Consider the following 113,452-nt stretch of genomic DNA (forward strand, 5'->3'; position numbering starts at 1 on the left):
TGCAATTAAATTATACGTCAATCATCTTTGCATGAGACTAGCGAGCCCCTTTGGAGCACAGTACTTCACCTCTGAATAACAGTGTCAAGGCTAAAGTGAATAACATATGGACATTGGCACCCTATGTCATTCTGGCCAGTTTCCTGAGCAGGTTGTAGCACATTTTGACTTTAGTTGCTGTCTTTGTAAGACGGTAATGATATGTGAAAGTTCAATCCAACATGATGCCTAGATAGACCAGGTGTGAATCATGCTTTATTCACTGACCATTGAGAACTACATTAATCTCTGCCTTCTTGTGCATGATGTAAGTGGAAGGCACTCAACACAGTCTTACTTCTACTGGTATCAGGCACCACCGATAACAATAATCAGCCATAGCTGCCATATCTGCATTCAGAACACTTAAGTATGTCAAAGGAGTGACTGAGTGCTGAGGCATATGTCATGAGGCGACAAATGAGCCGCAGATCTCATTACCTCAGTATCTGCTCCTGGCTCAACAATACCTTATGGCAATGAGGCCGTGCTAGACTGTACTCAGCACAATCCTGTCATCAGCCTTTTAGTGTCAACCACTCTCTGTGTGCTCTTCTTATAAGAACATCCCCTCTGAGATATGAAATAATGAATGGCTCTCTCTCTACCACAGTGGTCTCCAACCTTTGTATGCCCAAGATCACTTTTTGAATTTAAGGGCAACCCAGGATCTACCGTGCCTCTTCCCTAAAGCCCCACCCTGCTCATTCCACCCTGCCTCCCGTTACTCGCTCTCCCCCACCCTAATTCACTTTCACTGGGCTGGGGTAGGGAGTTGGGGTTCGGGGCGGGTGTGGACTCTGGGCTGGGGCTGAGGCTGAGGGTTTGCATTGTGGGAGGGGACTCTGGGTTGAGCCTGAGGCAGGGGGTTGGGGTGCAGGAGGGGTTGAGGAGTACAAACTGTGGGAGGGAGTTTGGGTACAGGAGGGGGCTCTGGGCTGGGGCAGCCTGTTCGGGTGCAGAGCGGGTACAGGGAGCTGGCTCTGGGAGGGGTGTCAGGGCTGGGTCTTGGGGAGCAGGAGGGGATCAGGCTGCAGGAGGGGGTATGGGGTGCTGGCTCCAGGAGGGGGATCAGGGCTGGGGTCCAGGAGGGGACTTGGGGTGCTGGCTCTAAGGGCTCTGGGCTGGGTCTTGGGGTACAGGAGGGGGTACAGGGTGCTGGCTCTGGGAGAAGGGTGAGGGCTGGAGCTTGGGATGCTGGCTCTGAGAGGGAGCTCAGGGTTGGGGCTTGGGGTGCAGGAGGGGTGGGGTGCAGCCTCCCACTGGGCAACACTTACCTCCAGTGGCTCCTGGTTGATGGTGCAGGGTGGCTGCTGCTAAGGCAGGCTTCCTGCCTACTGTAGCCCCATGCTGCTCCCGGAAGGGGCCAGTGTGCCCCTGCAGCCTCCGGGGAGGGGCGCATGTGGCTCTGCGTGCTGCCCCTCTCTGCAGTCACCACCCCCACAGCTCCCATTGGCCAGAGTTCCCCATTCCCGGCCAGTGGGAGCTGTGGGGGTGGTATTGCAGGCAGGAACAGCGCACAGAGAGAGACCCATGGCCTGTGGCCACGCTGGCCACTCCCAGGAGCAGTGTGGGGCCAGGGCAGGCAAAGAGCTACGCTGCACCACCAGAGGTCACAATCGAATGGGAGATCCTCTAGGATCAATCAGTCAATTGCGATTGACCGGTTGGTGACCACTGCTCTACTGCATCCATCCGACTCCTGACTTGTTTGCCATCTCAGCCAGCCCCAATGTTTTCACTCTCCCTCTCTGAAAGTTTTCTGGACTCAATTTCTAGACTCTGCTTCTCTTCTTTTAAATAGCCTTTTTTGAGAGAGGGGACGAGCAGAGGTAAGACATTATGCTAGGAGAGAACATACCACTTAATTTATGGCAGGTTTCAGAGTAGCAGCCGTGTTAGTCTGTATCCGCAAAAAGAACAGGAGTACGTTAGAGACTAACAAATTTATTTCAGCATGAGCTTTCGTGAGCTACATCTGATGAAGTGGGCTGTAGCCCATGAAAGCTTATGCTCAGATAAATTTGTTAGTCTCTAAAGTGCCACAAGTACTCTTGTTCTTTTCATTTAATTTATGTAATCTAATAGTTTTATTATCTTTCTACCCTATTCCTGAAGCAGCATCCAAAAAAAAACAAGACATTGATGCACAGTAAGTAAATGTGTTCACTGAGCTTCCCCCCATGACAGCCACGTTTTCACAAGTGCTTACAGTTAATTTAGAACCCAGTAATGTGTGCAAGTATTTAAGATTATTCCTTCTAATATACATATTCTTGCATTTAATAGTGAATTTCTTGTGATGTGATATACAGGCTGCTCAGCAGGCTTTGACTGGTCTTGCTGAAGTTCCTCACAGTCCACTAAATTAGCATCTGCTAAATTTGTTGCAGTAGATGCTTCCTTCCCCCTCCCAAACGTTGACAGTTGCTCTACTTAAGTAACTCACATGTTTTAAGGTCCAATTATCTTGTTCATCCTTTTCCAAATCATTGATTAATATACCAAATCATCCTACTCTAAGGAGGGTTAAACACTTGAGCCCTTTCAACACTACTTCCAACAGTGAATCTAGGCATCAAGATTTGCTACTGTAGATGCAGCTTTGATGAGGTAAAGATGAAAGGAACAGAATGGAGAGGGAAATTTGGGCAACTGAAGGGCTGCAAGAAATAAAATAAGTAAGACAGGCAGGGGCAGTTACTTAGACTAAATGTAAATTTGATGCAGTAAAAGGACAATTAAGGGATTAAGAAAAGCATTGACCTGATCATAGTATGAAAAAAAGTGAATAGTCAAATAGGGAGTGTTTCTAATGGGATGTTACAGGAGTTTGTTCTTCACCTAACCTTATTCAATATTTTTAGTCGGTGATCTGGAAGAAAATACAACATAATTCCTGATACAATTTACAAAGATTGATGGGGTGGCAAATAATGAGGTGGACAGGTCAGTTGTACAGAGTAATCTGGACTATGTGGTAAACTGAGCATGTTCAAACATGTTTTTTTAATATACCCAAATTGAAGGTCATACATTTAGAAACAAAGAATGTAGGCCATACTTCAAAGGATTTGGGACAGAATCCTGGAATGCATGACACTGAAAAGGACTGAGATCTTGGTGGATCAACTTGGAGGATAACCAACTAAACATGACCTCCTGGTGCAATAATGTAGCCAAAAGGGGTTGTCTGGATGTATATAGGAATATAGAGTACAAATAAAAAGTGATTGTGATGTTGAACTCCATATGTTTTATGGAAATATGTTTATAAGTGTGAATATGATGTAACTGGAATATGCCTCATGCAAAAGGTCTCTTGTAAGGTATTATTACAGAGCTTATGATCTACTGCATATGTTCATCCTATTTGTATGATTGTATCATTCTTGTATTTGAATCTAGAAATATGAAGTATTATTCTGAAGTCCTACTGTAATTATGCAAACTGTGGGCCATTAATGGTGGCTTGGAAATTTGGTGGCTTCCACTGACTAGGACAATTGGTTGTAAATGACTCTGTTTTCTTGCAGGCCTTCCTGTGAGTCAGGCCATGAAGAATGGAGGCTTGGGGTCTCACAGGACATGTGACCATGTCACCTGATACTGGAATCCATGTTAAACCTGGTGCTTTTCCATTTAGAAGGAGGGGTGGGGACCCAGAGAAACAAAGGATTCCCACTTTGTGTCAAAGCTATAAAAGGGGGTGGAAAAGAACAAAGAGAGGGCTGCCAGTCAGGAGAAATCCCCTAGTTATGACCTGAGCTGGAACTAACAAGAACTGTACCGGGGAAAAGATTGGGCCCAGACTAGGAAGGAGTCTAGTCTGTGAAAGAAGCTTATTGGAACATCTCTGAGGGTGAGCTTTATCTGTATTGTTTCTTAATGTATTAGGCTTAGACTTGCGTGTTTTGTTTTATTTTGCTTGGTAACTTACTTTATTTTGTCTATTACTTGAAACCACTTAAATCCTACTTTTTATACTTAATAAAATCACTTTTGTTTATTAACTAACCCAGAGTAAGTTATTAATATTTGGGGGAGCAAATAGCTGTGCATATCTCTCTATTAGTGTTATAGAGGGCGGACAATTTATGAGTTTACCCTGTATAAGCTTTATACAGTGTAAAACGGGTTTGTTTGTGGTTTGGATTCCGCTGGGTGTCTGGATGCTAGAGACAGGAATACTTGCTGGGCTGTTTTCAGTTTAGTCTGCAGTTTTGGGGGCATGGTTCAGACCCTGGGTCTGTGTTGCAACAGGCTAGTGTGTCTGGCTCAACAAGACAGGGTTCTGGAGTCCCAAGCCATCAGAGAAAATGGGCTCAGAGGTAGCTTCAGCACATCAGGTGACAGTCCCAAGGGGGTCCCTGTGACTGAACCCAGTACAGAGATATTACCTTTGTATACAGCGTGAGTGAGATTCATAAAGTCTCTGGCCAGAAGGGACCACTGTGGTCATGTAGTCTGACTTCCTGCATAGCACAGGCCATAGAACTTCCCCAAATAATTTCTGTTTGAACTAGAACAGATCTTTTAGAAAAATTTCCAATTTTTGTTTAAAAGTTGCTAGTGATGAAGAATCCACCACAACCCTTGGAAAATTGTTCCAATTGTTAATTATCCCCTTGGGGAACAAGTGTGCCCAAGGAGTAGAAGGCTCTTCCCCACAAGTCCCCTTCAGAAGACTTCCCCAGACTGCATTAAGAATGCTGGTGTGACCTCATCTTGCAGCCCACAAAGAAGGAATTGAGTGGATTAAATGGGCAGCGCACCTCTCTATCTGAAGCCTAGCAAGGGAGGTACGTGGATTTTAAAATGAATTTAAAATGAAAAGTAAGGGAGGGGAGGCTCAGGGGACTTCAGCAGCTTTAGATATAGTACCAGGCACGTAGGAGGATTTCCATGTCTGAGCCATGGAAGCAAAAATTGACTTTTCCTTTCCAGATTTAACTAATATTCAGAAAGGGAATCTAGCACCTGCCTTCCAGATTTGAACACCCTCAAAATTCAGAAGTACTCAAGTTCAATTTGGGCAGCTGTTACTTCATTTATCCCAAATCAAATATACTGATCCACTGTAACTTGCTGTAGAAAAAGTAGGATAAGAAACAAAGAAGCAAGAAATGCTTCCAGTGGGGTTTTAGGAGTGGAATTGCTATTTTCAACAGCTATTGCTTTTTTCTTTTAAGTTTTATTTGTTTAAAAGGAAGACAGTGATATTGCATTGGCAAATTCCCCATAGGAACAAAGAGTGGAACAAAAGAATAACAAAGGCCTCTCAACTTTTCCTCATTTATTTAGGACAGTCTTATAATATGTATCCAGATATCCTCCAATCACACAAACTGAAAATTGTGCCACTTTACTGCAGTTCTGTAATTATATGGGAACCAATCCTGTCTGTGTTCTGTGCACATCCCAAATTCCTGCTGAATGACCCGCCCTGGGAGTGTGTTACCAGTGACCCAGGGCTGGGACAGCAGGAAGATGCAGGTTGGGGGAGAGTCCAGGGCTGGAGTGGCAGGGGAGCATGGGTAGGAGGAGGTGGGAGCCCAGTGCTAGGGTGGCAGGGGGAGCCCAGGGCGGGGGCAGCCAAAATTTTTTTTTGCTTCGGGTGGCAAAAAAACTAGAGCCGGCCCTGGGTCTGAAGCTTTATATTCAAAGCCTCCAGTGCTTCTGAGTGGAACCTGAATTCTCTCCTAAGTCATCTTCATGGGCTCCAGCTAAGAAGTGTATTGTACTGTAGTTATATCCATGAGTAATGCTTTCTCTGTCATCTCCAAAGAGCTAGAGCCTCCATCCCATCCTGACAGATGATGATCTAGCCTCAGTTATTTATGCCTTCATCACTTCTTGGCTGACTACGTCAATGTGATAAACCTGAGCACGAAAACTTCATCTGTTAGGAAACTCCAATGCATCTCCTCAACAACTGTGGCTACTGCAAAAACCGCAAATCAATCCCCTCATCTATACTGGCTTCCCATTCAATTCCAAATGAAGTTCAAGGTCTCAATCCTTATTTTCAAGGACTTGGACCCAGGATATACAAAACACCACTTAAAACTCCAAGATGAAGGATCACTGTTGACAACTACACTCCTCTGGCACAATGGAACTCTCTATAATTAACCTAAAGATAACCTATATGAGAGGCGGAACTTTCTTGGGGGCCAGTCAGACTGTAGAGTAAACTCCTCCGTGAACTGAGGACTATCACTAACCTCACCCCCTTCTTCAATGGCAAGGCAAATTTGACATTGCCTTCTCTAATGAATATAAAGCAACATGTATAGTTATAAAAAAAACCCTACCAAAATAAGATATTCCACTTCACACATTTTTCTCCTTGGGGAGAGGATAAAAGAGCAAACAAACAAACATGAGACGTGTAGTCATATTGTTTAACACACTACTGAAAGATGCTCAGATGCTATGTCAAGCATGGTAGAAGAATTGGTATAGAACTGACCAATATAGAACAGGAGATGCTAAAAAGTGAGGTTTTTTAAAAAAAACAACTTTAAAAAGTCATTATGAATCTATTCTTTATCAAATACTTAGCTACATAAATGTGTAACTAGGGTTTTCTGGTCTTTTCCCTGGAATCTGGCAGTTAGATTATGACTCCTTTTCAACCTGTTGATTTGAGATTTTATCCAATTTTTTTCAAAGCATTTTTAGTCCAATTTTTACTTTCTATTATAAAAATCAAAGAATGCTATCTTGCTTATCACAAATATATATGCTGAAGTTCCTTCCTTCTCCATTATTAAGTTCCTTCCATCTCTAGATTGTCTTCCAACTTGTTGAGAAATCAACAAGCAAATGTCAAAGAACCCCCCTAAAATTTCAAACTAGCTAAAATCAGTCATTTGCTGAAGTGAAATAATGTACATTTTACTCTTTGCTGTACCAGGACAGGGAAGGGAAGTAGCCTTGAATGTTGATTCCTCCCATATTTTTATTTAAATGCTTGCTTTAATTCCATTTTTAAGTTCTCACTGACACCAAAACTCTTACAAAGTAATCTCTCTCTTTCACAGTGGTAGGTATTTGTAAATTAGTAAGCGTGCTATTTATAAATAAAAATCAGAACCACAGTTCACTTTTCCATTGATCAAAACCTACAAATTTTCTTCCCACATGCATTGGATCCTAATTTGTTGGAAATGAACATTTAATTATGATCAAAACCAAGAACCATATTAATCACCATTCCCACAAATGGCATTGGAAAGGCAAGGGTTCAGAGACTGGTTTCTTTAGGAGAGTTGATTGCCCATCCTGTTTTGCAAAGAAACAAGAAAAGATTGACTTTTGATAATAAAAGCACTAATATTGAACCTAGCCAGTTTTGTATTGGAATCTCATTTGTTTTAACTAGGGTAATGTCAGAAGATTTGGTGGGGAAAAAAAGCCGAATCACACTAGATTTGACCAAGTGGTGGCATATTTTATCCAACTTCTGAAGAAAAAAAAAAATCAAAAAAAAAAAATCAGTATGTTGCATACATTTTGACAAACTAATGTATTTCATCCTCTGCTGAACAAGCAGGTCTCTTTTCATCCCCTTGTGTGAAGGGAATTGGGATAGGAAATGAATTGGAAGAGGTGACAAAGTATGAGCTCTGGAAGATGTTAAGTGTCCTGCAAGAAAAAAACAAATGTAAACCACTTGCGTCACTTATTAAATGTATTATCCTAATTAAGACATTTTGTACAAATACAAAGTAGTGATTTTGAACACAAGTTTGAGCTTAGCTTGTGAGGTTTGTATTGTTGCAAAAACTCTTCTATAAAGTTCTTTGCAGTTCACTAAATCCTACCTATTATGAAGTTAGAGTAACCTTGTGACTTGATGGTGTATGTAACTTAACATCTAACATAACATCAAAAGTCAAAATCAAAGCACATTTCTTTACCATAGATCATTTAGTCACCTTCACCTTCCAACCGTCAGAAGGGGAAAAGATATAAAGATCCTTGGAAAAGTGGTTGAGCCAGGGCAGTCATATACATAGGCTCCTGTTTTGCTGACACACAACCCCAGGTGACCACATGCTACCACTGTAATTACCACTTTCTGGGTCCAAAGATACAAATTTCCTCCCCACCCTGATAGTAACCTAAATCTCACCCTCCCAAAGCCAGTCTGATCCCCCACTCATTCAGAATAATGGGAAGTGGGAAGCTGTTTAGGTGAGAATTCATATTTTTGTTGATGGTTCAGTCTACCATCTGTGGCTAGTAGGGTGAAGCACAGAAAACGTAGTTCATCACTACAATGCATAGGGAAATAACAGATTTTAAAAAAGTTAAGCATGTTCTGTTCTTTACAGGTGACCTGCAAAATATTTTTGAAATATTAGATCTATGTATTTTATTTATGAAGGCTGCCTGACAAATGTTTTTTTTTAAATTAGTTTGGCTTTTTCTTTTAAAACCTTAAGAGATATCGTAAGTGTGAAATCTGGTCTTCAGAGGACCATCAGGAGGCATTAAGAAAGTTATTGGGACCACTGACCACCTTAACTGAAGGGGCTAATCCCAAGCTGGGGTTCGTGAACCCCTGGAGGTTCACAAAATGTTTCAGGGGGTTCTCGGAAAAAAATTCCCTAATGGTGGACAGAGCTGTCCCTAGGAACCCTGGGCAGCACAGGCCCAGCAGCCCGGAGCCCCTGGACTTCCAAGAGCTAAGACAATCAAAGCAAGATATCTATCACACTGAGATTTAACCTTCAAGACGCATTATACAAAATAGAAAGGGAGATGGATATTTTTTGCTGTTTTTAAAATTAAATAGGCTGCTAAGTGTTGTTTTTAAATTATTATGAAGAACAAGTTTAAGTTTTCTGTTATATACATTGTTTGTCTGGACTGCTCAAGACCTGAATGCTTGTGTAGGAGGAACTCTGAGTTGGCTTCTTAAATACCGTCATGCTGTTTCACATCTGATACTCTGTGAGCCCAAAGGGAGTAAGGTAATGCTTCAGAGAGAAAATACTAGAAAAATGGTAGGAGGAAAGATAGAAAAGGAATGCCTCTTTTCTCAGAAGAGCAGACTCAGCTCCCTTCCGTGTCTGTCATTGGTGGATTTAGCTTACAATAAGGATGTCCCTCCCTCCGTGTGATATAATAAAAATAGATACAAGGTAATATGGTGCAAACAAAGGTAAGTATATTAAGGGCAAGGTACAGAAAACTGGGGAAAATTGAGGGGGAAGGGGACACCAACCTTAACCATACAGTGATTCAGTGACTGGCTTAGTAGCTTGAAGCTCAAACCACAAAACCTCCCTTGGCGTTCAGAAAAACAATAAAAGAAACCCCAGTACAGAAATCTTTCCTCTGATTTAGGCACAGAGGACACAGCATGCAGGTGCAAAGCCCAGGACCTTCTACTCTCGGCTGATTTTAGAGTCTTCGAGGAGGATTACTGGGGAAGTCCCAATGACTGTTGGACTTCGTCGCAGACGGGGAGGCCCTCTGGGAAGATGAACACCAGGAAAGCAGGACCCTCCACAGGTAAAATGGATTCAGTTCACGGTGACAGGGATAGTGATGACAGGTCTCTCCTTCCTCAACCTCACTGCGGGATAGATGGTACTCTTCTCTCTAGCTCTGGAGCGTTAGGAACACCCAACCGTGCATGTGCTGCTGCTGCTGGAATGGACAGCCCCACACAGGCACTGAGCAGGCTCATATATATCCTTTTTGGCAGGAAAAACTTGTTATGTCCAGTTTGAGCCGGAGGACTTCAGTGTCCAAGTTGTAAACAAGTTTGTTTTCAAGGATGGAGTCCAAACATCATAGTTCATATACTCCATACTAAATTCTATTAAAGCTGGTGATTCACTTAATATTACCTTAGAAATATATTAAAACAATTAACTGAACATATTAAACACCACCAAACACATTTTTTATTTCTTTATACCTAACAACTCCTTAATGAAACATAGGAGACAGAGGCACCAGTTTGGGGGGCGATGACGGTCACGTGACACCCACATGTCAGCGCACTCTCCCGCAGGACCCTCTCCTTTTTTTCTGGCCCCTATGGTCCCCCCCACTATTCTACTGGTGCCTCTGATAGGAGCCTCGTATAACTTTTGATTCAGCCTGTTATAAGACAAGCTACAAAAGTAGATCTTGGAAGAGTGTTGCCATTTACATAATGTAATAAAAATACTGTAACAATAAATAATAGTGTGTAATAAGAATGTCATAACAAATGTTATATATTTCCAAGATCACTGCTTTTATAATTTATGCTAAGGTAAGGGAGAAAATCCCTGGAAATATTCATTTTTTTTGGGGGGGAGGGGTTTTTCGCAAGACTTGACATCTTAGCGAAAGGGGTTAGTGGGTTGTTAAAGTTTGGGAACCACTGGGCTACAGTTTGAATCTAAGACTTCTATTGAAATTATCATTTAAAGTTAAATTGTTCTTTTCTGGGGTAAAAAGTTTGAAAGGTGAATAGAAAATCATTTTCCCTTCTTGCTGATATTCTCTTCACCATTTCACTAGTTCTCCAGGCAGAGATTTCCAGCTTAGACAGGACCCGAATTCCCATTAAGAGAAACTAGCAGAAGAAAAAATCATAGAGAACCAAAGCTAACACATCATTCCCCTTGACCCCCCACAACTCCCTTCTGTAGGTTACCTTTAAAGAACAGAAAAATAATGTGCCTTACAGCTTTGCAAGTCAAATCTTTCCTATGCATTCCACAGACAACCAGTTATTTAGTATAAAACACTTAAATATGTTTAATAAGTTTCCTGTCAAAACCTGCAAACTGTCAAGATGGCAGCTTCTTTTTAAATTAAAATTTAGACATTTAATTTTTTTAAGTGATGTACTCTTTCTCCTGTTATGTAGAATACACTCCAGTTATCCTGTGGTTATTTGGTGGCAGAGAAGCTTACCCTTACACTATGGTCTTTGTCTGGATTCTAGATCTGTGGTCATAGCATAGACATACTGAACCAACAATTTGTTTCAAGTATATCTTTTGGGGGTAAACTGCAACAGCACAAATTATGGTTTATAATGGGGAATTATGTCTAAATTAGGGGTTTGCACCAGTATATAGCTACAGTGATGTAGATATACTGGTGCAAAAAGAAATACACACAGAATGTAGACAGGACCCACCCTTCAAGAGACATCACCACTTTGAGGTAGCAGCCCCTAAAATGTGTATGTAATGGATCAAACATAAAAGCATCAGTTGACAAATTAGCTGTCATGATACACAGTGAGCCCGATTATGAGGAGTTAATGTTTTACTGTCTCAACACTTGGCACCTACATATTGCTCTTCCTCCACAGAACTCAAGCTGCTTTACAAAAGGTGAATAAAAAACAACATTAGCCTTATTTTTCAGATAAGGAAATGGTTACTTGCCCACAGCAAATCACAGTCAGAACTGGGAACTCGGGTCTCCTGATTCTTAGTTTTATCCTGTCAACCAGTTCATCTTGATTTACAAAATGTTAAACCTCAGGCATTACTCCTTTAAAAATAAAATTGCATAGAAGAGTGACTTTCTCAGAGCCACAAGGTAAATCAGCAGAACAGAACTCCGAATGTGCGACTTCCTGTCCTGTAGTCTTACCATTTACAGCCACGCGATCACTCAGACTGTGCATTGTGTAGCTGAAAAGCTAGCTACTCACCTTTGTATCCAGATGAAGATATTCCAGTGTACGCATGGACTGACTGGACTGCAATGGGATTAGAGCAGGGGTGGGCCAACTTTTTGGTCCAAGGGCAACATCTGGGTGGGGAAATTGCATGCAAGGCCATGAATGCAGGGCTGGGGCAGGGGTGCACGAGAGAGAGTGTGGGGTGTGGGAAGGGGTGTGGTGTGCAGGAAGGGGCTCAGAGCAAGAGGTTGGGGCAGAGGAGGGGTGCGGGGTGTATGAGGCAGCCCAGGGAAGGGGGTTCGGGCGCAAAAGGGGGTGCAGAGTGCAGAAAGGGGCTCAGGGCCAGGGGCTGAAGTTCAGGCTCCAGCCTAGTACCGCTTACCTGGAGTGGCTCCAGCATGGCAGTGGTGCATACTGGGGCCAAGGTAGGCTCCCTGCCTGCCTGCCCTGCTCCTGCACCGCACCTGGAAGCAGCTGGCACCACTTTCCTGCAGCCCCTGGGCAGGGGCAGAGGGCTCTGTGTGCTGCCCTCGCCTGTAAGTACCTCCCCCAAAGCTCCCATTGGCCGGTTGTTCCCTGTTCCCGGCCAATGGGAGCTGCAGGAGGTGATGCATGGCGCCAGGGGCTGCAGGGATGTAGGGCTGGCTGCTTCTGGGAATGGTGCAGGGCCCGCGCTGCCACGGAGGTGGCAATCCCATGGGCCGTAGTTTGCCCACCCCTGGATTAGAGGGTGCTCTACACATCTGAGAAGTCAAGTTATTAGGGCATAGTAACTAAGGTCCCAATCCCATAAGCTAATTTGTGCAGGTGTACCATGGTTCCAGCATGGAATCCCTTGTGGGACCTTAAAGTGGGTGTGCTGCATATTAAGATCAACTTCTATCAATCAGTCAATTGTAACACTAAACTAAGCCAAAAATACACTGTTTAGCCTTCTGTAAGATAGCCATTCAAATTTATCTTTCACTTTATAATAAAAGCCAAGGCATACGAATGAGTAAATAAAATTCTGGTGGAAAAATTTTTTATTAAAAATATTGGAGAATGAGCTCCTTGTTAAAAAAGCTAGACACAATATTGAAAAATTAGGTGTTTTTATGATAGCTGTTGGGAAACACTTCGATTTGGTATTCCATTAATTTTGACAACACTCATGACTATAGTTTTGTCAAAAACTGTTTATCGTATGAACTTAACCGTAACAGGATAAATGTCTGTCCAACACCTACAAAGACTACCTTATAAACATATTTTTTTCTACAAATCGAAAAGTGTACAGGCACAATGTCCACATCAAATTTTAACGTGACCATCCATACCAGTGTTGTTAGCATTGTCTAAGATTACTACAGCTTCAAGATTTTTAGACTCCTATGGGACTTTTAACCATTCACTATTTAAACAGTCCTTTTTGCATGTCATATAACTAACTGTTTCCCTTTCTAGTTGTCACCCACTAGCATAACAATTGCATTTCTCATAGTGCATAGGGATGTTTAAATATAAAAATTTCAAATTAAAAAAAAGTAATATTTCTATTAGTCTGTCTTTAAAAGAACCCAAGAATCCTAAATTTTGGCCCTGAATGAATACTTTAGTGTTACTACAATAGCATGAACATTAAGGGAGTTCAAGTATTTCATACAATAGCTTAAAAAAAAGGTAACACCCTTAGAACATTTAAAATACAATTTATTTCCATACTGATTATTTTTTTGCTTGCCAAATAAGAAATGCTAAAGGCAGTAGGGAATAAAGAATGGTGCACTTACATAACATATGGTAACTGCTCTTTCATTCACTGGATGCATAAGCATCAATGGCGATGGAACAGTTTTCAAGAGCCTTATTGTAGCTTGTTTCCCTCTGCATTACTAGGACTACATTAAAGGCCTCTGCTTCCAGGCTTCTGTAAAAGATTTCCTTTTAAAAATTTGGAATCCTTAGGACCTTTCCTGCTAGTTCTCAGGGTGGTTAAACTACTCAAGAGTGTCTCGTTAAAGTATATTCAAGCAAAAAGATGTCTATTAACATAAATGGCTTCTGCATCAGTACCACATACTAGACAGGATCCTAAAACATCCAAGCTATTCACAGATAATGTCTGATTTGGAACTAAATTGGTGATCTCCATGCGGTCCTTGGTAGGATTGTTGCTTAGCCAGGCACTAATTACAGGCTGGTTAGCAGTGTGTGACAGAAGTGTAGTACTTCTTCCACCTAAACAAAAACAAACAAACAAAACAGTACCAGTTAGCTATGATTTTATTTACTTCAGTTCAGGATTGGGGTGGCATATTAAGCATTCAGCTAACATGCTGGGAATACCAAAGTCTGTGTTTTAGATTGAATTGATTTGATGGGCTTAGATGAGTCTCCAGTGGATCAAAAATATTTTGCATTATATAACTGACAGAAGTCACTCCAAATAGCTAGTTTTTACTAGCTTTTTACCAGATCTCCCCCTCAACTGAGAGAGCTAATGCCATCATAACAGTAAGAAATCACCTCCTTAGGGTACAATGAGGAACAACATTATGTACTAGATATATTAACCTCTTGATTAATTAACTTTTGAACTGAAAGCAAGCTTGGACCTATGCAAGAAGTTTCCTTAGACAGTATTTTCCTATGTGTATTGCTGCTTTAGATTTGTGTTTAAGATATTGATCCAAATCACCCCCCCAATTTCCTGCTTATCCTTTACAAATGATACACCTGGTTTTGACTTTGCTGTGGAAAGAAACAGTCACAAGTTGCACAAAATCAGAATTAGGATTTCATTACAAGATTAAAATTGGTGGAAGAGAGAGACTGAGGGAAAAAAGCTATTTGTTAAGAATCCAGGGTATGTAATAGGCAAACCTGGTACAACGAGAAGCAGAGTGCAACTAGATTTATTATTTAGTTTCAATTATATCAGCTTTCCCCTATACAGAAATGCCTCAAACCTTTGAACCCAGGGGAGAGGGGGGTTTACTTCACAAGTAAATCTGAATATTTTCCCTATTTTTAGCTACCCTAATCTTCTGTACCCTAATCTTCTGTACCTAGAAATTTAAGGTGTATTTACATCAACATTATGTTGCGACTTTTGGTTCTACATGGAGGTTGAATTCTGTACTCCAAAAATTAGGACTCTAATGAAAACAGAAGGCAGCAGAATCTGACCTTCTTAGTATTAAGTCTCATTTTTCATTAGAATAGGTTTTCCTCTACAATGATTTGTCTATAGGGCTGTCGATTAATTGCAGTTAACTCATGCAATTAACTCAAAAAATTAATTGTGATAATTGCAGTTTTAATCACACTATTATATGGACTACCAATTGAAATTCATTAAATATTTTTGGATATTCTTCTACATTTTCAAATATATTGATTTAAATTACAACACAGACTATAAAGTGTACACTGATCACTTTCTATTATTTTTCAATTACAGATATTTTCACTGTAAAAACAAACAATAGTATTTTTCAATTCATCTCATACATGTACTGTAGTTCAATCTCTATCGTGAAAGTGCAACTTACAAACGTAATTTTTTGGTTAATAACTGCACTCAAACACAATGTAAAACTTCAGAGCCTACAAGTCCACTCAACCCTATTTCTTATTCAGCCAACTGCTAAGAGAAACAAGTTTGTTTACTTTTATGGGAGGTAATGCTTCCTACTTCTTATTTACATCACCTGAAAGTGAGAACAGGCATTTGTATGTAGCCAGCATCGCAAGATATTTACACGCCAGATGCACTAAAGATTCATATGGCCTTCATTCTTCAACCACCATTCCAGAGGACATGCATCCATGCTGATGACAGATTGACTCAAATGATGAACATGAACATGCATTGGTCCACACTGCTTTGGATCGTTATCAAGCACGATCTGTCATCAGCCTGGATGCATGTCCTCTGGAATGGTGGCGGAAGCATGAAGGGCCATATGAATCTTTAATTTTACATTGTTTTATTTTTGAATGCCTTTTTTTTGTACCTAATTCTACATTTGTAAGTTCAGCTTTCATGATAAAAAGACTGCACTACAGGGAAATTAATAAAAAAATATATTTTTTCAGAGCAAATATTTGTAATCCAAGATAAATATAAAGTGAACACTGTACACTTTTGTATTCTGTGTTGTAATTGAAATTAATAAATTTGAAAATGTAGAAAACATCCAAAAATTCTCCCTCAAGGATATATGCAGTTATATGGCATTTAGTGCCCTTCCAAATCAATAATTCTATGATTTTTAGAAAGTGAACTGGATTTAGCTGTGAAAATTCTGGATGTGCCCCTTGATCCATTGTTGGTGAGTGCATTCATATCAGATAAGAGGTAATATTTAAGGAAACAAGTGAAAGCACTGTAATTCTCTTGAAGAGGACCACTAAGGCTGTCTCTTTCTAACAAGAAATCATCACACTCTCATCTTTAATAGCCCTCAATATAAAATCAACGGAGTATAGAACAGTGTCCTCAAGCCAATTACTTAATTAACTACACTGCACAAACTCAGCCTAAGATATTCGCCTTCCTAAAAGTATGTTTGCTTCAAAAATCCTTACCTTGATGGAAAAAAGATGGCTTTTCTGATACATCTGAGGAGGTATCCCAATGCCAAAGAGAGCCATCTTCAGAACATGTAAATAGGTGATCTGGGTTGGAAGGATGGAAGTGAACTTCCCACACTACAAAAGTCAAGAGATTCAAGTTTATTACCCATGATTATATAAACAAATCTATATTAAAATATCATCAAAGAGTTTGATTCTCCAAGAAAACAAGAAAATTCCAAATCAAAGTGTTCAGTATAACTCTTCACGCAATGTACTGGAGATGAACTAAACTGTCTACAGAGCTTCCATTCTGTCTTAACTGTAAAAAACCCCCACACAAAACCCCCACTTCTTTCGCAATCATTTCTGTCATTGCAAGGCCTCGGACATAGGTGTACCTCTGTCCCTCCTATTCTCTGCCTGTGGCATATCAACAACTTGGCCTCTGCCTCTATGAGCTGTAATACTTTGGTCTAATTTCAATCATTGGGTTTAATGTGTGGGCGCTGGGTGGTGTTGATAGCCTGTGACATACAGGAGGTCAGGCCAAATGATGTGAGGTCCCTTCTGGCCTTAAACTCCATAACTGACTGAACTTTTAGCGGTCACTGTCCTAAATAATACCTGAGATGACTAATTGAAAGACAAGAATTTTCTCCCTGGTTTAGATTGTGCATCATGTAAACCCAGTTTCACTGTTTCCCCTGGTTTTGTGGTTCTTTTCTCTCATCTGAAGTTGATTCATCTATCCTACTCCCAGAAGTGTGCTAGGTGCCCCATAAAACAAGGCAAAAAGGTCCCTGCCTTGAAGAGTTTACACTCTAAATTTAGATAGAAAAACTAACAAGAAGGGAAAGGACATGAAAATAGGAATGCATTATCTAGGCTATACGCCCTTCATAAGACTGCACACTTTTCTCCGTTCTCCTTAATGTTTAAGTTACCTGTGTCCTGCCAGACCAAAATTCTGTTTACTTACATAAAGTAGAATATATTTTAAAACCCATTTGTATCAGAACAGAACCCATACGATTGTATCAACTTTTATGAAGCATCACACATTAAATGTTAGAAAACAAATGCAAGATACAGTAAAACCTCATTAGTTTGCACTAATGGGGGAAACCCAGTGCAAGTTACTGAATGCCAGGATAGGGCAGAAGTAAGTAAGAAATAACACTACTATACTTGCATAATTGTTTCTTGTTATTGAGATCAGTGGTAAGACAAAAAACACCTGAGCCAGGTTATCTAGCCAGTACTCGCTATAGCTTAGATGGGGTTGTGGGAGAGAAGCTAGCAGGCTTCGGTGGGGTGGACCATCAGAAGCCAAGAACTGGACTACTGTCTTTCAAAAAGGTGCACAGGCATAAACCTTCACAATCTGCACACTAACTTCCTCTTTACTTATTGCCCCAAGAGGGCTGTTGGAACAGCATAGACCAACCTGACTGTACCCCTTCTGACTCATCAACACTTTTGTATCAGAGACCCGTACTTGACGGCATGCAATTTGATTAGCCAGTAGATTCAGTATCGCATGCATCACGCTACCCACAGCTGGCTAATACATCCATAAAACAAGCCCCCAAAGTTATGTTCAGTGTGAATTTCTGGGGTTTCTTCCTGAAAGAACCAACCATATAATAAGTGTTAATACAATGCTATGCTTCAGATTTTAACAGCAAAGTTGTATATTCAATGCAGTGGATATACAGAGAACTGGTAGCGTTTCCCCCTGCCTCACCCCACGCAAATTAAGAAGCTGAGTGTAACAAGTGTACATTTTTCCCCTATAAATCAGTAGTTCTCAAACTTTTTTTTTGTTGACCACTTGAAAATTGCTGAGGGTCTCGGCAGACCACTTAATGATCTTTCCAAATGTTATTTGTACCATTAGTTAACTATTGTAAAGCACTTTGGATAAAAGCGCTATATTAAAAAAACAAAAAATATTAATTTTTTTTGTTCTACAAATAAAAGCATACAACTCATTTTAATATCAGTAGTGTTACATTTCTAATGCGATGAATGTGCCCTCTTTCCCCCCCGCTGCAATAGCCCCTGAGCTGGGGCTGGGAAGAGGTGCGCGTGTGTGCCTCTCTTCCCTAATGCAGCAGCCCCCGAGCTGGGGATGGGAAAGAGGGCTCTCTCTCCCCAGCAGCCACAGCCATGGGGCTGGGGAAAGTAGCCTCTTTCTCTGGCCACTGCGGCCCTGCACATCCCAAATTCCCCATATCCCTCTCTTCTTATCCCATTGCCCCCTCCTACCTATGCCCTATTCCCCCCAAAGTCGCCAGCTCACATGTGCTTCTTCTCCAGGATCCAGGCACCTAATTAGTGGAGCCACACCTGTGCAGCTCCACTAATTACCTGGGTGGCCCTTCATTCTTTTGTGTGTGGTCGCCCAGGCGTGCACCTTAGAGGGAGCTATCCGTGGACCACCTGAATGGACCACAGTTTGAGAACCTCTGCCATAAACTAAGTTGACATTTAGAGATAAAAAGTAAAGTTTTCAAAATAACTTAAGTCCCACTGACTTTCAGTGGGACTTACGATCTTCAATGACGTAGACACTTTTGCAAATTTTACCCCAAATCTTAAAATACATTTCTGCAACTGTCAAGGAATATTTCCAGCACAATGTTGTGAAAAAGAGCTGCTCCCTCATAGCTAATGCTCTCAGACTTGCCAGTAGAAGTGGTTATGTTTCATCATTTGAGGGTACATCCCAACCACAACAAGGAACTAAAAGAAGTTATCCCAAAGAGTATTTTTAATAACTATTTTTTAAAGTTCTTTTTCTCTTTCCTCAGTTGCACATTTTCAGATTTGTCAGTTACTATAATCCTGTTCTCGGTGCTTATGTGAGTCCTATCAAATGTTAATAGATGTTACATGAGAAAAAAGGACCACCAATATGCAATTCTTATAGAAACACACAGAGCAATATATGCTTAAAGGAGTTATAAGAAGCGCTGACAAAAAACAAACCACTTTCTCAATTCTGTTTTTTGTTTGACTAGACTTTTAGTTTGCCATAACATACAGTGTTAACCAGCTCCCGTTAGACAAAGAATAAGCCTGGAAGCAAACAATGTGGATGAACACATATTTAGTAGCTATAATACAAAAAAGCAAATGTTTAAATCTTGTCCAAAAATACAGAACTATTTTGAGGTACAGTATCTGTTTCTCTTTAGCTTCTTACTTTCAGCTTCATGAGCATTAAGCAAGGACACTGGCATGCTGCCTTGTCTAACATCCCAGATACTCAACATTCCATCTTGTCCACCTGTAGCTACAATATGCTGCTGGTTGGGATGCCTGTCAACACAGTGTAGTGGAATTCTGTCACCTGTCCTGTGAAGAGGGGGGAAAACAAAAGTAACTTCCTGTTCAAACAATTTTTCCCTCCCAAAGCACTATATTGTTGATCAAAATTGGTAATTATATTAATTATGATGTATAATTACCAGGAGTATCTTACTACTGAAGTTAGAACAATTTGACACCCACTGGAACTTGTTTCTTTTATTAAGTTATTGTAGCAGTAATTAGACAGGCACCAGACTCTGTACCTTGTGGTTTATTATTGACCACCTACAAAAGCTTAATAAAGATTTCATTAGAAGTGTAAAGGTGCTTTGTGGTAAGTAGTACAGATAATCTTATATTTACAAAAGGTTGTGACACGTCCATTCCTAATTCCAGTTCTAACACACAATAGGCTGCAAAGAGAGTCTTAGTCACTCACTCTCTAGATAAGCCTGATTCCCCATTAACATCAGTGGGATTTTGATCAGGCTCTATATTTCAATTTCTTACCTACCTCACGAAGCACAGAGAATTAGTGTTCATAAAACATCTTGAAGGCTAAAAGTGCCAAGTTTTACAAAATACTGTTTTCCTAACCAGAAATATAGTGTATTCCTAGGAGATGGAGGAAAAAATTTCGATAGATGGAAACACTGCAGTCCTCCAAGTACAATCACTGTCATAAACAGATAGTTAAGGGTTAATGTCTCTTTTACCTGTAAAGGGTTAATAAACAGTGAACCGGACACCTGACCAGAGGACCAATCAGGAAACAAGATACTTTCAAATCTTGGGGGAAGGAAGCCTTTGTTTGTGGCTTTTGGGTTTTGCTTTGTTCTGAGTCCTGAAAGGGACTAGACGTGCAACCAGGTTTCTTGCCAATCTCCCTGCTACAGTCTCTTATATATTCAGAATTGAGAGTATTAAGTAGGAAAGGCGGTTATAGTCTTTTGATTGTTTTCTGTATTTGCAAATGCGTAGTTTGCTGGAAGTATTCTAAATTGTATTTTCCTGGGGGGAGAAGGGGCAGTCTTCTCTCTAGTGTCTATAAGCTAAAAGACCTGTAACTTTTACCATCTAAATTACAGAGACAACTTTTACTTCCCCCCGCCTTTCTTTTTATTAAAAGTTTTGCTTTTTAAGATCTGTTTGATTTTTTCCCCTTGTTGAGTCTCAAGGGAATTGAGTCTGTACTTAACAGGGAAGGAGAATGGAGGGGAGAAGATTGGAATCCCTTTGTTTTAGATTCACAGAGCTTGAATCTGACTCTCTCTCCAGGATAGCCCAGGGAGGGAAAGCCTGAGAAGGAGAGAAAAGGGGTTTGAATCACAGTAATCTTCCAGAGTAATCCAGGGAGGGAAAGCCTAGAAGAGGCACTGGTGAGGGAAAGTTTACTTTCCTTGTGTTAAGATCCAGGGGGTCTGGGTCTTGGGGGTCCCCAGGGAAGGTTTTGGGGGGACCAGAGTGTATCAGGCACTCAAAGTCCTGATTGGTGGCAGCTATCAGATCTAAGCTGGTAATTAAGTTTAGGGAAATTCATGTTGGTACCCCATCTTTGGGACTCTAAGATTCAGACTGGGGAAATATACCATGACAATTACAATATCCAAATTCAATTATGTATCACCTGTTATCAAGAAAGTATAGTCCAAGAGATTTATACGTAATAGATTTTGCTTTCTTGTTTAAGATGTATTTACTGGAAAATACAAGCTGAAAATAAAAAGCTTACAAGGAAAATATTTGAGATGGCTCATTTCTTTGCTGTCTGAAGTCCCATATTTTTAACTGTCCAATTGAATTTACTGTCAAAATCTCAGTTGTGCGAAGGAAAGTCACTGCATGGAGTGTACTGCTGTCTGCATTTTCTGCAAGAAGAAGAGATTAGGAAAATATTGATTCAACAAATACTGGTTATTATTAAATATTAACATCTATTTTCCTTTTATCTTCCAAAAACTCATGGTCTGCAGATTAAACTTCACTAGTTTTCAAAGCAGCTGCTCTTGAAACTCACTGCTAAGAACATTCTTCCTCCCCCTTTATTTATATTAGAATTTTCCAATATGCTCTAGCTTCCTCTATGTTCACAATGTGTTTGTACTGATAGACTTAGGGAGAAAGTGTATCTAGGGAGCCATTTCCCTAACCTGAATTCCCTACTATGAGTTTGTTTAAACAAAGTTATTGAAACAGATTCTTTTAATTTTACTGGGTTTATATGTGGTTTATAAAAATTTAAAGTTATAATTGAAGGTACATAGAAAAAGATATGCATGCTCTACAGACCATCTAGTTTGTTACTGACAGTCAGGTTATTGGTCTGTGGTTTATAAACTGAATTATTTGGAAGATTTACTACAAGTGGTTGACAAAAGGGTCAATGTAGTCAGTGTCTGTGGCATGCTCCATTGCTTTGCAACAGGCCTTTTCAAAAAGGCAACATATTGTATATCCCAAGTCCATTGTTTCACAACAACTGGAGGCTGTGAAACTTTTCATAGTATGATTCTGTGTTCCGTAAGAGCCACAACTCCTTCTACTATGCTAAATTAAAGAACTATCTACAAAAGGATTTCAGTGCTATTTCATCAATCTTTACCAAGACATGACTTATTATTCAAATATCACCGCCTACATGATGCCCATCCAGCGAGTCATCTGTTCTTAAATAAGTCTCCTCTATAGCAGCACTGCCCATTATTGATTAACCTAGTTATGGTTAAAAATATTTGTTTTTCATTACAATATTTAAGAGTGCTTTATGAACAGCATCATTCACCGTCAGAGATGAAAGCCAAGTCTAGCAGCATTTGGTCACTCTTTTGGAATTTAGAAGACAGTGCCCTCATTGACTGACTTATGCTACGTGGTCTTATTAACGTATGTTTTCTGTACAGCTCATACTTTGTTCTTTACTGTAGTGGAATAATGTGTATAAGAAGTGTACTGGTCTCCTTTTTAGATGCTTTTGCATTGTACTTGTTAATTCATATTTAAGATTAAGCAAAAATTCAGAAGGTATCCCTATTTTTCTCTTATGGAGATTACCTGAATTGTATAGCTATCATGTTAAGCTTTCACTTAAGTTAACGTGTTCTTGTGTGTTCAACTGGGAGTAGACAACCAGAGAACCTTCTTTAAAAGTGAACTAGACTACATTTTATGCATGCTTCACAAACACAGGAAAGGCAAATTCCATTAATACTTCAGCATATACTGAACTACTAGAAGAATTTAGAAAGTTTGCACCCTTTTAGCATTACTGAATATCCGCCTTCCATATATTTACATAGATTTCCCCTCTAGCTTTTCTTCTGAAGATAGTAGCTTTGCAGTTCAGAGATCATTACATTCCTGAAGAATCTGTTATACAAAATTCAATGTGCTTATTTAGAAGTAAATTAGAATAGCAGTTAGCACAGTTGCCCAATTGATGTTTAACATGCAGATGAAGTTGAGCTTATTAATTCGGTGAAATTTCAAAGTGAAACACACACTAATGGCCATTTCCTCTAACATTTCTCCACCTCTGTCTCTCCTTTATCCATACCAGAGAAGCAAATTTTGCTGGTCCACTGCAAGTCACTTAAGACAAGTTTCACTGACTAGAGCATATGCATAAATTTCCTTAACAAAGAAATAATGTGCAAGAAGGTACCCCCCCCCATCTACTCAGTCTCTTTACAAAAAAACGATTTCCCTCTTCTTTTTAATATTTCCTTTTTGTGTTCTGATGTATACTAAGTGCATGCCCTGCAGTAGAACTTAATGCAAATTTTGTCATAATATAGCACATTTGACTGTTTAGTATATATTGGATGAAGGTGTAACCACTTCCTGGTTCGCTCAAGAAACCTTCCCCAGGCAATCTTGTTTTGCTTAATGCCGCTATATCAATGTTGCAGCAGGCTAGTTCGAGCAATGAGAGCTGTCCTTCTCTCAGGTCTTGCAACAGCTTCTCGATCCATGAGGGTATGAACATTCCATACACCAAGGGTAAGTTTTCTCAAATTTTTCTTTTGGTTTCGGCCACAGATTGGTTTAAACTGCCAGCCCACGGCTTGCTGGCCAGCTGTTGTAGGGCAGGCAATTTTTAGGCCACCTTTTCTAGGTCCCTCCCTTACTAGAGTGAGCAGTGCTGTCCTAAAGAGGGCGGCTCAGACACCTGAGAGGCTGCCGGGCAACTCTACTGCCCCAAGTACAGAGCTAGACGACCACCTATTCACAGCCCGCCTGCGTGCATGATTGGGACTACGACTCCCAGTAGTAACCTCCACCTGTCGCTTTGTCCCTCCCCCATTGCCACAGGACTTGGGTGGTATGATGATGTTTGATGATTTGCACAGGACCTGTGCATGAAAGCTTTTTAAGTGGTAGAGCCGTTGCACGGGAGCAATCCCACTCTCTCAGCCTTAGAAGCCAAAACACCAATGGTACGAAGAATTGTCACGACTGGTAACTTCTTTGGCTGCAGTGGATGGCCTTGATGTCTTTTGTGCCTCATCAAGCCCTTCACTTTTCACAAAGTGTTGCAGAACCACCTTCTTCGCCGTTGGATCATAGTGATCTCTTTCGCCCAGTCCGCCGGAGCTGACGTCACATGTGGGTAGGCATATCCCTAATTCACTGAGGGTTTGAGTCCCATCAGTTACACTCACCTGGTTTGGCCGGCCTGTCGAATCTGTTGCCCAGGGTGTGGCCACTGTGCATGCTGCAGCTACTTGGAGCCACAGGTGAGAGCTGAGTGACAGGTGGGGACCAAAGTGGATGGACTACCCCCGAAGGGGTACGATAAGTCCCCCCCATCAGAGGTACTACCCCTCCCTGGGAACCCTATACACCCCTATGTATGGGGTGTTTGTCTTGATGACAAACTGACATCTCAAGGACAACTGATCAGTGCTGCAACCAAAAAGTGGGACCAGTTCAAGCAGATGGTGACTGACACAGCAATAACATCTCTTGGACCAAAGAAAAGAAGACATGATTGGTTTGATGAGAACTAAGAAATACGCTCAGCTCTGGAAGTAAAGAGAAAAGCCTTTATTGAATGGCAGAATGATCCCTCCTCAGTCTCCAAACAGGACCATTTCAAGTACCTTCAGAGCAAAACAGAAAGACCTCCGTCAGATACAAGACAACTGGTGGGAGAGCAAAGCCAAAGAAATCAAGCACTATGCTGAGACCCACAACTCAAAGATGTTCTTCAGTGCTATTAAGACTGTCTATGAACCTTCTAAACTAAGGACCACCCCAATGCTCTCATCAGACAACACAACGCTGATTAAAGATAAAGAAGGCATCAACGAAAGATGGCGAGAACACTTTAGCAACCTTCTCAATAGACCATCAACCGTGAATAATAACGTCCTCAATGAAATTTCACAACCACCTGCTCTGACAGATCTTGAGACTCTGCCCACTATAGATGAGATTAAGAAAGCTGTTAGCCAGATGAGTTCAGGAAAAGCTTTTGGAAAAGATGGGATACCAGCAGAGATATACAAAGCAGCAGATCCAGCAGCACTAGCAGCGTTACACAGTGTGATCATCAGCATCTGGGAGGATGAAAACATACCACAGGACCTTTGCAACGCTACTATTGTCTCTCTTTTCAAGAACAAAAGGCAGCAAAGCAGAATGTGGAAATTATACAGGCATAGCCCTCCTCTCTGTGGAGGGAAATCACGCCTGCATCACATCTTCAACCGCCTAATAGCCAGTATTTCCAAGGCAAATCTACCTGAAAGTCAATGTGGTTTTCGATCTAGCCGGAGCACAATCGACATGGTGTTTGCTGTCAGACAAATACAAGAGAGTGCATTGAACAGAACATGCACCAGGTATGCTGCTCTTATAGATCTGACCAAGGCGTTGATATCGTCAACAGGGAAGCCCTTTGGACTATTCTAACATGACTTGGCTGCCCAAGAAAGTTTGTCCAGATTATACGCCTTTTTCATGACAGCATGACAAGCGAAGTATGGTTTGATGGAGCCACATCTGCTCCCTTCAACATCACCAACAGCATGAAACAAGGATGTGTTCTCGCTCCTGTCTTATTTAACCTGTTCTTTGTATGCGTCCTCAACCATGCAATGAAAGATCTGGATCGAGGTATATATCTGAAATACCAGCACGATGGTTCACTTTTTGACCTCGGTTGCCTGAATGCAAAGACTAAGACAGTGCAGAAACTCCTTCTTGATGGCACTCTTTGCCACGACTGTGCCCTCATGGCTTATACTGAAACTGATCTTCAGCACATTGTCAACAAGTTTGCGGAAGGCCTCGCAACCTCTTGGACTAACTATCAGCCTCGGAAAGACAGAAGTTCTCCATCAACCTGTACCTGGATCAAATGATTCTGTCCCAAGTATCTCCATTGATGGCACTCAGCTTAAAGTAGTGGAGAACTTTAAATACCTGGGTAGTGTCATATCCAGTGATGGATCACTGGATAATGAGATCAACGCAGGAATATCTAAAGCAAGCCAGGCACTTGGCTATCTGCTTGTCAAAGTTTTAAACCACCACAACATCCGGATGTCAACAAAACTGCTTGTGTACAGAGCTGCTGTTCTTTCATCTCTTTTGTACGGGTGTGAAACATGGACACTATATAGGCATCACATCAAGCAGCTTGAAGCATTCCACATGCGTTGCCTCCGCAACATCATGAAAATCTGCTGGCAAGACGAAGTGCCCAATCCTGAGGTCCTCGAGAGAGCCCAGATGATAAGCATCAAAATGATGATCATGAAGTCACAGCTACGTTGGACCAGTCATGTCAGCTGCATGGATGCCAACAGATTCCCCCACCAGCTTCTCTATGGTGAGCTCTCCCAGGGCATTCGGCATATAGGTTGTCCACGAAAACGTTACAAGGGCACCATCAAAGCCAATCTGCAGTATAGCAGTATCAAACCCAAGGACCTTGAGGACGCCGCCAGTGACAGAACACAATGGTGTGCAACAATCAGAAATACCTACATCGCCTTTGAGGAAGACCGCTGCCGGCGTCTACAAGAGGCACGCGAATGACGTCACAGAGCACCAGCAGTGCACAACCCACTGATTGCGAACTTCCCATGCACCATCTGCAGCCAAATGTGCACCTCTAGAATTGGCTTGTATAGCCATCACAGGGAACACCACGAGACCAACAATAGATGATTTGCTCAGATTTGTCATCATCGGATCGATGGACTACCAAGACATATTGGACATATTAGCTAAACAGTAAATTCCCTTTTTTTATTAGGAATGTAGTGGTACATAATCCTGTATCTATAGTGCAGTTTTTTTAAACAGTAAGATTATTTAAGTGTGCAGAATTTATGTGGGTTAAGTCATCTGAACAAAACAATTACACATTTAATACAATGTCTGTTATAAATAGTCACCCTGTCTTGTGTTCCATAGCAGATACAGAAATAGGATTCTGGTTGCTAGAAGAGATTACAAATACTCTTACAGAAGTTCCCAGCAGAACTTTACATCCCTATCACCATATTTTATAGGATACATTCTTGTATATCTCGTAGTGCCTTTCCATATAAAGAGGATCCCAAAAACACTTGCCCATAGCTTACCATTATAGTTGGATTCCTTCATTTACCAAAAATCCAGCTACACATGGGGTGAATCACAGCAGCTGTTTAACAGTGCAATTTCAGATAGGAAGTGAAAATACCACGTCGCTGGAACTGCCTGGAAGTAAAAGAATGTTATCAATTTAGAATTATTTTTTTAATCTGAATTTTTTAGATACCATTTAAGTGGGGGACTTACTCTATATTACTGTAACAGAAAAGATTAGAGAAAATTTCTTTTTCAGTTTGTTTACTTTGTACCATTCACTTCTTATATGGTTGTTTCTTTTGTGTGAAAGGGTTTTTCCCACAAGAGAGAAAATGTAATTGCAAAACCACAAAAAATAGGCATAGAGAACTCAAGGGACCAATATATACCAGAAGTCTACTTTTAACCATTTTACCTTTTTGTCGTGTCCCTTAGATAGGACATAAACGAAATACCAAAATTAGGAATTGTCGCCAGAAACTAAGGAGTAAACATCTCTGTAAAGTGTGAAAAGAAGGATGGGGGCTCATATTGACCACCTGTGATCAATATCTTGATAGTCCATGTTTCCAAACGGTATATCATTTAAAATAGCTGCTGAGACAAATAATGCAGTATTGCAGAAGCTGTGCAAACACCATGCATGCAGGTTAGCTCTAAGTCTGAATTTTGGTCTGTCAATTAAAACTATAAATAGAAAATATTTTAGATCTGGTGAATGCCCATTACAGGTTCTATTGAGACATTGAGCACAATTCTGAAGTTATTGGCTATTTCTTTTTTCATTTGTCACTTGATGAGTAGAAACTGAAATTCTTTAGACCACATTCCTTAAAAGTGATATGTGGCCTACCTATAGTTCTCACAGCCTCCCTGTGGTCAGCTCTGAAAGATTTATTCGACCATACTCTCCAACAGTGACAATTTATGGGTTGTTGCAGATGACCCCTGTACATGACGCTCCACCATAGAAGGTGTATCTGGATCCACATGGTAATGGGCCCTCTCCAATCGTTGGTTAACAGATAAACGTCTAAGCAGTAAGTAAAGAGGAGAATTATCAACAGTACTAATTAACAATCTTGTGATAGTGTTAGAGACCAAAGCTTCTGAAATATTTGAAGAAGTACTGATATAACCAGGGCACACCACATTATTTCAAGGTTGTTCACATTAATACAGATCAGAAGATCTTTCATTCCTCTTTAATCCCCAATGCACAACCCTGCATTGCAGGCACTATCCTTCTGGGTATAATGGACCAGACAGAACTCTCTTCTCAGTTCAGTCACTGGAGCCTCTTAACAGGGACACGTTGAACAGCAATAGCTCTAGAAAGCATAAGAATCCTACCTATCTATTTACATATTTAGCTTTATGATCTGGGACATGTATTTCAACACGGTGATATTTATCAAGGATATAGGGTCATCATGAGGTCTGGATACTGAGCATAGACTGAGATCAAATAATAGGTTTATGGCAGTAAGCAAGGCAAATTATTGCCAAAAAGAAATCTCTCTATTGTGTAGTTGTGAGAACAACTAAATGAAGTAAAACAGACCAATACTTAAAGCTAATTTATGAGTTTTGGTATATATACAGCCAGCTTAGTACCATAGCAAACACCATTAAAAATCCTTTTAATCTTTTATTAGAAGATACAGAAGAGACAGAAAAACAGTTAAAGCATTTGAAATTTGAAGTATAATTAAGGCTTTTATTGACAAGCTTTCTTGTTCCCTTTCCTTTTAAACTGGAGAAAGGAAAACCTCCTACTTTGACATTCTCTTAGATGGTATGAAATTGAAAGGTGGATAAGGAACTGATTAAGGGAGTAGACTACAACGGGTTGTACTGAAGGGTGAACTGTCAGCATGGAAGGAGGTTACTAGTGGAGTTTCTCAAGGATCAGTTTTGGGACCAATCTTATTTAGCCTTTTTATTACTGACCTTGGCACAAAAAGCAGGAATGTGCTAATAAAGTTTGCGGATGACACAAAGCTGGGAGGTATTACTAACAGAGAGAAGGACCAGGATATCATACAGGAAGATCTGGATGACCTTGTAAACTGGAGTAATAGTAATAGGATGAAATTTAATAGTGAAAAGAGCAAGGTCATGCATTTAGGGATTAATAATAAGAATTTTAGTTATAAATTGGGGACACATCAGTTGGAAGCAACAGAGGAGGAGAAGGACCTCAGAATATTGGTTGATCACAGGATGACTATGAGCCGCCAATAGGATACAGCCGTTAAAAAAGCTAATGCAGTTTTAGGCTGCATCAGGCGAGGTATTTCCAGCAAAGATAAGGAGATGTTAGTACCGTTATACAAGGCACTGGTGAGTCGTGATCTGGAATACTGTGTGCAGTTCTGGTCTCCCATGTTTAAGAAGGATGAATTCAAACTGGAACAGGTTCAGAGACGGCTACTAGGATGATTCTGAGGAATGAAAACCTGTCTTATGAAAGGAGACTCAAGAGCTTGGCTTCTTAGCCTAACCAAAAGAAGGTTGAGGGGGGATATGCTTGCTCTTTATAAATATATCAGAGGGACTAATATTAGGGAGGAAGAGGAATTATTTAAGCTTAGCACCAATGTAGACACAAGAACAAATGGGTATAAACTGGACACTAGGAAGTTTAGACTTGAAATTAGATGAAGGCTTCTAACTATTAGAGGAGTGAAGTTCTGGAACAGCCTTCCAAGGGGGAGTAGTGGTGGGCAAAAGACATATCTGGCTTTAAGACTAAGCTTGATAAGTTTATAGAAGGGATAGTATGATGGATAGCTTAATTTTGGCAACTGATCTTTGATTATCAGCAGGTAAGTATGCCCAGTGGTCTGTGATGGGATGTTAGACGGCATGGGATCTGAGTTACTGCAGAGAATTCTTTCCTGAGTGCTGGCTGGTGAGTCTTGCCCACATGCTCATGGTTTAGCTGATTCGCCATATTTGGGGTCGGGAAGGAATTTTCCTCCGGGGCAGATTGGCAGAGGCCCTAGAGGTTTTTTGCCTTCCTCTGCAGCGTGGGGCATGGGTCACTTGCTGGTGGATTCTCTGCAGCCTGAGGTCTTCAAATCACAATTTGAAGACTTCAATAACTCAGACATAGGTTAGGGGTTTGTTATAGAAGTGGATGGGTAGGGTTCTGTGGCCTGCTTTGTGCAGGAGGTCAGAGTAGATGATCATATTGGTCCCTTCTGACCCTAAAGTCTATGAGTATTAAAAATGGTAATAACTGTCCTTTAGGGGGAAAAGAAAAGAAGCTGGATAAAATGGTCTGAAACTATTGTTGCTGCTGTTGTTCAAGTCCAAAACTTTCAAGGAAAAAAAGAAGTTAATTGAGATAAGCTGCAGCTGTTGTCAAAGTCCAATCCCATTTCATTCTAGGCAGGGTTTGGGATTCAGCTAGAACTGAGTGAAGTGGTGTTGTCATTTGTATTGTTCTCTTTGGCTTGGTCTGATCAGAACATCCCTCAGGTTTAGGACAAAACAAAGTTCCAGTGTGCAGAAGACAGTGGGGGGTGACAGCCATGGTGGTGAAGTTTGCTCCAGTGCCTTCATCTGTTTTTATTTTTGTTTTTGTATTTTCCCAAAAATTTTCTCTTTTAATGACTCGAAAGGGAATGATGGTGAAATACCCCATTTCCTCATTATTTTGTTTATTATTAGACATAATATTTGACTTACCATTTTTAGTTAACAACTTTGGCTTTAAATTTTCTGTTTTTAACAAGCATAATTTTTAAACACAATCTTTGAATTACGTTCACTTGTCCTTTTTGTTTAGACTAATTTAATTATGTTATCTGTCTTTTATATCTTTTCCTATTACCATTTGTTATTATGTTATTGCAAACCTTATGAACATATGCACACTTTCTACAATAAAGTTCACAAATCTAGTAAATTTGTAAGCCCAATTGTTACCACAGGTCCACTTATTTAAATACTATCAGACTATTCTACATATTTTAAAAATTAGCCTAGTTTACAGATTTTAGGACGCATGAGTTCAGCTGCTTCATGTGGTGATAATTTGAGAATTCATGTCTCTGTGTGCTCTAAAATGATTTGTAATATAAGCAATAGTAGCTGAAACCAAGTGAAAGTACTTCTACAGTGAGTTTATTTACCTGAGTTCTGATGGTGTCGAAAATGGTTACACTTCCTGCTGATGATAGCAGCTACAATTCTTTCCTGGTCAAAAAACTAAGAAGAAATATCTACGCTGTTAAGTTTGAGGACATAATCACAGGAACACAAATGATTTGAATTTTCAGCAGTCTTACCCATTGTTAGATAATCTCAGAATGTACAAATGGTTTGGCAATTGCATTTAGACAATAATTCTCCTAGAAAAAAAATTATATGATTCTCAATATTCAGATATCCCAATGATACTTAAAATTTTCCTTACAAGTGTTAAATCTTTATTAAAAAGAAGGAAAAAAACAGCCATTGGATATAACTATTTTACCTGCATGTCCATGACATCACCATGGTGTCTGATATCACATAACAGCTGTGGTTCTCCTTGATACTCCTCATTGGGACCCAAACTTCCAAAGTCTCCAACAGACCAAACAGAGATCTTGTTTTCCTATATGACAAGAGTGAATCTAGCTATTTTAAAATATTTAAGACGCTTTTGTCAATAAGTCAGTTGAGACAAAGTGGGTGAGATAACATTTTTAATTGGACCAAATTCTGTTGGTAAAAGAAACAAGCTTGTCTCTTTGACCAAGCTGGTCCAATAGAAGATATTACCTCACCCACCTTATCGTTCTAATACCTTGGGACCAATACAGCTACACTTGAAACAATAAAAGCAGCAAAGAATCCTGTGGCACCTTATAGACTAACGGACGTTCTGGAGCATGAGCTTTCGTGGGTGAATACCCACTTCGTCAGATGCATGTAGTGGAAATTTCCAGGGGCAAGTATATATACGCAAGCAAGCTAGAGATAATGAGGCCCTGTTCTAGCAGTTGAGGTGTGAAAACTAAGGGACAAGAAACTGGTTTTGTAGTTGGCAAGCCATTCACAGTCTTTGTTTAATCCTGAGCTGATGGTGTCAAATTTGCAGATGAACTGAAGCTCAGCAGTTTCTCTTTGAAGTCTGGTCCTGAAGTTTTTTTGCTGCAGGATGGCCACCTTAAAGTCTGCTAGAGTGTGGCCAGGGAGGTTGAAGTGTTCTCCTACAGGTTTTTGTATATTGCCATTCCTAATATCTGATTTGTGTCCATTTATCCTTTTCCATAAAGACTGTCCAGTTTGGCCGATGTACATAGCAGAGGGGCATTGCTGACATATGATGGCGTAGATAACATTGGTGGACGTGCAGGTGAATGAACCGGTGATGGTGAGGCTGATCTGGTTAGGTCCTGTGATGGTGTCGCTGGTGTAGATATGTGGGCAGAGTTGGCATCGAGGTTTGTTGCATGGATTGGTTCCTGAGCTAGAGTTACTATGGTGCAGTGTGCAGTTGCTGGTGAGAATATGCTTCAGGTTGGCAGGTTGCCTGTGGGGAAGGACTGGCCTGCCACCCAAGGCCTGTGAAAGTGTGGGATCATTGTCCAGAATGGGTTGTAGATCCCTGATGATGCGTTAGAGGGGTTTTAGCTGGGGACTGTATGTGACGGCCAGTGGAGTCCTGTTGGTTTCTTTCTTGGGTTTGTCTTACAGTAGAAGGCTTCTGGGTACAAGTCTGGCTCTGTTGATCTGTTTCCTTATTTCCTCGTGCGGGTATTGTAGTTTTGAGAATGCTTGGTGGAGATTTTTTAGGTGTTGGTCTCTGTCTGAGGGGTTAGAGCACATGCAGTTGTACCTCAGTGCTTGGCTGTAGACAATGGATCGTGTGATGTGCCTGGGATGGAAGCTGGAGGCATGAAGGTAGGCATAGCGGTCGGTAGATTTTTGGTATAGGGTGGTGTTAATGTGACCATCACTTATTTGCACCATGGTGTCTAGGAAGTGGACCTCCCATGTAGATTGGTCCAGGCTGAGGTTGATGGTAGGGTGGAAGCTATTGAAATCGTGGTGGAATTTTTCCAGAGTCTCCTTCCCATGGGTCCAGATGATGAAGATGTCATCAATGTAGCGTAGGCAGAGAAGGGGTGTGAGTGGACGAGAGCTGAGGAAGCGTTGTTCCAGGTCGGCTATAAAAATATTGACATATTGTGGGGCCATGTGGGTGCCCATAGCAGTGCCACTTGATCTGGAGATATATATATATTGTCATCAAATTTGAAATAGCTGTGTGTGAGGATAAAGGCACAGAGCTCAGCAGCGACTTGTGCTGTAGCATCATCAGGGATACTGTTCTTGACAGCTTGTATTCCACCTGGGTGTGGGATGTTTGTGTAGAGAGCCTCCACATCCACGGTGGCTAGGATGGTGTTTTCTGGAAGGTCACCAATGCTTTGCAGTACCCTCTGGAAATCAGTGGTGTCACGGAGATAGCTGGGAGTGCTGGTGGCATAGGGTCTGAGTAGAGAGTCCACATATCCAGACAGTCCTTCAGTGAGAGTGCCAATGCCCGAGATGATGGGGCGTCCAGGATTTCCGGGTTTGTGGATCTTGCGTAGTAGATAGAATAACCCTGGTCGGGGCTCTAAGGGTATGTTGATTTGTTCCGATGTTAGTGTAGGAAGTGTCCTGAGTAGATGGTGCAGTTTCTTAGTGTATTCCTCAGTGGGATCTGAGGGAAGTGACCTGTAGAATTTGGTATTGGAGAGTTGTCTGGCGGCCTCCTTTTGGTAGTCAGACCTGTTCATGACGACAACAGCACTTCCTTTATCAGCCTCTTTGATGATAATGTCAGGGTGGTTTCTGAGGCTGTGGATGGCATTGTGTTCTGCACGACTTAGGTTATGAGGCAAGCGATGTTGTTTTTCCACAATTTCTGCCTGTGCACGGGGGCGGAAGCATTCAATGTATAGGTCCAGACTATCATTTCGACTCTTAGGAGGAGTCCATGTGGAGTTCTTCTTCTTGTGCTGTTGGTGGGAGGGTACCTGTGTATCAGAGCGCTGTTCAGTGTTGTCCTGAAAGTATTCTTTGAGTCGGAGACGGCAAAAGTACGCTTCCAGATCACCGCAGAACTGTATCATGTTGGTGGGGATGGCAGGGCAGAAAGAGAGTCCTCGAGATAGCCCAGAAGAAAAGTCTGTCCTGAGTGTGTAGTTGGACAGATTGACGATATTGCTGGGTGGGTTGAGGGTACCACGGTTGTGGCCCCATGAGGCAGGTAGGAGTTTAGACAGCTTACAGTCCTTTTTCCTTTGCAGAGAGGTGAAGTGAATAATGTAGATCCCCTGTCTTATTTTACTGAAGTCCGTTTGTATGGAAGTTTGGTTATTAACAAGAGTTTCCAGTTTGGAGAGCTCTTTTTTGATGTTTTCTTGTTTGCTGTATAGGATGCTGATCAGGTGGTTCCTCAGTTTCTTTGATAGAGTATGGCATAATCTCTCACTGTGGTCTGTGTAGTATGTAGATAGCAGTGGATTTTTTACCTTTAGTCCATTTGGTATGATGTCCATCTGTTTGCATTTGGAAAGGAAGATGATATCTGTCTGTATTTGTGCAAGTTTCTTGATCAGTCACACCATCACCGGTTCATTCACCTGCACGTCCACCAATGTAATCTACGCCATCATATGCCAGCAATGCCCCTCTGCTATGTACATCGGCCAAACGGGGCAGACTCTACGGAAAAGGATAAATAGACACACATCAGATATTAGGAATGGCAATATACAAAAACCTGTAGGAGAACACTTCAACCTCCCTGGCCACACTCTAGCAGACCTTAAGGTGGCCATCCTGCAGCAAAAAAAACTTCAGGACCAGACTTCAAAGAGAAACTGCTGAGCTTCAGTTCATCTGCAAATTTGACACCATCAGCTCAGGATTAAACAAAGACTGTGAATGGCTTGCCAACTACAAAACCAGTTTCTCCTCCCTTGGTTTTCACACCTCAACTGCTAGAACAGGGCCTCATCCTCCCTGACTGAACTAACCTCGTTATCTGTAGCTTGCTTGCATATATATACCTGCCCCTGGAAATTTCCACTACATGCATCTGACGAAGTGGGTATTCACCCACGAAAGCTCATGCTCCAAAACGTCTATTAGTTTATAAGGTGCCACAGGATTCTTCGCTGCTTTTACAGATCCAGACTAACACGGCTACCCCTCTGATACTTGAAACAATAAGTCAGCTCAGCTTTCTCTCTCTCTTTTTTTTGTATTTACACAGCATATTAATCCCGCAAAATGTTAAACAATTAATGTAATCTACATAACCAGTTAAATGCAGCCATCTCCAAAGAGGAAAGAGCTAGTCAATCAGCACACTCCAAAAGGAAGAGGAAATTTTGGTCATGGAGCTAAGCAAAGAAACAAACACACACACACAGTCCAGCAAGGAGCTTTAGCCTTCATGAAGAGAAGTCAGGAGCTTGGTTCTTAAGATCTCACACAATTAGCTGCATGGCGCTCAGTTTAACTGAGAAAGATGGAAGTCTCTGTTCAACCTACCAGGATCTGAAAATACCCAGAGAACCACGCCGGCCCCGGCGCATGAGGCTCCGCGGAGGTCACAGCGCTTCTGCACCTAGGGGCAGCACCCGCCCTCCCCGCAGCGTGGTCAGGCGGAGGGTCCGGCCACCGCGCTGAGGGTGGGGGACCCGCTCAGCACCGCCGCAGCGTGAGGCGCAGCGCAAGGCAAACGCGGCCTTGCGCGGCGCATCGCCCTGGCTTGCGCCGCTGTCACACACTCGCGCCGCTCGGCCGCCTCTCACCCGAGCCCCCCCCGGCCCAGCCGCGGCCTGCTCGGGGGCCACTAACGGCGCGAGTCAGGCAGAGCAGAGCGCGAGACACGTTCTAGTAACGGCCAGCGGAACTCAGGCCCGGCCACGCGGGCAGGGGCGCGGCGCGCGGGGCTGCCCCGGCCGGTACCTCGTTGTCCCAGGAGCCGGTAGCGAAGAGCTCGGGCGGCTGCAGAGCGGCAGCGGGCACCGGCCGCCAGCGGGTCTTACTGATCTTCTGGGACACGAACTTGGCGGAAAAATCCTCCATGCCGGCAGCGGCGAAAAGCACAAGCGCTACCGAGGAGCAGCCAGCTTCGATCACACTGCCCCGATGGGCCCCCCGCCGCTTCCTCCCCAAGCAGTCTCGCGGATTGGCTGAAACAGCCCGGGAGACGGCGGCAGCGGAAGGACAAACCTCCTCGGTGGTGGCAGCTGCGCTCCAAGGTGGGCGGGACCTGCTGGGGGTGCGGAGATGGAACGTTGCCCGGGGGTGGGGCCGCGCTGTCAGTCCTGCCTGCTTCCAGATTCGTGCTCCTTTCGGTGTCACTTTGTATGTATAGCGCATCCAAACCCGAACAAGGCTGCACAAACATTTTAAACAGGATCTCGCTGTCCACATTTACGGTGTAGGATGCCAGCTCTGGATCTGCTGATTAGCCAGTAATACCTAACGCTTCATTAGAAAAAAAGCATATAAAGCCCTTGGAGAAAAAGAAAGGGCCGGTTTCACATGTAACTATTTCCTTAATATTTTATGAAACACCAATTCACTCCCGTTTTCCAGTCCATTTTTTTACGGATCCTTTATGTTCTGGGATAAACATCTGGGGGAGTGTCTAGACTAATATTTACCATTGTGTTGGTAAACTGGAGTTAACTGGAAGTCAGTTAACTCCAGTTAAAACAGAAACCACAAACTCTAACTCTTTGGATATGATGTAAAATGGAAGAAAGATGTCAATAAATAAAGCAAATGCCCTTAATCGCTATCATAATGTCTTCTTATATTTGCTGAAACTAGTCTAAGTGCAGAGAGGAAAAAAAAGGGTCATGACCTATCCAAATTCATATATTTATTCAAGAGACTAAGAGGAATATTAAATGAAAACAACAGCGTTTCCAGGTTATCTATTTAATACAGGAGCACACACACAAATAGTTAATTTTGAAGTGCAATAAATTTATGATTGGTGGAATGATTAAAATTAATTTTTTTTGTCCTGCAAGGGATACTATGCTAATCTCTATCTGCATTGCTGACCTTTACACTGATAACAAAATCTTGATTTTGTTACTGTCCGAATTCCAAAAAATTACTGTACAGAATTTAATAGTGTTTCCTTTATGCAAACAACAACAGAGGTACTGTATCTTTCCCAGAGATGCTGTACATGTCCCATTTTGGTGGTGATATCCCTAGCATAGAAAAAGACATCCTATTGTTCCTTCCCTTCAACTTTATTTTTAAACACAATTCTAAAATCATTAAAACAAGCAACAAACAATTTGAACTGCACAAGTAGACAGACTCTTTGCTTCTCTCCACAAAACATCTAGACATCTCTATTATATATCTCTATCCTTAGCCTGATCCTGCAAAAATTTACCTTTGTGCTTAATCCAATGGGACTACTCATACTGCATAAAGTAAACATATATATATATGTATCTGCAGGATCAGAGACTTAATTTTTCCATCTCTAAACACACTATGCAGCCTTACTGACTTTTATAATAAGTAATCTTCTTTTCTCTAGCCTTGCTCTCAAACTATTACCTATAACATTCTCTCTTCCCTCAGCCATTTGACAAATCACCGCCTTGTGAAGAAATACAAAAAATGCTCCATTGTACCTTCACAAAGTGGATTATACAAACCTATACCCCTCCAACGCATCATCAAGGATCTACAACCCATCCTGGACAATGATCCCACACTTTCACAGGCCTTGGGTGGCAGGCCAGTCCTTGCCCACAGACAACCTGCCAACATGAAACATATTCTCACCAGTAACTGCACACCGCACCATAATATCTCTAGCTCAGGAACCAATCCATGCAACAAACCTCGATGCCAACTCTGCCCACATATCTACACCAGCGACACTATCACAGGACCTAACCGGATCAGCCACACCATCACCGGTTCATTCACCTGCACATCCACCAATGTAATATACGCCATCATATGCCAGCAATGCCCCTCTGCTACGTACATCGGCCAAACTGGACAGTCTCTACGGCAAAGGATAAATGGACACAAATCAGACATTAGGAATGGCAATATACAAAAACCTGTAGGAGAGCACTTCAACCTCCCTGGCCACACTATAGCAGACCTTAAGGTGGCCATCCTGCATCAAAAAAACTTCAGGACCAGACTTCAAAGAGAAACTGCTGAGCTTCAGTTCATCTGCAAATTTGACACCATCAGCTCAGGATTGAACGAAGACTGTGAATGGCTTGCCAACTACAGAACCAGTTTCTCCTCTCTTGGTTTTCACACCTCAACTGCTAGAACAGGGCCTCATCCTCCCTGATTGAACTGACCTCGTTATCTCTAGCTTGCTTGCTAGCATATATATACCTGCCCCTGGAAATTTCCACTATATGCATCTGAGGAAGTGGGTATTCACCCACGAAAGCTCATGCTCCAAAACATCTGTTAGTTTATAAGGTGCCACAGGATTCTTTGCTGCTTTTACAGATCCAGACTAACACGGCTACCCTCTGATACTATACAAATCTACTGAGACTAACAAATATTTCATGTTTGTGAGGAACTCTCTCAGACCATCCAAATCTCCTCACCTTCCTTTCTGACAATATTTGCAAATATAACTGTTTAAAAATAAGAAAACAGTACATAGAACTTTGATTATCCAGAGGTCTCATGCTCGTGTAGAAGCCTTCACATAATCACTGGCCTGGACCACTAAGGTTTGAAATATGCCTCGTCTGATCCTGACTGCAGACTTCAGAGTGAGCTGTCCAGTTCCCTTAAACACAAGGGGTATTTCTCAATCATTCTCCAGGCGCTTGTGGATCACCATGGACATTTCATGGACATTAACACAGGCTGGTCCAGAAAGGTGCATGATGCACGCATCTTTCGGAACACTGGCCTGTTCAAGAAGCTGCAAGCAGGACTTTCTTCATGGACGAGAAGATCACGGTAGGGGAAGTTGAAATGCCCATTCTGATCCTTGGAGACCCCGCCTACTCCTTAATGCCGTGGCTTATAAGCCATACACAGGGCAAATTGACAGCAGCAAGGAACGGTTCAACAACAGGTTGAATAAATGCAGAATGACTGTTGAGTGTGCATTTGGCCACTTAAAAGCCGTCTGGTGATGCCTGTACGGGAGCTGGACATGGCCGATGACAATATTCCTATGCTTATAGTCGCGGGCTGTACACTCCATAATATTTGTGAAGGGAAGGGTGAAAACTTCACTCAGGGCTGGACTGCAGAGGCTCAGCGCCTGGAGGCTGAGTTTGAACAGCCAGAGACCAGGGCTATCACAAAGTGGGGCCATCAGGATCAGGAATGACTTAAGGCAGCAATTTGAGGCTGAAAGCCACTAATATTTGTGGCTATGCTCGGGATTGCAGTGCTTCTAATGATAGGAGGTGATCGGTACATGTGATGCAAGAAGAGGCCTTAACATAATTGTATGTTGCTTTGCAGTGCTCTTTTTGCTTTCACTTTCACTTAGTAGAATAAAGATTGCTTTCAAACAAACATAATTCTTTTATTAAAAGACAACAACCGGAAGAGAGAGTCAAATGAAAAAATTCATCAGCAGGGAGGGTATGGGGGGAGGGGAAGGTATCAAGAGGAGGAGGGGCCCAGGGACAGCTACAGATTTGTGTATGTCCAGGGATCATACCCAGCCTTCTCCTTTGGAGTACAATGAAGCTGATGCTTTACTTCAGCAGGGCCAAACTGCAGAGGGATGGGTGTTGAGTGCAGTGGGTAGTGGAAGTCCACAGTGCTGGACTGTGAGGGGGGAGAAGTGGAATGCTGCGGGTACAGACTGGAGCCAGGAGGTTGATAACAGTGTGTTGGCAGTGTGGTGGGGGCACATAGGAAAGAGTTTTGTGACAGTGGCTGCAGGGGAGGGCAGGCGTAGAGCTGCTCTGCTTGAAGAGCTAGTTTTGCCTGGAGCACGTCCACTAGGTGCTCCATAATGTTTAAGAGCCATGCCATGGCTTCTTTCTGGTGTGCCACATTCTCCTTTTGGTCCCTCTTCTCGCTATCCCGCAACTCCTTCGATTCCTGTTTCTCAGCGGCAGAGTACATCATAACCTCACGGAAAAAGTCCTCCTTAGTTCTTTGTGGCCGCTTTCTAGTCCTGCACAGCTGTTCTGCCACCAGTAAGGGAGGCTGGCCTCCCAAGGTCATCTCTGTGAAGTTTAAATACAAAATTTTAATAAGCGTATTGTCTGTGTTGCAAACAACACTGATTCAGTGCTTTAAAACACAGCCAGTACTCAAACACCTGTCACTAATTGGCTGACTCCAGGCAAGCACACGAGCCACAAGACTCCCAAAATGGCGAGTAGCCATAGGGGCAGGGTGAATCACTCTTTCTGGACCCTGCTGTACACTGAGCATGTGGCTTTTCAGGAGAGTCAGCACTGTAGTGGGAGGGCTTGATAATCATTCCTGTCCTCACTTGTGATCATTATGGAAGATATCTCACTGCTGAGGGTGAGTAGGGAATCAAGGGAGGGTCTTCTCCAAGTCTGCGGCTTCTGTCCTGGCCCCTGTGTGGCTCGCCTGTGTGCAGCAATGGTCCCCTCCTCCCCCGTGACAGCACAGTGGCGCGGGAAAGTTACTGTTAATGGGGCGAGAAACAAAGAAGCTCTGCCGAAGAACCTGTGGCATTGGATTGCCCAGTATCTCCACAAAAGTTTCCAGGAGATCTCTGAGGGAGATTCCCATGAAGTGAGGGAGTTTATCAATAGCCTGTTCTGCCGCTCAGAATAGACAAGCGGTGGGAGACAAACCTGATTTCTGCAAGCCTCCTGCCCCCAACAAATCACTTCAGCAATTCCCAAAATCAGATCCGCTTATCCAGGGCCTCCTCTCCTGTTTGCGCTTCGCCAGCTGATTGCAGTGACTGGCTAGGCTCCTCTGGGATAGAAAAGGGCTCCTGACTGCATGCATCTCTGGCCTCTGAGCCATTCTCTGGCTCTGGGTCCCTTCCCTCTCTTCATCCAAGATTTCCTCCTCCTGGCTCGGTCCACTCTTGACTTGCATATGAGCCAATGAAGGATCCACAGAGGCCTTCGCAATGGAGGTGGGTCACCACTGAGTATCACGTCCAGCTTTTTGTAGAACTGGCAGCTTGTTGGTGCAGCACCAGAGCAGCGGTTTGCCTCCTGTGCCTTGTGGTAGGCGTTCCGCAGCTCCTTCACTTTTACCCGACACCGCAATGTGTCCCGGTCATGGCCCTTTTCTATCATTCATCGTGAAATCTGTCCATAGGTATCATAATTCTTATGGCTGGAGCACAGCTGGGACTGCACAGTTTCCTCTCTCCAAATGCCGATGAGGTCCAGCAGCTTGGCATTGCTCCAATTGGGGGATCACCTGGTGTGTGGAGCAGGCATGGGCACCTGGAAAGATGCTCTGACAGCAAACAGGAAGGGGACTTTCAAATTTGCAAAGGAATGTATGGGGTGGGGATGATGGTTGGTCACCAGAGGGCAGGGCAGTAGAGTTCAAACCGATGACCAGAGAGGTGAGAACAGGCATTGTGGGACATCTCCTGGAAGCCAATCGCAGAGCTCTAATCGCCATGGTGTCTACACTGGCACTGCAGCGCTGTAGTCCCAGCACAGAAAGCTCTATGCCTCTCGTCGGGGTGGCTTTTTTAGAGAGCTATAACTGCACAGTTTCTGTGCACTAAGTGGCTTGGCAGTGTGTACACCTCAGGAGTTACAGCGCAGAAAGCTGCTTTAGTGCGCAGAAACTTGCCAGTGTAGACAGGGCCTATGAATGTAAACTCCTTGGAACAAAGACTGTAGGCCTTAATTCAATGTCATACCAGTATAAATTCTCAGACAAAAAGTACATGAAGGTGTAGTTAAGACTGGGAGTATGTATCAGTAATTTAAGAGAGAAAAAAAATATCATAGGACTATTGTAATAATCCAAGAAACACGCATTATAAACTCTGGAAATTCAGAGTTAAGTTTATAAGAAGAAATCCAAACATGTTAAAGTAAAAAAATGCAGTTAGGCATCCAACCAACCATAACTTTACCCTGTACTGACCTGCAAAATCGATCGCCAGTGGATCAATCTCAGAGTGTCAGTCCAGGTCCAGTGCAACCATTTAGGCAACCTAGGTGGTCGCCTAGAGTGCTGGGATTTGGGGGGGCGCTTTTCTTTGGCAACGACCGTGGCGGCTGGATCTTCGGCCGCCCCAGTTGCCGCCAGCATTTAGGCAGAGGGAGCTGGGGCACGGGAGTGCGGGGAGGGCCGCCTGCAGCAGGTAAGGGGGAGGGAGGGCAGCACGCGGGGCAACTCCCCGACCCAGCTCTCTCCTGCCCTGCCTCCTCCCTGAGCACGGCGTGGCTGCTTCACTTCTTCCGCCTAAGCTGATTGGTGCCGCAAGCCTGGGAGGCGGGAGAAGTGAAGCAGCCACGGCGTGCTTAGGGTGCTGATGCGCGGCGCAGGGGTGAGCTGGGGGGGGTGCTGCAGGGTTGGGGAGCTGCCGCAAGGAGGGTGCCTAAGGACGGGGCACCCTCAAGGCAGGGGCGTGGGAGGGGACAAGGTGGAAGTTTCGCCTAGGGCACGAAACATCCTTGCACCAGCCCTGCATCAATCCCTGCCATAGTGTAGACCTGGGAACAGGTAATCAACAGATTATGGTTCTCTCCTTAGGGTGCAGCTTCAAAAGACAGGAAGTGAAGAATTTCCATTCACCTCCTGCTAGAGATTCCCAGGAAAACCACTTAAGACTGTATGTTCCTTAAATACCTTCTTGTCTGGCACATTGTCAGCAGTCCTTCAAAGTTCATAACACTTCCCAGAGTTCACATCTACCCCCTGGGCATGATACATACAATACTTACCTACAAACATACATAACTTTTGCATTTAGTACAATGGACTCCAAAGATACTTAAACTTAACTGAATCAGATTTTTCAAGGACCCAGCAGGAAATCGCCATATTTGTAACTCAGCTATTGCCACGATGGAAGCCATAGAAAAGGCTACTGCAAACTCCATAGTTGCTGTTAACATGCCCTACATTTAATAGCGAGACATAGGCGAGAACTAGGACCACAGCACTCTGCAGAAGCTTTAGGTTCAAACCTCACATCTGCCCTTTTCTTTAAAACAGGCCTGAACCAATCCTCCCACCCCCCAAATCCCGAACACTCCTGCCTTTGCTAGGTGGGGCTGCTGCTGCTTATGGCTCTAACTGCCTCTGACTGCATGTAGCCTCTCCCCAAACAGATCCCACATATCCTCTCCTATATATGCGGGCAACAGCTACAGTAACGCAGCTAGAACGTTGCGACTTCTACTTCCCCAGGTCCCCGCCAGCCCCCAAGCGCAGATATTCGACCCCTCTTCCCTGCCCTCTACGGGTGCGCAAGCGCAGAGCTAGCTGGCGGCCGTTGAGAATGTCGGGCGCGCGGGGCGGTGGGCGCGCGGCCCCTCCCCCCGGCGGGCGCGCGGCCGGCGAGGAGGCGGTGCCTGTGTCGGCGTTAGAGGTTGTGTTGTTCCTAGGCAAGCTGTTCTGCGCAGTCGCGGCGCTGAAGGCGGCTCTCTACCTGCTCCGCAGAGTGTGTCTAGCGATGGCCTGGAAGTCGGGAGGCTCCAGCCACTCCGAGCTCATCCACAACCTGCGCAGTGAGTCGGGGGCCGGACAGACGAGGGAGGGGCCCCGGCGCGCGCGGCCCCAACCCCTTTCCCCAGCCGCTACCGGCCCCTCGGCAAGACGCACGTCGCATTCCGTCCTGGGCTGGGGAGAGACCAACTGTCACTGAGCGGGGCGGGGCGGGGCGGGGCGGGGAGGAACCCGGCTCAAGGGAGGGGTTGTCCGCTGGGGGCGCGGGGCCACCGCCGTCTCTGGGTGTGTGTGGTGGGGGACCAGCCCCGCCCCTGCGGGTGGGTCCCCGCGCAGCCAGTCTGAGGGCGGCGGCTCCTCTCTGGCTGCAGGCTCGGCCTGGGCTGCAGTCGCCTGGGGTGGGGGCGTTCCGTGCGGCGGCGGCGGCAGCTGTCCCCCCGCCTGCCGGTGCTGGCCACCTCGTGTTCCCTCTTCTCTTCCCCGCGGTGCAGGCGGCGCGTGCCCGGGGCTGGCAACCGGGGTGGGATCCCCCACCGGGTCGGGGAGGGCTCCGACCCCGACCCCAGCCCGGCGGGGAGCCGTTGGGTCCGAGCGATAGCGGGGAAGACTGGCTGGGAGCGTTGAACGGTCTGAGGCCATTGCGGGGGGCGGTGCTTCACCGTGTCACGGTCCCTTTGTATCGGGGTCGCTGGACGTTATCCGGCGCGTGGCTTTTAGCGGCCCTTGCTTAAATCCCGGGGGGTGGGGGAGTGCTTGGTTGTGGCCGCGATGCGCAAGTGACATCCAGGGCAACGCGCTGGTAGGACTCCAGTCCTCTCCTCCTCAGGGAGCGCGGGGCTCAGCTGGTGCCTGTGGGCCGTCCCAGGTTATAGGCTCCTCTGGAAAGTACTATGTGGCTGTTGATGTCACCCCATCCTCCCAGTACGCACCTGAGGTGCAGGTTCTCCCCCACTTTTCCCAGGGCTTGCACTGCTCCTGTGTTGGGTGTTGGGACTGATGCCCACAGCTGTATTCTGTTTTAGGGACCTGCAGCCTGAGGGGGAGGTGTGGGCTGGTTTGTGCCTGTGATCCAAATTGAGAGAGGGTAGGGAGTTAAGATCAGGAGCCTGGTAGGCTTAAGTTCCATCATCTTTTATATTAGCCTTTGACTGATACATTTGTAGTGCCCCTCTCCTAGCTCCTGGAAGGGGTAAGGATCTCTTTTCTCCCAGAGTCTCCTAAACATTGGGAGGCAAGGGTGGCCACAAGAAAGACATAATTTTTCTGTAAACTGCGTTAATAGTTTGCCTCCATTGTTTTACTTCTGCAATTCTGGGTTCTGCAAGGGTGCTTGTTTCTCAATCACTCTGTTTCACAGGGAGGGAAGAACATAGTTTTTGGTAATATCTCCTAGCCCCTTTATTTCAGAGCCTTTTCCTTTCTTTAGTGTTTACCTTTGTCATTGATCATAGCTAGGCTTGGCAGAATTTGATTTTTATTATTTATAATTTTGATGGATGTATTTATTTTTAAACATTGTTTCAATTTTCATCAATTTAAACATTCACAATTGTGGGAAATTATAGGGGCTGCCAGGCAATAATTATTTAATGATGATAGAAGTTGATGTTCAAAAAGTTAAAGCTTGATAACCATTAAAACACAAATTTGCAATGTCACATGTCAAAACATACAAAGTAAATATCCTTAAATCAAACTTTAATAAGTTGTCAAGCAGTATTTCTCTTACTTTCCCTCTCTGCAAACTTCAGTGATTATTGCTGGCAGTATTTTTTTTTGTCCATTAGTAAACATCGATTTCACCATACACACACTGACATTTACTGATAAAAATCTAATCCTTCCAAACCTACTCCTATTTACCCATAATGCATGCAGCACAGTATAGTGCTGAGATTATTTTCAGTTTCCTACTGACTACTGAGCTCTGGATAAAGCCTGTGAAACTGGCTACATTAGGAAGACTATGAGCAGTTACAGAGGCACTGGAGCTGTCTCTTCTGTTGATGCAGTAAGCTAACACTAGGTTTGTTAACATTTGGAATCTTCTTTGCAATTCTAAATGCTAAAAATGTTTTAAAATGAGATTTGGCTCTCCAAGCGCTGATAGAGTAAGTCTCCTCACTTGTCTGGGAAGGCTTTCAAAGGTAGACATAGATTTTTCAAGCCTTAAAAACAGTTTACTGCTCTGAGAACCTGAAGGTGAAATTGACTTCATGCTTTGCTTTGTCTAAGATGAGAGAATTGCAAAAACGTCTAACAGCGTAAAAAGTAAATTGGATTTTGAAACTTCTTTGAAGAAGTTGAAATAATAGTAATATAAAAATACATATGCTGTAAAGCGATTTAAGTTGTACTACTATTTTCAGTGCTTTTATTAAAATATCTAACACCACTTAAATAGTATTTTTGTAGAGAATCTGAATTATATAGTTGATAATTTATTCAAAGCTATTATGTGCAATGAGGCCTGTGCCATCGATTTCATTGTTCTCTGTGTTTGTGTAGAGATCTGTCTGAGTGGGGGCAACTTCAGGATTGAGGCCAGAAATTCTAAACAGGAAACAACAATTAAAATAAGTCTTAAGATTGTATTGACCTAGCATAGATAAAACAGACTTTTAAAAAAAAATCTGGAGTCACGTACAGTTTAATTCCATTCTACACATTTTATTAATAGAAATAACTTAAGTATATTTTTCTAATTTGCAGTGAAAGAAAATACATGCAGGCTACACAAGAACGGGTTCTAGACATTGCTTCAAAATTAACATTTGGGAAGGAATTCAGCTGTATATATTTTTTTAAACTTTATTCTTTTATTTTCATAGCTTTGTTATCAATACAATGTACCTTTTGTTAAGAGACAGAATGGCAACACACCAATGATCCAATAAACTTGATGTTGAGTTAATTTGTGTGTTTTTGTTTATGCTAGGATTATATACATGCATAAAAGAAAACAAATATTACTCTGTCAGGCTAGTGTGTAATAGCTGATCTGGTTCTTAAATCATTTTTAAAGGGTTAAATGTTAGAACATGCATGAGAAAACATCACATGTATAACTTTATTCAATTATGAGCTTCCCTCGCTCAGTTGCGACCTTAACTGTAGGACTGTCATTGTCCTACCATTTATAGTAGATCAGTCCTTGGGTTTTTGCTTTGTGTACTTGCACACTGAATCTGGCTAAAATTTCTTCTGAGGCCTTTCTTACTGGGTATGTCTTCACAGTAGCTTGAAGGTGGGATTTCTAGTGCAGGTAGACATTCATGTGCTAACTCTGCTCGAGCTAGTGCATTAAAAACCCAGTTTGGCCATGGTGGCATGGACTAGCTAACCAAGTATATACACAAGGGATTGGGCAGGATCATACATGAGTGGCTAGCCTGAGCTGCTTCAGCCACGCCTTTTTAGGGCACTGGAGCAGAGCTAGTGTGTGTGTTTACCCACACTGGAAATCATGCTTCCCAAATGGATTGTAGACATACCCACTGGTTTCTTACCTTCAGAAGGTGCAGATTAAAATGGGAGGGCCCCAGAGACTGTCTAATATTCAGTTGAATCCCAGCTCCAATACTAGAGGCATCTTCAGAAATGCATTTTTTAACCATTTAAAAAAAATTCTCAATATGCCACTGACATGCTTGCTGTTCAGGTCATAACCCACCCCACACATTTTCAGATCCCACCACTAGCTTCCCATGTGATCTCTCATCAAGCTTGCATTCAAGATTCTGCCTAATACTGATCTCTATATCTTTCCGTCCTGGTTCACAACAGTACATCTAAAGATGCCCACCAATTGAACAAGAGACTTTGCAGAGACCAATGCTTCATGCACTGTAAACCTTCAGTAAATTTTTGCCCAGCTAACTTATTATGGTGTACCTTTTGGTTAAAATGTTATGCAGGTTTTCTTTAAAAACAAACAACAGAAATGCTGGTTGTGAACAAACAGATTTCAGCTCTACTAAATGAGAATAATTTTTACTGGAACATTCAAAGGCATTTCTCATTGAAGGCTGGTTTTTTCCCCATTGTTTGAATCCCAGCTCCAATACTAGAGGCATCTTAAGAAATGCATTTTTTAACCGTTTTTAAAAAATTCTCAATTTGTTTTCTTTCTCACTTGAAGTAGCTGAACAGTCTTTCCCCAATGTTCAGAGAACAATTTCCTCTTTGAACAGAGATCAGTCCTGGACATCTTAAGCCCAGTAAGTGTAATTTACTGAAAAGTTACAGTAAACTGAAAATATTTTTGAAATAGAAATACTTAGTCAATCGTAAATAGCTTTAACTAGCATTTAATTTATTGGTGTATTAAAGCGTGTAGTGATCCTAGAAAAAGGGAGAGGAGTTGCATAATAGTTCATAATTCATTGATTGCTGCTTGGGTGAAGTGTTTTTTGTAGGATTCTGAACTGATTCTCTTCCACTTTTCTCATTTCGTTGACTAGTCTGCTATCCTTTCAGTTGCTCAAGCTTATAATGTTGGGGTCATCCTAATTTCCTTTCTGTCTTTTACACCCAGGATTGTGTCAAATCATATTGCTTCACACTATACCACTTCCAAATTCCACCACCTCTTCACCATTTCCACAGCTAAAATGTTGGTCCCTGCCTTAGTCATGTCTCACCTAGGTTGTTGCAATTACCTCTTCAACTTTCTTCCTGTTCTATCCTCTCCAAGCAATACAGTATGCTGCCGCAAAAATAATTTTCCTTGTTTGCTTCTTTTTTCAATATGCCACTGACATGCATGCTGTTCAGGCCATAACCCACCCCACACATTTTCAGATCCCACCACTAGCTTCCCATGTGATCTCTCATCAAGCTTGCATTCAAGGTTCTGCCTAATACTAATCTCTATATCTTTCCATCCTGGTTCACATTTGTAAGGTTTTCTTCATAACCCTATGAAATATCAACTTAATTAAAAAAATATAGAATTTAAATGAAAGCTCAGATTCTGGAGTTGCTGATGACACTCACTTGAGAGAGATTTCTGCTTTCCCTGAATGAGTAGATTTTATAGCCCATGCTTTTTTTTTTTTTACCTGAGTAACATAGGCAGGCTGTTCACAAATAATTGTCACTGTGCTCTCAAGTAAGCTAAAGATAATTTATCTGAAGTTTTTGTTTCTCAGATGCTAAGCTACTTAAAATCATTTCAGAGTCTTTTGAGAGCAGCAATTTCATCATTGTAGGGATTCTTCAGTAAAGAACCTTCTTAGTTGCTGGCAGATTTCTGAATGTATTTCCTGACTTCTGTGGTCATCTCTTAAGCCTTTTGTGAGGTATGTTTTAAGATGATTTCCCATCTGAAGCCATATGTGTCCAATATCTTGATTTTAATAAGTCTTTTGGCACAGTCCCACATGACAGTCTCATAAGTAAACTAGGGAATTGTGGTCTGGATGAAATTACTATAAGGTGGGTGCATAGTTTGTTCAAAGACTGTATTCCATAGTTATCAATGGTTTGCTGTCCAATTTGGGGGGACGTATCTAGTGGGGTGCCTCACGGGTCTGTCCTGTATCTGGTACTAGTCAATATTTTCATTAATGACTTGGGATAATGGAGTGGAGAGTATGCTTATAGAATGTGTAGATGACACCAAGCTCGATTGCTAGCATGTTGGAGGATGGATTAGAATTCAAAACAACCATGACAAATTAGAGAATTGGTTGGAAATCAACTAGATGAAATGTAATAAAGAATCAGATGGGTAGCCGTGTTAGTCTGGATCTGTAAAAGCAGCAAAGAATCCTGTGGCCCCTTATAGACTAACAGACGTTTTGGAGCATGAGCTTTCGTGGGTGAATACCCACTTCGTCAGATGCATGTAGTGGAAATTTCCAGGGGCAGGTATATAGATGCAGGCAAACTAGAGATAATGAGGTAGTTCAATCAGGGAGGATGAGGCCCTGTTCTAGCAGTTGAGGTGTGAAAACCAAGGGAGGAGAAACTGGTTTTGTAATTGGCAAGCCATTCACAGTCTTTGTTTAATCCTGAGCTGATGGTGTCAAATTTGCAGATGAACTGAAGCTCAGCAGTTTCTCTTTGAAGTCTGGTCCTGAAGTTTTTTAGCTGCAGGATGGCCACCTTAAGGTCTGCTATAGTGTGGCCAGGGAGGTTGAAGTGTTCTCCTACAGGTTTTTGTATATTGCCATTTCTAATATCTGATTTGTGTCCATTTATCCTTTTTCGTAGTGACTGTCCAGTTTGGCCAATGTACATAGCAGAGGGGCATTGCTGGCATATGGCGGCGTATATTACATTGGTGGAGGTGCAGGTGAATGAACCGGTGATGGTGTGGCTGATCTGGTTAGGTCCTGTGATGGTGTCACTGGTGTAGACATGTGGGCAGAGTTGGCATCGAGGTTTGTTGCATGGATTGGTTCCTGAACTGGAGTTACTATGGTGCAGTGTGCAGTTGCTGGTGAGAATATGTTTCAGGTTGGCAGGTTGCCTGTGGGCAAGGACTGACCTGCCACCCAAGGCCTGTGAAAGTGTGGGATCATTGTCCAGAATGGGTTGTAGATTCCTGATGATGCATTGGAGAGGTTTTAGCTGGGGACTGTATGTGATGGCCAGTGGAGTCCTGTTGGTTTCTTTCTTGGGTTTGTCTTGCAGTAGGAGGCTTCTGGGTACACGTCTGGCTCTGTTGTTCTGTTTCCTTATTTCCTCATGCGGGTATTGTAGTTTTGAGAATGCTTGGTGGAGATTTTGTAAATGTTGGTCTGTCTGAGGGGTTAGAGCAGATGCGATTGTACCTCAGTGCTTGGCTGTAGACAATGAATCGTGTGATGTGCCCGGGATGGAAGCTGGAGGCATGAAGGTAGGCATAGCGGTCCGTAGGTTTTCGGTATAGGGTGGTGGTAATGTGACCACCACTTATTTGCACTGTGGTGTCTAGGAAATGGACCTCCTGTGTAGACTGGTCCAGGCTGAGGTTGATGGTGGGGTGGAAGCTGTTGAAATCGTGGTGGAATTTTTCCAGAGACTTCTTCCCATGGGTCCAGATGATGAAGATGTCTCGTGAGTGGACGAGAGCTGAGGAAGCGTTGTTCCAGGTCGGCCATAAAAATATTGTCATATTGTGGGGCCATGCGGGTGCCCATAGCGGTGCCACTGATCTGGAGATATATATTGTCATCAAATTTGAAATAGTTGTATGTGAGGATAAAGACACAGAGCTGAGCAGCCAGTTGTGCTGTGGCATCATCAGGGATACTGTTCCTGACAGCTTGTATTCCATCTGTGTGTGGGATGTTCGTGTAGAGAGCCTCTACATCCATGGTGGCTAGGATGGTGTTTTCTGGAAGGTCACCAATGCTTTGTAGTTTCCTCAGGAAATCAGTGGTGTCACGAAGATAGCTGGGAGTGCTGGTGGCATAGGGTCTGAGTAGAGAGTCCACATATCCAGACAGTCCTTCAGTGAGAGTGCCAATGCCCGAGATGATGGGGCGTCCAGGATTTCCGGGTTTGTGGATCTTGGGTAGTAGATAGAATAACCCTGGTCAGGGCTCTAAGGGTATGTTGATTTGTTCCAGTGTTAGTGTAGGGAGTGTCCTGAGTAGATGTTGCAGTTTCTTAGTGTATTCCTCAGTGGGATCTGAGGGAAGTGGCCTGTAGAATTTGGTGTTGGAGAGTTGTCTGGCAGCCTCCTTTTGGTAGTCAGACCTGTTCATGACGACAACAGCACCTCCTTTATCAGCCTCTTTGATGATAATGTCAGGGTGGTTTCTGAGGCTGTGTATGGCATTGCGTTCTGCACGACTTAGGATATGAGGCAAGCGATGTTGTTTTTCCACAATTTCTGCCTGTGCACGTCAGTGGAAGCATTCAATGTAGAGGTCCAGACTGACATTTCGACCCTCAGGAGGAGTCCATGTGGAGTTCTTCTTCTTGTGCTGTTGGTGGGAGGGTACCTGTGTATCAGTGCGTAGTTCAGTGTTGTCCTGAAAGTATTCTTTGAGTCGGAGATGGCGAAAGTAGGTTTCCAGATCGCCGCAGAACTGTATCATGTTGGTGGGGGTGGCAGGGCAGAAAGAGAGTTCCTGAGATAGGACAGACTTTTCTTCTGGGCTGAGTGCGTAGTTGGATAGATTGACGATATTGCTGGGTGGGTTGGGGGTACCATGGTTGTGGCCTCATGAGGCAGGTAGGAGTTTAGACAGCTTACAGTCCTTTTTCCTTTGTAGAGAGGTGAAGTGAGTAATGTAGATCTCCTGTCTTATTTTAGTGAAGTCCGTTTGTATGGAAGTTTGGTTATTGATGAGAGTCTCCAGGTTGGAGAGCTCTTTTTTGATGTTTTCCTGTTCGCTGTATAGGATGCTGATTAGGTGGTTCCTCAGTTTCTTTGATAGAGTATGGCATAATCTCTCACTGTGGTCTGTAGTACGTAGATAGCATTGGATTTTTTACCTTTAGTCCATTTGGTATGATGTCCATCCGTTTGCATTTGGAAAGGAAGATGATATCTGTCTGTATTTGTGCAAACTTCTTCATGAGGTTGATGGATTTCCACTCCATACGGCTAAATGCAGTGCCTTGCATGGTGTCAAGTATCACAGGGGTAGCCGTGTTAGTCTGGATCTGTAAAAACAGCAAAGAATCCTGTGGCACCTTATAGACTAACAGACGTTTTGGAATATGAGCTTTCGTGGGTGAATACCCACTTCATCAGATGCATGTAGTGGAAATTTCCAGGGGCAGGTATATATATGCAGGCAAGCTAGAGATAACCTGAAACATATTCTCACCAGCAACTGCACACTGCACCATAGTAACTCCAGCTCAGGAACCAATCCATGCAACAAACCTCGATGCCAACTCTGCCCACATGTCTACACCAGTGACACCATCACAGGACCTAACCAGATCAGCCACACCATCACCGGTTCATTCACCCGCACCTCCACCAATGTAATATACGCCATCATATGCCAGCAATGCCCCTCTGCTATGTACATTGGCCAAACTGGACAGTTGCTACGAAAAAGGATAAATGGACACAAATCAGATATTAGAAATGGCAATATACAAAAACCTGTAGGAGAACACTTCAACCTCCCTGGCCACACTATAGCAGACCTTAAGGTGGCCATCCTGCAGCTAAAAAACTTCAGGACCAGACTTCAAAGAGAAACTGCTGAGCTTCAGTTCATCTGCAAATTTGACACCATCAGCTCAGGATTAAACAAAGACTGTGAATGGCTTGCCAATTACAAAACCAGTTTTTCCTCCCTTGGTTTTTACACCTCAACTGCTAGAACAGGGCCTCATCCTCCCTGACTGAACTACCTCATTATCTCTAGTTTGCCTGCATCTATATACCTGCCCCTGGAAATTTCCACTACATGCATCTGACGAAGTGGATATTCACCCACGAAAGCTCATGCTCCAAAACGTCTGTTAGTCTATAAGGTGCCACAGGATTCTTTGCTGCTTTTGTAATAAAGAAAAGTGCAAAGTACTACACATAGGAAAAATAAAATGCATAACTACAAAATTGGTATTAACTGGCAAGGAAGTAGTACTGCTGAAAAGGATCTAGGGGTTATTGTGAATCACAAATTGAATATGAGCCAATAACGGCTAATATTATTCTGGTGAGTGTTAGTAGAAATGTCACAGAGTGGATTGATTTAAACCATTGTTTAAGTCACCAAGTTGAAATCCTTTATTAAAATCAGGAATTTTAATCAACTTTTCCATGTTTGCTTTTTATTTTCTGAAGAAAGGTGCATTCTCATTGGTTGATATAAACATTACATGTTGATTTACAGCTAAATGGAGCCTTACACTAGATTTGATGCATCTTTTTGTTGCCTAACAGGGTCCACTATAAACTATATAAATTTATTTAAGTTATATATAGCTTAACACTTTCAGATTCTCATTACTTAATTGTTTGTTTTTAGAATGTTAGAAAATGATGAATGATATATTGCTTATTTACTGGATTAATTTTTTGTTCATCTTTTGTGTCAAGCTGCATTGGAATGATAACTGGAATTTAATTAAACACACAACAGCATATAAAATTTATTTTTATTGAACAAAATAAACCTGTAATACAGTACATGAGCTATTTTGCCATATTTATAAAGCTTGACCTCAAAAGTTAGATTCCTCCCCCCCGATTCTTTCTTTACATAGAAAAGCCAGCCTTATCTTAGTTTTTGTTAGAAGCTCCTGGATTCAGCATTTTTATTTCTATTGAAATGTTTTAATAAATTATAATAGGTTTAGGCTTTAACATATTTTGTATTAAATTCAGATTTCATTTTAATCAGGTTTATTTTTAAAAAGAAAAACTTACAATTTAAACAATAAAAATCCAATTTAAATAAAGTCTGATTTTAATTAAAAAAAATGCTTTTTATCTACCAGTATTGGGAGGTAATTGTTCTCCTCTGTGCAGCAGTGGTGAGGCCTCAGCTGGAGTACTGTATCTAGTTCTAAGTGTCACAGTTTAAGAAAGATGTGCACAAATTGGAGAGTGTCCATATGACAGCAGCAAAAAATAAGAGGTTTAGACAAACTGACCTATGAGGAAAGGTTTAAAAATATTGGTAATATTTAATCTCGAGGGGGGGGAAATAGAGGGGACCTGATAAATCTTCAAATACTTTAAGGGCTATTATAAAGAGAATGGTGATCAGTTGCATCCATGTCCTCTGTGGGTAGGACAAGAAGTAATGGGCTTCATCAGCAATGAGAGATTTAGTTTAGGTACACCTACCCGCGACCTGGTATAACATGAATTTAGATATAATGTGGTAAAGTATCGCTTGGGGGGGGAGGGGGGTGGCAGCGGCAGCAGGACTACACACTCCGGCGGATCAAAGCAAGTTCGATATAACGCCGTTTCACCTATAATGCAGTGTTGTTGTTGTTGTTGTTGTTTTTTTGGTTCCCTAGGACAGTGTTTTATCGGGGTTGAGGTGTATTAGGGAAAAAATTTCTTACTAGTCAGTAAGGATGGTTAAGCACTAGAATAGGCTTCAAAGGGAGGTCATCATTGATGTTTTTTAAGAATCACCTGATAGGGATGGTGTAAGAATAAATAATTGTCCCTATATCATTACATGGGAGTGGATTAGATGACCTCTTTAGGTCCCTTCCAGGTCTGCCTGTCTTTTTATGGTTCTGTGATTAACTCTTCTCTGGCACTATCTCCCCCCATCAACAAACTAAATTGAAAACAACAAAACATAATTCCAATGCTACATATAAAATTATGGGGTTTAAATTAGCTGTTATTATTCAAGAAAGAGGTCTTAGGTCATTGTGGATAATTCTCTGAAAACATCCACTCAGTGTGCAGCAGCAAAAAAGTTAACAATGTTGGGAATCATTAGGAAAAGGATAGATTAGGATGTGCAAACTTTTTGGCCTGAGGGCCACTTCTGGGTATGGAAATTGTATGGTGGGCCATGAATGCTCACAAAATTGGGGGTTGAGCTGAGGGCTCCAACTGGGGGTATGGGCTCTGGGGTGGGATTGAAGATGAGAGGTTAGAGGTGCAGGAGGGTGCTCTGGGCTGGGACCGAGGGGTTCAGAGGGCAGGAGGGGGATCAGGACTAGGGCAGGGGTTGGGGCACAGGAGGAGATTGGAGTGCAGACTCTGGGCAGCGCTTACCTCAAGCAGCTCCCGGAAGCAGCGGCATGTCCCCACTCCGGCTCCTATGCAGAGGTGCGGCCAGGCAGCTTTGCGCACTGCCCTGTCTGCAGGCGCTGCCCCTGCAGCTCCCATTGGCTGCAGTTCCCGGCCAGTGGGAGCTGTGAGGGCGGCGCTTGGGGTGGGGGCACTGTGCAGAGTTCCCTGGCGTCCCCTCTGTGTAGGAGCCAGAGGGGAGACATGCTGCTGCTTCTGGGAATCACGTGGGGAGCGAGGAGGTAACACCCTGACCCCACTCCCTGGCGGGAGCTCGAGGGCTGGATTAAAATGTCTGGAGGGCTGGATGCAGCACCTGGGCTGTAGTTTGTCCATCCCTGAGATATATAAGAAGACAGAAAATATCATATTGCCACTATATAAATCCATGGTATGCCCACATCTTGAATACTGCATGTAGATCTGGTTGCCACATCTCAAAAAAGATATATTAGAATTGAAAAGGGTACAGAAAAGGGCAATAAAAATGATGAGTATGAAACAACTTTCATACGAGGAGAAATGAATAAGACAGGGACTTGCAGCTGGGAAAAGAGATAATTAAGGGGGACATGATACAGATCTATAAAATCATGACTGGTGTGGAGAAAGTAAATAAGACAGTGTTATTTACTATTCATAACACAAGAACAAGGAGTCACCAAATGAAAATAATTAGTAGCAGGTTTAAAACAAACAGAAGTATTTCTTCACACAATGGACAATCAACCTGTGTAATTCTTTTGCCAGAGGATGTTTTGCAGGCCAAGACTATAACAGGGTTTAAAAAAGAACTAGATAAGTTCATGGAGGATAGTTCCATCAATGGCTATTAGCCAGGATGAGCAGAGATGGTGTCCCTAGCCTCTGTTTACCAGAAGTTGGTATTGTGTGACGGGATGGATCACTTGATGATTACCTGTTCTGTTCATTGCCTCTGAAGCACTTGGCATTGGCCACTGTCAAAAGACAGGATACTGGGCTAGATGCACAGGTGCTGACTCTCCCCCTCCGCTTCCACCCTAGGTGGGTGCTCCACCCCACTCCACTGTGAGGCCAATCCCGATAAGCTGCGCCCCACCTCTTCCTGCCTATTCTCTACCAAGGCCCTTCCCACATGCCCATCTCTCTCTGCCTTCCATGAATGCCTCCCACCAGTCACTCGCTGCTGCACTAGCTCCCCTACGTGTCCACTGAGCAGCTGATTGGCAGCCAGCCCCAGAACCGGAACCACTGTGGCTGGTGGGCTTGAGCCCTGGAGCATCCACAGAGTTGGCGCCTATTACTAGATGGACCATTGGTCTGACCCATTATAGCTGTTCTTAAAGAAAAACAGAACTTGTTAAATATTTAATTCTCGATAAAAGTTCTGGTTTTACTGAAAATAAAACTGATTTAGCAAGAAATGAAAAATAACTTTCCCCATACAGTATTATTTTCCTGTGCTTGTATGAATCTCTTCTGGAACATGCTGGTGCATCTCAAGCTGGGCTAATTATAGTCTGAATAAATATGAATAGATAAACAAACAAATTTTGGACAATAATGGTTCATATTTTAAAACGAAGACACTATTTTTAATGAGTATGAAGGAGATTTTACAAGCAGTTGTGCTTTCTTGTATGGACTTATTGAACAAGCTTTCCTTCAAAACTGGTTTTTGTGGTTGTCTTAGTGCTCATTTGTCCACAGTCAGAGTTAACCAATGTGATTGCCTATGTAATCGTGAAATTGGTGAAAATACAACTTGTCTTGTTCAAAGTATAGCACAGTGGTCCCCAACGCAGTGCCCACGGGCGCATCTTAATGCGCCCGCATCCTGGCCCCCGGGAGAGCACCCGCCAAAATGCCACTGAATTTCAGCAGCATTTCGGCAGGGATGCCTCTTGATGACGACGCTTGTCACCAACAAGTGACGTCATCGAGAGGCGTTGCTCCCAAATTTCAGCAGGGACGCCTCTCGATGACGTCGCTTGTCGACGGCAAGCGGCGTCATCGAGAGGCATCGCTGCCGAAATGCCGCTGAAATTCGGCGCCTGCCAGACAGACAGGTTGGGGACCACTGATATAGCACATCCAATTATATTGCTAAAGGTGACCCAGAGAAAATCAGTGTGTTTATACCACAGATACCAATGAAGCCAACTTTAAGGAGATGGGACATGCTATTCAGATTATTTAAAACTTTATTATTTATTTAATTTAACTGTCATTGCATATTTCTCTTTTTAAGATCTCACTCAGTTCCTTCCAAATTTCAACAGCATCAGCACTAAAACAGCTATTTCCTTGCATTTTGTTCAAGGCTACAGAAATAGGCTTCAGGGTACTCAGCATGTGTTCAACATTTCTCTTAAGCCCAATGTTGAGAACTTTGGCTATGACAGTGCCGTCTTATTTTTTTCACAATTTTGTTCAAAAACTGTCATCCGATTAGGCCAGTTCTTGATATAGTGCTCAAAACAGTCCACTAGTGAGTTCCATCGCACGTCTTGTGGGAGAGTTGGCTTGGTTCCTCCCACTTTTTTCAGAGCAGCTGCTGCAAAGTAGTTGTTACAGAAGTATTTTGCAATTTCAACATTAGCCTTTATTTTTTGAGACTGAAGTCTTTGGATAGAAGGTGCATCAAATGAGTACTGCAGCCATATGTTATTAGCTTGGGACTCTCTACACTTTCTTCTAAATTTCTTCTCATCTTTGGTACATTTGCAGCATTGTATGACTAAGCTGCATACTAGACTTTTGAATTTTTTTTCAGTTTGTTATAGCTTTTACTGCTACTTTTTGTAAGTATTCTATGTGTTCATTTCCTGATGTATCAATTGTTTCTGTAAGGAAGACATTCCCTTCTTCCGTTGTCACACAAGCATATGCAACAGGATCATTGTGGACAATTTTCTACCCATCAAGACTCAGGTTAACAATTTCACCCTCTAGACCTTTTGCACGCTGCTCAGTTTCTCTTTCAGATGCTTTATCCAGCAATTTGCCTGTGACATCTGCTCTGTTGTGTGGACTGTATCTTGGTCTTAATGACTGAACCATGTTAATGAAATGTGGGTTCTCAATCATACGGAAAGGAGAGTTTGTTGCATAAACAAACCGGGCAATTTTTTCATCACTTACCTCTTTTTGTAATCTGCTGGTTCTTATCACAAATATTTATCTATAGTTGTTTCTGGATGACTATTTTTTTTTCCTCTTTGCTACAGGTGATATACTGTGGCTATGTGACATACACAATGTGACTGAAACTTTGGCAGAGTTATCATTGGCAGATAACTCTGAAACTATAGAAAATGATGGTGATCTTGAAGGTGGATAGTCTTCAGAATCCTGTGTGTTGAGGATGGATTCTTCTAAACAAAATAAGTCAATGCAGTTATTTAATTATTATTACCATACTCATTTAGTATTACTCATTGCATTTGCTGAAAATCAGTACTACTTTAAAGGTGAAATTGTAAAAGGAAGAACTGCCTATTTCAGCTATTTATTTTTTATTACAACTGCATCTAAAATTATAGTACCGTAGAGTAACGACTATATTTTTTGCTCAAACATGAGAATCCAAGAATAGTCCAGAAGGAACATAGGCGGTCCTTAAGAAAGAAGTATGAAACAAAAAAGTTTACCAACCTGAAGATCCTGCATATTCAGACATGTTCCTATCCATCATCATCATCATCAATGGAGTTTCCTCCTGAAAAGGAACACTTCTCATCATAGGCGCCAACATTCTCCAGTGCCAGTGGGTGCCCACCCCCCCGCCTCAACTCCACCCCATCCTTGGTCCCACCACCATTCCAATCGCATCCCCAAAGTCCTTGCCCTAACTCCGCCCCCTCCCTGCCCCTATTGGATCCCTTCCCCAAATCCCCACCTCTTCCTGCAGCATGCCGCATTTCCCCTCCCTGCCCTGTGAATCAGCTGTTTTGCTGCGCAAGTGCTGGGAGGGAGTGGGGAGAAGCAGGACTTGGTGGTGCGCTCGCGGAGGAGGTGGAGGTGAACTGGAGCAGGGGGACGGGGCGGGCCACGGGGAGCTGAACACCCACCAATTTTTTTCCATTGGAGTCAGTGTCTATGCTTCTCGTGATGCTTCATTCGGGCAACCAGGCCTTGCATTTCTTCGTTGCACTGTGTGCATGCCTGTTTTACCTACAGGTAGAGAACTTCATTAAAATATTCCCAAACTGGGTCTCTTTTATGGCCTGCTACCATTATATATTTTCCCTTCTAATGAGAGAATGGTGTGGTAGACCTCAAACCAATGACAGCTACATTCAGGAAGACCTCAAGACTTCTGGAATATGCTGCTCAAACAGTTTCACATTTGTTTCTACTGCCTGGCCCTCCCATCTCACATTTATCTCCAGACTTCTTCTCCTTGTCCAGATCTATTCCGGCCCCAACAATCTTCTATTCATTGAACTTTTTGAAACTTTGCACTTTTAGAGAGAGGTAAGGGATTGACTCTGTGTACACAAATTTGCAGAGGGACAATAGGGTTGAGGTCTGTCATTTCTCACCTCTCTATATATTTATTTAAAAACATTTTTGCTGTTAACAAGCATGTTGTCTCTGGAGACACGAATCTACAATTTTGAGAACTGCAATCTCTGATGGTATCTTCTAAACTGAGCACTGGTTAGATAGAAAGACTAACCTAGATAATTTATACAGAAGCCCCTGGAACCCCAAAAGATAGGGTCCCTAATCCATGAATTATTGGAACTCGTTTACAAAACTTTTCTTAAACATTACTTGAATATATTCTCATACTATAGAATTAGAATTTTTAATCCCTATTCCATGATGAGACATTACAGCCGAAGATATATCTTAATTAAAACTATCTTTTAGATAGGTTTTTTCCTCAAAAAACATTTTTATCAAAAAAATCTGATTTAAATTTAAAAAAATGCATTAAAAAAATCATTGATTTTTATCTATTCTGGCCATTGATGAAAGAAAAATTAAAATAACATCAGGCCAATTTAAATTAACATGTATTCTTCTTAGTAAGGAGTTCTTCATAATTTTCACTGAAATCCAAAGTAAAATTTTTCTCCAGACAGCTACATCTTCCAAAATATACATCCAGTAATGGCAAATGGGTATATTCGCTGTCTTTGTGTGGGAAAAGATAAACAGTGTTATGTAGACCATAATACAGGTCTTAAATTTATCAAAGCCCTGTTTTGAATTATTCTCTGTTAAATATTCTAATACTTTTAAGTTGTTTATACAGGATAATATTGTGGCAAATGCCTTAAATAGATGTTCAGTTCAGTTGCCTGCTCTCACTGTTGATCATCAGTTCAGATGCTTTGGTTGTTCCTTAAATTGCTTCTCTAGTACAGTTATCACACATTGTTTTTTCTTAAAATGAAAACCAATTCATGATGTTTGAAAAATGTACCTGACATTTAGCCCAGGGACTAAGCCTGCCAACTTGAGTGAAAAATGTTTGTGCTGCCATATATACTACAGACTACACTCCTGCAATTTAATGGAATTAAAAAGTTGTGTTCTGCATTTAACATAATCTTCTTTCTTAACATGTTTTAAAAACATGTAACTTACTACTTGGAGTGGCCTAATAGGAAGAAAAAAAGGTTAATATCTGGTTCATCACCTTTGAAATTCATTAAATACATTAATCAAATAAGCTACCTATGCATCTTGTGCTCTTGTTATATCTTCCCCTTTCTTGGCTTCACTTCACTTTTTTTTCTTTATCTGAGTAACTTGTTTTTTTTGTCAGCTTCTTTTGTTGGTCGAATATTTTGTTGGTGAATATTTGCCAAATACCAGTTAAATTAATAATATATAAAATATTTGATTAATTCATGTATATAATCAACATTTTTCTGCTATTCAACCAGCCTTAGTAATAGCACTTTTCAAAGAAAAAATAATAAATGCAATACATACTATAATGAATACTATACATTTCAGATTTGTGGCTTTTGAGCGTGTGTGGCAGCACAGACAGTTTTTCGCCCAGGCTATCAGGCTTCGTTCTTGGGATACTGCATATCAGGAAGTCTGGTCATGAGTTTGGCATACTCTCTTCCCTGGCTCCCCTACATATTTTCATTCCCCATTTCTTTCTTCTGCCTCCTCATCTCTCTATTGTACTTATATTTTCCAATTAATTCCATCAGCATTTCACTTGCTTATTCAGGCATAGGTTGCAACAGTTTTGACCCCATTGCTGGAGGGCAAAAATTACTAGTCACAGATCTATATGAAAGCTAGAGTGATAGTAGGTAGAAACTGTTCAGGGGTCTGGAAGAGATGCCAAACCTTTTCCTCCCCTGTTTGCTTTGCTTAGGAGGTATCTGAAACTGAAGCTCCCCAGCACCACCCTTACAGCTACAAAGCAGCATTTTTCTCCACTTCCTGTCTTCCGGCTTTTGTGAGGATGCTGTGTGTGACTCTTCGGCTTGGTCTACAATGGAGGGGTAGGGTGGGTGTCAATGTAAGATATGCAACTTCAGCTATGGGAATAGCGTAGCTGAAGTCTATGTATCTTATTTCAACTTACTTCCCGTCCTCATGGAGTGGGATTGACGGCTGCGGCTCCCCGTCGACTCCGTTTCCACATCTCACCCCAGTGGAGTTCCGAAGTTGATGGGAGCACCTTTGGGGATCGATATGTGTCTAGATGAGATGTGATAAATCGATCCCTGATAGATTGATCACTACCCACCAATCCGGCAGGTAGTGTGGACGTACCCTAAGTTACCTTGCCCCTCTGCCAGCCTCCTGGCTGTCATGTTTGGGGGATATCTCCATTACTCTCCTTTGGCTTCCTGAATGCTGTGAGGATATTTTTATTGTTCTATCTTCCTAAACCCCTCTGGCTTGTGTTTCTTTTGGTTAGACTCATAGACTTTAATGTCAGAAGGGATCATCTAGTCTGACCTCCTGCACAATGCAGGCCACAGAATCTCACCCACCCACCCCTGTTTCAGTGCCTTCTGCTTCCAGCTTATCTAAGTAGGAGTAGAGTGAAACTGATTTGATTCTTGTCAATTTTGTGGCTGCTCACAGGATTCTATATATACTTATTCATAAGCCAAATTTTTTTTTAGTAAAAGGAAGCATCAGAAAAGGGGGTCGGTTTATGAACGGGTATAGAGAGGGAGAGGTGGGATACAGTCCCTCCCCCCAACAGAGGGGGCAAGGAGAGGCAGCAGAGCCAGAAGGGAACAGGTGGGGCCAGAGTGTCTCTGCTTCTGGCCACGCTGTTCTCCCACCAGCCTCTGAAGCAGCTGCAGCTCGGGGGCTGGCAGGCTGCAGACATACCGCTTGGCCCCGCCCCCCAGAGCAGACTGTGACCGTGCCGTCTGGCCTGCCGGACCACATTGCGGCCACATCGCTTGGCCCCGCCCTCTGGAACACGCTGTGGCTGTGATGCCTGGCCTGCTGGAGCAGCTCCGGCCAGGCCAGAGATCCTCCCCTGTCCCACCCCAGTTAAGGTGGGAAGGGATGGGAAGAGTGTGGGGATCCTGGGCTAGGGGTGGGGTCATGTGGGCGGTGGTCAGAGGGGTTACTCCCTTGACCTTCAGCTTCTCCCTCCCCGCCCCACCCCCAGTTGCTGTCCTGGCCTGTCAGGGTAAGCAGCTGGTGGGCTGGGACACTTTGTTAAGTTTACCTCCGTGCCTGCGGACACTCAAGGTGAACAAACCATCTCAGCCCGCCAGTGGCTTCTCCTGATGGCCTGGGAGCCAAAGTTTGCCAACCCCTGAATTATAGGGTCGGCTTATGAATGGGTCATAAAAATTTTCCATTTTTACTTACCTATCTTGGGGGGATTGGCTTATAAACTGACTGGCTTGTTATCGACTATATACGGAAATTAATAATGACTGTATTCTGATCAATTTTCTGTATCTTGCAGTTTGAAAAAGTTGTGAACAACAACAGACACATGGGAGCTGTCTGCACAGAGGAAGACAGCACTGCATTAGTTAATATTTCCTGTTTAGAAGTCTTTTTTCACAACTATAAGAGTTAGGACATTTTTTTTTAAATAAAGCTGAGGGTACATCTACACTATGGGATAAATTCGATTTAACATAAACCGGTTTTATGAAACAGATAGTATAAAGTCGATTGCACGCGGCCACACTAGGTACATTAATTCGGCAGTGTGCATCCATGGTCTGAGGTTAGCGTCGATTTCTGGAGCGTTGCACTGTGGTTAGCTATCCCGTAGTTATCCCATAGTTCCTGTGGTCTCCCCTGCCCCTTGGAATTTTGGTTTGAGAGCCCAGTGCCTGATGGGCAAAAATCATTGTCGCGTGTGGTTCTGGGTACAGCCTCACTCCTCCCTAAGTGAAAGCAGCCGACAACTGTTTTGCGCCTTTTTTCCTGGGTGAACTGTGCAGACGCCATAGCACTGCAAGCATGGACCCCGCTCAGATCAACACCGTGATCGTGAACGTTGTAAACACCTCACGCATTCTCATGCAGTCTATGGTGAACCATGAACTGCAAAGCCAGGTGAGGAGGAGGAGGCGGCTACGGCAGTGCGGCAACGAGAGTGATGAGGACATGGAAACTGAATTATCCTTAACCGCAGGCCCCTGCGCTTTGGAGCTCCTGCTGGTAATGGAGCAGCTTCTACCCATTGAACGCCGATTTTGGGCCCGAGAAACAAGCACAGACTGGTGGGACCGCATAGTTTTGCAGGTGTGGGACGATTCGCAGTGGCTGCGAAACTTTCACATGCGTAAGAGCACTTTCATGGAACTTTGTGACCTGCTTTCCCCTGCCTTGAAACACCATAATACCAAGATGAGAGCAGCCCTCACAGTGGAGAAGCGAATGGCAATAGCCCTGTAGAAGCTTGCAACGCCAGACAGCTACCGGTCAGTTGGGAATCAATTGGAGTGGGAAAATCTACTGTGGGGGCTGCTGTGATGCAAGTAGCCAAAGCAATCACTAAGCTGCTGCTACAAAAGGTTGTGACTTTGGGAAACGTGCAGGTCATAGTGGATGACTTTGCTGCAATGGGATTCCCTAACTGTGGGGGGACGATAGATGGAACCCATATCCCTATCTTGGCTCCGGCGCACCAGGCCACCCAGTACGTAAACCGCAAGAGGTACTTTTCAATGGTGCTGCAAGCACTGGTGGATCACAAGGGACGTTTCACCAACATCCACGTGGGATGGCCAGGAAGGGTTCATGACGCTCGCGTCTTCAGAAGCACTGCTCTGTTTAAAATGCTGCAGCAAGGAATTTACTTCCCAGACCAGAAAATAACAATTGGGGATGTTGAAATGCCTGTAGTTATCCTGGGTGACCCAGCCTACCCCTTGATGCCATGGCTCATGAAGCCTTACATAGGCAGCCTGGACAGTGGTCAGGAGCTGTTCAACTACAGGCTGAGCAAGTGCAGAATGGTGGTAGAATGTGCATTTGGCCTTTTAAAAGCCCGCTGTCGCACATTACTGACTCGCTCAGACCTCAGCCAAACCAGTGTCCTCTTTGTTATTGCTGCTTGCTGTGTGCTCCAAAATCTCGATGAGAGTAAGGGGAGACCTTTATGGCGGGGTGGGAGGCTGAGGCAAATCACCTCGCCGCTGATTACACGCAGCCAGACACCAGGGCTATTAGAAGAGAACACCGGGAAGCGGTGCGCATCAGAGAAGCTTTGAAAACGAGTTTCATCGTGGGCCAGGGTACGGTGTGACTGCTGTGTTTGTTTCCCCTTGATGAACCCCACCCCTTTGATTGACTCATTCCCTGTAAGCAACCCACCCTCCCCCTTCAATTACAGCTTGCTTAAGAAAATAAAGTCACTATTATTTAAAAATCATGTATTCTTTATTAAAAAGCTCATTATAAAAAGAGGGAGAGAACTGGCAATGTCGCCCGGGTGCGGTTTGGGAGGAGGATAGGAGGGAAGGAAAAGGCCATTAAGCACATTTCAATGTAATGACAGCCTTTTAGTTGGACTGTCCACGGCGGTGGAGTGGGTGGGTGCACAAAACCTTCCCCCACGCGTTCTTACACGTCTGGGTGAGGAATATATAGAACATGGTGAGTACTGAGGGTGGTGACACGGGCTGCAGCGGCATTCTGTGACCTCGCTGCTCTTCCTGAAGCTCCACCAGACGTTGGAGGATGTCTGTTTGATCACGCAGCAGCCCCAGCGTTTCATTCCGCTACTGCTGATCTTCCTGCCTACATCTCTGATCTTCCTGCCACCACCTCTCATCTCAAGCGTCTCTCCTGTCCTCACGTTCACTGGCATCTTTCCTGTAATTTGATACCACGTCCTTCCACTGATTCAGATGAGCTCTTTCATTGCAGGTTACTTCCATGATTTCAGAGAACATTTCGTCTCGTGTCCTCTTCTTCGTCTGCCTTATCTGAGCTAGCCTTCGGGATGGAGTAGGGAGGCTTGAAAAATGTGCAGCTGCATGAGGGAGGTAAAAAAGGGAGAGAAATATTTAAAAACATACATTTTGCAGAACAATGGTTATACTTTTTCACAGTGAACAACACTACTCACCTTACACAGCACATGTGATTTCCCTACAAGGTTGCATTTTGCATCTTAATATTGAGTGCCTGGGCTCTGGTGTTACAGATCTCACAGACGCAGGTCCGGGCATCAGAATTCAGCTTGCATGCGGCCATGGTAAGCCATTGTCTTTCGGCTTCAGCAGCCTTCACTTCCATTCACAGAAGCCAAACCCCCCTCCCCCAATTCTCTAGGATGATCGCTTTACCCCCTCCCCCAACCGCGTGGCTGGTATCATGGAAGATTACTGCTAATCACCCCCTTCCCCTCCCCCACCACGTGGCTGGTAGCTGGGAAGATTCCTGCTAGCCAAACCCGAGAAAGCTCAGCGCTATTCTTCCTCCCCTCCCCCTGCTTGGCTACATGCAAGGAAGGATTTCTTGTAAGCAACAGGCAAACACCCCTGTAGGAAAAAGGCCATCTCTGTCCCCTTAATTAAATTCCTGAATTTCAACCAGGTTACCATAAACGATATCACTCTGCTGAGGATAACAGAGCAAGATAAAGAACGGATGTTTCTTGAATGCCTGCAATTACCGGGACCATATGCAGCTATGCTTTGTCATGCATTGATACCCGATTACTTGCTACATGCATGGCGTGGTAAAGTGTCCTACCATGGTGGACGGAACAAGGCTGCTTTGCCCTGAAACCTTCTGCAAAGGCTTTTGGAGTACCTCCAGGAGCACTTCATGGAGATGCCCCTGGAGGATTTCCGCTCCATCCCCAGACATGTTAACAAACTTTTCCAGTAACTTTACTGCCCGCGAATGCATCCCAAGCCCTCAGGGCAAATCAATCATTAAAAAAAGATTGCTTTTAAACCATGTTTTATATTTACAAAGGTACCCTCACCAGAGGTCGCTTCCATGGCTTCACTGTCTAGGCTAGTGGCTTGGGAGGGCTAGGACGGTAATTCCGTCTGGGTCAGAAAAAGCTGCTGACTGTTGGGGCTAACAGAGTGCTGTGTGCTCTCTTCAAGCTCGCCCTCCTCTTCCTCCTCCTCACCTTCCCCGTCCGCATAATCCTCAGGCATGACTGAGATTACAATCCCTACCACGGAATCCAAGGACGGGAGGAGGTAATGGTGGCGCAGCCCCCTGAAATTGCATGCAGCTCAGCGTACAAGCGGCATGTTTTCGGCCCTGCCCCAGACCTTCTGTTTGCCTCTTTGGTTTTCTAGTAGGCTTGTCAGAGCTCTTTCACTTTCACTCTGCACTGCACTGAGTCCCTGGTGTGGCGTCTCTCCTTCATGGTCTTGGAAATTTTTTCAAAATTTTTTTCATTTCGTCTTTTTGAACGGAGTTCTGTTAGCACTGAATCCTCTCCCCATATAGTGATCAGATCCAGTACCTCCTGTATGGTCCATGCTGGAGCTCTTTTTCTATTCTCAGGAGACTGCATTGTTACCTGTGCTGATGAGCTCTGCGTGGTCACCTGTGCTGATCAGAGGTCCACGCTGGCCAAACAGGAAATGAAATTCAAAAGTTCGCAGGGCTTTGCCTGTCTACCTGGCCTGTCTACCTGGCCGAGTTCAGATAGCTGTCCAGAGCGGTCAGTGGTGCACTGTGGGATACAGCCCAGAGGCCAATACCATCGATTTGCGGCCACACTAACCCTAATCCGATATAATAATACCGATTTTAGCGCTTCTCCTCTTGTTGAGGAGGAGTACAGAAACAGATTTAAAGAGCCCTTTATTTCGATTTAAAGGGCATTGTAGTGTGGACGGGTACAGCGTTAAATCAGTTTAACGCTGCTAAAATCGATATAAACACGTAGTGTAGACCAGGCCTTAGCTTCAGTAGAAATTGAAGAGACTTGTGTGGAAAACTTTCTTGTGCTCCTTGAGGAAAATTGATTAAAAAAATCTCTGGTTATATTTTTTTCCTTCCTGGCTTCATTCAGCAACTTCTTTTTTGTATTATTGATAAGTGTCTCTCTCTCTTTGTGTTTTACAGTGTTTGATTTCTCTTTTTTCCCTTATACTTGTATTTTCATGTTTTATATGACATGAAATATGTCTGATTATAAAAAAGTAAAATCTGTTTCACATCCCAGGGACATTTATTAATATCCTCTTTAAAAGGGAAACTCCGTCTAAAATAAAATTTGAATTATTCTGCTGCATAAAACAGTACATTTAATTATAAGTCTTAAATATAAAAGAAGCAAATAAACTAAATGTGTCTATTTTAATTATATTTACTCTAAAGATATAGTTGAAAGAGATTTCCATTCTTGGCTCTGATTTTTTGAAAGAAATAAAGGTGGGAGATTTTCAAGTGCAGTTGGTTCCTGGAAGAAGCACATTATGTCAGTGCTGTAATGCTTTATCCACAGTTGGTGAAGGACTTCCTGAATTCCTTTGTGCCTGTTTGACTCTCCTGGCATCTCACTAGTTTACCAAAGATCAAAACCTATTCTACATCAGAGTCTCTCTCTCTTTCTCTAGTATTTTCACTACCAGTATTCTTAACTCTTTTAATTCCCATCTCTTAACTCTCCAAGAGTTTGAAATCCTGTGTGTGGCATCTTTAAATAGGAAAGTTACTTTAAATATATTTTAATGCAGGATTTATTTCCCTGTCATCTATCTACCAGTTTGCCCTCAAGATTTGGAGGTTTTATTTCAAGTTGATGTTTTTGGCCTTAGTGGTCTTGCTTGTTTGTTCTTGGGGATAACACTTTTTCCAAAACAAGTTCTTATTGTATATGCTTTTACTAATGGATTTTTATGGGAGTTCTTTGCTTCTGAGCGATTCAGGAATGGTAGGATCGTTGGCAGATGGAACTAAGGTGCTGGGAGTTGGTTCACCTTGTGGGTGAATAATGGGGACTTGTGTTGAAGTTTCATTAGTTTCAGAGATATGTTTACACTGCAACCGGGAGCATGCCTCCCAGCCCAAGTTAGACAGGACATGAGATATCTTTTCTCAATCTGTGAGCTAAAAATAGTAGGTTGCAGCTCAGGCTAGACACAGCTCTCTGACCCAGAGGATGGGCAGGCTTGAACTCTGATGGCTAGTCCAAGTTGTGGCCAGGGCTGCCATGTCCATCCACACTGGTATTTTTAGCTCACCAATGTTGATCAAAGTCAGCACAAGTTTGCCTGCCAGGGGCTGGGAGGCATGCTCCATACAGCAGTGTAGGGACACCCTGAGAGGTCCAAAAACTTTAGAGCGTCTGCCTTTCTCTTACTGTGAGCCTAAGCCTCAGTAAAGCGAAATCTGTGATATCTTCAAAGACTCAGGACTGTTATAAAACCAGAACTTGATTTTTCTTAATTATTAACACTGTGGCATCTTTCTTCCCAAACTTCCTGCTACTATTACCTATGGATTAATAAAATCTTTTGACATGTTAGCCTGGGCTAATTATCTGTATAGTGGACACCATTTGAAAAATGGAGTAGCGTTCTTTGACGAATGGCAGGCCATATATAAATGTGTTCTTTTTTATAATTCAGATCAAATATTTATCAAGAGGGAGCATTTCTAGGAGTTAAATCTGGCAGTTTGTGTCATGGAGATCTAATTGCTATTCCTGCTTCTGCCACATACTATCTGAATTTGGGCAAGTCATTTATGAACGGTCACATTTTCCATTTAAATTGAAATAAAATAATCGTGGTTGTGAAGCCTAACATTCATAACGCATTGTTGAGATTCCCCTGAATGGAAGGTGCTGAAGAAATGTAGGCTATATTTCTAGTTTGTAGCAGTAACCCTTTGAGTGCAGTGCATATCAGTGTAGGTGGCTGCAGCAGACTTGCTACCATTCCATAATCTTTTAATTAAAATAGTTTTGTTTACTGGTGACCTTAGCCCAACTTTCTCTAAATTGGAGCGCTTCCTGCTCAACATTACAATCTCAGACAAAAATCAATATTTGGGATTTTTTCCGGTGCACTCATGTACCTTACTACGTCTCGGAAGCTCCTCAGTGCCCAGGTAGTGATGCGTAGTCACCTACCATGGAAACCTCTTGGTTATTTTGCTTATCCCTTGCCATTACACAGTACCTAAGCTGGTGGCAGTCAGTAACGAAAGTGTTAATGAGATTTTCAAGACAGGAGGGACTTGAATGGTGGAAACTTTTTGTTGACCTCTACTGTTAAAGTCAAAGTATAAATTTAGGAATATTTTTCCTAGTGGCCACTCATAAATATTACTGGATTTTCAGTTGTCTAATTCAATGGGAATGTGGATATTTCTCACCCCTTACTGTCTTTTAGTATACTAGTGTTTTCTGTCGTAGGTTTAGTTATAATTGATCTGTAGAACTACCAGTTTGTTGTGATAGCAGGATAATGGCAGCTCAGCAAATATATGAACCTCGATGCCCATATGGATATTTTGCAGTAATATTCCCAGAATGAAAAGTTGAAAAATTGAAGTAACTTTAAGAACAGTCCCATTATAAACTTAAGAATTTGGGTTTAGATTACTAGATCTTGGGTATAATTTTCAAAAGCGTCTACTGTATGAGTCTAAGTCCCTTTTTCAAAAATGGCTTAGGTGCTTTTTAAATTTTTACCCCTTGTTTAATGTGAATAGCTTCATAGAGCACTTCATTTAAAAAAAATTGTTTTTGGTTTAAACTGCGTATCTTTTTGTTATGAAAGTGACTGGCTGTGAAGTATGCTGTTTATTCCAGTTTGTTTTTAAGATACTTTTGTGATTAAATGAATGCTTTTCCGAACACTAAAGAAAACAAGGCTAAATAATCATTTAGCAATAAAGAACTTGATGACAAGTTAAAACAAAGATTTTATTGACTGAACTGGTAATATACATGAATGTAAAATGGCAAAAGTATTTACAGTTCAGTTGGGAGAGCAACAAAGATGTAACTGTTTTGATGTGAATTCTCGTGTGGGCTGGCTAAGACCAAATGTCAGAATCCTAATGATGTAGGAGTTTCTTTTAAGAGGAAAATTTTTCTCAAGACAAATAGTGAAACAGCACTTTGAAAATAAATTACAGTTTGTCAAATAGGCAAATATATTGTAGTTTACCACTTGTAAGTGGTCTTATTCCTTCCTGTGTATGTAGAGGAACCATAAATTGTTTGCTAGCACAACAATGTACTTTATATTCAGTATTAAATGAGAGATTGGCAGAATTCTTTCAGGAGTGGCAAAAGTATGCAGTAAGCTCTATTTTCCCAGGGTGGGCGGGAGGGGGAAGGGAGGCAGATCTTTTTGAAAAATGAATATAAAGTCTTCAACATATTACAAAATCGAAAGCATTTTATAATTTTTAGAAAAACTTGTGATGTAGCTCAAAATTCAATGTGTTACATACTTGTCAAAGCTTAAAACGAAGCATAGTACAGATTAAAGTATGCATAGTATGTGATTTCTTGCAATTTATGAATTCATTTATTTTACATTTGTGTCCTTGCACAGGCGTCATTATAAAAAAGGAATCGTGCTTTCAGATTTTTGTAAATAAAACTCTCTGTTTTTCAGAAAATGGAATAATCAAATCAGATAAAGTATATGAAGTAATGTTGGCTACAGACCGTTGCCACTATGCAAAATGCAACCCTTATATGGATTCTCCTCAATCAATAGGTAAGAGAGCATCTATCTAAAATGTCTGTCCTCACTTTTATAACAGAGTATGAGTTTGGCATGTGTGATAAGAATATGCAAGTGTTTTACTTTAAAGAAATGCGTGAAAAGTTTATATGGGAGCTGTAGTTCCTCGCAATTAGCTGATCCAGCCTTTTTTTAATTTGAAGATTTGGCTAGTGTAGACTTCAGTAGCCCATTTACTTAGTGAAGCCTCTTAGAATATATTGTAGTCCTCTAGTCAATATTGTCTTCCATTTTGTTACCAGGTGCAGTTTAAGGTGATGGCTTTACTGTATAAAACTCTAAATAATTTGGATCTGGTTACATTAGAGATGTTCTTTCTCTTTGTATAATACTGCAGTTGAGGTCAGCTGATGTCGGTACTTGATCTAAAAGGTTAAAGAAGAAGGGACTGCTGACAGGGCGTTTTTCAGTGAAGGATCATGAATTCTGGAACTTGCTTGATCTCACCCAGAGCCTTTAATTTTTTGGGGGGGAAATGAATCAAAGTATATCTATTTTTTCTTCTTTTTCAGCTTTTATATTGGCTAATGGTGGGATTAGTTAATAGTACTTCTTATTCATTAGTCCATATTGAACTTATTAAACCATATTAAACCAATATAGAAACTTGCCTCTTTCTCAGTACCCCTCATGGCTGTATGTACTGACCAGTTGAGGAAAGTAGAAGAACTTTTTTTTCTTCATTTTAGAGTTGGGCATGTCAGACCTTCTTGTACCGTGATTTTGAATACAGTACTAATATATAATTACACAGTTTAGAGCAGCTGTAGTGTCTCATTGAGGGCTTGCATATGCGATGTTTCATTCATAAGTTGGATAGGAATGTTATAACACTAAATAGCTCAACTCTTACATCGGTAGGTTTACCTCTTTCTTGTTTTACAGGTTTCCAAGCAACTATCAGTGCCCCACACATGGTAAGCATTAGATTTATAACACAGAATGGTTAGTGAAGATGATTAGCAATCTAGTCACTCTCCAGAATAAAAGTATACTTACTCTAACAACTTTCACTATCTATTAGTAGTAGTGTTGTAAACTACTGTAATCTTGCCTGTACTTCTGTCTATCACTGTATATGAATTCAACCTGGTGGAATTGTAATTTATTTAATCTTTTCTTTTGTAAAGAGAGAAATTATACTGAGATGTGAGACTTTTGCCTAGTGATTTGAGACCCAGACAGTTCATGGCTGAGTATTACCAAGTAAACACTAGGAGATATTTCAGTGCATTGATGATGTATCACAGATACTAAAGTATTCTCAGATCATTTATTTCATTATTTGAAATTAAGAATTAATGTGGGTATATTTAGCCCTTATAGTATTTTATTTGAGAAATAAAGTTTGTGGGAAAGAACAGTAAACATTTTCATAGCTTATGCTCTATTTGTCTTTCCCTAAAGTTACCTATTAGAATTCAAAGGGTAGGGACTAATTCAAACTGTCAGTTTTGAAACTTTGGCTTTTTTATATCTGAAAAAGTTAATTTTTTTCCAGAGGCATATACCAAGAAATGAAGAAATCACAGCAATAGTAGCTATGTTGTTCTTCTAGTGCTTGTTCATGTCAACTCCAAGCAGGTGTGAATGCGCTGCGTGCATGGTTCTCAGAAAGTTTTCCCTTAGCACAGGGGTTCTCAAACTGGGGGTCCGGACCCCTTGGGGGTCATGTGAGTATTTCATGGGGGGGCGGGTTGTGAGCTTTCAACCTCCACCCCAAATCCGTCTTTGCTTCTAGCATTTATAATAGTGCTAAATATATTAAAAAGTGTTTAATTTATAAGGGGAGTCACACTCAGAAGCTTGCTATGTGAAAGGGATCACCAGTACAAAAGTTTGAGAGCCACAGCCTTAGCAGCTCCTGTCAGGTTGGCTGTGGAGTCCCTTGGAATGGCGCCTTCATGGCACTCAATATATGACCCTGCCAACCTGACCCCCCCCCCTTCAGTTCCTTCTTACTGTTCATGACAGCTGTTGGAACAGTGCTCCCTTGCTCAGCAAGTGCTCCCTTAGCGTTCTTCTGTTAGTCATTACAGTTTATAGTTAGAGTTAAAGTTAATTTAGTATAGTTAGTTTAGGTGGTAGGTTAGGAGCAGGGTGTCTCCCCAATCCTTAATCCCCCTCAGGCTCTAGGGCATCCCGCGAACCCAAGGCTTTAGACACTGCAGTGCTTGTAATAAATCTGTGCCCATCAGTGACTCTTGTCTAAAGTGCTCTCTCCCCAGACACCAAACGGAAAGGTGTAGAATCTGCAGGGCTTTTTGGACAAGAACCAAAAAGGAGCATGATTTCTGACTAAAACGACAGTTAATGGAATCTTCTCTCCGCCCACAGTCGGCCGCATACCTCCAGGATCTGGCACTGGGCACATCCGTGTGGAGTGTTCTGGCATCCATATGCGACATGGTGCCAAGGAAGGACGCTACCACAAGAGACCTTCAGCACCGGTGCTCCCTGGCACCGCACCCAGAGAGAGCGACCCAGCACCGCTCGACTTCCCCAGTGCCGCACAGGAGACACAAGGAGGCCAAAAGAAGGTGCTTGCCATCTCCAATGTCTGTGAGACTGTCAAGGGATGCATGGGCGCACCCCAGAAAAGACCCAGCGTCAAGTCGGCACAGGTTGGTGCCCTTGACTTCGGACCCCTACAGGGGACCATCGAGTTCGGCATGTAGTGACTCTCTGGCAGGGCATGCCAGGTGGAAGTGTTAGAGCCACCTTTCACTCCAGACACTTTTGAAGCCACCGGAGACCTCATTGAGATGATGGCTGCACAGCCCCTAGCTCTGAGGGACAAGCCTCTTGTGCCAAAAAGACTGGTACTATCTAGAGGCAAGCCTGCTATGATGTGGCACTCGCAGTCCCTGTCTCAGCACCTTACATGGCACTGCTCTTGGTCACCTTCGCTGTGGCACCACTCCCTGGCACCGAGCCTCATGAGAGCACTTCTGGCAACACAACGCTCCCCCTCCCTAACACTGAGGCCAGACCGGCACTGATCCTCAGTGCCAGCAGAGAACTGGCACTGACCTGCGGTGATGTCAGAGGACTGGCACTGGCCCGTGGCACCAGGCCTTCATCCTCGATCGCCGTCACCAGATACACGCTACTGATACCTATTGCCGGATCCCAGACACCAGTCTCCAGTGAGATCGTCCCAGCACTGGTCCCCTGCTTCATCATGGCACTGGTTGTCGGTGCATGGGCTCTCGGCACCACCATGGTCCTCGCGATCGGGATCCGCTTTCTCGGAGTCTGATGCCGACTCATACTATTTGAGGCGCTGTCCTAGAGGCAACGAAGGAGGGTGCTGGCAGCTGCAGCCACTGGCGCAGTGGTCCTTTCGGACCCGCTGGGCTTACCATCAGGCCCAGGGTACCTTTTCAAGGGGGTTGAGATTGGTAGTATCAGAACACCGGCCACCCCATTCTCCTAGGGACAGGAGAATCCTATGCCTGAGGGATCTGAGGCCACTCTGTCCGAACCGCCCCTTCGGGCTCCAGTCGCGGTAGAGGCGACTCCAACATGAGACCATCTGCAGAGTCGGGCTACAGTATCCCAGACTGTAACCGCCATAAGGAAGTGCACTGACCAAGAGGAGGTCAGGGAGCAAGTGAGGCAGGAGGACCCAGTACCCCCTGTGGCCACCGTGTCCTCTTCCCCTGATGAAGCTGTGGCAGGGGCGTCAGCTTCGGACCCTCCTCTGATTGACCATGGGGCACATCAGGACCTCCTTAGGCAGATTGTCCGCAACATTGGGTTGCAAGTGGAGGAGGTGGTCAAGGCTGAGGACCTCATGGTGGACATGCTCGCTCCCAAAGTCCATCACGGGTAGCTCTGACTTTGATGAAAACTGTTCAAAACAATATAAAGTCCTATGGCAGACGCCGGCCTCAATTCTGCCAACTGTCAGGGGTGCAGAGCACAAATACTTTGTCCCTTCCAAGGACTATGAATGGTTATTCTCTCACCTGCAGCCATGCTCTCTGGTCGTGTTGGTGGTTAACGAGAAAGAGAGTGTCAGGGACAGCAAGGACCAGCCCCCAAATCTAAGGAAGCAAAAAGGATGGACCTATTCAGTAGAAGGGTCTATGCCACTGGGGGCCTCCAGCTGAGGATAGCTAACCAGCAAGCTATAGTTGGAATAACTTAAATTCATGGTCCTCCACATTGAAGTTCAAAGCGCTGATCCCTGTGGACTCTGAGGCTGAATTATCTGCCATCACAGAGGAAGGGAAGGTGGTAGCATGGACCTCTCTGCAGGTGTCCCTAGACTTGGCAGATTCTGCCACCTATACCCTCTCCTCAGACAAAGCCTTGAGGAGCATATCATTGCTTTAAACATCTGGGCTACCCCCGGAAGTGCAGCAAACACTGCTGGACCTTCCTTTCGATGGCGTGGGGCTCTTTTTGGAGCAGACAGACTCCAAACTGCACAGCTTGAAAGACTCCAGGGCAACCATGAAGTCGGGAATGCATATGCCAGCAAACCAACACAAGCACTTAAACCGCAGCACAACAACAAAAATTCTCAAGTCCTCCTCAGCTAAGGCAGGATTTTTATAGGTGAAGGGGCAGGAACAGCAGGCGGAAACCTTCCAGCCTCCCTTCCGGGCAAACTTATGGCCAGTCTAAGCCTTCATCAGGTTTTAAACAGGCCTTTTGAAGACTCTCCTAAGGACGGCGCATTCACCACAACAGTTGATCCCATGTTTTCTGAATCATCTATCCCACTTATACTGTGTTTGGTTCCAAATAACATCAGACCACTGGGTTATTTGCATGGTAGAAGTGGGATATTCTCTCCAATTCTGCTTATCCCCTACCTCCCATTTCCCTTCCCTGTCCCTCTTCAGGGACCCCTCTCATGAGCAACTCCTTATCCAGCAACTCCTCGCCATAGGGGGAGTGGAGGAGGTTCCTCAGGAGCTAAAGGATAAGCGTTTCTACTCCCCTTATTTCCTAATCCCCAAGGCAAAGCGGGGGGTCTCGGACCCATTTTAGACCTGCAAGGACTCAACCAGTTCATGGTGAAGTTGAAGTTCTGTATGATCATATCTTCCCTGGATCTGGGAGACTGGTACACTGCTCTTGATATGAAAGACGCATACTTTCCCATAGCCGATTGACCTGCGCACAGATGTTTTCTCTGGTTTGCGCTCAACCACAAACACTATCAGTTCACAGTCCTCCCATTCGGTCTGTCGACAGCCCCCTGAGTATTCAACAAGTGCATGTCAGTTATAGCAGCCTTCCTCTGGAGGAGGCAGGTGCAGGTATAGCCATACCTAGACAACTGGCTGCTCAGGGGCTGTACCAGGGAGCAGGTAGAGTCTCATGTACAATTGGTCAGGTCTACTTTCCAGAGTTTGGGACTCCTCCTCGATGTGAACAATTTAACCTTATCACCGACCCAAAGAGTAGAATTCATTGGAGTTGTGCTGGACTCGGTACAGGCAAGGGCGTTCCTGCCAGAGACCCGTTTCCAGGCCATGACCGACATTATTCAAAGCCTCAGGTGGTACCCGACCACTGCTACAAGGGAAGGCCTGAGTCTCCTGGGACACATGGCAGCCTGCACTATGTAATCAGGCATGCCAGAATGAGGCTCACCCAGATATACCGACCGGGGCACAACAGGTTGGACTCGGTAGTGACGGTGCCAGGACACATACTTGAGTCCCTACAGTGGTGGCTCAACCCCAAGTTGGTATGCAAAGCTGTCCCCTTCAACGGCGCGCTGTCCTCCTTGTCTCTAGTAACGGACGTGTCAGATCTGGGTTGAGGGGCACACCTGGAAGATCTCCAAACACAGGGCCTGTGGTTGCGGGACAAGCTCTCACTTCATATCAATATCAGGGAGCTCAGAGCAGTGTGACTGGCATGCCAAACTTTCCAGTCCCGGCTACAAGATGAAAGTGTGGCAGTGATGACTGACAACACCACTGCTATGTTCTATACCAACAAACAGGGTGGAGCCCATTTCCCCACCCCCCTGTCAAGAAGCTCTCCAACTATAGGAGTTCTGCATAGGACGTCTCCAGGTAAATGGAGAGGGCTATCTCCCAGGAGTGCAGAACGAGCTATCGGGTCACTTAAGCAGATTGTTCTTCAACCATGAATGGTCTGTCTGTCCAGATGTTCTGCATCCCATCTTCCAAAGGTGTGGATTTCCCCGGGTCGACCTATTCACCACCAGGAGCAACAAGGAGGGCCCAATGTTCTGCTTCTTCCAGAAACGCAGCCCGGGTTCAATATTGGAGTGATTTCTGCTACCTTGGGAAGACTGCCTCATGTATGCCTTCCCACCGGTCCCACTCGTACACAAGGTGCTGCTCAAAGTCCTCAGGGGCAAAGTGGAGGTGATTCTACTGGTCCCAGTGTGACCCCGTCAACATTGGTACACCACGCTTCTGGAACTATCAGTGGACCCCTGATCGTGCCCCAGGACCACTGTTGCCTCCATTACTCAGTCCTCCAGTTCCTCCACCTGATGGCTAGGAAGATTCCTGGTTAAACCGCATGGAGCTCCTATGTTCGGAGTCAGTAAGAGAGGTTCTACTTGGCAGCAGGAAACCTTCCACCAGGGCTGCTTATCTAGCCAAGTGGAAGAGATTCACTTGCTGGTGTGCCCAGCAACACACACTCCTCCACTCCATACCATTCATCCTGGAGTATGTTCTGCATCTCAAACAGCAGAGCTTAGCTGTGGCATCTGTCAAGGTGCATCTTGCTGCTATCTCAGCCTTCCACCCAGGAACATCTGGATGCTCCGTGTTCACTAACTCCATGGTAGGATGTTTCCTCGAGGACTTCGAATGTCTATAGCCACAGATTAGGCAACTGGTTCCCACATGGAACCTTAACCTGGTCCTAACCAGGCTAATGGGGCCCCCTTTTGAACCACTGGCAACTTGATCTCTCCTCTGTTTGTTGTGGAAGGTGTCCTTCCTGGTAGCCATCACATCAGCCAGGCAGGTGTCTAAATTAAAGGCTCTGGCCCACCCTACATCGTCTTTCACAAGGACAAGGTGCAGCTCAGGCCTCATCCAGCCTTCCTCCCCAAAGTAGTGTCACAATTTCACTGGTCAAAACATTTTTCTACCCATCTTCTGTCCTGAGCTTCACAGCAGTACCCAAGGGCAGAGGCTACACTCACTGGATGTTCGGAGAGTGCTAGCATTCTACATCGAGCGTGTGAAACCGTTCAGGAAGTCGAACCAACTGTATGTGGCGGTAGCAGACCGGATGAAAGGACTCCTGGTCTCATCTCAAAGAATGTCGTCTTGGATCACATCCTGCATCTGCACATGTTATGAGTTAACCAAGGTCCCAGTCCCAACTCTTACAGCACATTCCACAAGGGCACAAGGCTGGTCAGTTGCGTTCCTGGGCTAGGTCCCGATACAAGAGATCTGCAGGGCAGCAAGTTGGTCATTGGTGCATATGTTTACCTCTCACTATGCTTTCACCCAACACTCCAGAGATGATGCAGCATTTGGCAGGGCGGGGCTCCAGTCAGCAATTCCTGAACTCCGACCCCACCTCCAGGGTAGAGCTTGGGAGTCACCCGATTGGAATCGACGTGAACAAGCACTCAAAGAAGAAAAACTGTTGTTTTTCTGTTCTTCGAGATGTGTTGTTCACTCCATTTCAGTACCCACCCTCCCTCCCCTCTGTTGGAATAGCCGGCAAGAAGGAACTAAAGGGGGATTGGGTCGGCAGGGTCATATATTGAGTGCCACGAAGGCACCATTCCAGGGGGCTCCACAGCTGACCTGATGGGAGCTGCTAAGGGAAAATTTTCTGAGTATGCGTGTGGCACGTGCACACCTGATTGGAATGGACATGAACAACACATCTCGAAGAACAACAGTTATGAGAAGATGATTAGCCATTTTTTCCAGAATCTTAATGTAGATCTGTGTTCCTCACACTGTACTAAACTTACCACTGGTGACAGACGTCCCACAAACAGAGGGCATGCAAGTTTCTTTAAATAGAAAGATAAATATAATAGATTCTTATTCTGATATTATAACTACACTGATTAGAATTATGTAAGTTGTGCACCAAGTATTTCTGAATTCTTAGTGGAACATTAAGCTTTTAAAAGTTTGACAACAGCTAGTCTGCAAAACAGTAAATCAATATCAGTAATTGTCCTTTAGTGATCAGCCTAAATTCACTGAGTCCATATTGCCACTCTAGTCCATCACATAAGCAAGGTAGAAAGGTAAAATATGCATGAAGTGTTTGTGCAAAGTATTCCTTTTTTAGCAGTAGTGTCCAAAACTAAGAGAGCGCAACTGAAGACCTCTAATGGATTAAAATCTATATAATATGTACTTTGTCTATAAGTTTTTAATAAGTTACACATTCATTGACGACTTAAAATTTATTAAACTGACTTTTTCCCCTCAAACATACTAAAAGTGCTACTCCCATATTTGAGTTCTAATTATAAACTTCAACTGTTTTCAGGATTGCAGTATTGAGTTGTGGTTAGAATACTTTTGTTCTTGTCTAACTCAATAGGCTGATGGGATTTTGTTCTAAAGTCTGATCTCAAAGGTGATGGAAAAAGGAAAATGTGTATATTTGAAAGTTTTGCAGCGTTAAATAGGCTATTTGCCATCAAGTGTAAATTATAATGAAGAGTTAAGATTTATTATAGGAAGAGTGATTATGGTAGGGCACTCTGTAGTTAAAGGTCAAGTTATATCAGCCAGTAAATGAAGGTAGTGCTCTGGTACACTCTTTCCTTGTCTACATGCCAAAATCCTTCTGTAGGTAAGTAACTTCAACCCTTTGGGAAAGGAGGGTAAGTTTTTAACAGCCTGTACTCTAAGCTACATTGCTGTTGGTACCTGCTACAAAGTCAACAGACCCATGAATCTACTTAAAGCTACAAAATAACAACGTAGTTAAACATTTTTCCTATATTCCATACCTTCCCTTTTTTTTTTTTTTTTTTTTTTTTTTTTGTTCTTTCTAAATAAGTGCTACTTCTGTTTTAGGTCATTAGTTTACTATTAAGACTAACTGATCTTTTCATTGAAGAAAACCTAATACTGCTATTGTGACTGACCTCTAAAACTAGTTGCACAATTTTCCTGGGAGTCTGACAGTCTAGGTGAGACATAGCAATTGCTGAGACTAAATTCAGAGTTAAGTTTTGGGGCGTGAAAAATGGGAATAGGAAGGGAGTCTTCCTTCACTATCAGTATTCCTGTGATGGGGTAGAGAAGTGAAAGAACTAGACAGTGATGGAGCCTCCCACTCTGCTCCTGTGCTGCGCATGGAATCCCTACTATGGGGGAGATGGGGATAAATCTATGGTCTCCTGAAAAATCCTGCCCCCATGCTGAAGAACCGCATTAGTTCTGCTTCAAAAAGGCCTTTTAAACACATGGAGGAAGCGGCAGAGTTTGTCCTTTAGTGCACAAAACAGAAATTTGACTTGTGAAAAAAATTATCAGTCTTGAATCTTATGCACGGGGGCTGTTCTGCTAGATTTCTGATGCATTAGAACCTTAACTTAAATGGAGAACATGCTAGTATAAATGTAAACATTATAGGCATCTTTAGAAAATTGAAGTTCTGAATATCTGACATGTTATTGTGACAATAATATCTTCAGCAAAAATATTGTTCACTCTCCATATTGATGGGTAATCTTAAATTAAATTAATACAGTATTGAAAGCATATACCACACCAATTGTAGTATAAATACCTAGATGCAGATTTTTATAACAGGAGTATATATGTTGGTCATGTTAATGATTGCTGAAGTAGAGCCATATTCTCTTCTACTCTCAGAGGCTTTTCAGGTCACCTTTACTTGTGGGCTTAAAATGAAAGAACTGGTAGCCTCCAAATTCTTTCTTTTATTGGATTGAATTGCACGTGGCCAACCTAAAAATATGGCTTTGTGGAATTGCATGTGGCCCCAGATTCTTGCGTCTGCTTAGTTCAGTGCAAAGTGAACTGAAACTAATTGATTGGAGAAACCCTCTGGAGAATTCCCTTCTGTCGGGGGAATCTCCTGGTTACTGTAAAACAGGCGGAGCTGGCTATGCTGTCTCCTGTGCCTGCTCTGCCTCTGCCTTCTTCCACAGGGGTGAACTGCTTAGTATGAGGGAGAAAAGGGGTGCTAGAGGGGATGGCAGAACAAGGCTCCACTTTTTCCAATTTGCTGCGGTTAACATTAGGGACATTATGCCAGTAGTATAAATAAAAGCTGCCCCTTTTGCTTTAAGTAGAGCTGGTCCGAACAAAATCAGGGAGCAGCGGTTGGCTTTCTGACAGTCCCTTCTCTTCTGTACCTCTACTGTGTACGGATGCAGCAGAGAACTCGGCTCATAAAATTAGGCATTATATGGACCTCTTAATTATGGATTTAAAAACAAATTATAAGATAACATTGCTCATCCTGTAATTATCCAAAAATGATCGATTTTTTTTTTGTCCCAGATTCTTTGCTTAATGAGTTTTTGATTGATACAAGGTGGCATGTTAGGTGTGTGGCAGCCATCAGGGAGCTCTTTATGGCTTCTTTAAGCTGGCTCTGTGTTGGTGCTATATAGGTTAGAGCAGGGGTAGGCAACCTATGGCATGCATGCCAAAGGCGGCACACAAGCTGATTTTCAGTGGCACTCGCACTACCTGGATCTTGGCCACTGGTCCGAGGGGCCCTGCATTTTAATTTAATTTTAAATGAAGCTTCTTAAACATTTTTAAAACCTTATTTACTTTACATACAACAATAGTTTAGTTATATATTATAGACTTATAGAAAGACCACCTAAAAATGTTAAAATGTATTACCAGCATGCAAAACCTTAAATTTGAGTGAATAAATGAAGACTTGGCACACCACTCCTGAAAGGTTGCCGACCCCTGGGTTTAAGCAACCTGTGGGCTGTTTTTCTCATGTTCCAACTGTCAAATAGTTTCCAAGAGACTGTGCAAGCTGAGGATAGCTGGAGCATAGCTTACTTTAACCACCACCACCATACTTCCTTTGTATGTTGCAGAATTCTCAACTGGCTACATCTTTCTGGCCTCTCTGTACCATCAGAGTTTTACGAAGGGTCTAAAATGCAGTGCAGAATTTGTACCAATGATTTTATTTAAAAAATAATCATATGCTACAGACTTAAAAATAGTGAGATGGCATAGTCTATATTTTGTTGTTAGAGGAAACAGTTGAGAATAATATGTGTTAAAGTTAGACGGAAAAGCATCAAAATAATTTTCTTGTTGTGTTGCAGAAGAACACTGACATTGGTTTCCTATAACAACACTCGGTTGTCATGTGTAACTTAATCTCTGAAAAAGTGAATATGCAGTGGGTAAAATGAAGTTTTAAAATAGTACATGCCCTTTTTGTTTTCTTTGTCAGCATGCATATGCTCTAGAATTACTATCTGAACAGTTACATGAAGGAGCCAAAGCCCTTGATGTAGGATCTGGAAGTGGAATTCTCACAGCATGTTTTTCACGAATGGTGAGCAACCTGTTTTAACCACTTGAACCAACAGAAATTTTTCAGTCCAGATAAATACTTAGTGTTGTTTTTTGGTTAAATTTAAAAGAAAAAATAACGGTATGAATGTACAATCTCTTGATTTCTGATTTTCCTTTAGTAAACTGGATTAGTTTTCATAGGAACCATTGAAATTGTCCTACCATATCAGACAGCTGAACATGTAGTTTAGTATCCCATTCTGATGATGGTTAATACCAAATATTTCAGAATAAAATGCAGTAAATTTCATAGTGGACAACTAAGGAATAACCTGAAGGGAAGTTTCTTCCCAACACCAGTCGGTTAGCAGTTGCCTTATAGTCTGAAGCATGAGGATTTACTTTTGGGGGAATTCTATGCCACTGTGCATGCACAGAATTCATGTCCCGCACAGATTTCTTTGCTTCCCCTCAGAAAAATGACTTTTTCTGATGGGGAAGCAAAGGGAAGCCACTAAAGCGGTCACGCGTCTCTTCTCAGCAGTGTGGGTACACTTGTTTTGGGTGCCTGGAGCAGCTGGTGGAGAGGTAAATCGCTGTGGAGGGAGGGGAGACCAGAGGATGCACCATCCACCCAACCCCCATGCCTGGACCCCCATCAAGCCTCACCTCCTGCTCTCAGTACCCCTCCCCAGCCCCACCCTGGCTGATGGCTCCTACCCTGCTCCAGTCTCAGCTGCTAGTACTGGCTGGGCTGGACCTTAGGGAGTAGCACACATACCCTGCATAGTACGGCCTGGGCCAGCTGAGATTCACTCCCAAAAACCTCCCTGGGCTCTGCACTGCCCCCACCTTCCACACTTCCTGCTCGCAACACTCCTCAGCCAGTGTGGGAAGGGTCACCGTAAGGGGAGCTATTCCCCCTTCTGATCAACCCCATGCATCCAGACTTCCCCCATGCCCAGACGCCATGCCGTGATCCTCCTCCAGCATTTGGACACCCCCTCCACACTTGGATCCTGCTGGACAGGGCTGGCCCTAAACCCAATTGTGCCCCAGATGTGAGGAGCATCTTCAGCACCCCCCTCCATTTATTAAACTTTTGACTACCTTATTTTTTATTGCATTTGTAGCTCATTTCATGTCTTTGCACTATTTGCATGCATGATTTATCCATTATATAAGATGATACATTTGTGCGTTAGGCTATGTAAGTCTATATTTATTTATGCCATATATAAACAAATAAAATAGTTTCCTCTAAGCTTATACAAACTTTTTAATTTAAAAATAACTGAAATGTACTAACATCAAGAAATTGAACTGTGCACCAACATTGGGTGGAGCAGTATTAAATAGTGTTACAGTAGGTGGCAGCCTTAGACTGTTAACCCTAGTTCTTTAGTTCAAAAGGACACTTTTCTCACCTTTGACCTCGTGAAGTGAAGCACAATGTCAGAGAGATCCAAAGACTGGCAAGTGGCATTTTTCAAGCAATAAAATAGCAAGCTATGTCAGTCTCTCGTCATCCATCATTGATCGAAGATTTATTTTAAAGAGCCTGAGCTTTGTAAAGCTGCACTCATCACCCGCGACTGACCAGCAGCATGAGCAGAATCATCAAAGCTATCCATGCATTTGGAAAAGTGTCCTTCAGCTCTGCATCATGAATGAATTGGAGAACTTGGAGTGGAGAGTGCTTCCCGTGTGGCAAAATGTGATAGATGTTATCCAATTTGACAGAGGTCTTTATCATTGGTGTCCAAACATTCCCCATGTGTCAGCGTCCAGTGAAGGTCTATACAGTTGTTCGAGTACGTTCCTGTCCGCCATTGGTAAGCTCCTGTTGGTAGCTTACTAAGGTCACACAAAAAAACCCAGGTCTTTTTGTGGTGCTTAATTTGTCTAAATCTTTCTTCAGTAGATGCTTGAGTAGTGTCAACTGTTGAGCAAGAAAACCTTCCTCTTGAATTTTTCTTCCAAGCTTCCCATCACCTCACCTATATAAATCCAGTTTACTTTCTTTACGCTGTTCATTAATGTACATACTCCCCTTGTGTCCCCTCTTATTAATCTCTTCTCTAAAAGAGGTAGTCTCTTCGTATGGAAGTCTTTCTGTGCTTCTAATAACCTGTCTCAAAACCCTCTATTTCATCTATATCCTTTTTTGAGATTGGGTGAGCAGAACTAAACACAGTATTACCTGATGGGGGCATGTCATTGACTCATGTAATAGTATATTATCAGTTCCACTCCCTCTGTATCCTAACCTTTTGTTTGCTTTTTTGATTGCCGCTATGTTTTCTTCACTCATCTCTCTGTGGTGACATCTTGTTTGTCTTTGCTGGATTCCAAACTAATTTACTTCTCAATCTGTAAGAGTACAAGGAATAATTTGCATTAATGCACGTAGTCTTTGTTTCCCATCACCAAGTCACCTTTGGTTAATCTGCTGTTCTTCTACTTAATAGTTAAACTGTGTGCAGGTGTTATGCTGTGATTGGGTAATAAGTTGTACTAGGTTTTTATCTTTTTAAGTTAAATTTAAAAAACTTTGGCTTCTATTAACCGTTTCTATTTCCTATAGGCTACTAATGGCTAATTAAGTTGTTTACTTCCACTCAACCAAAACCAGACTTTGTCGGTCTGTACAACTCAGTAGCTAATAATTTAAAACTACAATGCCCAAGTGGTCATTTTTTGTGTGTGGAAGGAACAAGACTTTTGAAATAAATCTTCAGAAGAGATAACATGAAAAAAGTCAAATTATGGCTTGTCTTGAAAATGTGTGGAGTCTTTGTGCATAACATCGCTTTTTCTTCTCCTGTTACACTGATGTGCTGCTAAGACTTTTTTTTTGTTCTCTAGTGATACTGTACAGTGTTAGCAGTTTAATATTTGTTTTTTTTGTTGGTGTTAAATCCTGAAGTGTGAGAGAGAATAACATCCGTAGCATAGCTGTGGCTCTAACTTTTCATTCAAGTGTTGGCATCAACAACAAAAAAGACTTCCTGAGATGACCTTCTCAAGGTCTGTGGGGTTTAAGTACTGCCCCTCTTGTGAGGGAAGTGTATCTGCTAATGATGGGCATATCAAATGTGTCTTCTGTCTCAGGGAATCATACACCCCTGGAAAATGTGATATGCATATTTACATCCTGGACCCACAAGGACAGAGAAACAAAGCTGCAGGTCTTTCTGTTAAATAAATCTGTGAAGCTGGCATTGGATCCTGGCTGTCTGAATCCCCTTGTACGGTCCTATCCAAAAAGTGGAAGTGTGGACTTACTGCATGGAACATTGTTTTCCACTAAAAGTTGACGAAAATGGAGAGGAGGCACTGTGTAGACAGTGCATGGAGTTCTAGTTGAAGATCACTTTCTAACTCTTTGGTGAAGTGATCTCCTCCCCTCCATCATTCTGCTGAGACTTTGTGCCCCATGTGGCTACCACATAAGCGTTGAATGGCCCGCAGCATTGAGGACACTCTCAGGCTTGCACCATCAAAATCCTCACCGGTGCCGGATACAGCACTGACTCCTTCCCGACCAGTACTGATGAAGTCACATGCAGCACTAGTACACCCTACATTCCGGACTATGTCTCTAGCGCTGCTGGCAGAATCAGCAATCTCACAATAGTTGGTACTGTGGGAGGTGGGGTGGGGAGCTGACATGTAGTGGCACTGAGAGACTTCCTGGTTCTGTGGGAACTGGAGTCTCCGCTCCTTTCAAACTCATTCTCACTGGCAGTACTAGGACTCTTGCATGTGGCACTGAGCACCTCATCCTTCCCAGGTACCCTGGTTCCCAGTACCCTGGCCTCAGGATGCGTACCCCTCCATGCCCATATGGCCCTATTGGGCACCTTGGTTGTTTCATGGGAGATAGTACTTCCTGGAATAGGCCGCATGTGCCTGAGGCTCCTTCATTCAAGGTGAGTACTACTCAGGTGGCACCTGAACCCCCAACAGCTCAGGTCTCCTTTAGCCGTCAATAAAAACAGGAGGAAACTGTTCTTTCCCCCCATTAGAACCCATAGGACCGGTCACCTTGTCATTCTCCATTCTGGATGAAGCAGAAGTTCGCTCTGTCAGGCTGTCTGGAGCAGCTCACAAGTGAGAGTGCCAACCTCAGGGCAAACTGTCCAGGAACAGAGCACAAACTCCAAATGGGTTGTATGTTCTATAATTATATTTCACCAACCAAGTAACAAGTGTGACCTTCTAAAGCACTATATAACAGCCTTAACATGGAGTCACAGACAGTCCCCGTGGGCACTCTGGTCTGTCTTGCCACCCAGGTAAGCTTGCCTTTGTGATTGATGGGCAAAAATCACAACAATATTCACGTTACTCACAATCCCAAAGGACCAGTTATTTACCCCAAGTCAAGTGCGTTCCAGATCTCTTATGAAAGACAGTGCTTGTAGCCTGTCCTATAATAAACTATAAAGATTTATAACTAAGAAAAGAAATAAGTTATTTACACACACATGAGATACAGTCTTAGCAGCTGTCATCTTTTGGGAGCTATAATATGCAAGCTTTATATGTCTTTTAGGGCTAACCCAAGCCAAACAACTGGGGACCCTTACTCATGCTTAGAAATCTTTGTCCCTCTGAATTCAAGCAGCATAGGGATAACAATTTCTCCTTAACAGACATTTGTATTCCCTTTCCCCAGCGTTTAAGCTGTGATGGGATGAGGGCTTGTGTTTGTATCCTAATGGCTTGTCTGATGTCTATATACCTTTTGTTGGGGAGGAGATAACCTCTTGTGGTGAACTGGTATTTCACACTTGCTAATGCTTTTCCCCTAATTCTGGTGGATTTACAGTTTTAGTAAACTTTAGTAAAAATTTAGAAAGCTCATGCTCCAATGTCCATGCTCATGCTCCATAGTCTGTAGTCTATAAGGTGCCACAGGATTCTTTGCTGCTTTTACAGTTTTAGTGAACATTTTTATAGTTAGAGCAAATATTTAAAGATTACTTTATAATTTGGGATCCAGATAACATAAGTAGGATTAATAGATGCAGCATCATACAAATATTCCATAAAGCATAAATACTAAGCACATTCTTAACTCTAATAGCTATTTTAACAATACTAACACACAGGTGACCCAGATTGATATCCAGCTATACATTTGTCAGTGTTCAGTGAGACCTGGGGCCTTGACATGAGCTGGCACCTGGTCTGCCAACATCAGTGTGAAGACAGATGAAGCCCTTCACGCTTTAAAGGATTTGAGGGTGCAATCCTTTGAGGTCTGTACTCTTATCTACACGGGCACGGGCTTATCTACACGGGCACACTAAATCAGTGCTGCTCCGATTGATGCAGTGGTGTCGATTTAGCGGGTCTGATGAAGACACGATAAGTTGATGGCAGAGTGCTCTCCCGCTGATTTCAGTAGTTCATCTTCCTGAGAGGCAGAAGCTAAGACAGCAGGAAAGCGTCTCTCACAGACATAGCACAGTGACACCACATTAGGTCAATATAAGCTATGTTGGTCGAGGGGCTGTGATTTTTTTTTTCCACACCCCCTAAAGTGATTTAAGTCAATGTAAGTTAAGTGGTAGTGTAGACCAGGCCTGTCTTGGTAGGAAGCATTTCAGGCAGCAGCTCCCCAAAGAACAGTCCCACTGTTCTTCTACCAGAGTCCTCGGAGCCACCCAGGAAGGCACAGCTCTTCTACAGGAGAGTGGCTTCCTCAGTGACTCAACTGTTCACCCTTTCTCAAAACACCAGTTTTGATCAGTTGTTTGGGAGATATGGACCCATTTCTCCAGAGCCACAGCCAACTCTCCCCTTTGGGAATCACCTTTCACTTTTTTTGTGCTACCTTGGATCAGTGCATTTCTGTAACGTTGGGTTACTGTACACAACTTCTTCTGGTGTCTATCCACTAAACACCTCTTTCCCATTGCTCTTCAGGACCATTCTCATGAGAATATTCTACAATAAGAGATCCCCTCCTTTCTCCTGGAGCACTAAAGCATTTCCTGCCTTAGTATCGGGGAAAGGGTTTCTCCAGCCTATACATCCTGATCTAAAGCAGATTGTGACCCATCTTGGATGTGAGACAGCTAAACAAATTTATTTGCAAACTAAAGTCCAGGATGATAACCCTTGCCTTGATTATTCCCACTCTGGATCTAGGAGACTTGTTTGCATCTCTCCAACTACACCTTGCTGCTTGCAGGGATGGCTGAGATTGGTATACTTCCCAGGCAAATATCACCTGGTTATGATCCTGTCCATGCCCCCCTCCTGGCCCAGTAATTTCTGGCATGGTAGAAAGACCTAATGTCTGCCTACAGGGCAGTTCCTTTCACACCTCCCCTTTCATCCTGAACAGTAGTGACAGAGGTATTGCACTTGGGCTGGAGAGCACATACTAAAGGACCTGCTTGCACAAGATCAGTGGACATCCCAAGATAGACAAATGTACATCATCGTCTCTTAAGGCAGTCTGAAAGGTTTGTGACTCTTCCCTGGCTCTCATTAGAGGTCAAGACATTCAAATAATGATGGCCAATACCTACACTATGTGCCACATCAACAAGTGAGGGAAGGGCCAAGTCTTCCCCATTGTGTCAGGAAGCTGTCATGTTGTGGAAATAGTGAATAAGAAATCAAATTTCTTCCTTGCTTGTCCACTAGCTTGGTCTGCAGAACACAGTAGCAGATACTTCTTATCAAATCACAAGCGGAAAGTCGAACACGTCATTCTCCATGACATCATCTCAGAGGAGGGCCATTCTCATATAGACCTGTTTGTGACACAAGGTGACAAGTGCCACAGCTTCTGCTTACGAGAAGAACTGAGCCTGTGCTCCCAGCCAGGTGCCTTTCTGATCCTATGGACAGGGAGGCTTATTGAACACTTCACCTGTGTCGCTCTGTTCCCAGTATGCTCTGCAAGGTCAAGCAGATCTCAATGAAACTGATTTTAATTCCCCAGCCTGGCCCAGATGGTTCTGGTTCCTGCTGTTCTGAGGCTCTCTAATAGCCTGATCCAAGTCGCTACTGCTGGTAACAGACCTGTTGTTGCAGGCCAAGGGAAAGATCCTACACTTGGTCCTCTATCCCACGGCCTGGCTATTGGATGGATATTAAGCATAGAACATTGTTACTCCTCTCCTATTGGAGGCATCCTAGTTTAATAGTAGCGAGGTCTCTAGAGGACAGATTTACTGGATGAAGCGGACAAGGTTTTCTTACTGGTGTCACCAGAAATCTCTGAAGCCTCAGTACTGATTGTCTAGAAATATCTGTTAAAATTGAAACAGTCTAAACCTATTTCTGAGTTCAATGAAGTACACTTGGCAGTGATCTTAGTGCATCATGCACCTTTAGAGGATCAGTCTTCCTTGTGGCACTTGACTCCATGAAATTTCTAAAGGACTTAGTGTGTTTCCACCTATCAAGGAACCAGTCTCTCCATGGGATCACAACTTCATTGTGACCTTGTCTAGACTATTATTTTAAGACATTACATTAGCACATGTTAACAAACATATTTAAAGGTCTAGTGTAAGCCTTGATCAGTATAGCACATATTAAAGTCAGTATGCTTTTACACTAACATATGCTAATATTTTAAGTCTGTATGCTAATATTACACCTTTTTAAGGATTTGCCAATTTCTCCATATAAACATATCTATAGTGGAATAATTATTCCACTATAGCTATGCTGGTATAACTTCCCATGTAGACAACTTCTATTCTGGAATAAATAAAATAAAAATAAAAAAAGTATTCCAGAATAATTATTATACTTTAGGAGGACACTTTTATTGAGGAATAGTGTCCACACAGGGAAATTATACTGCTATGGCTATAGCAGAATGAATAATCTACTGTAGCTATGCCACTCAGTTTCTCCATGTTGACAAGTCCTAAATCCTCAACAGCTACATGTCACTGAGTCAATGGAACTGCAGACCTCAAGAGTGAGATGTACAAGTGCAAGGGACAGAGCTTTAGGCCCATGACTGTCATCCTGGTCTCTTTCAGAAGCAAGCTCAATAAAGAATCTTGGCACTTCAGAGAAAAATCTACTACTTCAACCTGGCTTTTTTGCATTAACCCTACAAAAAAGAAAAGCATTCTTGCAACTGGAGGAGTAAAGAAACTAGTGTATGTTAGACTTAATAAATTTGTAGGATGCTCAGATACCATGGTGACTGGCTTGGTAAATAAATTTAGATAATAGTAGGAACCACAAAATCACATTTAACCAACCTCTTGTAGCTTTTGGTTTTGAATTAAAATTGTTCTCTAGAAAGTATTAAACTTCTAAGAATGATACTAGACATAGCAAAACCAGGTTAGAAATTAATCCTTGTTCTTGAAATTCTTGCTTTCAATAGTAGATAATATAGTTGTGTATGGTACAACTTTAGCTGTTTGAGTGAAGGGAAAAATCTGTATTAATGCTCTAAGATACCAAACTTAAACAAAATAACTTTTTAAAATCTTTTTCTTTAAAAAGTAGCTACAACAAATAAATTAACTGATATAAAAAGTGTGCCAATACAGTTTTATTATGCATTAATTCTAGAAACATCTTAGTGGTTTATTAGGATTGGGATAATATATTGCTTTACTAACTGAGTAGACTTACTTAAAGAAGTGAACTGGCTCAGAAAATGGAAATCATGACGTTTAAAATAAAACAAATCTAGCAAACTATTCAACTGTGTAATTTTCTTCCAGGTTGGTCCCCAAGGACGAGTTGTAGGAATTGATCATATCAAAGAGTTAGTAGATGACTCAATAAATAATGTCAAAAAGGATGATCCTACATTACTGTCTTCAGGAAGAGTGAAACTGCTGGGTGAGCATCAAGTACTTTGGTATACTTATTAATTAAATTAATATTCTGTCTAAAAGCTGACTGCAAATGACCTGAATTTGGAAACCTGATTGGTTTAATTTCTTTGAGGAAGATTTTCAAAGAGACAAAGGGCGCTAGGTGCCCAACTCCAGTTGAAAATTTGAAGACCTAACTCACCTCTGAAAATCTCTTCCTTCCCTTTGTATGATTTTGATTTTCTAGCATTTAAAAAAAAGTCAGTGCACTGAATGCACTTTTCTGACATAATAGTGTATTTCTGTAGTAAAACACAAACTGAACAAGAATTCACTTAAGTGTAACACTTTTTAAAACCAGGCCTGTATTTACCACTTCCTTTTATGTGTGAATGAACTTGCTTACAAAATTAGAGCATTATAGTACAGGCACTCTGCTTGTGCAGTACTGGTTAAATGACTTATTGTCAAAAAATTGCAAAAGTGAAAAAGTACTGAATAGTAAAGTGCACTAATTAAATTAATCAGCTCAACTAGTTCTAAAATATACTGTCAGTGTCTGTATTTTTCAGGAATTGGTAATATAAATTGATACCAAGGCAGTATTAAATCACCTTTAATTAAATCACCTTTAAGAAGGGAAGGGTGTCCAGTCATAATGTTTACTAGACTACAAATCTGAATGTAATTATTGTGATGGAAATATAGCAGGAAGAAGCACTATCTCAATTATAAAAAGCAATCTGTTGGTGTGTGTTAAATGCTTTGGTGCTGGGTCACTAGGTGCTTCTGTAAGAAAAGTGCTAGTAAACTATTCACCTTACACGTACTATTTCTACTCGGCCCCTATAGCTGAAGTCCTCTCTAAAAATTGTGACTTGTTTCTCTTCTCCAAAATGTGGAGACATTGCAGATCTTTTCCAAACTAGAGAAAGTATGTGCTAACCACCATGGGGTTGTCCTATGACAGCATGCCTACACATACACCTTGCTTTATATACAAGTGCTCCCCATGGTGCATCACCAATTCATTTAGACGTTCTTTGACCATGGTTCGTTGTGGTGTTAACTTTCACCGTGTTAATCTCCATTGATACAGTGCCAGAGTGCATAGATATCACTTTTGTAATAGCCTTAAGAGTGCAAATAGTTTTCCCATTACTGTCACACAGTGCATCAGTTGCTGCTTAGGTGGCCTATCTGTTCTGTTTTCTGCACTCCACTGCACAGGTGTCAAGCTCCTTGGAATTCACTTAATTATACGACTATAGTGATGTACCACATGATGCAGCTCAGCTATATGTTTTCACGGCATCCAACATCTTTTGTTTCTGCACCTCAGTAGTTCTGTCACCAAAATATATCATAACACAACTATCTTACTAATCAGCAAAGAGTACTGTGGCACCTTATAGACTAACGGACGTATTTCAGCATGAGCTTTTGTGGGTGAATGCATCCGACAAAGTGGGTATTAACCCACGAAAGCTCATGCTCCAATACGTCTGTTAGTCTGCAAGGTGCCACAGGATTCTTAGTCTGGATCTGTAAAAGCAGCAAACACGGCTACCTTTCTGATACTTAATATCCTACAATGTGCTGCTAGCTATGTCAAAGCCAGATTGCAGGCTCTGGGGTCCATTGCTGGAGATCTAAGGCCATCCAACTGTCATATATGTAAGTGCATGACTAGTGGTCAAATGATTGACAGTGATGGATGGTGCCACGAGATAATAAAAGGACTGATGGCTTATAATGAGCCCCAGGACAACAATCAGTCACTCAGGGTAGAAAATGTGCCCATTGTATGATAAACTGGACCCACTATTTTGGCATTTACCAACTACCTAGTCCATTTTGTTGTTATAGATAGTAAAGCAAGTCTTGGCATTCAAATTATGAGGGACATGGAGGACATGGGGAAACAGTGACTCTATGAAATGGGTAGACTTAAAAAAAAAAAAAAAAAAAAAAAAAAAAAGAGCCAAGTCAGGAGAAGTTTGATTTTGGGATCTCTTTGTGAGAAACCCAGGACTCTGAGAAGGCCATGGATACAGTAGAAAAGATGGTAGTTGGTGGTAGTTGCATTGTAATAAATTCAGAAAACTGGACAGTTAGTGCTTGAGGAGAGTCAGTCTTCTGACTATCCTCCACTGCTTCATCATAGCTGCCTTAGGTACTTCATGACTGCTTATCAAAAGCGCCAAAAGAAATGGTTCTTGCCAAGCAAGGAACAAGAGTCAAGTGTTTCACTTGGCCTCAGAACAACTTGTAAATGGTGCAAGCATTGCCAATGGACTTGTAGAATTGTCTCACATTATTTGAATTTAATCTTGTTCTATCACAATTTCCACAGGGCTTCCAGAAGGCCTTTTTGAAATCTCAAAGGTCATTGATTCAAGGGTCTGTGCTGAGAATCATGGGATAGGTACCCAGAGGGCAGTGCAACAAGCATATAGTTTTAGAGTGGAAACAGGGCAGAATTACTACTTTTATGTACCCAAAACAGACTAGTGTGGACATGGTGTAGTTATTTGTAACAGTTCAAGTCTCTAATGTAGACAAGGCCCCAAATAGCTAACCTAAATTGGATAGTCAGGTAGGAACCTGGGCAAGGTGTAGAGGTTGGTGTGAGTTAGCATTTTTTTTTTTTTGTAACATGTATGTGGAGAAAGGCATGTTTCATCCTTCAGTAACTTTTAATATTCTCCCTTTAGTAGGTTTCACATAGCCAGAGCTTCAGATTGGCTGATAGAAGTTGCTATTGAAGGGACATGAGGGTCACATTCTTTCCCCCAAACAAACTGAGCACACTGCTTCTGAAGAGCTTTCAGATGCTCCAGCCCAGAGACTGAGCCCAAACTCAAATGTGAACTCTTGTTTCCCACTGGGCATTGAATTAGGGAATCAGGCCAGCTGTGGTTAACTTCTGTTCTCATATTAAATACACAGAGAGATGCTGACTGCAGAAATCCAAATGTTTCTAAATTTCTTTGGAAGTAAAATTTACAGATGCTCTATTGTATTGCTTAAATTAAAAAAAAAACTCTATTAAAAATATCAGTTGCAAATCCAAATACCAATATTTGAAATATTAGTTATTCTTAAGGCAAAATGTTAACCTTTGATTGGAAGGTGCAAAAATGATTCATAAAATGATAGTACTCCACTCTTAAATAGTAGAAAATATAAAGCCTGTATCTGATGTGGTGGCATCCATATTCTCTGTAGTCTAGATGCTCCTTATTTTCATTTTTGTATTGAATCACAACCAATTAAGTTCCTTTAGCAAATGGATTACTTTCTTAATTTATATCGAACATTCCGTGGTTTCTAGTGCTCCAGTAGTTCTTCAGATAGAGAGTGTGTGTGCGTGTGTGTGCGTGCGCGCGCGCGTATGTATATATGTATGTATGTATTCACTGATGGAAGATACTACATACATAATGCAGTTAATACGACATTAAAAAGTGACTTATCACACATTCTTATCATAACTCAGTTTTGTCCAGAACTTCAGTTTAAATTGGAGGTTAGCCCTTTATTTGCAGCTAAATATAACTTGAAAATTTTCAGCTCAGCTGTTGCGCATCCCTATGAAAGGGTTAAAAGGTTTTGCTTTCTTGCAGTGGGGGATGGAAGAATGGGATATCCAGAAGAAGCTCCCTATGATGCTATTCATGTAGGAGCTGCAGCCCCGGTTGTGCCCCAAGCAGTAAGCCTTTTATGTTTGTGTGTGATTCATTAATCTCTCTATGTTAGCTTCTTAATTAAAATGCTGGCACATTTATATAGTTGGGATATCGACAGGCATAGTGACTCTTTTTAAAAAAAAGAAAAAAAAAACCCAAACCCTTTCATTAGACTTCCAATCAGTATGAAAAATTTGCATGTTGTAATACTTTTTCCCTAAATAAGAATATTTTAAATGGATTTTCCACATATTGCACTTTTGTTGTTTTTGTTTTGAAACTCTTTGGCTCAATCTAATAGAGCCCCTTGGTTTTTATCAACTATTAGAGTGTAAAGTTTAAATACTTGTCTGGTTTCTTGCTTCCTGGGTTGGAAAGGATTGAGAGGTTGTGGAAGGTAACATGCTCTGCCCTTGTTGGGAAAGGGGAGTTACTAAGGAGTGAGGTTTAAGGCATTAAAAAGAAGTCTTATTCAGTTCATGCCAGAAATGATGGTGGACAATACACAGACTTAAGTGAGTATAAATGGTGGGAATTAGGGTTCTGAAAGGGAAACTTTTCTCTCTCTTTTCTCCAAGAGAGTGGTGAGAAGTGGCAGAGTTAAACACTGATCTAATGCGAGCTTCTGAAAGGTAGTGGTATGGTAATTGCTAGTTAAGACTTTCAGTTTTGTTATTATGGAAAACCTCTGTAAACTGCAGTAAATGAGTTTTTTAGGGTGTTGCTCATGAGATATTGATTGATACTTTTGCAATGGAATTCTATAGGTATTGGCAGATAGGAATCTTAAATTTTTTACCTTATGCAACAATGACCTTGTGCAGAAATTCATAGTTTAATATTTTAGTAAAATGCTTCTGTTCAACTTTGTAAGAAACTTCTTTGTTCCATAATGTCACAGTGAAAATTAGACACTTCATCCCTATCTCTCCTGCCAACATAGTGCTGTCCACACTGGCAATTAGGTCAGTGTAACTTATGTATCTCAAGGGGGAGGCTTAGTCACACCCTTGAGTGACATAACTTATACCGACTTACACTGTAGTATGTACACAGTCTTAGACTGTATCTTGTTCTGACTCAACAGCAAATAATGAGCACTAGCACTTTTGTCAGTGTAACTTATGTCGCTCAAGGATGTGAAAAAAATACACCCGTGAGTGACATAAATTACACTGACTAAAGTACCAGTGTGGACCAGCGCTATGTCGGCAGGAGACACTGTCCCGTCGACATAGCTGCTGCTGCTCGGGGTGGTTTCATTATGTTGAAGGGAAAGCCCTATCCTGTTGGTGTAGAGTGGCTACATGGGAGATTTTACAGAGGTGCAGCTGCATCGGTACAGCTGTGCTGTAGTAAGCTCTCTAGTGTAGACATGGCCTTGGTAATCTGTAGCAGACTTGTTACTATTAAACTGAGTTGTAACCATGTTCAAGTAAATATTCTGCTCTTATGAAGAAACCAGAATTACAAAAACACAGCTAACTACAAGTGACTATTTTATTTGCATTAAGCTGGGATAACTGGTAATCAGTTAATTACATTTCAGGCAATTATTATAAATGGTCTAAAATATCAATAGCTGGATCATCCCATTCAAATACAGTTTGATTAAAAAAAATTTTGGCTTTGTAACTCAGGCCATTATTTATTGCATAACAGTTGAAATTGTGCATTCATAAAAAACGTTCTCAATCTATGCAGTTTGATTAGCCATGATAAATATTTGTAGATCTGTTTACTTTGTGCAGTGAATAAAGTCTGGCTTCTCTAAGATGGATTGCTATGCATATATACTCTAAAACCAAAATGAGGAGTCCTTGTAGCACCTTAGAGACTAACAAATTTGTTAGTCTCTAAGATGCCACAAGGACTCTTCATTGTTTTTGCTGATACAGACTAATACGGCTACTACTCTGAAATATATACTCTAATTATCTTTGTATGTTATGTTCTAGCTCATAGACCAATTAAAACCTGGTGGAAGATTGATATTACCAGTCGGCCCTGCAGGTGGAAACCAGATGCTGGAACAATATGATAAACTAGAAGATGGCAGTGTCAAAATGAAGCCTCTGATGGGAGTGATATATGTGCCTTTAACAGATAAAGAGAAGCAATGGTCCAGGTGGAAGTGATTTTCTGTTCCACTTTCTTCTTCCACAGATATACGCATACAAGGTGAAAGGGTGTGGATTTTAAGCAGATAGACTGCAAGGGCTGCCTTTGCTGCTGTCACTGCTTCTGCTCTTCCATACCATGGAAAGCAGCCTTCTCTGTATTGTTACATCGCTATGAGGAGATTCTGCTAAATTTGAGTAAAGTTAAAAGCAGAAAAAATTGTTGCATGGATTGTGCTTTGTTTCATTTGAACTCATGGCTTCTTGAGGTTTTGTGTTGGTGCTGAAGAGTGTTTTCTCCATTGTTTTGAACACAATACTTCCTAAATTTAAACATCTCAGCAACTGTAACTTTTTTTTGGCTAGATTTTCACAGGTTGCTAAGATAAAATATAAAAGGATACATTAGATGAAATGTGAGTTTGCACTGTGCTTCATAGAGCTGCTATGTTTTTATGAAGTAGATCTACTTGTAATAGGTCAGCAAATAACTGAGAAACTTACACTTACTGCAAAAGACTCCATAAGTAAGGAAAGTCCTTCAGGATCCTTATTAGGAAGCGGTATAGCGCTAATCTTCTAAATGAATACTTAATTTCCTGGGCCTAAAAGTAATAGAAAGTGAAGAGACTATAACCCCCTTCTTTCTCAAACAAACAAATGCCAAATGGTTGTTTTAACGGTATTCTCTAATACAGCAAGCTGCCAATGTTTCATCAGTTCTAAGTAAGTCGTTTTTTTAGAAGTAGACAAATGAATGTTTGTTACTGGCTCCCTAATCCAGCAAAGAGACAACACAGCTGTCATCTTGAAAAACATACCAGGCATTAATATGCAAATGAATAAACCAGCAGTCCCCCTTTGCCTCCTGAGTAGAAACACTTGTGAATGTGTTAGCTTCATTAACTGAAGTGCACACATGCACATGGAGCGCTGCAAATAACTTTCAAGCTGTTTGACTTTTTAATTGTGTTCGATAAATAATTGTTTCTCGTTACTGTATCTGTAGCATGTACTGTAAGTGCTTTGAGATCTAGCATTTAAGTTATAGAAATATCTGTAAAAATAAATAAAGCAATTAGTTTCATTTGACTGTGGCTTATTGAAGCCTCACTTTAATTTTTGACTGATTACTCCATAGTTGACACTTACAGTAAAGCACTGTAGAGTGAGTTTAATGAGTTAGTGTCTAGCTAATAGCTTGTAAAGCTAATTTAACACTAATTCCTTGTCCCAGCAGGTACCCAGTGCTCTATTAGCACTGTAGTGATGGGTTTCCTGCTTTTATCCTGTGCTTTGGAAGTTTCCTTTTTTGCCAGCTCCCACTGTTGGAATGTAAAATTTGGCTGGCTGTGATTTTAAAATAGCACCTACTTAAATTAGGATCTCCCTTTTGTTTTATCTTCGGAGGACTTCAGTTACTAGTGATATGTTTATATGAAGAGGTAATTTAAAAGGATTTAGGGAATAATAAAGCCTTAAGAACTAAATAGTTTGTGTCTGTATAGCAGGCTTGGCTTTGTTTTTTAGTTCATGTATTTGGATGGAAATAATCATTCTAGACTTTTAAAGAATTCACATTCAAAATTGAGTAACTCATAAATGAGAAATAAAACCATGAGACAGTTTAATTTCCTGCTGAGTGACAGCAAAAGTGACTTCAGTGGAGTCAGGATTTCACCCAATTGTGCAACATGTTTGTTTACCTTTTCTGAAAAGGTTAATAATTTTATATCTGTCTCTGGTTAGAGAAAGAAGTTGATGATTGTCAATGCCTCAATGAGCCTAAGGGAATTAGGTGCCCAATTTCCATTGAAATTCAGTGAGATGTGTGTTTGATTCCCTTAGGCTTTTTACACTAGTGAGTGAGATTAGGATTTTCAGTCAAGAGGAAGGGGAATCTCCACAGACACAATATAGATTTTTCAGTTTAATAAAAAAAAAATCAGTGGCGTAAGCAAGCATACACATACAATATCTTGACCGGTCTAGTAGATGAAAACTGATTTTATAAAATACTGCATTTTTGGGCCAATTCAAATTGGCTTGGATATGAGCACTGTCCCATGGATTGAACACTGGTTGAAGAGCTACAAACAAAGGCCAGTGACAAAAGGCAATGTTTCAGGTTGTGAGATGCTTCTAGGATGCTGCAAGTATATGCATTGGGTCTAGTATTATTTATCATAAATAATCAAGAAGGGAGAAGTAATGACAACTTAATGAAAATTGCTGAAGATATTAAATTGGAAGGTGTTTGTAAACATCAATGAGGACACACAATGCAAAGAGGTCTAGAAAGGTTAGAAATAGGGCAGAAAAGAGTAATAGTCAGCTAAGAAAAATGCAGGGTATCTAGGGGAAAATAGTCAAACATTCTGTGGTAGGAAGAACAGGAAAGCACCAGTACCGAATTAACGAAAGGTCTGAACTGCAGATTTGAAAGAGAAAATGTATACCTGTGAAGCTTAATTTAGTTAAAATTCCTCCCAGCACATGAAGATAGATAATTAAATCCTCTGATTTCTCTTCCCTTACACATCAAGGCTAGCTGCATCTCAGATTTTAGTTGTTTCAGGTCATTGTTGCCAACAGCTGTGATAGTTTGTGCTTTCCTTAAATCCCCAGCTGGGAGAATCAGGTTATTTCCTGATAATCTCAGTTTTCATTTAAAAAAAAAAAAGGAAAAGCTTTTGACCCGTATGGATGCAGACAAAAACTTGAAAACATGAACCATAAATACGCCCACACTAAAAATGCAAGCAAAAAGAAACCAAAATTTATTTTAAAATCTCAGGATTTTTAGCCAATATAATTTGCTACTTTTTGAGGCTGTTCAGGACTTTTGAATGCTTGGGGATTGGCAGAACTGGTTTCAGTATGTGTTGATTCTCCAGTCTCCTCCAAAATTCTAACACTTAAGCTAACACTGCCGGTACCCAGGAGCTGAAGGAGGAGACTGGTTTAAAGACAAAAACTAAATATGTATAGCTTGGCTAAGCAGAAACTACTGGGGGAGATTGGGAGACATGTAAATGCCAAAGATGGGGAGGATTTATCAGCACTGTACCAGGCTTTCATAGTCAGTCGTAATGTGTAGGAAAGAGAGAGGTCTCTCTGATTCACTTAAATTTCCCTTTCTAACAGATCTAGAAGACTATAGAATAGTTTATCAAGGAAAGTTGGGAAAAGTCTCCTTCCTTGCAGGGATAAAAACTAGACATAAAAAGACTCGAAAAAAATAAAATAAAATAAGAGTTCTGTTGCAGGACCAATCTGGCACTGTTCAGGAGGCTGTACTAAAGAATTAATTCTTCACTTGAAACCTGATACTCTACAAAGTCCTTTTACACTTGAAGTTTAGATCAACTAATGCTGTTTTGATTATGTGCAGTTAAGTCCACAGGTGTAAGTTTACTTCAAATGGAAAGTTAAGAACTAGTGAATTGTTACCTGATTAAATAGGCCTTAGTTTTTATATTTTTGAAATACTTAATTCAACAGCATGTTATATAGCCTCCTCATCAACTTCTTGTAATATTGGAAAATAACTAGCACAATTCAAATGCATAAAATATATCATGTCTTACTATGAAATGGCATGGACATTCTTTGATTTGGACACTGAAGATCAAGTAAAACTCAGTAGATACCAGCTGCTGCACTTTATTAATGTAGATTTTAATATGCAGAAATATGAATACTAGTACTAATTTTAAAGGGTATTTTTTGCTAAAATTTACTTGTATTTACAGAAAGTTAGATTAACTTTTTTCAGGATTTGCTTAACATAGCACTAAACAAAAATAAAATGGCAAATTATTTATACTGCAGTATTCCATTTGCCATGAATTTGAGTACTAAGAACACATTTGTATTGCTAAGCAAAATAACTTCAAATTAAATATGCTCAATGCATTAATGATAGTAGACAAAATCATGCCAAATTACATTGATGGAGGTGGGAAATTGTCTGCCACTGTCAGTGCTTGAAGAAAGAACTATTTTTTTTTTTAAATTACAAAAAAAATCATTCTTGCCACAGTTAATGTCAGGCTTCATATGTTGTAATACTGCATTTGTGCCTTGATATTGCAGATCTTTCAGTGTCAAAATCCCATTAACAACTAGGCAAGGAAGCTTTGCCAGAATGCTAGAATTATCTTTACTTTTTTTCTGTTGTAAATATTAAACAAAATAGCAGAATTTAGCCATATGATCAACGTTGTCTTTAATTGCACCACTAAATCCATCTGCATTGCACTTAAAATGTTCCTCTGAGACCCAAAACTAAGCAGATAATTACTGTAAGGATTGAAGCTGCCTGCCTGCTTTAGGAATTAATAACTTCAGGAGAAAACTCAAACTTTAAATTCTAGTCTTGCTAGGTAAAAGCTTTTCAGGTGACTTTAAGAAGTTGCGTATGCTGTCATTCCATGCTATGGCTCCAAATGCATCCTCTTTGGGATCTGAACACTCTTTTGCTTGTATGCATGTAGCCATATATTTTGTGTGCTGGCTTGCATTAGTAGATTGAAATACTATTGTATTCTTCCAAGAATCATATTAGTGAAGTTGCTCTTAATAAAAACAACTTGTGCCTTTTCTAATATTGAGAGAGACTGCTCATAATTGGGGCATATGTTTTGCCATTATATGGAGCATTTATTCTCTGAACGTAAAGGCAAACTTACTTCTATTACGGTAATCAAACTTCCTCATGATGTTGGAATTGTTCATTAATATCAACTTTGGTAGGAAAATACTGGATTTAAAACTAATGCTTTTAAAAAAAGAATTTTGGGAGTACAGAATTCAGTCACTAATGTATCCTAGTTTCACGGTTGGAATATGGGTTCTGTATTTCACTATTTAACCCTATATTAATAATAGAAACATTGATGTTGGGGGGTCATCCTAGTGATCAAAACATGATTAGAGAAGTTATTTTATTACTTCCTCCTCATAGAATCATAGTACTGAAAGGGACCTCAGGAGGTCATCTGGTCCAGTCCCCTGCCCTCATGGCCGGACTAAGTATTATCTACACCATTCCTGACAGGTGTTGGTCTATTACTTTGTCTTTTACTTTAGTCTGAGTCTTTATTCGGCCCTGGTTTTAATCTCCTGCTCAGTAGCTGAAGGCATGCATTATGTAGCGCTGGCCTGAGTAGTTTCTTCAGGAGCTGATAAAGTTGCTCTGTGACATAAACAGACATAACATATAGATAGTGCCAAATTCTCTCCACTTCTTCATCAGAGTGAGATGTGCCCAGCACTGACCAGACACTGCAACTAAAGTTTTTAACTTTGAACTCAAGTTTCACATTTTGCAGCCTTTTGTGCAGGTAACGAGAATAATTGGACCATACTTTCGAAAAAGTCTCTCTCCAGTAAATTGCCCAATGTGTAAGACAGTCATTTCTTCAGACAGCAGGTAGTCATGTATTTTTTTTAAGCTGTTGATATTTTAATTGACTTGTTTGTGGAAGCAAATGATATACTTTAAAAAGAAGGAACAAGGACCCATATTGCACAGTAGATCCATATTTTACTTTTTAGTAGTATGAGGTGCTATTGGATTGCTGTTGATCTGCCTTGTGGCTTAAATGCTTGAAGAGTTTTCTGAAGTTTTGCTCCTGTATTTGAGCACTGCGGCATATTCATTGATTAAATATCAAAATTGCAAGAGTGAACTCCTTGGGGAGAAGAATATAACTGCATTTATTTTCTTTCTGCAGGGATGAGTTGTAAAAGCTACATCATCTTGACCCAAACATAGTGTTACAGTGGACTGCCCATCTCCAGTTCTAAAAGCTTTTTGAAAACCAACAGCATTGCAGCTTGTTTTGGATTTTGTTATACTGTTATCAGCATGGAAAGTGTGGTGTTTTTATTTCCTTTTTTTAGAGGCTTAAGGCAAATCTGGCAAAGAGTTGATGGAAAGTTTAAATTTGGGCTGTTTCTTTTTAACATGCCTTTTTTACTTTCATCTGGTTAAAGAAATGAATTTCTGCAAAAATGCAGACCTACAGTTTGTGAACTCTTTAATTTTGATGGCTGATACTTTTTGAACACTTAATTTCAGCTCCATTGTTCCTTGGTAAAATTGCTTCTGTGCACCTTGTAACACTACATATACAATGGCAGCTTCTCTGTGTTCAGATGTCTGCTAAATGTTACTAAGAAAATGAGATGAACTTCCTTTTTAAAGCTTGTGACACGGTGTCATAGACTAGCATGTAGTAGATGCAATCAACTGCGTTATTACCTTGAAAGTGGGCATTTGTATATATATTAAACTTCAAGACATCAGAGATGACAGCTCTTGTTATAAACTCTATGGTTCAGGTTGGACATAACTGACATAGTTTTTCCTTCCTTGTCAAAAAAATGAGGAAACTTGTAGCTCAGTATTGTTTTGTAGTTCACTGCTGATATATATATGAATTTAACATAACAAATGCTGTGTAAGCTATGTCCTAATCACTGAACAGTTTATGCAGTGCTGCTTTGCCAAATAAAGTTAAAAGCAAAAAGGGTTTTGTGTGCTTCTTGTATGGGAGATCAGGATCAGTATGTTAAATATAACTGCTTGAAATGCAGAACACTGTACTCCAATAAAATTAACATCCATATTGTTAAAATTAGCTGCTTTTGACATAAAATCTCTGCAGTATTATCTACTTTCTTCTTCCAACTACAGGTAGTGATGGAACAAATTTGGATTAATGTTTTAGGGGAACTTAAATTTTTATAGAAGAGGGGAAAAAAAAGCTGATAAATACTGAAGAACGATGGATCCCAAAACCTTGACCAAATAAATATATAGGGTGTGTGTGTGTGTGTGTGTGTGTGTGTGTGTGTGTGTGTGTAAACACAACAAATACCCATTTAAAAGAGTAATGTAAAGCCTTTTATTTTACATTCTCAAGACCCAGGTTTTATATTTTGTGTTTACTGCAGTTAATGACATCAGGAAAACCCAAACCACTTTAAAAACAGTATTGCTCTTGGATTGCTTTAGAGGGGTGTTTGTCTTCTTCCTGCGACTCCTGATCACTAGTGTTTGAGTGGTAAAATACATGTTAAGCTCTTTGCCTTTTTTTATTAAAAAGAAGCAGAGCTAGATGAATAAGAACTTGTGTGATTTTGGTTAAAAGAGGCCACTGTTTCTTTTCGAAAAATATTCAGCGTACTTTTGTTTGACACATTATCTGTGATAGAATTAATCATTGAAAGTATGAAGGGTATTATTGAAAGGCCTTTGAAATGTGAAAGAACAAGTAAATTACCTTCATGTGAAGGTCAGTCCTTCCTATTCCTGTGTAAAATATATTTGTCATATCATTAATTTAGACATTTAGGAGGCTAATATACCACCTTTCAGTTGAAGCTTGGGAGCACATACACAGCATTAATCCTATACAGGAGTCTAATTTCAAATTAAGAAAGTCACTTGATTACTTAGTGCTTGTTCTAGAAAATACAATGAAGAAAAATGGGTTTGCATCTGATGTCAAATTTGTGCTAATCGACAATCAACTGTGAATATATTCTTAGTATTGAAGTGAAATATCTGAAATGATGCATGCAGCAGGATAAAATATCTCAACAGATAACACTATCTTAATCCTAATTTTTAGCCTTTTGGTCACTGTCATTCTAATTTACTGAGTTCTTAACTTTGCCTCTTTTCACTAATTTAATCAGTTAAATTAAGAATAAGAATGCAAATGTATCCAAATTCTTCTCTCTAGACAAAGTCTAACAAGCTATCTTATGTTGGATGAGGTGGTAGACATGATCTGAAATTTTCCTGTGTAAAAGACCCACATTGCAGGAGCTATCAGACTTCTGGGACTAAGGGTGTTGGGGGTTAGTATGCGTGTTCCACAGGAAGGGGTGATGCTTGCCACATTACTTCAATCTGAATCTGGGGGTAGCATTGAGAGAGTCTGAAAGTTGAGATTCCTCCATGGTGAATGAAGCAATTGTTTTGGTCTAAAGGCTTCTTGAGGAAGAGAAGTTGAAAGGCAGAGGATTTGAAGAGAGAGTTTATACCACATTTATTCAATCTGAATTGCTACTTCTGCCAAATAAAATTAAAAGTGAGAGGAACCCATATGAGTATTTTTTGTCTCTTCAGAGAATTTTGCATTAAGTCTCACTGTCACATTCTGATCATTCTTGTGTCCAAAAAGAAATATAAAGGCCATGTACATATTATGTAGGTCTTCATTTAGGACATGACCAGAAATGTGTGAATTTGCCTCTGGCTTCAATTAATTACTGACCTGATTTGGTTGTACCCAGATACTGATCAGGATTTCACATCAGCTTTTATATTTTGTTAATTCCTTGTATTGATGGGTGTTGATTGTGATTAACATGTCAATGAGTTCAGAATTAGGGCTTGTAGACTGGGCCCAATTTTGTTGTGGGATTCAGTTGAACATCAGTGCCATTAGGAGAGTTATCCTGAAGCTTAAAAAAACTGAGCTACCACTATTATTGCTGCCAAGAGGAGAAAAAACCTTGGTATTAAAATAGAGTACCTACCATCACTTCTCAACTGAAGTACTCTGATTGTACTTGCTGGCATGCTCAAAAGACCTCTGTGTTGCTTACACAATAGTAGAGAGCACAGTAATTTAAGAAATAGGATGTGCACTTCTTAAAACAGTATTTGGATCTGTGGTTGCAAGGATATTTTGGCTCCCTTTTATACATTAGTGTGTTCTAGCATGGTCTTCCATGTTGTTTCTTCAAGTGTTGAAAAATGTGAGCTTTACAGAATAAAGGTGACAGTCCCAACTTAATTCAGACAGGACAGCAGGAGTGAAACAAACTGTGAAGTGGTGGAGCTTGGGGTGAGAGAAAGAACATAAGAATGGCCATACTGGGTCAGATCAAAGGTCCATCCAGCCCAGTATCCTGTCTACCGACAGTGGCCAATACCAGGTGCCCCAGAGGGAGTGAACCTAACAGGTAATGCTCAAGTGATCTCTCTCCTGCCCTTCATCTTCACCCTCTTGACAAACAGAGGCTAGGGACACCATTCCTTACCCATCCTGGCTAATAGCCATTAATGGACTTACCCTCCATGAATTTATCTCGTTCTCTTTTAAACCCTATTATAGTCCTAGCCTTGACAACCTCCTCAGGCAAGGAGTTCCACAGGTTGACTGTGTGCTGTGTGGACAAGAACTTTCTTTTATTTGTTTTAAACCTGCTGCCCATTAATTTCATTTGGTGGCCCCTAGTTCTTATGGGAACAAGTAAATAACTTTTCCTTATTCACTTTCTCCACATCACTCATGATTTTATAGACCTCTATCATATCCCTCCTTAGTCTCCTCTTTTCCAAGCTGAAAAGTCCTAGCCTCTTTAATTGCTCCTTATATGGGACCCATGCCAAACCCCTAATCATTTTAGTTGCCCTTTTCTGAACTTTTTCTAATGCCAGTATATCTTTTTTGAGATGAGACCACATCTGTACACAGTATTCAAGATGTGGGCGTACCAGATTTATATAAGGGCAATAAGATATTCTCTGTCTTATTCTCTATCCCTTTTTGAATGATTCCTAACATTGTGTGTGCTTTTTTGACTGCCGCTGTACACTGCATGGACGTCTTCAGAGAACCATCCATGGTGACTCCCAAGATCTTTCCTGATTAGTTGTAGCTAAATTAGCTCCCATCATAGTGTATGTATAGTTATGTGGTTATTTTTTTCCACTATGCATTACTTTACATTTATCCACATTAAATTTCATTTGCCATTTTGTTGCCCAATCACTTAGTTTTGGGAGATCTTTTTGAAGTTCTTCACAGTCTGCTTTGGTCTTAACTATCTTGAGCAGTTTAGTATCATCTGCAAACTTTGCCACCTCACTGTTTTACCCCTCTCTCCAGATCATTTATGAATAAGTTGAATAGGATTGGTCCGAGGACTGACCCTTGGGGAACACACTGGTTTTGTCTCTCCATTCTGAAAATTTATCCCTACGCTTTGTTCCCTGTCTTTTAACCAGTTCTCAGTTCATGAAAGGATCTTACCTCTTATCCGATGACAACTTAATTTACCTAAGAGCCTTTGGTGAGGGACTTTGTCAAAGGTTTTCTGGAAATCTAAGTACACTATATCCACTGGATCCCCCTTGTCCACGTTTGTTGACAAGGTACTAAGTTATGGTATTACTATCGCTTGCTTAGCTATTAATATGTATGCATCTTTTATTGTTCCTTTCAATTTATTTTGATCTGAAAAATATCCAACCCATGAGGGACCCAGCCAAAGCGCCATGTGCCCTTGACATAAGTTTTTAAAAACACTATGCAGGTTAACACGGCATTTTTTCTTCCCCACTCCACACCACCTACCCTCATTGCCAAAAAACTATATATTAAAAAAAACCAAAAAAACCCTTGACTTTTGCAGTTAAGTTCCCAAAAAAGGCATAACACCTATTTCTTATACAGTAACTCCTCACTAGATGACATAGTTATCTTCCTGAAAAATGTGACTAAGTGAAACGATGTTAAGCAAATCCAATTTCCCCATAAGAATTATGTAAATGAGGGGGTTAGGTTTCAGGGAATTCTTTTTCACCAAAGACTATATTTTATATCTCTCTCTCTCTCTCTCTCTCTCTCTCTCTCTCTCTCTCTCTCTCTCTCTCTCACACACACACACACACACACACACACACACACACACACACACACACACACACACACACACACACACACACACTCTCTCTCTCTCTCTCTCTCACTCTCTCTAAGTTTTAAACAATTTTAATACTGGTATATAGTGATCATGATTGTGACACTTGGTTGAGGTGGAGGAGTCATAGACTCTAGGACTGGAAGGGACCTCGAGAGGTCATCGAGTCCAGTCCCCTGCCCTCATGGCAGGACCAAATACTGTCTAGACCATCCCTAATAGGCATTTATCTAACCTACTCTTAAATATCTCCAGAGATGGAGATTCCACAACTTCCCTAGGCAATCAATTCCAGTGTTTAACTACCCTGACAGTTAGGAACTTTTTCCTAATGTCCAACCTAAATCTCCCTTGCTGCAGTTTAAGCCCATTGCTTCTTGTTCTATCATTGGAGGCTAAGGTGAACAAGTTTTCTCCCTCCTCCTGATGACACCCTTTTAGGTACCTGAAAACTGCTATCATGTCCCCTCTCAGTCTTCTCTTTTCCAAACTAAACAAACCCAATTCCTTCAGCCTTCTTTCATAGGTCATGTTCTCAAGACCTTTAATCATTCTTGTTGCTCTTCTCTGGACCCTCTCCAATTTCTCCACATCTTGAAATGCGGTGCCCAGAACTGGACACAATATTCCAGTTGAGGCCTAACCAGCGCAGAATAGAGTGGAAGAATGACTTCTCGTGTCTTGTTTACAACACACCTGTTAATGCATTCCAGAATCACGTTTGCTTTTTTTGCAACAGTATCACACTGTTGACTCATATTAAGCTTGTGGTCCACTATGACCCCTAGATCTTTCTGCCATACTCCTTCCTAGACAGTCTCTTCCCATTCTGTATGTGTGAAACTGATTGTTCCTTCCTAAGTGGAGCACTTTGCATTTATTTTTATTGAACTTCATCCTGTTTACCTCAGACCATTTCTCCAATTTGTTCAGATCATTTTGAATTTTGACCCTGTCCTCCAAAGCAGTTGCAATCCCTCCCAGTTTGGTATCGTCCGCAAACTTAATAAGCGAACTTTCTATGCCAACATCTAAATCGTTGATGAAGATATTGAACAGAGCCGGTCCCAAAACAGACCCCTGCGGAACCCCACTTGTTATACCTTTCCAGCAGGATTGGGAGCCATTAATAACTACTCTCTGAGTACAGTTATCCAGCCAGTTATGCACCCACCTTATAGTAGCCCCATCTAAATTGTACTTTCCTAGTTTATCTATAAGAATATCATGCGAGACCGTATCAAATGCCTTACTAAAGTCTAGGTATATCACATCCACCGCTTCTCACTTATCCACAAGGCTCGTTATCCTATCAAAGAATGCTATCAGATTAGTTTGACACGATTTGTTCTTTACAAATCCATGCTGGCTATTCCCTGTCAACTTACCATCTTCCAAGTGTTGCAGATGATTTCTTTTCTTACTTGCTCCATTATCTTCCCTGGCACAGAAGTTAAACTAACTGGTCTGTAGTTTCCTGGGTTGTTTTTATTTCCCTTTTTATAGATGGGCACTATATTTGCCCTTTTCCAGTCTTCTGGAATCTCCCCCGTCTCCCATGATTTCCCAAAGATAATAGCTAGAGGCTCAGATACCTCTTCTATTAACTCCTTGAGTATTCTAGGATGCATTTCATCAGGCCCTGGTGACTTGCAGGCATGTAACTTTTCTAAGTGATTTTTTACTTGCTCTTTTTTTATTTTATCTTCTAAACCTACCCTCTTCCCATAAGCATTCATTACATTGGACATTCCTTCAGACTTCTCAGTGAAGACCGAAACAAAGAAGTCATTAAGCATCTCTGCCATTTCCAAGTCTCCCGTTACTGTTTCCCCCTCCTCACTGAGCAGTGGGGCTACCCTGTCCTTGGTCTTCCTCTTGCTTCTAATGTATTGATAAAGTCTTCTTGTTTCCCTTTATTCCCATAGCTAGTTTGAGCTCATTTTGTGCCTTTGCCTTTCTAATCTTGCCTCTGCATTCCTGTGTTATTTGCCTATATTCGTCCTTTGTAATCTGACCTAGTTTCCATTTTTTATATGACGCCTTTTTATTTTGTAGGTCACGCAGGATCTTGTGGTTAAGCCAGGGTGGTCTTTTGCCACATTTTCTATCTTTCCTAACCATCGGAATAGCTTGCTTTTGGGCCCTTAATAGCGTCCCTTTGAAAAACTGCCAACTCTCCTCAGTTGTTTTTCCCCTCAGTCTTGATTCCCACGGGACCTTGCCTATCAGCTCTCTGAGCTTACCAAAATCCGCCTTCCTGAAATCCATTGTCTCTATTTTGCTGTACTCCCTTCTACCCTTCCTTAGAATTGCAAACTCTATGATTTCATGATCACTGTCACCCAAGCTTCCTTCTACTTTCAAATTCTCAACGAGTTCCTCCCTATTTCTTAAAATCAAGTCTAGAACAGCTTCCCCCCTAGTAGCTTTTTCAACTTTCTGAAATAAAAAGCTGTCTGCAATGCAGTCCAGGAACTTATTGGATAGTCTGTGCCCCGCGGTGTTGTTTTCCCAACATATATCTGGATAGTTGAAGTCCCCCATCACCACCAAATCTTGGGCTTTGGATGATTTTGTTAGTTGTTTGAAAAAAGCCTCATCCACCTCTTCCACCTGATTAGGTGGCCTGTAATAGACTCCCAGCATGACATCACCCGTGTTTTTTACCCCTTTTAGCCTAACCCAGAGACTCTCAACACTTCCATCTCCTATGTCCATCTCCATCTCAGTCCAAGTGTGTACATTTTTAATATATAAGGCAACACCTCCTCCCTTTTTCCCCATCCATCCTTCCTGAGCAAACTATACCCATCCACACCAACATTCCAGTCGTGTGTATTATCCCACCAAGTTTCAGTAATGCCAACAATGTCATAGTTGTATTTATTTATTAGCACTTCCAGTTCTTCTCGATTATTACCCATACTTCTTGCATTTGTATATAGGCATCTAAGATACTGGTTTGATCTTGCCTCCCAGCTTTGTCCTGCCTCTCCTTTCTCTCTGCCATTATAGCCCATGCTCCCTCCTCTTTCCGACCCATCTCCCAGGTCTTGTTCTCCACTTACCTGTGGGGTTTGCTCACCTGTCCCCGTCAAACCTAGTTTAAAGCCCTCCTTACTAGGTTAGCCAGTCTGTGCGCAAATAAGGCCTTTCCCCTCCTCGAAAGGTGAAGGCCATCTCTGCCTAGCAGTCCTTCCTCGAATAGCATCCCGTGGTCAAGGAAGCCAAAGCCCTCCTGGTGACACCATCTTCGCAGCCAGGCATTCACCTCCATGATGCATCTGTCTCTGCCCGGGCCCCTACCTTCGACAGGAAGAATCGAAGAGAATACCACCTGCGCTCCAAACTCCTTAACCCGTACTCCCAGAGCCCTGTAGTCACTCTTGATCTGCTCAGTGTCACACCTCACAGTATCATTTGTGCCCACATGGATGAGTAGCATGGGGTAGTAGTCAGAAGGCTGGATAATCCTCGACAATGCCTCTGTAACATCTTGGATACGGGCCCCTGGCAGGCAGTATACCTCCCGGGATGAACGGTCAGGGCGACAGATGGGTGTCTCCGTCCCCTCAGCAGAGAGTCTCCCACCACCACTACCCTACGTTTCTTATCGGTGGCAGCAGACCTCCTAGCTTTAGGGGTATGAGGCTTCACCTCCTTAACTGTTGGGGGTGATTCCTTCTCTCCTGTATCAAGAAGAGCATAACGGTTATCTATTACCACAGCAGGAGGGTTCGCAGCAGGGGTGGAGCACTGCCTGCTGCCAGAAGTGACCAGTCAGAGAGTGGGATATTTCCCTTACTGCTAAATGATGAGCTAGCAATTGGCTGAGCCCTCAAGGGTTAACTCTCTCACTCTGCAAGGCAGCAGGAATGGAGGGAGGGGAGAGAGCATCGCAGACAGAGAGACACACACTGTGTGTGAGACAGAGATGTGCATTTCCCTTAAATACACTGCCTTGTTAATTAGATCAGCTTGTGAGACCGCAGCTGCTGCAAGCTCCCTCTGTCCTGAGCTCTGCTCTATGGAAGATGGGGTAAGCGGGGGGCAGGGGGAGACACCCTGATATTAGCCTCCCTCTTCCCTCCCCCGTGGCACAGCAAGCAGGAGTCTCGGGGAGCAGCTCCAAGGCAGAGGGCAGGAGTAGCACATGGGAGTCAGGGGAGGGACACAGATGAACTGCAGGCAACTGCTGTACAGGGAACTTAGGGGAGCAGGGAGCTGATAGGGGGCTGCTGATCCACCCCGGTTCCAAGCCCCCACCAGCTAGCTGCAATGGGCGGCTCTTCCTGCAAGCAGCACACAAAACAGGCGGCGGCCAAAGGACCTTAGAAGGGAGCACTGCACAACTTTAAATGAGCACGTTCCCATATTGATCAGCAATGTAACAACATTAACCGGGACGACTTTTAAGTGAGGAGTTACTGTGCGGTGCTTTTCACTGGTGATCTCAAAGCACTTCACAATCTTTAATGTAGTGTGGCTCGCAACACCCCTGTGAGATAGGAAGCATCATTATTATTCTGGGGTCTTTACTGTTGGAGCTGTTCCACTTTGTATAAATTTTAATATTTCAATGAGTTGGAACTTTAACTTGAGGCTACCACATCTCAGGTGAGTGCCCCAACAATTAGTCATTGGAAACGCGACTTTCTATAGGCCATTTAATTAGTTATACAAAGTGGAACCGGAGAGATTAAGACAGCAGAGTGTGGCTGTAGCCTGCTGGTGCAGTTATTTACCTGGGCTGTACTAATTCCAAGTAGTGAGTTGAAGCTGGGTCTCCCACATGAGTTCCCTAATAATTTGTTGTGCTGTGGTGGCTAACGCTGTGTGTGTGTGTGTGTGTGTGTGTGTGTGTGTGTGTGTGTGTGTGTGTGTGTGTGTGTGTGTGTGTGTGTGTGTGTGTGTGTGTGTGTGTGTGTGTGTGTGTGTGTGTGTGTGTGTGTGTGTG

The 113,452-nt window shown here is 42.2% G+C and overlaps 2 protein-coding genes across 4 annotated transcripts; one reads left to right on the plus strand and one right to left on the minus strand.

The window, feature by feature from the left end:
• Positions 1-12,696: 12,696 nt before the first annotated feature.
• NUP43 (nucleoporin 43) lies at positions 12,697-36,413 on the minus strand. The gene is made up of 8 exons (XM_030556562.1): positions 36,143-36,413; positions 31,659-31,781; positions 31,315-31,390; positions 28,023-28,202; positions 21,315-21,450; positions 19,476-19,627; positions 16,274-16,396; positions 12,697-13,918 (listed from the first exon to the last, which is right to left on the minus strand). The coding sequence occupies exons 1-8, from the start codon at positions 36,260-36,262 to the stop codon at positions 13,707-13,709; spliced, it is 1,122 nt and encodes a 373-aa protein (XP_030412422.1). The 5' UTR covers positions 36,263-36,413; the 3' UTR covers positions 12,697-13,706.
• A 7,312-nt stretch (positions 36,414-43,725) lies between these two features.
• PCMT1 (protein-L-isoaspartate (D-aspartate) O-methyltransferase) lies at positions 43,726-104,299 on the plus strand. 3 transcript variants are annotated; one of them, XM_030556564.1, is made up of 9 exons: positions 43,790-43,875; positions 47,955-48,033; positions 71,513-71,617; positions 72,530-72,561; positions 83,057-83,161; positions 91,851-91,971; positions 95,576-95,661; positions 97,597-97,766; positions 103,500-104,299. In XM_030556564.1, exons 3-9 carry the CDS (start codon positions 71,551-71,553, stop codon positions 103,510-103,512), a joined length of 594 nt encoding a protein of 197 aa, XP_030412424.1. In that variant the 5' UTR covers positions 43,790-43,875; positions 47,955-48,033; positions 71,513-71,550; the 3' UTR covers positions 103,513-104,299. The 3 variants fall into 3 exon arrangements, with proteins under 3 accessions (XP_030412425.1, XP_030412423.1, XP_030412424.1); XM_030556565.1 differs by lacking the exon at positions 47,955-48,033 and having other exon boundaries at positions 43,726-43,875; positions 97,597-97,819; XM_030556563.1 differs by lacking the exon at positions 47,955-48,033 and having other exon boundaries at positions 43,740-43,875.
• The last annotated feature ends 9,153 nt before the right edge of the window (positions 104,300-113,452 follow it).

The sequence above is a fragment of the Gopherus evgoodei genome, chromosome 3, assembly GCF_007399415.2.
Source record: "Gopherus evgoodei ecotype Sinaloan lineage chromosome 3, rGopEvg1_v1.p, whole genome shotgun sequence".
NCBI lineage: Eukaryota > Metazoa > Chordata > Testudines > Testudinidae > Gopherus > Gopherus evgoodei.

What these genes read in the sequence shown, in the direction of transcription:
- NUP43 (XM_030556562.1), bottom strand. Translation starts at nt 36,262, where the DNA reads ATGGAGGATTTTTCCGCCAAGTTCGTGTCCCAGAAGATCAGTAAGACC. An exon ending in CCGGCTCCTGGGACAACGAG is followed by an intron (nt 31,782 to 36,142) that starts GTACCGGCCGGG and finishes CTTGTCATATAG; the next exon opens with GAAAACAAGATCTCTGTTTG. An exon ending in CCATCTCAAATATTTTCCTT is followed by an intron (nt 19,628 to 21,314) that starts GTAAGCTTTTTA and finishes CCCTCTTCACAG; the next exon opens with GACAGGTGACAGAATTCCAC.
- PCMT1 (XM_030556563.1), top strand. Translation starts at nt 43,821, where the DNA reads ATGGCCTGGAAGTCGGGAGGCTCCAGCCACTCCGAGCTCATCCACAAC. An exon ending in CTATCAGTGCCCCACACATG is followed by an intron (nt 72,562 to 83,056) that starts GTAAGCATTAGA and finishes TTTCTTTGTCAG; the next exon opens with CATGCATATGCTCTAGAATT. An exon ending in AGGAAGAGTGAAACTGCTGG is followed by an intron (nt 91,972 to 95,575) that starts GTGAGCATCAAG and finishes GCTTTCTTGCAG; the next exon opens with TGGGGGATGGAAGAATGGGA.